The sequence below is a fragment of the Vombatus ursinus genome, unplaced genomic scaffold (genome assembly GCF_900497805.2).
Source record: "Vombatus ursinus unplaced genomic scaffold, bare-nosed wombat genome assembly UNPS02014812.1, whole genome shotgun sequence".
In the NCBI taxonomy this organism is placed as follows: Eukaryota; Metazoa; Chordata; class Mammalia; order Diprotodontia; family Vombatidae; genus Vombatus; species Vombatus ursinus.
This window is the reverse complement of record NW_020954590.1, coordinates 76646925-76791103: the sequence shown is the minus strand read 5'-3', so window position 1 is coordinate 76791103 and position 144179 is coordinate 76646925. Positions and strand designations below refer to the sequence as shown.

The window sequence follows — 144179 nt, the reverse complement described above, 5'->3', positions numbered from 1 at the left end:
TAAAGGACTGAGGATAGAATAGCCTGAAAAGAGGAGCTGAGTCCTCTAAGAAGGTGTCTGCTTTTCCACAATGCAGTGGGTCAATGTATATGAAAAAAAAAAAGAGAGTAGCAAAGGCTTCTAAAGGTAAGCTAGTATTGCTGGGAAGATGAACTAAAATTCTATTAGCTCAAACATGAAATAATGAAGACACAAGCAAAACAATTTCAATGAGAGAGAAATTGAGGAGTTATCTAAAAAGACTAATCTACAGTGTACTAATTGATTGAGGTTAAAAAAAATCTATGGAAGCAGTCAGTCAACAAGAATTTATTAAAGCACTTACTATGTGTCAGGTCCTGTGCTAAGCAATGAAGAAACAAAGAAAGGGAGAAACCTTAAGGAGTTCATATTCCAATTAGGGGAGAGAACATGTAAATAACATATCAGATATAGAAGGAGTCTAAGGAAAGTAATCTCGGAGAAGAGGCACTAACAGCTGGGGGACTAAGGAAAGGTCTCCTGCAGAAGTTGGGCTTTGAGTTGAGTCTTGAAGGAAGTCTGGAAAACCAGGCAGGCAGCAGAGGTAAAAGGGGGAGCATTCTACATACAGGGGAGGGGGAGGGCCAGGGACAGTCAGTGGAAACATTTGGAGGTGGAAGTGTCCTATGTGAGGAATAGTAAATAGGTCAGTTTAGTGGGATTGTAGAACACATGCAGGGGAGTAAAGTGTAAGAAGATTGGAAAGGTTGAAAAAGACAAAGCAATGAAGGGCTTTAAATGCCAAACAGAAAACTTTATATTTGATCCTGAAAGTAACAGAAAGATATTGGAGTAGGGTAAGGAGATCAGACCTACATTCAAAAAAACACAACAACAACACCTTTAGCTGCTGAGTGGAGGATAGACTGGGGGCAGAGAAAACAATTTGAAGGCTATTGCAATAGTCCTGGCCAGAGGTGATGGGGAATTGAACTTGGATAATGTCTATGTGGGGAAGAGTTAGTGAGAGATAATAAAAATGCAAAAAAAAAAAGCATTAATATAACTACAAAATACACAAACAAAACAAAAAGTTCAGATGGAGACATAAGCAATTAACCTTGTTAATTTAATAAACACTTAAAATGCATGTGAATTTACTGCAGATAACTAACAGAGCATATGGATTGACTATTGTTTTCCTTTAATCTCACTACATGATAAGAACACCAACTTTTCCAGTCAAACATTTCTCTGATGGTGTCCTTTATGACTCTTTTCTTGTGCAATTCTTAACTATGTGTGCTTAAATAGCACTTTGAATGAGAGATGATAATTCTAAAGGATAGACTGGAATTATGTGCTCAGCTTAAGAAAAATGGATTTTTCTTTATCTGTAATATGTTGAAGCTTACTCATATCAACCATGACCTCTAGATTTCCTGTGGGTGATGGGAAGGCTCGGAACTTTAATTCTTCGGGAAGTATGGTATTCTATCACTCACAGCCAAAAACTATCACTAGAGGGATACTGATGTTAAAAAAAGACAGGCTTTGGTGTTAAGGAGAGGCTTGGGTATATTTAAAGTACCATTTCCCCAAGAAAATCCTGCCCACTCTTCTCTTCCTATTCAATTTTGAAAACCAGTGGACAGTCCAATATGCTCCATTAGTTTCTACAATGAACTCAGACTATCCAGCAAAAAAAAAATGCTCTGGTTATTAATCCCTTTTAAAGTTTCTAATCTTTTTTTGGGTGTGGGGCTAGGCAATGGGATGCAGTGACTTGCCCAATGTCACACAGCTGGTAAGTGTTGTGTGTCTGAGGTCGGATTTGAACTCAGGTCTTACCTGAATCCAGGGCCGGTGCTCTATCCACTGCACCACCTAGCTGCCCTCTAAAAGTTCTAGTCTTTCAGGGTACTGATTAGAGCTTCAGGGCTCAGGAGGAAGGCTGAAATGCAAGAGGTTAAATCTCTGCTTCTTAGGCAATGTTCTCAGAAATGAGGCACTTAACCTTATCTCAGCAGTGCCTGATCAACAAGTCAGGGTAGGAGAATGAATCTCATCGTATCCAAGCTGCCATAGCTAATCATGGGCACTTGTCTCCAACATAACCACCTCTTCTCATCTCCAGCACTCGGCCACTCCTCCCTGCTGTTCATGATAGCAGCCTCCACCCCCACTTTCTGAGCCAGACATCTTTCCCTCAGGGCTTCCATGGCACCCACAGTAGCAGCCTTGGTGTCACTGGGAAAATTCCACCTCCATCTCTAACTCCCAAAATACCTTGTGGCTGTGTTGTTGCCCCATTGGAAGTCAGTCTCTGTGATTAGAGGCAATGATTGGTAAGAGACTTTCTCACATCCACCTCCTGGCTTCCCTGACTTCCTTCAGGTCCAAGCTAAAACCCTGCCTATCCTGATTACATTTAATGCCCATGCCTTCACTCTGTTGATTATCCCTAGTTTGTCCTGTATATATTGTGTTTGTACATAGTTGTTTGCATACTGTCTCCCCTATTAAACTGCGAGCTCCTTGAGAGCAAGGACTATCTTTTTTTGTATCCCCAGTGCTTAGCATAGTGCCTGGAATACAGTTAGGTACTTAATAAATACATGTTAAGTGATTGACTTTTGCCTCTTGATTTTGGATAGGACAGAGTGAGTTAGTTAATCAGGATGAATAGATAAGGCTGGATTGTGATACGCACCTCAGGTGTCATTACGTTATCTTTCCTCCAAACCCTCCCCTCATCAAACTTCCCTGGTATTGTTGAAGGCACCACCATCCTTCCAGTCATCCAGGTTCTCACAACCTTATTGTCATCCTCAACTTTTCTCTTTCCCTTATCCCTCCCTTATATCCAATCAATTTACACATTTTGTCATTTTTACCCCCAGATCTCCAACATCTGTCCCCTCGTCTCCACTAAAACAACTATGACCCACCTAAGCGCAGTCTCTCATCCCCCAACCCTTCTTAACTGGATTGTTATAATAGTCCCATAATTGGTCTAACTGCTTCAAGTCTCCTCCCCCCGCCCGCTCCTGCTCCTTCTCCAATTTATCTTCCACACTACTATCAAAGTGATTTTTTTTGAAGTAGAGGAGATATGACCATGTCATATCTTCCTTATTCACTAAACTCTAGTGGCTTCCCATTGACTCTAGCATCAAACATCATTTCATCAATATCTCATCCTTTAATAATATCTGTTTTTGTGTAAGTTTTACAATACACATAATTATTAGTGCAGTAGTATGTGTGTATAATTTTATAAATGAGTAAATATACACACATTGGGGGCACATGCTTAAACATTTTTACTGATGGATGCCTTAGCAAAAATCTCTGGTGACTATGCCTTAGAGTGATTGACATAGTCTGAGGGAAAGAATCTTTCTGAATGAAAAGGGTGTGGTGAAAATTGTTATTAGAAAGGGATACCTCGCCATATCAAGTCAGATTTCAAAAAACAGACAAACCTCAAGGAGATAGCAATGAAGAAATATGAGGGATTCAGCCATCGTGGAATAGGTCTGAGAAAACACCAAAAGTTATGTTGGTAAAGTGACAATTTGTTACATTAAATTACTCTGCCCCAAATTTTTATGGTAACAGAATGTTACCATAAAGGTATGTTACTTCTTCATTCTTCCAAGGCATCATCGTGGGCCCCGATACCTAAAGAAATTAAAACAACTTCTAAAGGCATTTGGACAAATAATGGACAGATAACGTGAGAAGCTTATGTTAAACAACAACACTTTGGTGTAGCATCTAGCATATTTAGTCTTTATTCTATCCTACTTTTATACTCCATTGGATTATGTGTTACAAATTTATGAATCTGAATGATGGGCATATTCAAGCAATATATTTTTAAGCTCTTAGCATAATGTATGTGTTGCTGCCAGAGTCTTTAAAAAATTATGGCAAATGAAAGAAATACTGTAGAATTGGAGCAGAGCAAATATCCTAATTTTTGCAAAAAGGAAGAAGGTAAAACATTCAAATAGCAGGCTGGTGAGCTTGACTTTAATTCCTAGCAAAATTCTAGGACACATTATTAAAGAGATGATCTATGAACATTTAGAAAAGGAAACAATGATAACTTAGAGCAAAAATAGCATCATTAATTCAATAAACTCTTATAAATGACCTAGTATGTGTCAGACACTGTGCTAAATGGTGGGAAAACAAAGACAACAATCAAGCAGTTCTTTTCCACAAGAAACTTGCACTCTACTGAGGATCAGGAGGGGTACAACAATTATACAGATACATAAATGCAAAATATAAGCAGAATAAATGCAAATTAACTACAGAGTTGGGATAGCATTAATAACTGAGGGAGTCAATAAAGGTCCTTTGTAGGAGTTATTTTTTTTTTGGTTAGGCAATGGGATTAAGTGACTTGCCCAGGGTCACACAGCTAGTAAGTGTCAAGTGTCTGAGGCCAGATTTGAACTCAGATCCTCCTGACTCCTGGGCTGGTGCTTTATCCACTGTACCACTTAGCTGCTCCCATATGAGTTAATTCTTGAAGGGGCTACAAGTTCTAAGACATAAATAAGACCACACCCTAGATGAACAGCCTAAATAAGGGTTGTTGTTGTTTGTCCTTTATGCTTGAAGAGGACCAAAATGACATTGTGATGTCAGGGTCCACGCATAGTGTGTCTAACTGTACCAACATGAGCTTGGAAGATTCTACCACAGATCAGGCATAAATAGTCTACATGACCATTTGGGAGGGAGATGTCTCTAAATTTGTGCATCTCATGTTTCTTTGAGCAATTTTGCTTTGCTCATAGAGCACAGTGCCTTCTTGGATGTGGGCACACCATGGTGGATTATCTTGTGCCAGTGTCTCCCGTGTCTCACAATCGATTCCAAAGATCTTCAGAGACACCTTGAGGATGTCCTTGTAATACTTCTTCTGACCACCATGTGAGTCCCTGCCACATGTGTGTTCTCTGTAAAATACTTTTTTAGGCAAACATACGTTTGGCATTTGAACAACATGGCCAGCCCATCAGTATTGCATTCTTGGCAGTAGACTTTGAATTCTTGGCAATTCAGCTTGAGAAAGGACCTGAATGTCTGGTACCTTATCTTCCCAGGTGATCTTCAGAAGCTTCCTAAGACAATTCAAATGTAAGTAGTTCAACTTTTTTTTGGCATGGAACTGGTAGAGTGAGAAAGAATGTTACATATTGGAAACAAGCAGGATAAGTTTGGCTTGGCCATAGAGTGAAGGAGGGAAAATAACATGTAATCAACCTGGAAAGATAGTTGAGGAGGGGGAAGATAAGGGAAGTAAGTATTTATTAAACCCCTGCAATGTGTCAGACACTGTGCTAAGCACTTTACAAATATTTCATTTGATCCTCACAACCCTGTAAGGTAGGTGCTTTTATTATCTCCATTTTACAGTTGAGGAAACTGAGGCAGTTGAGTGATTTGCCCAGGGTCCCACAGTTAGTAAACCAATGAAAGTTTTGAGAAACCAGATTGCAAACCATTAAAAATTAAGAGAAAGAAAAAAAAAAGACCTTGTAATAAATAAACAAAGTCAAGCAAAATGAATCCACAGAGTGGCTATGTCCAAAAATATATGTCTCTTTCTTCACCTTGAGACCACCACCACTCTGTCAGGAAATAGAAAATATGTTTTATCATAGGTCATTATCATAGAAACATGGAAAGTTATTGCATTGGTCACAATTATTAAATATTTTAGGTTTGTTTGTTTACAATGCTACTGCCCTTGTAAACATCATTCTCCTGGTTCTGCTCACTTAACTCTTCATCAGTGTGATCCAGGATTCTCTGAAATCATCCCTTTCATCAGTCTTACAGTACAATAACATTCAATTATATTCCTGTGCCTCAATTAGTTCACTCATTTCTTCAATTCTCTCCTCCCTCCCCAATTTTTTGCTTCTTTTAATTTTAGTTGCATTGGTTTTGTTTGTGCAAAACTTTTGAAATTTTATATAATGAAGATTGCACATTTTACCTCTTATAAATCTCTATTTCTCTTGTTCCATCTTGAATTCTTCCCTTATCTATTGATCTGACAGAAAATTTCTTCCATTCTTATTTAATTTGTTTATCATTTCACCTTTTATGTCTAAACCATGTACTCATTTAAAGTTTGTCTTGGTATATATGGTATGAGATATTGATCTATATGTGGTTTCTGCCACTGCTTTCTAGTTTCCCAAAAGTTTTTGTCAAATAGTGAATAACTGTCCTAATATAGGACAGCTGGGTGGTGCAGTGGATAGAATACCAGACCTGGAATCAAGAGGATCTGAGTTAATATCTAACCTCAGACACCCTGGATAAGTCACTTCACCCTGTTTGCTTCAATTTCCTTATCTGTAAAATGAAGGAAATGGCAAACCACTCCAGTATCTTTGCCAAGAAAAACCTGATAGGGTCATGGAAAAGTAGATATAACAGAAACACCTGAACAACAAAGCTAAAATCTTTGGTTTTATCAAGCACTAGGTTACCATCCACTTTGGTTTCTGTATGTTAGGTACCTAATCTGTTCCACCAATGAAACTCTATTTCTTAACCAGTACCAACTTGTTTTGGTGATTACATCTTTGAAGTATAGTTTGAGATCTGGTATTGCTAGAATCTTTTCTTCCCACTTTTGTTCCCCCATTAATTCCTTTGATATTCTTAACCTTTTGTTCCTTTGGATGAATTTTGTTATTATTTTTTCTAGTTTCACAAGGTAATCCTTGGGTATTTTGAATGATATGGCACGGAATAAGTAAACTGCTTTAGGTGCTGTTGTCACTTTTATTATATTGGCTTGGTCTACTCATAAGTAATTAATATTTTTTTCCAACTATTTAGGTATCTTTGTTTACATAAAGTGCTTTCTATTTGTTTTTATCTAGTTCCTGTTTTGTAGTTACTTTAAATGGAATTTCTCTTTCTATCTCTTCCAACTGAGATTTTGTGGGAAACATACAGAAAGGCTGATGATTTGCATGGGTTTGTTTTATATCTTGAACTTTGCTGAAGCTGTCAATTGTTTTTTAAAAATTTTTAAAAATTATTTTTAAAAATTGCTTCTTTAGATTCTTTAGGTCATCATATCATCAGCAAAACAGTGATAGTTATGTACAAAAATATTTATAGCAGCTCTCTTTGTGGTGGCCAAGAATCAGAAATTGAGGGGATGCCCATCAGTTGGAGAATGGCTGAACAAGTTGTGGCATATGAAAGTAATGGAATACTATTGTGCTATAAGAAATGATAAGAAGGTAAAAAACCTACTCCAGAAAAACCTGGAAGGACTTATATGAACTGATGCTGAGTGAAGTGAGCAGAACCAGGAGAACACTGTACACAATAACAGCCACGTTGTTCGATGACTGACTTTGATAGACTTAGCTCTTCTGAGCAATGCAAGGATCTAAGACAATTCCAAAAGACTCATAATGGAAAATGCTGTCCACATCCAGAGAAAGAACTATGGAGCCTGAATGCAGATGGAACCAGACTATTTGCTCTCTTTCTCTCTCTTTATTTTTTTGTTTTGTTTTGTTTCTTCTTTCTCGTGGTTCCTCCCATTCATTCTAATTCTTCTTTACAACATGTCTAATGTGAAAATATGTTTAATAAGAATGTATTTGTAAAGCCTATATCAGATTGTACACCTTCTGAGGGAAGGGAGAGGGGAGGGAGGCAGAGAAAATTTAAAACTCAAAAACTTACGGAAGTGAATGTTGAAAACTCAAAATAAATAAATTAATAAAAAAGAAAAAAACTGACAGTTTTGTTTCCTTTTTGTCTATGCTTATTCCTTCCATTTATTTTTCTTGTCTTATTGTCTTAGCTAGAATTTCTAACACTATCTTTAATATTAATAGTAATAATGGATATGATCATTGTAAACTTGTTTGATATCAGTTATTATTTGATGTCATGTATATTGTTTGATATTATATTTATAATGAGAGGACTCCAACACGGAATCACTTAGGCTAAGTGGTACTAATGCCCATAAAAACATACAGGCAAAACAGATAACTGTAATTTCCACTGTTAACTCTGTGTCAGATGGATATGGCTTGAGGCTTTTTGATCTAATGTCATTTCAATCTGCTTTAGGAGCCTTGAGTCATTCTCCCTCTGCAGCTTTAGTTAACATTAGCTTTTCCCACCAGTTTGTGGTTCTGATAAAGAAACTCCTACCCTGAGCTTCACTGGAGCCTCTTATCAGTAAGGGACTCAGAACTTTTCCACCTTATCTGGGTCTGATTAGGAATGCTTCCTGGAAAGAGGATTCTGGGAAAATGATGGAATAAGACAGAAAATACCAGACTTTCCAAATTTCTCCCACGAACAAGGCAAAACATTGCCTTAAAGTGAACTTTGAATAGCAGAAATGATTAAAAGTCAGGGTAAAGCAGTTGTCCTCCTAAGACTACTTGGGAGGACCTCAGTAAAGACCCAACTTCTAGAGGCAGAGGATTGGCCCAAGTACAGTGCAAACACACACCGGGCAGTTTCTGTTGAATCAATAACCAATAAAACCTGGGGGCAGGAACTTGTATCTCACAGGCAGCGTGGGAGTGGGAGAGCTGAGTAGGGGAATATTGAAGGACCCTGTCCTGTCTTGGGTTGCCAGATGCAGTCTCGGGCTATGGCTGTGGGTAAGGAGGAGCAGATACATGTTAGCAGAAGGTCAGGGACCCTGCTGGCTGTGGGCACTTGCAGGAGAGCAAAGTCCCTGGTTTCAGTTCCAACAGAGAGAGGTGAGCTGAAGTTTGCAGCCACAGGATGGAGTGTATGGAGCAAGACTATATAAGATGACAGCGTGGCTGGGGGCCCTAGTTGTGGCTCGGTGGTGGAGAGGAGTGTCTAAGGTCAGGCCCTGAGACAGTGCTCAGAAAATAACAATATGAAAAACTTGAAGCCCCTCATCTCAGAACTAGAACCTGACTATAATAATAATAAGCTGCTAAAAAAAAAGATAATAATAATGAGTAAGTAAAGGAGAAAAAAACCTGACCATAGATAGCTACGATGGGGATAGAGAAGATCTGAGTTTATACTCAGAAGATGGTGAAAAAAAGGCCACTCCTACTTCAAAGAAAAATGTTAAATGGTCACAAGCCCAAAAAGAGTTCTTGGAAGAGCTTTAAAAGGACTTTAAAAATCAAATAAGGGAGGTTGAAGAAAAATTAGGGAAAAAATAAGAACAATCCAAAAAAATTAAGAAAATTATGAAAAGAAAGCCGACCAGTTGGAAAAAGAGATTCAAAAACTTAAGGAAGAAAATGACTCCTTAAAACTAGAATTGGGCTAGGGGAAGCTAATGATGTTATAAGACACCAAGAAATAATGAAACAAAATTAAAAGAATGAAAAATAGAAGAGAATGTGAGAATGTGAAGCATTTCATTAGAAAAACAACTGATCTAGAGAACAGTAAGGAGAGACAATATAAGAATTGTTGGACTACCTGAAAGTTACGGTTTTTTAAAAAAGAGTCTAGATATGAGATTATAAGATCTAGATATAAGATTATAAGAAATCATTAAGGAAAATTGCCCTGAAGCCCTAGAATGAGAGAGAGGAAACAAAACAAAACAAAACAAAAAACCCCCAAATAATATAAAAAAAAACTATATCAAACAGCCAACCATATTCAGAAGAGGGGAGGGGAAGGAGAAAAATTTTTGGAACTCAAGATCTTGTGAAAATGAATAGTAAAAATTTCCTTGACATGTAACAGGGGAAAAAATAAAAAAAAATACAATTAGAATGAGAGAACAAAATAGAAATAGAAAAAATCCATTAATCACCACCTGAAAGAGATCCCAAGATGAGAACTCATAGAAACATGATAGTCAAGTTGTGAAGTTCCCAGGTGAAGGAGAAAATACCACAAGCAACAAGAAAAAACAATTTAAATGCAGTGGAACTATTGTTAGGATAACACAAGATCTAGCAGCTTGTACATTAAAAGATTGAAGGACTTGGAACATTGTAACTGGAAGAGCAAAGAAGGTGAATTTGAAACCAAGAATAACTTACCCAGCAAAGCTGAGAATAATCCTAATTTTTTTTCAAAAGGGCATTTACTCTAAATCATTATTGATTAGAGAAATGCAAATCAAAACAACTCTGAGGTACCACATCACACCTATCACATTGGCCAAGATAACAAAGCAAGAAAATGATAATGTTGGAGAAGGTGTGGGAAAATTGGAACACTAATGCATTGTTGGTGGAGTTGTGAAATGATTCAACCATTTTAGAGAGCAATTTGGAACTATGCCCAAAGGGCTATAAAAATGTGCATACCCTTTGACCCAGCAATAGCAATTCTAGGACTATATTCCAAAGAGATCATACAAATGGGAAAAGGACCCATATGTACAAAAATATTTATAACTGTTCTTTTTGTGGTGGCAAAGAATTGAAAATTGAGAGGATGCCCATCAATTGGGGAATGGCTGAACAAGTTGTGGCATATGAATGTAATGGAATACTATTGCGCTATAAGAAATGATGAACAGGCTGACTTCATAAAAACCTGGAAAGACTTGTATGGACTGATACTGAGTGAAGTGAGCAGAACCAGGAGAACACTGTACACAATAATAGCCACTTTGTGTGATGACTAATATTGATAAACTTAACCCTTCCCAGCAATACAAGGATCTAAGACATCTCCAAAAGCCTCATGATGGAAAATGTTATCCACATCCAAAGAAAGAACTATGGAGTTTGTAGATCGAAGCATACTATTTGCTATTTTTTTTTCTTTTGTTGAGTTTTGTTTCCTCTTTCTGGTGGTTCCTCCAATTGGTTCTAATTCTTACTTACAACATCACTAATGTGAAACTATGTTTAATAGGAATGTATTTGTACAGCCTATATCAAATTGTGTGCCGTCTTGGGGAAGGTGGTGGGGAGGGAGGGGTAAAAAAATTTGGAAATATGGAAGTGATTGTTGATAAATCTAAATAAATTAATTTTTTTTAAAAAAAGGCATTTAATGATTTGAAAGACTTTCAGGTATTGGTGACAAAAAGACCAGAACTCAATGGATAATTTGACATATAAGATCCAGGTAAGACAGAAGGTAAACATTAAAGATCAATTATAAGGCACTCAATAAGGTCAAATTATTTGCTTCTTATATGGGGAATTGTTATCTGTACTCTTAAGAATTTATCATTACTTGGGTGGTTTGAAAGAGCATACATAAATTGAAGACTTGAGGTTGATTTGAGTATGATGGGATGGTTCTAAAAAATAAAATTTGGGTAGGAAGAGGTAAAATGGAACAATTATCTCATATAAACGATGTGTGAATGAAAGAACTGTAACAGTGGAAGCAGGGTCAACTGGTAGTGCTGGAACCTTATTCTCATTGGAACTGGGTTAAAGAGATAATACCATATACATCTAGAAGGGTATAAAAGTTTTCTAAAATAAAAAGTAATAGGAGGATGAAGGGACAAGATAAGGGAGGGACTTTTTGAAGGGTTTAGAAGGAAGGACTTTTAGGAGAATTGGGGGACAGCATAAAGGAGAGGTTCTTACAGGGATAGTTAGATTAAGGAATAGAAGGGTAAGGGAAAAGGGTAAGGGAGGAATTCTTAAAAAGAGTGTGGATTAGGGAAGTAGTGGTTAGAAGTAAATCAGATGTGTAAGGAGAGATAGGGGAAAAAGAAGGGATGAGAAGGATAACAGAGAGGAAAAATAGGATGAAGGGAAATACACAACTACTATCTATAACTTTGAATGTCAGTGATATAAACTCACCCATAAAATACAATTAGATAGCAGAATGGATTAAAAATTAGAATCTGACATGTTATTTACAAGAAACACATTTAAAATGAGAGAGACACAGTTAAAATTAAGGACTGGAGTAGAATTTATTGTGCTTCAGCTGAGGTAAAAAAAAAAGCAGGGGTAGCAATCATGATCTCAGACAAAGTTTAAACTAAAATATATTTAATTAAAAGAGATAAATAGGGAAATGACATTATGATAAAAGGTACAATAGAAAATGAAGCAATATCAGTACTAAACCTATATGCACAAAATGCTATAGCATCTAAAATTTTAAAGAAAAACTTAAATGAATTACAGGTAGAAACAGATAGTAATAATATAATAGTAGGGGGGGCTTTAACCTTCTTTCAGAATTAGATAAATCTAAAAAAAAATAAGAAAGAAGTTAAGGAGGTGAATAGAATCTTAGTTAAGCTAGATATGAAAGCTATCTGGAGAAAATTGAATAGGAATAGAAAGAAACACATCTTCAGCAGTACATGGTACCTTTACAAAAAGTGGCCATGTAGTAGGACATAAAAACTTCTTAGTAAAATGTAGAACATTAGAAATATTGAATGCATCCTTTTCAGATCATAATGCAATAAAAATTATATTCAATGAGGGATCACAGAAACACAGAGTAAAAACTAATTGGAGACAAAACAATTTAATCTTAAAGAATGAATGGACTAAAGAATAAATCATAGAAACAATCAATAATTTCATTAAAGAGAATGACAATAATGAGATAACGTATCAAAATCTATGAGATACAGCAAGTACGGTATTCAGAGAAATATTTACATCTCTAAATGCTTATATCAATGAAATTGAGAATGATCAGATCAATGAATTGGCCATGAAACTAAAAAGAACTAGAAAAAAAAGTTAAAAGTCCCCAATTAAATATCAAATTGGAAATCTCAAAAATTAAAGTTGAGATTAATGAAACTGAGTATAAGAAAACCATTAAATTGATAAATAAAACTAAAGGTTGATTTTTAAAAAAAAACAATAAAACAGATAAACCTTTGGTTAATATGATTTAAAGAGAGAGAGAAGAAAAGCAACTCACTATTATTAAAAGTGAAAAGGGTGAATATACCACTAATGAAGATGAAATCAGAGTGACTATAAGGAGTTATTTTGCAATTATATGCCAATAAATTTAAAAACTTAAGTGAAATGGAAGAATATTTACAAAAAATGTAAGCCACATAGATTAACAGAAGAATTTTCTCTTATTTAGAATCTCTTCTTTTAGAAAAAGAAATTGAACAGGCCACAAATGAGCTTTCTAAGAAAAAAAACATCAGGACCAGATGGATTTACAAGTGAATTCTACCAAACATTTAAAGATCTAATTCTAATACTAAATAATTTGGAATAATAGACAAAGGAGTCCCACCAAACTCCTTTTATGAAACAAATATGGTACTAATAAAACAGGAAGAGCAAAAACAGAGAAAGGAAATTATAGACCAATTTTATTTTTGGATATGGATGCAAAAAATCCTAAATAAAATACTAGCTAGGAGATGACAACAATATATTACAAAGATTACACATTGTGACCAAGTGGGATTTATACTAGAAATGCAAAGATAAGGAAACATAAGGAAAACTATTAACATAAGTGATTATATTAATAACAAAAGTAACAAAAATAATATGATTATGTCAATATGTACAGAAAAAGTTTTTGATAAAATTCAACACTCATTGCTATTAAAAACACTTGGAAGCACAGGTAGAAATAGATTTTTCCTTAAAATGGTAAGAAGCATTTACCTAAAACCATCAGCACATATTATTTGGAATGGGGAGAAGCTAAAAGCCTTACCAATAAGATCAGGAGTAAAACAAGGATGCCCATTATCACCAATAGTATTCAATATTTTATTAGAAATGCTAGCAATGGCAATATGAGAAGAAAAAGAAATTGAAGGAATCAGAATGGGCAATGAGGTAATAAAACTATTTCTTTTTGCAGACAATATGATGATATACTTAGAAAATCCCAGAGACACAACCAGCTGAAACAATTATTAATTTTAGAAAAGTAGCAGTATATAAAGTAAATCCACATAAATTATCAGCATTCCCACACATCACAAATGAAAACCTGCAAGAAGAGATAGCAAGAGATATCCCATTTAAAGTAACTGTAGACAGCGTGAAATATCTCAGAGGATACCTACTAAAACACACTCAGAAACTACATGAACATAAATATAAAATTATTTTTATACAAATAAAGTCAGATTTAAATAATTGGAGAAATATTAATTATTTATGGATAGGCAGAGCCAAATAATAAAAATGACAATTTTACCTAAACTAATCTATTTATTCAATGACTTTTAAATTAAATTACCAAAAAATTATTTTACTGAGCTAGAAAAAATAATAAAAAAATTCATTTGGAAAAACAAAAGGTCAAGAATATCATAGGAATTAGTGGAAAAAATATAAATGAAGAAGCATTAGCAGTATCAGATCTTAAACTATACTATAAGGCAGTACTTAAAACGATCTGGTACTGAAATAGAAATAGAAAGGTAGATTAGTAGAAAAGAGTAGATATATAATACATGGTAGTAAGTGATTATAATAACCTAATGTTTGATAAATGCAAAGATTTATATTTTTTTGGATAAGAATTCATTATTGGGTAAAAATTGTTGGGAAAGCTGGAAAGCAGTCTGGCAGAAGTTGGGCATAGACCAGTATCTTACATTATTTATTAAGATAAGGTCAAAATGAATACATGACCTAGATTTAAAGGGAGATATCACAAGAAAAGGAATGGCTGAATAAGTTGTAGTATATGATTGTGATGGAATACTACTGTGCTTTAAGAAATGATGAGCTGGTTGATTTTAGAAAAAAACATGGAAAGACTTGCATGAAATAATGAAGAGCGAAATGAGTAAAACCGAGACGTTTTGCACAGTAACAGAAATAACCTTCTAAGAACAACTTAGAATGACTAAGCCATTTTGAGTATTATAAATACTCAAATCAACTACAAAGGACCCATGAAGGAAGAAACTATCCACATTCAGAGAAAGAGATAAATAGAAGTAGGTATAGTATGGTTTTACGTGTGTGTGTGTGTGTGTCTATTCGTAGTCTTCTCTAGGACAGACTGAAGAGAGAGGGAGAAAAAAATTAAAAGTGCACAGCAGAGAACAAAAGAAACTTAGAAGAAGCACAGAAAAGCAGGGTGGCTTTGAAAATGACGTGTAGTGTTTGTTACATAGTTTAAAAAACAACTAAACAGTGTGAAATGGAAATTTATGGTTTTATATTGAATCCTCTTTTTGTATTGTACTGTGTAGATGGAAATGTACTATTTTTGTCTTTTTGTATTCAACTTAAAAATGAATGGAAATTGAAAAAAGAAAAAGGAATGCTCCTTATTATCTCTGGTACTTGATTATTCGTTCTCAACTAAGCCCATTTTTAGGGTACATAATCTTGATATAATCTTGCCACCCAACCCCCAGCTTTGAGCATGTTCCCTCCCTAACATGCCTCCCTCACTCTCATGCTGGCTTGAGCTTCTTCCAAGTGGGGACAAACCTCTGTTTATATTGCCACATAGTGTGTATGTACGTACTTCGCTTGCCTGCTTGCTATGTTGCCTAACAATAAATTTTGTGAATCATTGTCTGAGTATCAATTTTCTAGAAATTTCAAACCCAGGGATTTGCTTTAACCCAGGCATATGAGAGCAAACAAATCAATGGACATTTTTGATTTATCTTTGTAGTGGAAAGGCACCTAGCTTATCCTATTATAGAAAACACTGACTCTTGCTTTTAGATATAGTTTACAATTTAAGAAAAGCTCCATTTATTCCTATGCTTTCTAATGTTTTTAATGGGAATGGATGTTGTAACTTCTCAAAAGTTTTTTCTGTATATATTGATATGATATATGATTTTTGGTTGTTTTTGTTATGAATATGGTAAATACGCTTATAGTTTTTTCAATATCAAACCAGCCCTACAATCCTAGCATAAATCCAGCTTGATCATAGTATATAATTTTTGTGACAGGTTGCTGCAGTTTCAGTGCTAATATTTTATTTAAAATTTCAGCATTAATATTCATTAGGAATATTAGTCTATTTGTTTTGACTCCCCCTGATTTAGGTATCAAGTCCATATTTGTGTCATAAAAGGAATTTGATATGACCTCTTCTTTTCCTATTTTTTTTCAAATAGCTCATGTAGTATTGGAATTCTTCTTTACAAGTTTGGTAGAATTTGCTTGTAAATCCATTTGGTTCTATTTATTTTTTTCTCTTTGGAAGTTTATTTATGATTTGTTTATTTATTTATTTTTCTAAGGATAAGATTAAGTCCTCTATTTTCTGTTAAGTTAATCTGCACAATTTATGTTTTAAAATATGTACCCATTTAACTTACCTTGTCAGTGTTATTGGTATATAATTGGGTGAATAGCATTTAATAACTGCTTTTATCTTTTTTTTATTGGTTGTGAATTCACCTTTTTCATTTTTGATAATTGAAAATTTGGTTTTCTTTTTTTTTAAATCAAGTTAGCTAATGGCTTATCTATTTTACTGTTTTCCCCCAAACCTAGTTTCCAATTTTATTTGTTAATTCAGGTTTTGTTTTGTTTTTGCTTTCAATCTTTTTCTCTCCTTTGACTTTCAGGATTTCTATTTTGGTATTCAATTGGGGGGTGTTAGTTAGTTGGTTTTCTAGGTTTTTTTTAAGTTGTACTTTCTCTCTTTTATTGATGAAAGTGTTCAGAGACACAAATTTTCCCTAAGTATGTCTTTGGATGCATCGCTTAAAATTTTGGTATGTTGTCTCATACTTGTCATTTTTTTCTATAATTTGTTTTTGATCCACCAATTTTTTAGGATCAAGTTATTTCATTTTGAATTAATTTTTAATCTTTGCTTCAAAAGTCCTTTATTGAACATAATTTTTATTGCATAATGATTAGTATATCATACAGTTGTTAACAGTCTTCAATCCTTTTGTGAGAAACATTTGTTCATATTTTTGACAATTCATCTATTTAGGGAGAGACCAATAATTCTTTTCTTGCATATTTTATTAAATAGTATTATATTTTTCCAATTACATGTAAAGACAAATTTTAACATTTATTTAAAAAAATTCTGAGTTCCAAATATTCTCCTTCCCTTCCCTCCCTAAAAAAGGTAAGATTTTTAAATACGTTATGTAATCATGTAACATACATTTCCATGTTAGTCATGTTGTAAAAGAAGAAACAGACTAAAAGGAAAAAAAACATGAAAAAGATAAAGAGAAAATAGTAAGCTTCAATCTGTATTCAGACTCCATCAGTTCTTTCTCTAGGTATGGATAGCATTTCCATCATGAACCCTTTGGAATTGTCTTGAATTACTGTATTGCTGAGAGGAGCTAAGTTATTCATAGCTGATCATTACACAGCATTGCTGATACTGTGTACAATGTTCTCCTGGCTCTGCTTACTTCACTTTGTGTCAGCTCATGTAAGTCTTTCCAGATTCTTCTGAAATCATCCTGCTCGTTGTTTCTTATAGCACAATAGTGCTCCATTTCATTAATATACCACAACTTGTTCAGCCGTTCACCAGTTGATGGGCATACCTTTAATTTCCAATTCTTTGCCACTACAAAAAGAGCTGCTGTAAATATTTTTGTACATGTAGGTCCTTTTCCCTTTTTTATGATCTTTTTGGGATACAGACCTAATAGTGGTATTGCCAGATCAAAGGGTATTCAAAGTTTGATTGCCCTTTGGGCATAGTCTCAAATTGCTTTCCAGAATGATTGGATCAGTTCACGACTCCACCAAAAGTGCATTAGTTTCCCAATTTTCCCATATCCTCTCCAACATTTATAATTTTCCTTTTCCATATTAGCCAATCTGATAGATGTGAGATAGTACCTCAGAGATGTTTTAATTTGTATTTCTCTAATCAATAGTGATTTAGAGCATTTTTTCATATAACGATACATAACTTTGATTTCTTCATCTGAAAACTGTCTGTTCGTATCCTTTGACTTTTTAGTAATTGGGAAATGACTTATATTCTTATAAATTTGACTCAGTTCTCTATATATTTGAGAAATGAGGCCCTTATCAGAGACAGTAGCTGTAAAATTGTTTCCCAGCTATCTGTTTTCCTTTTAATCTTGGTTGCATTGGTTTTGTTTGTGCAAAACCTTTTTAATTTAATATAACCAAAATGATCCATTTTACAACTTGTAATGCGTTCTGTCTCTTGTTTGGTCAAAAATTCTTCCCTTCTCCATAGATCTGACAGATAAGCTAATCCTCACTCTCTTAACTTGCCTGTGGCATCATCCTTCCTGTCTAAATCATCTTCCCATTTTGACCTTATATTGGTAGATGGAGTAAGATGTAGGTATATATCTGCCATATTGTTTCTCAGTTCTCCCAGCAGTTTCTGTCAAATAATGAGTTCCTATTCCAGAAGCTGGGGTCTTTGATTTTATCAAACACTAGGTTACTATGGTCACTGACTGCTGTGTCTTGTGTACCTAATCTATTCCACTGATCTCTTTCTTAGACAGTAACCAGTAGTTTTGATGATTGCTGCTTTATAATATAGTTTGAGATTTGGTATGGCTAGACCACCTTCCTTTGCATTTTTTCCCATTAATTCTCTTGATATTCTTGACCTTTTGTTCTTCCAGATGAAATTTTATTATTTTTTTAGTTCGAAAAAATATTTTTTTGATAGTTTGGTTGGTATTGCACTGAATAAGTAAATTAGTTTAGATAGAATTGTCATTTTTATTATATTGACTTGGTCTACCCACAAATAATTGATATTTTTCCAATTTTTTAGATCTGACTTTAATTGTATGAAAAGTGTTTTATGATAGTGTTCATATAGTTCCTGGGTTTGTCTTAGCAGGTAGACTCCCAAATATTTTATATTGTCTACAGTCATTTTAAATGGAATTTCTCTTTCTATCTCTTGCTGCTGGACTTTGTTGGTAATACATAGAAATGCTGACTATTTATGTGGGTTCATTTTATATCCTGTAATTTTGCTAAAGTTGTTAATTATTTCAACTAGGTTTTTAGTTTGTCCTCTAGGATTCTGTAAGTATACCATTGTATCATCTGCAAAGAATGATAGTTTTATTTCCTTATTGCCTATTAGAGTTCCTTCAATTTCTTTTTCTTCTCTTATTGCTATAGCTAACATTTCCAGTACAATTTTGAACAATAGTGGTGATAATGAGCATTCTTACTTCACCCCCGACCTTAATGGAAAGGCTTCTAGCTTATTCCCATTACAGATAATACTTGCTGATGGTTTAAGATAAATACTAGTCATTTTAAGGAAAACTCCATTTATTCCTATGCTCTCTAGGAATGGATGGCGTATTTTGTCAAAAGCCTTTCCTATATCTATTGAGATAATTATATGATTCTGTTGGTTTTGTTATTGATATAGTCAATTATATTAATAGTTTTCCTGATATTGAACCAGCCCTGCATTCCTGGCATAAATCCCACCTGATCATAATGTGTGATCTTTCTGATATATTGCTGTAATCTTCTTGCTAATATTTTAAGGGTTTTTTTGCATCAATATTTATTAGGGAAATTGTGTCTATAGGTTTCTTTCTATGTTTTCTCTTATTTTGGTTTAGGTATTGGCACCACATTTGTGTCATAAAAGGAATTTGATAGAACTCCTTGGCCTATTTTTCCAAATAGTTTATATACCATTGGAATTAATTGCTTTTAAATATTTGGAAGAATTCACATATGAATCCATCTTGACCTGGGAATTTTTTTTAGGGAGTTCATTGATGACTTCTTCAATTTCTTTTTCTAAGATGGTGTTATTTAAGTATTCTATTTCTTTTTCTGTTAATCCAGTCAATTTATACTTTTGTAAGTATTCATTCCTTTCACTTAGATTATCAGATTTATTGGCATATAATTGGACAAAACAGCTCCTAACAATTGCTTTAGTTTCCTTTTCATTAGTGATGAATTCACCCTTTTCATTTTTGATACTGGTAATTTGGTTTTCTTTTTCTTTTTAAATAAAATTAATCACCAATTTATCTATTTTATTGTTTTGCCCCCTCAAATTAGTAGCTCTTGGTTTTATTAGTTCAATTATTTTCTTACTTTCAATTTTATTAACCTCTCCTTTGATTTTCAGATTTTCCAATTTGGTATTTAAGTGGGTATTTACAATTTTTTCTTTTTCTAGTTTTTTTTTTTAGTTGCATCCTTAATTCATTGATTTGCTTTTTCTCTATTTTATTAATGTAATAGTTTAGAGATGTAAAATTTCCCCTGGGTACTACTTTTGCTGCATCCCATAAATTTTGGTATTATTGTCTCATTGTTAATTCTCTTTAATGAAATTATTGTTTTTAAGATTCTTTTTATTTGCTCATTCTTTGGGATTAGATTATTTAGTTTCCAATTAATTTTTAATCTATCTTTCCAAGGCCCTTTATTGAATGTAGTTTTTATTGCATTATGTTCTGAAAAGGATGCATTTAATATTTCTGCCTTTATGCATCTGGTTTTGGGGTTTTTATACCCTAATATGATGGTCAATTTTTGTGTAGGTGCCATGTACTGCTGGAAAAAAAAGATACATTCTTTTCTATCCCCATTCAATTTTCTCCAGAAGTCTGTCATATGTAACTTTTCTAAAATTCTATTCACCTTAACTTCTCTCTCATTTATTTTTCAGTTAGATTTATCTAGTTCTGAGAGGAGAAAGTTGAGGTTCCCCACTAATATAATTTTACTGTTTCCTCCTGTAACTCATTTAACTTCTTCTTTAAAAAAAATTGGATGCTATATCATTTGGGGCACATATCTAGTACTGATATTAATTCATTGTCTATGGTACCTTTTAGCAAGATATAATTTCCTGTCTTATCTTTTAATTAGATCTATTTTTGCTTTTGCTTTGTTTGAGATTGTAACTGCCACTCCTGCTCTATTTTACTTCAGCTGAAGCATAATAGATTTGTTCTAGTCCCTTATTTTTTACTCTGTGTGTGTCTCTCTGCTTCAAATGTTTCTTGTAAACTAAATATTGTAGGATTCTGGTTTTTAATCCACTCTGCTATCCACTTCTGTTTAATGGGTAAGTTCATCCCATTCACATTCATGATTATGATTACCCTGTATTTCCCCTATCCTATTTTTCCCATTTATTATTCTTTCTCTCTGTCTCTCTCTTTCTTTCTTTCCCTCCCCTTTCTCGCCAGTGTTTTCCTTCTGACCACCACCTCCCCAATCTGTACTCCCTTCTATCAGTTCTCTTCCTTCTCTTATGACTTTCCTCTCCTACTTCTTATGCTAGAGTAAGATAAATTTCTATACCCAACTGAGTGTGTATGATATTCCCTCTTGAGCCAATTCTAATGAGAGTAAGGTTCAAACAATGTGCCACCCCCTCCATTCCCTCCACTGTAATAGGTCTTTCATGTCTTATCATGTGAGATAACTTACCCCATTTTACCTCTCTCTTCTATCTTCTCCCAATGTAATCCTCTTTCTCACCCCTTAACTTCTCACTCCCCCCTTTTTTAAAAATATCATTCCATCAAAGTCAACTTATACTAGCACTTAACATATATTTCTGCTTACATATATTTCTTCTAACTGCCCTCACAGTGATGAAGTTCTTAAGATTTACAAAAGTATCATCTTCCCATGTAGGGTTGCAAAGTTTAACTTTATTGAATCCCTTATGTTTTCTCTTTCCTGTTTATCTTTTTATGCTTCTCATGTATTTGAAAATCAAATTTTCTGTTCAACTTTGATCTTTTCATCAGAAATGACTGAAAGTTCTCTATTTCACTGAATGTTTATTTTTTCCCCTCTCCAACTCCCAAAAAGTTTTGATGGGGAGGCAATTCTTGGTAATCCTAGCTCCTTTGCCTTCTGAAATATCATATTCCAAGCCTACATTCCTTTAATGTAGAAGCTGCCAAATCCTGTGTAATCCTGATTGTGGGTTTATGATATGTGAATTGTTTCTTTCTGGCTGTGTGCAGTATTTTCTCCTTGGGAAAAAGATCTGGGGATTCTGGAATTTCATTATAATATTTTTGAAAGTTTTCATTTTGGGATCTCTTTCCAGAGGTGATCAGTGGATTCTTTCAAGTTTTGGCTTACCCTCTGGTTATAGGATATCAGGGCAGTTTTCCTTGATAATTTTGTGAAATATTATGTCTAGGCTCTTTTTTTTTTTATTATGGCTTTTGAATAGTCCAATAATTCTTAAATTATCTCTCCTGGATCTATTTTCAAGGTCAGTTATTTTTCCAATAAGATAGTTCACTGCCCCCCCCCATTCTTTTCATTCTTTTGCTTTTGTTTTATTGTTTCTTGATGTCTCATGGAGTCACTAGTTTCTACTTGCTCAATTTTTATTTTTAAGGAATTATTTTCTTCAGTGAGCTTCTGTACACATTTTCCATTTGGCCTATTCTGCTCTTTAAGGAGTTTTCTTCAGTGGATTTTTGTCCTTCTTTTAAAAAAAATTTTTTTTTGTGCTTCCTTTACCATGCTGTTGATTCTTTTTCATGATTCTCTTGCATCACTTTCACTTCTTTTCCCCATTTTTCTTCTACCTTTCTTAGTTGATTTTTAAAATCCTTTTAGATTCTTCCAGTGGTTCCTTTTTGGGCTTGAGACAAATTCACGTTTTTCTTTGAGATTTCTTATGTAGGCATTTGGACATTGTCCTCTTCTGAGCTTTCTGTCTTCCCTGTCACCATAGTAATTTTCTATGGTCAGGGTCTTTTTCTGTTGTGGTTGTTGTTCTCATTTTCCAGCCTATTTCATGACTTTCAAAGTTGGGTCTGCTCCTGGGGTGAAGGGGCATTATCTGTTGCACTGGGAGCATGAGGCCTGGCTGCTGGCCTGTTGCACTGGGGGTAGGGGGCTTTGCAGCTGGTTTCCTGGGGCATGGCCTTCTGCTGGTTTAACCAAACACTGCCTGTACTGGACTGTGCTCCCCTTTTACCTGAGTGAGACAGACCTCTCCTGCCAACTTTCTAGGTTATATTAGACTAGAAAATTGTTTCACCTGTCCTTTTGTGGGTTTCGCTGTTCCAGAATTCAAGGTGTTAATTTACAGTTGTTCAGAGGTGAATTTGGGAAAGTTTAGGTGAATTCCTGCCTTATTCCACCATTTTTACTATGCCTTCAAGAAGGAAGATCATGTCAGAGTTTATTAATGATACTGGCCTATAGTTTTCTTTTTGTGTCATATCTTTCCCAGGTTTAGGTATTAGGGTCTTATTTGTCACATAAAAGGATTCTGGTGTAGTTCTCAATTTTTGAGAATAACTTGTGAAGTACGGATACTAACTTCTTTAAAAGTTTGATAGCATTCTCCTGTGAGTCTATCAACATTAAAAGGTTCCTCTCTCCCCACTCCAACTCCCCTTTGCTAGTTCCTTTATATCTAGATCTATTTTCTTTTCTGAGATTGGGTTATTTAAGACCTCTATCTGGTTTTCTAATCATGTTTAAGGGTTTTATTTTTTTTGAAGGTATTACCCTATTTTTTTTTTTGTGTTGCTACCATGTAACTATGCACAACATGTTCTGATTACCTTTTTATTTCTATTTTTTTCTCCCTGAGATTTCACTTTGCTCATTTGCTATTTCATTGATGTGATTTTCTGTTTTCTTCTTTTTAGTCAGGTTAGGCAAGGGTTTGTAAATTTTATTAGTCTTTTTAAAGAACTACGTTTTGGGTTTTATCATTTCTGGTTTTTTGTTGTTGTTGTTGTTTCCAACTTACCTATTCATCTTTCTGATTTAATTTCCTCTTTCGAATTTATTTTAGACTTATTTTGATTTTCTAATTTTTAAAAATGCATATTTAATGCATTAATCCTCTTTTTCTATTTTGCTAATGTATGTTAGCTGCATCCTAGACATTTTAGAAGTGTTTCATCATTCTCATTTTCTTTTTATTGTTGTTGTTCAGTAATTTTTCAGTTGTGTCTGACTCTCTGTGACCCAATTTGGGGTTTTCTTGGCAAAGATACTAGAATGGTTGGCCATTTCCTTCCCCAGCTCATTTTGAGGAAACTGAGGCAGAGCTAACTGGTTTGCCCACAGTCACATAGTGTCTGAGTACAAATCTGAACTCAAGAAGATTAATCTTCCTGACTCCTGGCCTGATACTCTCTATCCACTGCACCATCTAGCTGCCCTTCATTTGCTTTTACTAGATATCATTTCTATTATTTGTTTTTTTGATTCATTTGACTCATTATTTAAGATTTCATTGTTAAGTCTCCAATTGGGTCTCTACCTTTTATTTGGTCCTCAACCAATTTCTACTCTTATTGTACTATGGTGTGTAAAGTAGTATGTTTTGACTCATTTCTGCCTTTTTACATTTGTTTATATTTACATATGCCCTAGAACATGGTTAATTTTTGTAAAAGTTCCATTTCTACAAAGAAATATGTATATATTTTTACTGCCCCATTTAGAAAATGCCATGTCTTTTAATTCTAGTTTCTCTAGACTTTTGTTCAGTTCAATATTTTTCTCTTTTGCTTCCTGTTAGACTTATCCAAAATTGAGAGAGATAGTCTCCTATCACTATTGTGTTACTGTCTACGTCTTCTTGAAGATCAGATGTTTTCCTCGTGAATTTGGATGTTATGTCAGATATTTGGAGCATATATGTTTACAACTGATAATTGTTTTGTTGTCTATGGTTCATTTCAGCATAATGTAGTTTATTTGTTCATGTTTTTCATTTTTGAGCTTCATTTCTACTTCGTCTGATAACATGATGGTAATTCCTGCTTTTTTGGATTCACTTGACAATAAAGTGATAATTAATAAACTCAACTAATCTAGAGTGAGGTATATCATGGAAAGCTCTGAAGACTTATTTTTGGTCCTATACTGGTTGACATTTTTAAAATCAATGAATTGTAGCAAAGTAGTATTAGTGAACTACAAACTCAATGAGTCAAGTGTTAGGTCACAGTGGAAAAAAAAAAGATTAATTCAATCTTAGGCTACCCTAGAAGCATAGTGTTCAGAGAGAGGAAGATGATTCTGACACACTATCAGCCTACTCCTGAAGTAGTGCCTCCAGTTCTGGGTATCACATTTTAGGAAGGACATAAACAAACTAGCCCAGGGAAGCCAGGAAGCACCTACCTCACAGGGTTGTTGTGAGGATCACAAATACAAAATCTTATCTGGCTTGTAAACCCTTTGTAACCTTGCCTTCTACCTTTCCAGTCTTCTTACATCTTAATTCCAACTACCCTGCAAACTAGAGACACTGCACTCATTATTCCTTGAACAAGAGATGCTATCTCCTACTATGCATCTTGGCTGGCTAGTTCCCATTCATGTAATTCTCTCCCTCATCTTCAGCAGAAACCCATTCCAGATTGCCCTTAATCTAGTCCTTTCTCTGTGACTATCAACAATTTATTGTCTATATCTTATAGTTGTTTGCATATTGTTTTCTCCATTGGAATGTGAGTTCTTTGGGAGCAGGCACTGTTTTTTGCCTTCCTTCATTTCCCCAATGATTAGCATAGTGCCTGGCACATAGTAGGCACTTAATACATGCTTATTGGCTTGACTATCCTCTTCCAAATTCCCATATTTTTGTCATGGAGACCTTATCATCCACATTCATGGCCTTGATTTCATCCTTGACTCCTTACCTCCCATAGCCAACCTGTCACCAAATTTGGTTGCTCTTACCTTTTACAACTTCTTAATCGTTAAAACTAATTCTCAGAATTAGTCCCCATTCTCAGAACTACCATCTTAGTCTGTGCCCTCATCTCTCACCTGGACTATTGCAACAGCCCTCTAATTAATCATCTTGCTTCTTTCTTCCCACTCCAGTGGCTGTTACCTCCAAAATGAGACAATAAAGACCTCTATTTGGAATTTAAAACTCTTTACAACCTGCCCACTTCCTTTTTAGTCTTATTTCCCTCCATGCACTTTATGACCCAGCTACACTTTCCTACTCATTGTTCCGTGTATATGACATTTTTTCTCCTGACTCTTTGCTTTTTTACTAGCTCCCTCTGCTCAGGTCTGGAATTCTTTTCCTCACCTTCCTGTTAGTTTTCTCAGTTTTGTTCAGAACTCAGTTAAAATCCCACCTTCCATAGGTGGCCTTTCTCTCTGTTCTTGTGTGTGTGTATATATATTTATCTTGTACATACAATCATTTATGTCTTCTCCATTAGAATCAGCTACCTAATTGCAGGGACTAATCACCTTGGGCTTTCTTGGTAGCCCCAGAAATTGTCACACAGCCTGGCACTTAGTAAGTTATTTATAAATGCTTGTTGACTGACCACAACTTATTTACTCTATAATAAATGTTTTTATTTATTCTTTGCTATGGCATTGTACAAACAATTCTTTGCTGGTTATTAACTCTTCTTTGGTTAATAATTTTTTATGAAGACCAAAATTTCTTCCTGTATTTGTTTTACCATGAGAAATTAACAGGGAAGAACAATGCTTTGTTGTTGGTATATTTTACTTTATAATGGGAAGATGCTTGAAAAGTTGACATTGAAATATTAGGATACAGCAATATTATTTCCATCATTTAAAATGTTCTCCCTCACCCCACCAAAAATTTACACTTTATCCAACTGATTTAAAATAATTTTACTTGCTTATGAATGGTCAGTTTGACACAATTTAAATTAATAATAAAACCCATTTTTCTGTTCAATGTAATTAACAGCCTCCCCCAAAAAAACTTAAAAAAAAAACCTGCGGTAACAAAAACAATCAGCTTTTAACACTGAATTTAAAATATTGATTAAAAAAAGGTTGTTGAACAAAAGTAGACAAAAAAGCTTAAACATAAACTGTAGGTATACATCTGTGAAGCACGCAGGCAAGTCGACCTTCTTTTACATTAAGAAGTTCAAATGAATTCTCAGTATTTACTAAGTTATCTTATAACAAAATTAATGACAACAGCCCTAAAAGAGTCAAGCCCTATTTTATGATGCTAGAAAAAGACTCCTGGTTGCCAAATAGAGTTCATGATGGATAACAGAATAAAATGGAAGTCTTCTGACTTGAATGATAATCTAGTTACTACTATATGTTTCCTTCTTTTAAGTCATTTTTAACTGGTATTTCAGATGCTGTTCTTCGGATTAAGTCACCAAAATAAGCAGTAATTGTCTTCAATTTATTGTTAAGAAAATTTTGTTCTATTTCAACTTGTCCTCCAGGTCCAGCTAAAGATGCTACCTAAAAAGGCAAGAAAAGAAACACATACATAATTGGAGTTTCAGAACAAATCTTTTGTTCATAGTATTTGCAAAATAGAAAGGAATTGGCTTTTTATTTATACCCCTACAAACAGCAGTCCAATACTCACTGCTGCTTCTTAATAATCAATGTTTACTAATGGAAAGATTGTGACACAAAATAAACTACTGTTTTGCATGCTGCAATGTAATGGGTAAAGTTTTGGTGAGTCATTTTATTGAAGAACACGATATCTAGAAGTGGTTAGTGTAATTCATGCAAGTAAAGCACTAAAACATGGTGTAGTGCACTGGACTTGGAGTCCGGAAGACCTGTGTTCAAATTCCTTCATGGGATACTAATGTGATCTAGGATATGTCACGTAACTTCCTTATGTCTCAGTTTTTTTAAAATGAGGGGGTTATTCTTGATGGCCCCTAAACCATTTTACCAGTTGTTAATGTTCTCTTCTCAAGTTAGAGAGAGGGATAAGGATTGAACCTATTATTTCATTGGTATAGGGAATTACAAAGTGAGGAACCTACTCCTACCAATGCAAGTCAATCTATTAAGTGCCTACTATGTACCAGGCATGGCAAGATACAAATATAAAGAACAGAACTATGTGTAAGTAATTTACACAGCACCTCCTCTGCAAATGTCAAATAATTGCTTAGAATACTGGGAATTAAACTGACTTTCTCAATGCCACACAGCCAGTATCACAGGAAGGCCTAAATCAAACTCTTCCTTGCTTCCATGGCAGCTCTTGATCCACTACACCACGATTCTCAAATTATCTGATATAACAACAGATATCAATGAAATTATCACAATTAAATTGGTCTCCAACTCTTTCCATTGTGACTGACTTCCTAGCAGCTGCTCTATTAGGTAGACTTCTGGGAGGCTGAGAAATGCTGACCAATTCCTACCAGTGTGGTCCCCACTTTTGATCCCTCTCCAAGCCATAAGTTACTATTTATTAGCCCTTTACTTCCTAGCTTCATTGCGTCCAAGTCACAACCTTTCTGAACCTCTTTCCTCATCTATAAAATATGAATAATACTACCGATCTCTCATATGGTTCCTATATAAGGAATGACTGAGGCAATATATGTAAAGTGCTTTGCAAACTTTAATGTATATGTATATGTAAATATTAGCTTTTCTCACCATGTATTACATATCTTATCATCTACATAATATAATGTAAGATCCTTGAGGGATAGATCCACAGTACCTCCAATATTTATTTCGTTTGGACTGATGATTTTATGATATCAGGAGCTACAGAGATTTCATCTCCTAATATGTAAGGACAACTACATGCCCAAGGCATAAAAGGTGAAATGACCAGCCCTGAGTCATAAAGTCCAGTGTAAGGGATGGGCTTTGAATCCAGGTTGTCCTGACATGCTCTATTCCACAATGCTTTTCACCTTGAACAAAGTACTTAATAAGTATTTATCTACTTGAATTATACTTAGCTCTTGAGTAAGGTACAAAGGCAGAAAACTGAGTAAATGCAACCTTAAAACGTCAGATTGGTGTTTTATGTAAAGCACTTCATAAATCCTTGAGTGCTATATAAATATTAGCTATTATTACTGTTATTCAAAAAATAAAATAATTGAATGAGAGTATATTGAATTGAGTAACCATTAGAGGTGCCAGACCCATAGAAGACTGATAATTTACGGATTTAGCTCTTCTGTGCATGGATACAATGATTTCATTTTTATTTTAATATGCCAAAATAACAATGCTGGGGAGTTAGCCCTATGAGTAGACAGTGCTGTTGTTGCAAAGTTTGTTTGCCTCCAAATATTTCTCTTACTGGCCTGTCCCAGTGTCTTTTGAATACATGTCTGCAGAAGATCCCAGATAAAAACGTTAAATGAGCAGGTCAGCATATCAGGATAGCAGAAAGAATGTTAAAAGCATAGGATAGCATAGTAAGGAGCCCCGAGCAACCAAGAGATGACATGGGGCCAATGAGCAACTTCAGGTGTGGGCAAAAGAAGACACACTGTTGCCAAACATTTCAAAATTTTAGTCTCTGTCTGAGCAAAACTGATTATAAACAACAGTACATACACATTTACTTCAATTGTGATGGCACAGCATCACTAAATAGAAACAAATGAACCAACCAGAAAAATTACGGTTGGTTGCATTTATAAAGAAATTATGGCCTAGTTTGGTTTAGCTGGTAGGTATGACTTTGTAATTTTTTTTTTTGCTTCTACTCCTTGCATTAATTATAACTAAGCACTAACCAACACAAAGATGTTGTTAACATGGACTAAAAATAGATCAAGTTAAACAATTTCAATGGGCCACAAATGCCAAGTACCCACAGTAGCAACTGCTGGGAGATAAAAAAAAGTTCATCATACATTACTAACGAGTATGTACTTAAACCTGTTCAACTTCCTTTACTTTAGGAGGAAAAAGGAAGTTACAGAAATAGGAAAGACATAACACATAACCTATGCTATATTCTCAAATTTTCAAAGGTTGCAATTAGTAAGAGCTGCTAAACAAGAAGGGTAATAACGGAAAACAAGTTTAACAATGGAGATAAACATGAAGTGAACAGCAACAACAGTTATAATGCTGTGAAGAAAAAACAAACCCGAAGACAAAAACATACTACTTTAACCAATAAAGAACTTGACAGCCTTTAACATGAAACCAGAAGTTAAAAACAGTTCAGAAGGCTCAATTTGCAAGTGATAAGGAATGTTACATTTTTTTTTTCTAATTTAGAACTTTTATGTCAGGTTTTTTTCACATGCATACAAGAAGTTGTTTTGTATCATTTGCTACAAATATTTTTTCAAAGGACTACCAAATGACACTGCTTATAACAACTGCTTAGATTTGTTTCAATAATCCAAATTCCAAACTCTCCTCTGGATCAAAGTAAATGCTTAAATATTTCAGTGATCCCTGATCTTATGAGTGTGTATTCTACCTCTACCAATCAATCTATTAACCAATTATTTAGCCCCTGTTATGTCCCAAGCACTGTCCTAGGCACTGAGGATACAAATGTAAAAAAAGGGGGACTTTCTCTACCCTCAAGGAGCTTCTATCTGGGTTGACAGCAATTATTCTGTATAAACATGTGAAGAAGAAACACAGCGGAAATAGGAGCAAAAACACTACCAGAAGGAGGTACATGGGCACTTTGTCTTGAAGTGAGGGATTCCATGAGGCAGAAGTGGGGAGGGAGAGTGCATTCAAGGTACAGGGGGCAGACAGTAAGTCATCAGGCACTTATGAAGTGCCTATGACATTCCAGGCCCTGTGCTAAACATTGAGGACACCAAGAAGGGCAAAAGACAGTCTTTGCTCTTGAAGAGTTCACAATGAAGAAGACAACTTGCAAAAACTACGTACAAGCTATATGTAGGAAATAGAAGTGGGAAGGCACCAGAATTAAGGGGGTGCTGGAAAAGTCTTATAGAAAGTGGGATTTTAGCTGAGATTTAAAGGGAGCCAGGAAGAAGACATAAGGAGGGAGAACATTCCAAAAACAGGAGACAAAGAAAACCCACAAAGTTGGAAGATGGAGTGTCTGGAATGAAAACCAACAAGGAGGCCAGTGTCACTGAAAAGAAGAGTAGGTAGCTAAGTATGTAAGGTACAAGACTGGAAAGATGGAGTAGGGGGTACGTAGGTTCTGAAGGCTTTGAATGGCAAACAAAGGACTTTGTATTTGATCCCAGAGGTGACAGGGAGACACCAGAGATTACTGAGTGTGTGTGTGAGAAAAAGACAGAGAGAAAGAGACAGACAGACAGAGAGACAGCTAGTCAGACCAGTGTGCTTTAGGAAAATCATTTTGTCGGCTCAGTAGAGGATGGACTAGAGTACGGAGAGATTTAAGGCAGGAAGACTTACCAGCAGGGTATTGAAATAATGCCAAGTGTGAGGTGATAAGGGCTGCACTAGAGTGGTGGTGGTGTCAGAGAAGAGAAGCGAGTGTATATGAGAGATGTTGCAAAGGTGAAATCGTAGGTCTTGGCAACAGCTTAGATATGGGGAGTGAGAGATAGTGAGGAACTAAAAAAGACACTTAGGTTGTGAGCTTGGGAGACTGGGAAACGGCAGGGCCCTTGATGTTAACAGGGGAGTTTGGCAGGAGGGGGAATTTCTGGGAAAAAATAATGACTTCATATTGGGACAGATTAAGTTAAAAATGTCTATTGGACAACCAGGGTGAGATGTCTGAAAGACAGTTAGAAATATGAGCCAGGAGGTCAGCAGAGAGGTTAGGGAGAGTAAATAGATCTGAGAATAATCAGCATAGTGTTTATAAAATCACTTATGTAACTAAGTATTACAGAGGAAGAAGAAAAGAGGTACCACAATAAAGCCCTGTGGGATACTAATATTAAGTGGGTGCGATGATGGTGACAAATGCTGGGTTTCACCTAGTGATCAGTTCTTTGGTAACAAGCCTCTCCAAACTTAGCTAGGATGGTCCTTGGATGAAACTTACCAAACCTGTTGCTAAGCCCATACTTTAAGACTTTCCAGTCTGGTTAGGACCTATTAGAACTTATACTCTATTGGCATAGTTTCTGAGAACCCCAAAATCACGTCCATACTACAATAAGGCACCAGACGAGAACCTCTATGGAGATAGGTACTTAAAAATACATACATCTCTCTCTGTCTGGAAGATTATTAATCCAAATAAATTTTATCTAGTTTCTAAGACAAACAGGAAATCACACCATTTTCAAATATCCAAACAACACACTTAGACTTAGGCAGAGAATAATCAAATGTAAGTTGTATCGTTTTTAGCTAAGAACAGAATTGAAAATGTGATACTGAAAGCTGGTGCTCAGGGTTACTTAAATGTATCTGAGGAATTTTGTCTCCAGTCAGAAAATCATTATTATTCTCAAAATCCAACAGAAAGTACCAGAAAAGCTGACATTTAATTACATAAGGTATAAACGATATATTCCAGATTAAGATAGTATTTTAAGAAATGCATAGTTCAAGAACATGAAGGTTGAATTGACCAAACACAATGAAATTAAGTATTAAGTATTACTGGTAAACATCAGTAACTTTTTTCCTGGTGGAAGTGGTTCCTTTTGAATGGGGAAACATGCTTTTATGCTAGACAGTATCGGATACTTCCCACCCCTTAAAAAGGGCGGGATGGAATAATGACCAGCAGTCATGAACACAGTTCCTTGAGGGAACATTATTACTCTTCCCTTCATCTAAATAAATCTGGGAAAAGCAGAATAGCTGAGGAGGAAAGCAGAGGAATATCATCTCACTTAACCCCTCTAGGCATCGAGTTCATTATCTGAAAGTACTATGAAGACTTACAAAGCAACGTACAAATTCAAGGTATCATTCTTTCTTGGCAGTAAAAAACAATTACTAGAAACAAATAGGCAGAGTAAGACTTTTCCCCTCCCCTGTATCCCCTTAATGCTTTGGATTAAGATATGGGATACAGGTAACTAAAGGAAAACAGAAGTGGGGGTTGAGCTTGTTTATATGAAATTGTATACAAAAGTGAAAAACACATAGCTATAAATGAAGAAAGGAAAAGAAATGAGTGCATAAAAATATATCAAGAGAAACCCTTGTTAGAAGGCCATGGTAAAAGGCACTAAATATTATCAGGTTATGAATGAGCAAGAAATATCAAATGATAGGAATTTTAGATTTTAATGCTTAAACATGAAGTTTTGGAAGCCTGATGAAAATGTTTTTAACGTCCATGAATCAATGTCTTCACAGGAAAAAGACTAACTGGAAGCTATGTGTCATAAACATAAAAAAAAAAAAATTAAAATACAAGGCTCCCAAATTCCCTTGCTAAAAAAACACATTTCTACTCAACACCATTAATATGATCAACCCTGGGTCTGAAGAGATATGGGAATGCACTCCCTCCTTTTTTTCAAAGATGAGGAGGCTACGTGTGAAGCACTTCATATGTATACTATTGGACCTATTTGGATGTGTTGGATGGTTTTACTGAATTGTCTTTTTATCACCTTAGTTTTTGCCATAAAGGTATGCTTCATGGGTGAAGGAGTTGGGAGATACATACTGAAAAATGAGACTGATATAAAAGATAACAAAAGAGTAGGAAGAAATTTTTACACAATTGTATGGTCATAGCAGCTCAATTTCAAGCATTATACAAGAAGTTTAGGGCTGAAAGTTTCTACCACTTGCTACCTATATGCAACTCCCTTCCCTATTTCCTCATCTTTAAAATAACAGTGGAGAAAGTGTTAGTCTTGTTGACTTCCAAGGATTCTTAGCTCTAAATCTATGGGATCTTTGAGATGATCTAGTCCAACTCAATAAAGAATTCTGTTTTAAAGCAAACTTTTACTCTTTACCATATTTCAAGCTATCCTTATCTTTCCTCTGCAGGCTTATAACTGACTATGTATTGTTTAGTTCCTTCCCCCTTTTTCCTTTCCTATTTATATTTTAATGATTTTAAAAATGCTTTTTAGTAAGTTGGCGTAAAATCACATTGAACACAAACCAACAAGTATGAGTGCTGTGCAGTAAATTCGTTTTAGCCAACAAATTATTTCCACATCACTTTGGACTGAATTCTAGAACAAAGAACTGGGGAGCTCACTTAACTGAGTTCTGAGGAAAAACTATTATGTAAGAACAGAAAAATGGTTTTTAGATTTTTTTTAAATGTAGGAATAGCAATTTTTTAACAAACTGGAACAAAATAAAACACTGAACTTCAGTTTTCTGATGTGATCTAAGTACAGGACATAAGAGAATGAATGCAAGAATTACATAAAGGAACTTTAAAAGTACTTATAAAAAAAGCAATCTGCAAGTGAAAAGGTGACAAGAGAAATAATTTTTTGTCATATGAACAAAAGTGACAGTTTTTATTTTTTGGTTGGGCAACGGGGGCTAAGCGACTTGCCCAGGGTCACATGGCTAGTAAGTGTTACATGTGTAAGGCCGGATTTGAACTCAGGTCCTCCTGAATCTGGGGCTGGTCCTCTATCCACTGCATCACCTAGCTGCCCCTAAAAGTGACAAGAGAAGCAACAAACCTATCCTAAATGGATGAAAAAAGTACTATGGTGTAAAGGCATTTTACTTACTAGAGACAGAAAAATGGAGTAGAGAAAGAAAACTATTTCACTGCAGGATGATTAAAATCAAAATATGCAGAAACCTGGTTAGAAGCAAATTAGGCTAGAATGAATGTATGAGTATTTTACATTGTCCACAGATTTCATCATTGTTAAAGTAATAAAAAAAAATCTGAAATAATGGTTGTGCTTGGGAATTGTACTGTAAAAAAAACCAAAAAAAACCCCAAAAAACCCAAATACAGAAGCAGAACACGCCTTCCTTTCCAATGTTTCCTTTCAAACATGCAACTTATAATCACACAGAAAAAAAAACAAGCTGGAGACAAGCATTTCTGATACATCGTTCTTTGGGATCTGTGACAGGAAATGCTTCTTTCAAAGTTTTCTGGATAACTTTTTGATATTACCTCAGATGTCACAGACGTTTTCATTTCTTTGTTCAAACATTCCTTCACAGATTAATAAAATGAGGGTATCTCTGAAATTTCGGCTGTGTAAATTGAGCTCATTTTCCTTCCTAGTAAAAAGACAATATCACCAGTATATATGGCCATCTTCACAGTTTCAAAAAAAGGCCAAATATACTTTTCTCTTTATTTTCTATGGGGAAGGATACTGAATGATTTCATTGGTCAAAGAAAGAGCTTTTCTTTCCCACCAATTCCCTGAACTGGATACCAGGAAAAAAATGTCTAAAAGATAACAAAGTAAATTAGACCATGAGGAAGCCCCCGGCTATTCAAAGAGGGATTATATGCAGAAAAGATTTTGGAGCCTCTCTGATCTCTCTAATGTTTTCCTGACGTTCTATTTCAAAGAAAATCCATTTAAGAGCACTTGACTAAGTGTCAGGAAACTGGGTTTCAATTTTGGCACCAAGACTTACTAGTTGCTTACCTTCTGAGCCTCATTTCCTCAGGTAAAACAAGGAGGCTGGTACAGATAAGCTCTAAGGTCCCCATGAGCAATATAACATTCTATTACTTTTAAGCAGGGATTCTTAATTCTTAAACAGGAATTGTTCAACTTTTTTTTTTTATTATGGACCCCTTGGCAATATGGCAAAGTCTATGGGCCCTTCTGGTATATAGGGTAAAATATGTAGGATTGCAGTTATTTAAATTTATTTTTTAAAATGCCACAAGTTCATGGTCCTCAGGTTAAGAACTCTTGCTTTATTCATATCACTGAACTTTCGAATCAAAATATCTGAATTTGAGTACTGGCTTTGTTGCTTATTAGCTCTGTCACCTTGAACAAGAAAATTAACTTCTCAGATTCCAATTTCATGACCTATGAAATAAGAATAATAATACAGTATCTGCTGCATAGGGTTGTTGTGAGGATCAACTTATATAAAATACGTATATAAAATGCTTCATAAATTACACCAACTATTATCTAGGACAATAAAAGTCACCTCCCTCCCTTCCTTTCAGAAACACAAGCTGTTTTTTGACTTAAAAATCCTGAAGTCTTTCTCACTGGGTAGAAATGGGATAGAGGACTCTACATACTGCCCTCCAATCTTCTTGGCATTCCCAAACTGCACCCACCAACTTACACTTTTTAGGTGGACAAATAGCTGTGGCAACAAATGGATGGTTTCTTTTGCATTTTTAAGGCTGTGAAAAATCCTAATGCTACCTGTAATAAAATCTGTCCAGCTCCATTGTTAAGTTCCATAATCATTTGGATGGACAGAGTCTAGTTCTACAAGTTTTTTTTTTAAAATATGCTTAGGAGGCAAAGAGGAAGAAAGGTACAAAGAAATAAGAGATCAGGACAGCATTTTAATGCAGTGACTGAATCCTGAAAAGGGTGGGGCCCACTCTTTTGGGAAGGTGAAGGAAAAACATGAAGAGGATTATTACATAGATCAATTTCTGATGAGGTTCACAACATGAAGATGATTTCTTAATCATTTTCTTAATTTCAGTGAGTGTTCCTTCTCATTGGGGAATGGTTGAACAAACTATGGCACATGAATATAACGGAGTATCATCATTGTACCATAAGAAATGAAAAACAGGAGGAGTTCAGAGAAACTTGGGAAGATTTGCATTAATTGATAACCTCAATTACATTCAAGTAGAACTAGAAGAATAGTTTGCTTGATGACCACAATAATGGAAAGGAAAACAATTCAAAGAATTCAAAACTTGTTACATAGCATCCAATCCTGTTATCACAGGACTATTTCCTGCTTTTTGGCAGAGATGGTAGAATGCAGGAGCATAGTGGAGCAACTTATATTTGTAAACAGTCAGATTTTTGACTTGTTTTGCTAGATTGTATTTATTTAGTATAAGGTAGGCTTCTATTGGGGTAAGGGGAAACTATTGGGAAAAAATGTAAAATAAGAGAGTACTAATAAAATTAAGAAAAAAAAAAGTTTACATCTAGGTTATACCAAATACTCTATAAGAAGTCAATGAGCTGATGAAGCAATTTTTTCAGAGAGAAAATTAAAACATATGACATTACAACAAACATATCAAGAAACATTTCATGTTTAATATTATTTTTAAAAGTTTCTATCACCTAATCAGTTTCCAGAATTAATCCTTCTTATGGATAAGATTCTATAAACCCATATGTTGATCAGAGAAATAATCTGCCCATTCTTTCTTCACTTCTTATAGTTCCAAAAGCTGGTCCTAGGACTGTCTATAGAAATCATCAGTGATTTATAGGACTTAGCATCCAAATGAATGACATTTTGGTCACATCATGAGAGGTAATGCAAAGGCCAACTATATCTCAGTATTGTGCAAACCTTTTTTATTAATGCAACCATTTATAGGGGATTAACACCCACATTTAAAAAACTTTTTGCACCTTTACCATAGTCTGAACTAAGATTAAAAAAAATCAATGGCTAGAACTTTTCATATTTTATGCAGCAGAAAAAAAAATTGCCTCAAATGTAAATGTTTAAAGTATGTTATATACTATGAGTATTACCTAAATAAGAATACTAGCTTGAGTAAACAAATTCTTTTCAATTAAAGAATTTTCACTTAAGATTTTATGTAGTTACTACCTTTTTTCGACCACTTCTCCATGGTGGGCAGAAGACAAGTGACCTTAGGATATTAGAAGGTCAATGCCAGGGAGGCTACCACTAGGAAGAAGTGTACTTATCTGGTAGCTTTCTATTTGAAATAATTCCTAAAATAGCCTCCTATTTGAACTAAACATTTTTGCTAATTAGATGCTAAGATTAGTATTTCTTCACATTAAGCATCTAAGAAGCTTAATTTCTGAGGGGTAGAACAGTCAATACTGGAGCAAACCAATAGATGATTTGGGAGAAGGAACTGAAAGAAGGCTTAAAGCCAATTCCTCTTAGACCCTCAAAGAATTCTGAAAGAGTGGTAGACTTGCAAGGGGCATTAGAATTATAGTAAATTCTCATCATTCATGGTAGTTATGTTTTATTGAGTCACTGTGAACTATGAATCAATGCTTCTTCTAGGGGAAATACAGCATTAGGTTTCTGTGAGCCTTTGGTCACAACATTTACATTAGTAGTTTCCGGAGTGGCCTCATGTACAGATCGGTAAACTTCCTCTTCCTTTTTCTGGATATACCGTATTACTGACTCACTAACATTGAACTCATGGTCCAAAGTATTATAATTCATGTCTGGGTGAAGCTTATTTAATACATGTATTTTCCCTGTAAGACACATTACAGCCTTCTTGTGCTTCGGAATACTAGACAGCAGTACAGTATTATGCTTGGGGGCCATTTTAAAAAGTGAAATCACCAACAAAAACATAAAAAAAAACCCCTCAAACATGGCACTAAACAGACCATGAAAAGAACACATTTACAGTATATGAGAGCTGAAACAAGAAGACAGAGTATCACTATGTTTGACTTCAGCTGGATGTTGGGTACTTTCTGCCCTTCTGAGCATGTCTGCAAATGACCATGAAAGCGGTACAAGAATTCATTTTTAGGATTACAAATAAATCGTAGTGAGGAGATGAATTTGCAAATACAAAATCTGAGAATAATGAGGACTGACTTTATTTAGTCCAGCATCTTCATTTTACAGGTGAAGAAACTGAGCCCCAGAGAAGCCGAGTGAGTTACCCAAGATCAGAGAGAAGAGTTCATTCTACTCTTACTGAAAATGAAGCTGAGCCCAGTTTCATGAAACAAAACCCAAATCTCATGTATCCAGAGACCATCAGGGTTAGAAGGGTTTTAGAAACCACTTTGTTATACTCCCTTATTTTTCAAAGGAGGAAATGGTTCAGTTAGTTTCAGAGCAGGGACTAGAAGCACAAGTTTCCTGTCCAGTGTTCTTTGGCCAGGCTGTTGAAATATGACCAAGGATCACTTAGGAGCACTGACTCCTCAGTTCTACCTGGAAGCACTCTGATGCCAAACTGACTTACCCCAAGAGTCTCTTTCACTGTGTCTAGATTATTTTCCTGAATGTAATATGTACAAAGCACATAACACTCTCAAAATCTGATTAATGTTGATTTGTTTTTCAGCCTTTTTTCTGCAAGGTTACCTCCACATCACAAAACCATTTTGTGGGGATTAATTAGCCTCTCACTCCTCTACTAAGTAAATAACATTTATCTAGTAACTTTATGGGTAATGTGAGAACTTTCACAAATATGAATTTAGTTTTCCAATATAAGTTCATTTGGGAGGGGTGCACGTGTGTGTCTGGGAAAGGACAGACATGGCCAATGCAAAAGTATTTTGCTTGACTCTATGTTTAGAACAGAGGCTGTTTTTTCTTCTTTCTCAAAGGGGAATGGGGAAGGTAGGAGACAGGGTAATTTGAAAAAATTTTAAATTAAAAATAAAAACATATGTAAGAGATTAATGAGGCAAGAGATACTATAACAAAATATCAAATTGCATTGTTAAAATTTAAAATGTCCCAATTTTGTATCAATTTAGCTATTATAATGTTTACCGGGCATAGTTCATTGCAAAGAATAAATTACTTAAGTCCTATTAAGATATGTTCTTATTGAAACTTAAACCTTTGAATTACAACATTTAGAAATGAAACCAAATAATACTGTTGCTTTGCTTTTTTTTTTTAAAAGATGCTTCAGAAAAATTAGTTTAGCCTAAAATTATATCTGAAACATGGGAGATAAGAGAACTTGATGCTTTACATTGCAATCCATGACTTTAAATATGATGACAAATAAACTGTTTTGAATAATTTTTGGCAAAGAAAAGTCTCTACTTACCTTACATCCTAAAATAACTCCTATAGATCCGTTAGGAATTACCATACCAACATCATACAATGAAAAGCTAATGCAAAATTTATCTTTTAGGGGATGGACAAACAGAAATTAGTATGGTCTATGACACCTGAAAATCATGAAGACAGAATTCATTCCTAAATGTAATCTTTTGTTAAGAAAAAAGTTTTACATGGGAGATTGCTATTTATGAAACCAGGGAAATGGACTCAGTAAGTCATCTGAAAGCAGTCTCATACCTCCTTCTTTCCTCCCCCGAAATTATCCAGTGCACTTAGATATTTCCCTATAACAGAGCCCATGTTCCAACATTCATTCTATCTGTACAGCTGACTGAGAAGGAACAGACCATTTTTTCTACCAATACTCCTGGCTGCAGGCTGGTACTAGGCTCATTCAGAGAGAAAGTTCTTTTCCTAGAGCAAAGAGTCTTTTCTAGAATATTTCAGTATGTTTGGTCTTTGGCAAAAAATCCATTAACAGCTCAACTCCATTCTGAAATAGATTTAGGTCGCAGGATATAAAAAGAAATGTTGTAATTATAATACAAATAACATTTGGGCATCATAAGTAAATTATCAGATTCTGGTGGCTTCAAGAAATTTCATTCTATATTTATTCTAATTTTGCATCATAGTACGGCAAAATGTACATCTGCTAATACAAAAAGTAATTATCAACTTCAGTTTCTTAGGCAATACAATATATTGGGAATGCCTAGCCAGTAATGTTTCTGGACTTTAAAAAAAATCATCTTCAGTTTTCGATAGCAGATACCTAGAATTTGGATCTTAAAGATTAAAGACTACATACATAGAAGTACATACGTGCAAAGGACTTCAGATCAAAGGTTTCCTTCAACATTTATTTTTGTTATTTAAAATATAAAACAAAATAGCAGTGAAAGGAACAAAGCTTTGTAGTTTTTTCTAAATCCATCACAGATTTTTTTTATGGTTTTTAACAGAGTCTAATATAAAGGCTGGAATGCAAGCAAGGGTTTAAGTAAAGCCACATGGTCTTAAACATTTTGATAGGAATAGGATATGCATTCCAACAAAGATTTTCTCAGCACTCCAATGTAGAAATCCCACTCAACTAGTACCATAAAATGGGAATTTGTCCCATAGTTTGGGTATCCCCATTTAAATATATACTTAAATTGAAGGCAGTGAGTTTGACCTAAATCTAGTGAAAACTTCTCATTACGAATGTTAAAGAAAAACTAATTTTGTTGCTATTTAGCAATTGTGATCTATAAAATGTTTTTGGTTAAATATTAGTCCCACCATTCACATTAGAGGTGTGTAACGCTGTTTCATATCTGATGTATTTTTCTGATTTCTAAGAGTCAGTGACTTCTTTACTTCCAGCTTCCACCTCCAAGTCTAAGCAATGTCCAAATATATAACAGTGGAAAGCTTAAAGCAGGGGAGAAGGAAAACAGGGAAAGGAAAGTAGGAAAACAAAATATGAATGGGGGAAGGAGTAAATATGGTAAATAGCATAATGCCATTAACAACAGTCTTTGGTGCCACTGTGTTATCAGGGCTAAAGGTGGCCTCCCTTCATCTGGTACACAGGGCATAATACTAGGAGTCAAATAATGTCTACTTGAGCTCGGATACTTCCTGAATACTGCTGGGGAAATCTTATCACTTTTCTATTCCTCAGTTTCTTATTTAGTATATTCAGTATATTTCTTAGGGAAGCTATAGTCTTGAGATAAAATAACAAAAACAAAATAAAATCAACCAAACAAAAACTCATTATTTCCCTGACACATTTCTCTGCTGGAAATATGACTGTTGGTTAGAAATTATGAGTAAGGACAGAGTAATCTTAAATGACAATGTATTCAACTAAAATCATGCACTTATTATGGGCATAGCATATGTTAAGTATTAGGGGAGAGGTAACTGCTCCTGGTTTCAAGATGACAGTTTAATATATCTATATCTTTTTTTTTTTTGCACTTTAAAAATAAAGGCTATAAAGTAGCCCATAGAAGGTTTCAAACATGTGGCCTGCAACAGCCTTGAGTGCAGACTTAACCAGATTAAAATGTAATTAAGACATATTTAACAAACTAAAAACACAACATAGATAATATTACATTTTAAAACTAAGTCAATACGCAACTTGCAGGGATCCTTCTATATGGACTATTGGTGCTGATTTTATTTGAATTTGACACAATTGCCCTTGAGTATTTGGCTTGTTTACTGGCACCACCATTACTCCACTAGGAGAGAATGCCTGAGAACATTGACATAAGAAATCCAGGGACCTTTTCTTCATAGATTTCTTGGTCAGAAAGAAATATCAGAAACTATGCATTCTAGCCCTCAGATATGAGGCAGGGCTACATCGAAACTAAACTAGATATAAGAACAGTTGCTTATATATAGTAGATACTTAGTTTATTTTTAAATCAGGTCAGAATTCTCCTCATAGAAAAAATGGCTAGACATCAACTCATAGTGTAGTTGAAATAGAATTAAAGAGTTCAGAGCTAGAAGGAAACCAAAGCCCAGAAAAATCAATAGTACAAGGTCATACAAATAGTTAACAGACAAAGCATGTCTCCAGACTCTCATCCTAGTAATCTGGCCACTACTCGGGGTTTGAGGAACAAGGGGCACATGAAGTACAAGAATGAGGAGTAGTTCTTCTCCCTGTTCTGCATCTAACACACACTCAAATAGACAAAGTTTATTTTTAGCACCCTATCTCCTCCTGTTCTATATGCCAATGCTAATTTGACACTCGATTCTATCTAAAGTTTTTCATGGTTCCAAATTAACCACCTTTTATTCCTCCCCTTTAATCAGAACTCCTCTTCTTTCAAGTATGCGTTAGGATAAAAACAATCTAACTGAATTCATATACCAGTAATAGATGACTGGTTGATAGTCACTTAATTTTCCCAAAGTTATTTATATTTTAAAGAGGATGCTCATAAAATCAAATGAACTCCTGATTATGAGAATTTCAGACAGTATAATTTCATGTGGAAACTGTCTTTGGGTCAGTTCTTTTAAGGTGTTCATACTTTTCAGGTTCCTTTCTTTCCTCTAGTCCTGACCTATAGAACCTCTAAAATTCTTGCCTCCTTTGTTTATGGGAGCAATGGACAGGGCAGGGTAGCTGTTTTCAAACAGGGAAAGACCGGAGTCTATGCACTCTTAATCTATACATTTTTATAGACTACATCTTTCTAATGTGCTAGTTCTGGTGAAAATGTTAAATATTACAGATCTGAGAAAAGTGTTAAGATTTAGGAATGGCTATTTTTTCAAAAAATCATACACACACACAAACACACACACACGTTTGCCTTTTTGGTGAGGCAATCAGAGTTAAGTAAAAATGATAGGGTCACACAACTAGAAGTATCATGTGTCTGAGGCCAGATTTGAACTCAGGTTCTCCTGACCCCAAGGCTGGAGGTTATCCACTGTGCCACCTAGCTGCCCCAAATATCTATTTTTTGAAAAAGATGGTGCACACATAAACACACCTCCTTTTCTCAACTACAGCCGCCTAACTAGGGGCACTAGACTTATGAATGACCTGTGCAGATGAATGCCTATTGTTACTGTTTCTGACCAAGGATCACACTTTACAACAAGCTGATGCCTTCTGAATATTGAGGGAAAGAAGAAATATGATTTTGTATTTTCCAGTTGATTACTGGCTTGTGTGAGCAGGTGTAGGAATCTAATCACCTTTTATAAAGAGATTTTTATGAATAAATGCACTCCAAATTTTAAATAGATGCACAAACCACTTTAGTACATAAGACATTTCAAAACTGGAAGCTGCCTATGATCTTTTCTTCAATAGCAAGGGCAATGATAATATTGTGGTTTATAGTCTTCACTTCTATTGTCTACTTTACACAGCTTCTTTTTGTTCTCTACTCACAAGTAAAGCGATAATAGATAGTACTTTCCCCTTCTAAGTTAAAGCTTGTTCATCTAAAATTTATATACGACAAAGCAAAAACAAAAATAAAGACAAATATCCTTCTTTTTGGTTGGCACCTAAAAAGAACCATAATTTGTCTAATGAAGTTAGTGTGTTCTAGTGTACTAAACATACAAACTGAGGAAAAATTAATGGGAATGCTCTCCATCAAAGCTAGTTTATAATCTGTATATCATTTTATTTTATTCATGGAATTAGAATGCAAATATATAAGATAGATTTTTCTTTATTAGTTTGTGACTTTTGAGCATATTTTTATTTTAGGGTCGATTTTAACTAATGGGTTTTGGGAGTGGACAAATTAAAAAACAATTCCAAAACATCAAAGGGCATGAAAATCAACATAATTTGTAAAGAAGCAGTTAGTATGTCACCTATGCAACCAGTGACATTTTAGGGGGGAAAAAAGCAGAGTCAAAGTGAAGATTTCCTACCAAAATTTCTACTTGAATTAAACCTTAACCAAAATACTTGAAAAAGTATTTATTTTAACCCACTCTCCTCAATGTTTTACTAGCATTGCTACTCCCTCTAGAGGCAGAAAATGTAAATAAAGTATAAGTTCTAAGACTTTTTACAAGCAAAAACAAATAGTTTTACTTCCAACAAAGTTGCAAAATCTGGCAACTGATTTTATATGTGAAAAAAGGGAGAGAGAGGTCTTGAGGATAATGCCAAATTACAAACTGGGGAGACTATAAGAATGGTGGTGCTTTAGACGTAAAAAAAGAAAGTCTGTAAGAGAGGAGGGATTAGGGGAAAGAAAAGTTGTTTTTAGTCATGTTGAGTTTGAAGTATTTCCGGGAAGCCCCATTTGAAATGTTCAATAGGGAACCGAAGTGAGATTGCTCAGGGAAGAGAATAATATTAGTTATAAAGATCTTCAAATATTTAGCATACACACAATCCAACCAATGGGAGCTACTGAAGACACTGAGAGTGAACAGACAAGAGCAGGGTAGTTAGGACAAAGACTTAGAAAAAACTTGTAGTTAAGGTGCATGATTTGGATTAGGAACCACAAAGAGAAACTAAGAAATAATTAAACAGGCAGGAGAACCAGGACAGAACAGTGTCAAAAAAAGCTCAGACAGTAGCATCCAGCAAAGATGGTCAAAACTGTAAAATACAGCAGAAGTATTCTATCCAGATGCTATTTCCAACTAAATTTTATAATGTGATCAGGTAACTCTTTTCTGAGACTACAATTCAGGATCATCTTAGTTGAGGAAAGAAGGCAGGGTGTCGAAACCTAACAATGAGTTTCCTTTCTGGGTTTTCTGAAAAAGTCCAAGTGTATGACACAGATGTAGGGGATGTGAGAATTAATTTGAATCTGTTAGTAAATCTCCCCTTTATGCTTCTGGACTGGTCAACATTATATTATGCTGGTATACAAATAAACTCAAGGGTTAAACCAAACCAAGTCTTTTTGCCCAAAAGCCCATCTAATAATGACTTAAGCAAACTGCAGGCACATGAACCCTAAAATTCACCATAACAAAGTCTCTCACTACCATACCTTTTTCTTCTACCCACACTTTCATAGATAGGTGTTTGCCATTTGGTTCTTGAGTTAAATGCATCAAACTTTTATTACATGGAAGCTACATGCATGGTACAGTACTGTCCTAAAGACGATTTTTTTTTCTCCTTTCAACGATAGTTATTGAATACCTATTATTCAGGGGCAACTGAAGCAGATGTAAGTTTCTCTCATCAGTAAAAATGAGGGGGCTGGGCTTGATGATCTGCAAGGTTCCTTCCAGCCCTAAATCTTATCAACTTGTGTTACATATTTATCTTTTAACACAGTAAATATGTAATACTCATTATATGTGCTGCAATAAGAGTAACTATAACAATGGATCTACAAAGTTTTGCAGAGAAATACCATTTTAATGATAATGTACCTGTGAAACTAAATCAATAGTTAAACCAGAGGTAGACTCATCAACAATCCTTCAATAGTAACTTACCTGGTCAACATCAGCATTTCTTGGGAGGAAATACACAATATTGTTAGTGATCATCTGGGATAGCCGGAAAATTTCAAATGTTGAAATAAGTTAAGGAAAAATAACTGACACCAGTTAATTTCTACTAAATGATAATTTAGTCATTTAAAAGATGGTCCCCAATCTAGGACATAAGATGCTTTTATTCTGAAATTTAATAATAATCATCATGAATAGAGCAAAATTCTTACTATAGAAGCAGTATCATCTCATTTTAAAAACAAAAATCTCTTCCAAGCCATCAGCATATTTGCTCATACCCATGGATGAATTCAAATAAATTTTTAGATTTAGAACAAGTCAAAGATTGACATGAGGGGAAACTGTGGCCCAGTGGGCAGCAGCTGGCACTGGAGTTGGAGACTTGCCCATAACACACTCATTATGTGACTCTGGGAATGTCCCTTATCCTTGTAGATCCCAGAAAGTTACAGTAAGAAAGAAGGTTCTAGTTGTCTATATCAATGAAATCATAAGTCTGCTTAAAAAAAAAAACCAAACAAACAAACAAGAAAAAGAAGGGGAAAAGTTAATGCTTCTTTATAGAACTTTACAGTTTACAAAACACCTCTTTTATTTGGTAATGCTTACAAATAATTAACCTCTCTGGCTTCAATGTTTTCATTTATAAATTGAAGGGACTGGATTAGAGAAACACTGAGGTTCTCTTCAGCTCAAAAATCTATGTTCCTAGGAGCTGGCAATATCAATAGCTTCAAAAAGTCAATTACTGCTTCATTTGTTCCATTTATTTTGGACAAAAACAAAACAAAAAAACTCCAAACAGTTATACAACAGATATCACACAGAAAATTTGACACCCTTCTCCCAACACAACTTGGCAATAAAAAGTAACATTTACCACCATTTATAAATTAAATCACAACAAGGACTTAGAAAGGATATCCATCTGGAGACATCATGGTTCTGATATCAAAGGTTTCTGCAGTAGCATAGTCAGGTCCTCCCCAAGGAGGGCTGAGGAATACAACATCTGCCTTTAAATCTGAGGCCAACAGCATGAAGTCTCCACAGATGAACTCTATCTTATCTGCTACTCCGTACACTTCTGCATTGTTGTGAGCAAGATCAATTTTACTTGGATCAATATCAATGGCAATCACTGAAAAAAGATAAAAGGAAAATGAGTCGATTTTATGAGCCTTGTGAAATGACATTTTATCTCTGCAATGATCTGAATAAATTCTTTAAAGGATCCTTACAGAATGAAAGAAAACTTTGCCTAAGATTAGCTTATTCAGTTACATATACCAAAGATGCAGATTTAACTGAAACATTTACAGTTTTAATTGTGACTGAGAAGGCTAGATTGAAGAACTTTTTATAATATTTTGATGACAGGCAGTTTGGGGATAGAGATTAGATGCAGAAGAATAATGAATAATGATGTTAATCTGTGACATTCAATATTTCAGCTGTCCAAAATGGTGATTAAATACACTTTCTCTTGCTAAATTTTTCCGAATCATGTTACTTTTACGGTATGCAGAGTAAATCACAAGTAAGCTACGAAAAGGGGCATCGAAAGAAGTTGGACTAAAAAGGAAATTAAAAATAGGCTTGGTGTTTTAAAAACTTTTATCTAGGTTTTTGCAAAAGCACATGGCAATAGTATTTACAAAATCCTACCTACTTAAGATTTACCCATGCCTCCATTTGAATTTGTAAACAAAAGGATACTTATACAAACTTATTCTTCTATCACATGTACCAATTTACATGTATTTACTGTGTCTACCATGAACATGCAATGTGTTTAATAACAAGCATTTATCACTACCATGAATCAAAGATAACTGATATTCAAAGTCCATAATGTTGAGATTCTAAAAACAAAAAGAAAAAAAAAAACAAACAAAAGCACAAATAGTCTAAAAAACTGTAGATAGGTTTAAGTTTTTTCCCAGAAAAAACATTTTAAAGGAATTAAAGACCTTTAATGATAGAAATCTTCTTTTCTTTATATTTTTTAATGAAACACTTTATAGTTTTGTGTTTTCAATGAAGCTGCTTTCACTTAATTTACTGCTATTTCAAAATTAGCAATGCTTATATAAGCTCACCTTGGCTTATCTACAGAAGTGCACACAAGGCACTTGCCACAAAGTATGGATTCCAAAAAGCTAGTGCAATATTTAGAAGGGCTAAATGAAACATGATTTCCATGGTGATCACGTAAATAAATTACTAAAAAAAAATTCAATAGGTCATGTTTATATATTACTTTAAAATTTACAAAGCATTAAGTAAATGAGCTCATTTGATCTTTACTCCCTAATGAGATGGAGACTTATTAATGATAGCTTCAAAACATTAAAAACAGCTTTGAAACATTAACATTTTTGCAAAATAAAATCACTGTACAAAATACACAAAATCAACCAATTAGTTATTGCATAAAACCATACATTTACAAGGACTGACCCTATTTCTGTTATAGATACACAAACAAGTAAGAGAGAAATGATCATATCTTTATCAGCTTTTTAATTTGCTACATTTGTGGTCCAGGAGCAGAATGACAAATATGCTGACACTAATGAAAATGCAAAGAAGCAAAATGTCTTCTAACATTAAATCTAGTCTTTAAAACTAAGTGTTTTGATCAGTTGAGTTTGAAAATAAGATCTGTCTGAAAGCAGCAGAGATTGTTAAGCACTGACTTTGGTCTATGAAAGTGCTGCTGACAAATAGTAAACATTGAATCTCTATTGGAATAAAGAAACTCATAGCCAAGTGCAAAATCTTTCTACCTACACAAATACATGCATGTAAATAAATAAATAGTGTGTGGGTCTGGGGGTGGTTAGATAGTTCTCTGAATGAGAAAAATCCTGATATGAACGCAGGATATTTTCAACACCACACACACATACACACACACACACTCTCTCTCTCTCTCACTCACTTATTCTCTCTCTCTCTTTCTGAATGCCTCTAATACCCCAGAAATTCAGCATATTCTTTTACTGGGGACAACAAAAATTACTTAGTTTCCTAGCTATATTACTATCTATTCTGTATAAGAATCACCTAAACTTAACAAACATTTAAGACATTTTAAGTTTATCTTTTGTTTAAACAAGAAACTATTGTTTAAAACAGGAACTATTTTTCTACGTCAAGGATGAATGATGATGCCTCTTCTGGGTCCAACTTTTAAGACATTAAGACATGAGATCCACTGAGAATTTAAGTTCTGGATTTTTATTCTCTACACCAAAACTTTTTACTAGTACTACTATAAAATATTAAAAGACAGAAATTACATTCACTGAGTATCCTTTTTTGCATTCACTCTGACACCAAGAGACAAAGTTAAGAATACAATCTGGATAGTTCTTCTTTCAGAAGTCTTGGCAGTTTGTTTTTTTTTAAATGGTGGAGGCCATCATTATACCTCGTCAGCTTACCCTAAAGAGAATGGTTTTTAAATACGTGGCAAGAAAGCTGTCATCCATTCATCTGGGTGATCTGTAGCTAACACTGAACATGTACAAGGTGACAAAAATACTCAACCTACATCTAAGTACCATATGGAATGTTTCTAGGATGCCTATGAAACATTTCTCAACCTGATATCTGCTAGATTAAGTTTTAGTAGGACTCAAGAGAAACTTTGTTTTCCTATGGAGCGAACAATGAATAGAAAATACAATTTTAGATCCAGAGGCTACCATCTTGACAAGTGTAGGAGTGACTTTAGTTGAGCTACTGAGGAAGCCATTTAAAGTCATTGAAAGGTGATGCTTAAGAGCATAAGAGTAACTGAGAAGTACAAGTCTTCAGGCATTAGAATTAAATCCAGTTACAAATGTCCCTTTCATAGTTCAAAATGATATGCTGAAGCTCACAAAGCTTGCCTGTGGGGCTGTTCAAAAGACTGGAAACATATTCCTTCTTTCTGCTTTTCTTGAGATTTCCATACCCTAGGTTTGTACTATCTATTTATTTCTAGGCTCTCTGTATTAACCAGTACCTAATCTTCATGCCTATGACATCATATGTAGGAAACTAACTTGATATACCTGTGTGGAAAACTCGTCCCTCAAATTAACACGTTAGGGCCACTTCAGTGAATTGTCCTGGTGTGAAGTGAAAAAGTGGAGAGTGTCGGCCTTCCTGCCTCACTTACTGTGTGACCCTGGGCAAGTCATTTAGCCTCTCACAGGCTGAGATTCCTCATCTATAAAATGGGTATAAGAGCACTTGTCTCACAGGGTTGGCTGTTGGCAAGGATCAAATGAAATTATCTAAATAAGTGCTTTGCAACCTTCACAGTGTTATGTAAATGCTAATTACTATTATTATTAACCTTAGGCATCCTTGCACTGAGAAGAAATGACAGAGAACTTGGATGTACCAAGACCAGGGGTGGCTTTTCTCACTCCCCTCTTTTTCCAGACACCCTGCTCAGACCATGGTATTTGTGGTAACTAAGATCTCAACGTATATACCTCCATGCACGACTGAAAACCAGGGGTGTCCTTTGCATGAAATCTTCCTTCCCTCATTGCTTCTGCTTTCCAAAGCCTTTTCCACAACCTGTTTAAGGCTTTAAGCCATCCCTTGGGTGAATTAAAGGCATAATAACAAAGGCCTATTACTTTACACACTATTGGTTGGACTCTCTTATGAAATCCCAGCTAAATCTCATGATTGCTATACAGGCCTGAGACAATTACTTAAATATTTTCCTAGCTATGTTACTATCTGTTCTTTATAGAACCACCTAAACTGAACAAACATTTAAGACATTTTAAGTTTATCTTTTGTTTAAACAAGAAACTATTGTTTAAAATAGAAACTATTTTTCTATGTCAAGGATGACATAGTTAAAAGTGGTTGCAAATATTTTTAGTAGTTGCTTCACTATAAGCACTGCAGACTAACATATGAACACAGAGTAATACAAGATGCTGACATTTCAATTGTTTGAAGCAAATACATATAGAGACAAACTGAAGGAAAACAGTTTTCTGTCTTATAGTTGATTACCTCTTTTTCCTGTTAGGGCAAACTGAATGGCATTGCCTCCAACTCCACAAAATGCATCCACTATAATGTCACAGTTGAAGGACAGATGGACACGCCCAGCAATGTGTTCAGCAATCTTCTCAGGTGTAACTGAAAACCAGCCCTCTAAAGGGGAAAATACTTCTCATTAAGTTGTGCAAAACAACAAGAAATTCGGTCAAGCATAAGCATAAAGTTAAAAATAACTGTTCAGAAAGTATGAATTTAGTTGTGAATTACTGTGAAGACACTTAAACAGAAAAAAATTCAAGGCCAAATAAAATGAGTTATAATTAACAAGGGTCTGGGACTAGAATTCAAGCCTTTTGAATTTTAGACTTGCATTTTAAGATTAACAGAGAAACTATCAACTTTGTAAACAAAGAGGAGTCAATTCCTTCAAACCACCTACCTGTACCTCTCAAATAGAAGCTTTCCTTCTTTACCCCCTCCCCACCTTCCCTCCCCCATCTCACAGCCTCTGCTAAGAGGACTTTGGACTTTTTATGGGACTTCTACAAGCAAACATTCGTTTTGACATCCATGACTTCTGAGGGTGTACAACTCTGGTCTTATAGGATATTCTATTTAGGCAGAAAACAAGCCACAACTTTTAGGTAACCCAAACATTCAAGTGCACAATAATTTGCTGGGCTACTCAGGATTACAGTGGAAGCCAATAGGTTTTGAACTCAAAATTTTCAGCGCTTAGTTAACTAGGTACCAGCAAAGTAGGGATGGTGGCAGGGGAGCTGAAGAGCTGGACTCAGAGTCATGAACAACGAGGTTCAAGTCCTGCCTCTGACACTTATGGCTCTGTGACCTAATACTTCCCCAATCCTCCCCGCAAAAAAATGACTGTTGCCAAGCAACTCGCACTGGCTGAGGGAGTTCCTCATGGAGAGTTCCCTATTCCAATGAAATCATAGGTACAGACCAAAAAGTTACAAAAAAGGAGGTAAGGATGATCAGACGTTCTACTAAATGTCACTGTATTTTGTTTTTTAAAAATATAATAAATAAATGATACAACAAAATATTTGCCAATCTGAATCTTTACATTTCATCAACACATATTACTTTACCTTTGTCCAATTTAATCCCATCATCAAAACGAGAGAACAGTCTATATCGCTGTGCCCAATACTTGGCCAGCTCAGGAACAGCAGCAATCTCTGGAGGGAAGGGATTTAGAGTTTTGTTCTTCTTCTTGCTTTTCTTTTTCTTCTTCTTTGCTTCAATTGTAATAAAAGTATCCATACACGAAAAAAGTCAAAAAGATCACTTATGACAAATATAGTACATGAGAACTATCCAAAATAACAGAACAAAATATCTTCATTGTATACTGTCAGCAAAAAATAAAATCTGTTTTCCTTAACTGATATTACTGAGTTCCTAAGTCAAAGCAAGTTAATTCTTTCCTTAGCTATCTGGAATAAACTATGCATGTATGTATGATTCTGTATCTTTTGTAAAGTCTTTGTGGGAGGACATAGATAAGAAGGTGTGGTGGGGATGGGATGAACACCACCACTAGACAGATTACCTTTTCCTTTGCATTCCCAGTGCTAGAATGTCTAGCCCAAGGAAGGAACTTAAAAAATACTTCATTGGTTGAGCTGTGAATTGGTCTAACCATTCTGAAACTATACTAAAACAAAATGATTAAAATAACTACACTTTCTGACCAGAGATTCCATTTCTAGGCATATACTCAGGTCCTTAGCATAATGCCTACTACATATAGCAGGTGCTTCATACATGCTTGGTGACATGACCTGACCATTGAGGTCAAAGATAGAAAGGCTCTCTATACAAAATATAGCCATAGCAACACTTTTCATGACAGCAAAGAACTGAAAACAAACAAACAAAACAGGCACCCATTGTTTAGGGAAAGTCTAGACAAATTATGGCCATGATTATAATGGGATATGCTACAGCATAAAACACAATGAATATTAAGAATTCAGAGCACCAAATGTAGACTTTTATGAACTGATGCAAAACAACATAAAATAGAACCAGGAAAACTGTATACACAATTACTATAACAATGTAAATGTAACAAAAAATTGAAGCAGACTGCTATGTAATTATAATACCAAACCTGGCTGTGGAGACGAATTGAAAAATTCCTTAAATGCAGAGGTAGGGAACTACTGGTAAATCACTGTGTTGTTATTGTTGTCATTTTTTGCTAAACTGTTTTTCTTCTTTTAAAAAAAAAAGGTGAACTTTCACCACAAGTAAGCACTGTCTTCAAAGTCATGATAGATCCTACCCACATTCTGTGCCAAAGTGTTACTATTTTTGTTTGTCCCAAAGAGGGCTGAGTGAGTGAAGACTGCAATGACAATGCATACCAACATAAGCCAATAACCATCTACTTACACTTCTTCCTTTTTTTTTTTTAAATGAAGAAAGACAAAAAGGCAGTAGTCCTGCTGGAGCCTTATCCAGATTACGCTGAACTAAGTATACCTTTCCCACACACTTCTGTCCTGGGCTCTCTTTTCTTATTTTTCTATACTCCCTCACTTGGTGATCTCATCAGCTCCCATGGATTTAACTACCATCTCTATGTTAATGATCCTCAAATTTACCTATCCTACCCTGACCTCTCCACTGACCTTGGAGTCTTCCATCTCCAATTACTTTTCAGACAGCTGAATTGAACTTTCCCCCTAAAACCCCTCTCACTTCCAAACTTCCCTCTTATTGTCACTGATACTACCATCCTTCCAGTCACCCAGGCTCACAATTTAGGAGTCATCCTGGACTCCTCACTATCTCCTACTCTCCCAAATCCAATCTATTGCCAAGGCCCATCAATTTCACCTTTGCAAAAATCTCTTGGATATACTCCTTTTTCTCCTCTGACACTGCTACCACTGTCACCACCCTGGTGCTGGCTCTCATACCTGGACTATTGCAATAATTTGCAGGTGGCCTGCCTGCCTCAAGTCTCTTTTCATTCAGCTACCAATGTGATTTCCTAAAGTTCAAGTCTGACTATGTCACCCCCCCCACCCCCACCTCCAGCCAATAAACTCCATCAGCTCCCTATTGCCTCCAGCATCAAATACAAAATCCTGTTTGGCATTCAAAGACCTTTATAATATAGTTCCCTCCTACCTTTGCAGCCTTCTTACTGACCATTATGTACTCTTTGATCCAGTGACAATGGCCTCCTTGCTGTTCCACATATGCCTTTTCTCAGCTCTGGGCATTTTCTCTGCCTGTCTCCCATGCCTGGAATGTTCTCCTTCCTTATTATCTCTGCCTACTGGCTTACCTGGCTTCCTTTAGGTCCAAATAAAATACCATCTTCTAAACAAAGTTTTTCCTGACTCTTCTTAATTCTAGAGTCTTTCCTCTTTTAATTATTTCCTACTTATCCTATGTATAACTTGTCCATATATAACTCTTTGCCTGTTATCTCCCCCATTAGACTGTAAGCTCCTTGAAGGCAGGGACTGGCCTAACTCTCTTTGTATCCTCAAAGCTTAGCACACTGCCTAGAATATAATAGGCACTTAATAAATGTTTATTGACTGATTAGTTGTTATCAATGGAAAAGCTAATACCAGGGAAATATATTTGTCCTGTATCTTATCCACCTCCAATAAAGTCTGATACTCAAACATGGAGCAGAAATAACCCATGGCTTATGGTATGAACTGTGCTGGTGCAAAGAGTATCCATACTGATGAAAACATCAGTTCTTGGAATACCACAGTAAATATTTTTCTAAATCTATTACAAATGAGTACACTTGTTCTTACCATCTGTTTCCACTTGCAGATAATCTGGAATACCAACAGTAACCAGTTGCCTTTCAGGAACACATTTTTGCTCTTCTGTTACAGTTGTTTTGTTGTCCTCTTTATTTTCCAGTTCAAATTCATTGGTTGAAGAAAAGGCATCACACTTGACAGGTTCCAAATGACTAATCTCAAAAGGGTTATCACATTTTGTAACAGATCTTTCTTGTTCTTCTGAATCACTGCTTGAGCAAGTGTCTTGTGCATCATCCTGAGGGTCCTGTGATGGTATCTCCTCCACTGGTTCATTAATCCATTTGAGGAATTTTTCCACCTGGAATTATGTCACATACATGCTATATAGATGCAGTCATAATAATCCACCCACATACGGAATGTTTTCTCTCACATTACTGATATTTGAACTGTTTTACAGAATGTTTTTTTTCAATTTCAATTCAATTCAATGTTTTACAGAAAAATAAAGAATTCTAACAAGAATATTTTAATGACAAGTGAACACTGTTTGATTCAACATAATCCACTGAAGCAATTCTTACCAATTCACTACTCTAACCCACCATGATCCATTACATATCTCTAGTATAAGAAAGAAGGCATCAAGAGTTGCTAAAAATGGCCTACTGTAAAGAAAACTTACTATAGAGTAGTTATAATGCCATCTTACTTTTATTGTTATGTATGGATGTTTTAGGAAGTTCTGGTCAGATAATCTTTTCCCTTCAAGAGGAATGTTATATAGATTTATACCCATCAACAGCTTGGCTTCCAGTGTAATTTACCTCTACCCCATCCTTCTCCCTAGCTGTCATTCAGGGATATAACTCCTGTGGATAAAAGGCCAACAATCACCACCAACTACTGACCAGTTCATTACATACAGGACAAGCAAACCAGCCTATATAAAAGAGCAAGGGGCCATGAAAGAGAGAACAGAAGTGGCCTAGTGAGTCAAAACACTGTCACTATTTTAACTACTACCGTCCCTGAGGCCTCAATGGAAATAGTTCAGGACTCTGAGCCCAGCACCACCCCTGCAGTAGTCATCCAGGTTTGAAAAAGCCCCTGTGGAGATGCGACCTGAAAACTGCTTTAGCAGGGCATAAGCCTCTGTTTCCTCAGAAGCCACAGATACTGAAGACCAAGAAAAGAAAGTTGTTATCAACAGAGTCCTTTGCACTGTCAAATGGTTCAATATCATAAAGAGATAAGGTTTTATTGTAAAAATGACATTAACGGTGCATTACCATTGAACCTCCTATACGTGCTGTCTCTTCCATTAGGTTAATAACTCCTTAAAAGCAAGGTATGTCTCAACTTTTCTACAGGTACTTCAAATGCTTATTAAATACTTTTACATTCATTCATTCATCCTGGAAAGAAACTATGCTAAATGTCTTAACTAGCATCAAAGATAAATGGGACAAAATTTGGGTATTTTGTATATATCTTACAATTACTTATATGTGTATTTCCTAATATAATGGAAGCTTCTTAAGGGCAGAGATGATTTCATTTTTGTCTCTGTATCCAGTGCCTAGCAGAGTGCCAGGGACATAGTATGTTAACTAATAATAAATGCTTTTTGATTGATTTAAAGAACGAAATCAGTGATATGGTAGGTTGAATGAATACTGGTTTCTAAAAACTAATAAAGACAACGTAAGGTAAACACTTAATTAAGCCTCGAGCTCAGAATTTATCCCTTCTTACATGACTGGTATCATCACTGACAGTAAAATTAATCTTCCTAATAGCTAACAGGTCAGACTGAGCATAGTGGAAACAAAATAAAACAAAAAACTGGAAACAAAGCCTTTGAAGATGTTCTTTGAGGAGGAATGCAATGTGGTAAAGTGCAAAGAGCATGGATTATAGTGTCAGAGGATCTGGGTTCAAATCTCATTAATTAAAATAATGATATTAATTTTTTCCCTGAAAGTTAATGTACTAAGACACACCAAAGATGCAAAACATCCTTTACAGAAATAAAGAAGGTCCAAATAACTGGAGAGGGTATTCTAGCTACACAAATCACAATTTAGTTATACCTTACTCAAAGTCTTACTCTTCCGAGAAGATGGTCTTTCTGACTCTTCAGGAAAAAAGATATGTTTGTTTTTTGTATTTACTTGTCTTCGCATGTCTAGAAATTGTGTTTTATGTTTCACATCTTTCTCTAGGTACTTAACTTTTCGACGACTAAAATGTGAAATTCCACCATATCTGCAAACAAAAATCAAGACATTAGCTGGCTAAGAGTTCATATTAGGAAATGATACACAGGAATTATAACTTAAAACTTTTTTCACTGATATTTTTCCTAACATTTATATTATATTTTAATGTCTGCAAAGCCCTTTAAACATTGTACCTAATTTGACCAGAAGCAGCAAGGGTTTTAATTTTGTTTTTAAGATAAAACCATACATAAACATGTAAACAATACAGACGAGACTCATTCATTTCTAATTATTTTCAAGATTTAGCTTATTGGTTTAAAAAAAAGAAAACTAAACCAGCAAGCTGGAATATGAACATATTGCTTAACAATAAGCTGGAGGACTAGTCATACCCTTAAAAAAAAAATGCAATCAAAATACCAAAACTCACTAACAGCAAAATTTTACAGACCCTTAGTGTGAATACACATTTAAACATTTTGCCCTATAGCACTAATTTCCAAATCTGGTTTCACAACAAGTCAGATAGGGTTATCTTTAATTACTTCAAGTTGTCACAAAATTCTTGAAGTAAAACTAACCTTAAGTCACAAAATAAAGTGTAGTAAATTTCTATTTATCCAAAGTATTTAAGAGTCTGTCTGTCTTTCTCTGGTCTTCCCTACCCTAAATGATTAATCCTTTGAAATCCTAGAGTACCAACACACTCAATTTTAAACACTTTTAACAAAAGACCATATTTTACTCATCACTCTTTCATGTGTCATGCTCCCTGAACATACATCTTAAATTACTTTAAGACCATAGTGGAGTGTGAAACATAAACTATACACTCAATAAATACTTGCTGACTGATTTTAGCTAACCAGGACTTCTTATATGCCACAGTGATTTGAATGTAGGCTACCGTTTCCTCCTCAACTGTGATTAATAGTCACTGTTATTATTTGGTGTATATTTTTATACTTTTTTTTTCCTTTCAAAGTTATTTTAGGGTTGAGTCACATTCAGACCAAACCAGTTTACTATTTAAAAAAATTAGAATACAATTCAATATATTTAACATGAACTATTTTATATAATTTAATATTCTGAAGTTGATTAAAGAGCAATTTTAGACATTGCAGTGACAAAGTATTCAATGTTTCAAGAGGGTTAGTATGACAGAAACAGTATTCGCTTTAAAATCAGAGGATGACCTAAGTTCAAATCTAATTCCTGACAGTCAAAACCTGTGTGACCTTGGGTAAATCACTTAACCTCTGGGGACCCATCTCTTCAACTACAAAATGAGGGGCTGGACTAGACCGGCTCTGAGATCCCATCCAGCACCAGAGCCACCATCTTATAGAGGTGCTGAAATGAGCAGTGATGGTCATTATGATAATTACAGCTAGAATTGACATAGTGCTGTATAGTGCTTTACAATATGTTTTGGACATGTTATCTCATTTGATCCCAACAACAAACCTCGGAGGATTATCCCCATTTTACAGATAAGGAAGCCAAGACTGAATGAAGATAAATGACTCGCCCAGGGTTACACAGCTAATAAATGCCTTAGGCCGGATTTTAACCCAGTCTCCTTGACTCTGAGTTAAGCGCTATTTACAGTGCACCCTAGCTGAGGAAGCTATATTCATTCCACAGTTATGTGAACTTTCTGATCATTTTAATTTGGGTTGAACTTTAATACGAGACCAAGCAAATAATTAATTTGGCACATACAACTAATAGTAATGTTGTATAAGTTATCAAGTAAAAAAATTCTATCATTAATTTATTTTTATCTTACTATAATTGTTACAACAAAACCAGAAATGTCCATACATAATCTCTACAAATAAGTAAAAGTGATTGCAAAAGCTTATTATTTGGTGTTTTGTTAAGACAGGAAGCCTATTTGCTTTAGCTTATGGCAGTATCATCACCAACTGTATTTAATATGAATTTTGTTAATATTGTAATAATTTTTCTTTACTTTTATTCTCTGCTTCATTGTGTAATATGAATTATTTCTCTGAATTCTTCTAAATTATGACACAATTCTGTTTCTAGATTCATACATGAAGGGTCTGATATTTCATCAGTTTAAAATCCCTAGATATGTTTTAAACAGTTGCCTACACTGGAGATTTTTGTGAACTTATCTTGTATTCTGCTACCTTGCTGAAGCTATTTAATATTTCAACTATATTTTGTGGCTGTCACCTCTCCAGCATTCTCATGTTTGTAGAGCTCTACATACATTAACTGATTTGAGCTTCACAATCATCCTCTAAGGTAGGTATTGCTGGTATGATCACCCTCATTTTACAGATAAGGAAACTGAGGTTCAGAAGTGATTTACTTATAATAGAACTATGAAGCAGCCAAAGTGGCTGCTGATTCCCAGTCAAACACTCAGTTCACTACCTTATTATCCACAGAGATAATCTTTCTGCCTGTTCTTTACTAATGCTTATTCCTTTTTTTGTCTTGTTGCTACAGCTATTTTTTCTAAAAATAATGGAGACAATCTGCATTTTTTACTTTAGCCCTATTAGTGGGAAAGCTTTTAGTGTTGTTCCGATATTGCTAGTTCTTAATTTTAGAAAGATGCCTTGTCATGTTAGGTATTGCAAAGGTTCTTCTATCCCTACACTTTTCAGTGTTAATATGAGGGTTGTAAGTTAATGAAAGCTTTAAATATATTTACTGACACAATCAAATAATTTTATTGCTTTGAACAAATCTCAAATCCTTGCATTCTTGGTAAAAAGCCAACTTTTTTTTTTTTTGTAAAACCTGTTTACCAGAATTTTATTTAATAATTTTGCTATGAAAATTCTATATTATTGGTTTATAAATAGTTCTTATCTCCTAATCAGATTTTGCCAATCTGTGTAGTTTTCATTTTTATAGATCTTCATCTATCTCAACTCAATTTTACTTTATGGTTATATAACAATAGTTTTAGGTAACTTTATTTCTTCTCCCTTTACTGTGATTATTTCCTTTTGGTAATTTGGGTCTTTTCTTTCTTTTGATTAATTCACCTAATAGTTTCAATTTTCTTGGTCTTGAAAATTATTTTGTTAGTTCAGTTTTTTTTGTTCTGTCTTTAAGATAAAACAACTTTCTCTTATTTTTCTCTTTTTTTAGTTAAGTGTTTAGGGTTATGAATTTACATAGGATCATTGTGTTAGTCACATTCCATCAATTTTGGTATGCCATATTACGACTATCATTGTTAACTGTTTTTTATTCTTCCCACATTTGGTCTTTGCTCATTATTTGCACACATTATCATTTTAAGGCTTTATTAAGGTATACATGTTTTGTTTATATTAATTTATTTATTACTATTTTCATTGTGTTATAGCATATAAAGTTCAAATCTAATTTCTGTTTCATGTGTCACGCTCCCTGAACATACATCTTAAATTACTCTAAGACCTTAGTGGAGTGTGAAACATGAACTATACACTCAATAAATACTTGCTGACTGATTTTAGCTAACCAGGACTTCTTATATGCCACAATGATTTGAATGTAAGCTACCATTTCCTCCTCAACTGTGATTAATAATCACTGTTATTATTTGGTGTATATTTTTATACTTTTTTTTTTCCTTTCAAAGTTATTTTAGGGTTGAGTTACATTCAGACCAAACCATTTACTATTTAAATTAAGATTTTCTTAAGATTTCTGCCTTTCTTCATTATGAATGACAAATTCTTTATATCCTAGAGGTATCATTTACTTTCAGTGCTAAGAGTAAAAATTAAAATCTCTAAGGGTTAAATTGACTGTCTTTATATAGAGTTACCAAATTAAGTTTTTTCAACATTCTCTTCAAATCTATAATTTCTTCTTTGTCTTTTGCTTCAGTTGTCAATTTGAGTAACAATAAAGTATTACACCTATAATCCCCTACTCCTCAAATCTTTTTTTCATTTTGAAAAATTTTAACAGAATTTTTAAAAAATTAAGCTTTTCCTTTAAATACTTAGTTATTATGTCATTTGGTGCATATATATTTAATATTCATAGTTGTGCTGTCTATAGCACTAATGAATATGATATAGTTTACCAGTTTCAATACTATTTTCATTTCAACTTTAGCATATAATAGTATTACAATGCAACTTCCTTGTAGGAAGCAAATGCAAAGAAATTTTACTCCATTCTCTCATTTTAAATCTATAGTTTGATCTATACTTTAGATGTGTTTCCTAGAAGTAACAATATTAAATTTTATTTTCTAATCTATTTTGGAACCACCTTCTTTTTTAAAGGTAAATTAAATCCATTTACATTCAGAGATATAATTTTTGTTTGGGTTTTTACCTTCTGTAATACTGTTACATTGTTTTTTAATAGCCTAAGATTAACAATATAGTACATCTTGTTTCCTGAAGAGAAATTCTTGACTCTACATAGTTCACTGTCATATTCCCTTCCCCCACCAAATGAATAAAAGCAAAATACTGATCCTGGGATTCTTTTCAAAGCTTTCTGTCTTTTGCTGATTCTTGGCAGGACTGACTGTATTTTAGGAATTGCTCATTCCAGTCCATCATTTTTATACCTTTGGTACCCACATGAATTACATAATGATTTTCTGGTTTTCTGCTGTTCTCCTTAAATGGAATTTTCTCACTCAATTCCCAGCAACTAATTCCCAGTGTCCTCCTTAAAAGGTGGAACATCAAATTAACAATAGCCTATCTATACCTTTCAATATGTAAAAAGAACCATATCTTCCAGGATAAGGAAAGTCTCTCTGTACCCAGTCCTAATCAGACCACATTGGGTGGATTGGTTTCAGTTTAAGGACACTGATAAGATGGAGATCCTCCAGAAGAGGGCAGTTAGGATGGAGAAAGGTTGCAAGTTCTTGCCACAGAAGGAGCTTTGGATGTTTAGCCAGAAAAGGACACTTTATGAAAGACAATGATAGTGGTCTACAAGTATCTGAAGAACTATCATGTAGAAAAGGGATAGTCTTGTTTTTTCATGGAGGGCAGAATGAGGAACAACTGGTAGAAGTTAAAAAATGCTGACATCAGGAAAAACTGCCTCACAATTGGAACTGTCAAAAATGGAATGGGCTGCCAGGATAGAGGGTGAATTCTCTCTCTGAAGAGGTTAACCTAGAAATTAGTAAAGTCTCAAATTCTATCTAAGTACTTTGAGTCACAATTTACTAATTCCTTATTGTAAAGATTTGTTTACCTTGTTAAGTTTCTGCTTCATGGTTGGTTTGCGTGTCAAAGGCCCTGATAAGTTCTGCTCTTTTTGATACACTAAAAAAAAAAATCTCATCAACAATATGCTCATTTTGCTAAATAAGCAATCTTAGAGTGAGCTTTGTTTCTACTAAATCGCACCTCAGCTTCTCCTTTCATATCTCATTCTGGATGAGAAACCCTTTGATATTATGAAAATTAGTTTTTTGTTGATGTGACTTATTCCTTTCCTTTCCTTCCTTTCTGTTGCAGTCTGATGTCTATATTCTTGTGTGAATTCAATTGGGGGAGAAAGTACATTCCTGATTCTATGAAATTATATTTTGCCTTCTGTTATCATTTCTAAGAAAATTTATTGTACTACTTCTTGAAATATATTCAGATTTTGTTTCTTCATATTCTCTTGGAGAACCAAGAATTTTTAGGTTATCTTACTGAGCTTTATCCTCTAGTTTTGTTGCCTCTATTTGTAAAGGTCTAAAATCTAATTGAAGTTGTGCTACTTCTAAATTTTTTTTAGTTATTAATTTCTTTTTCCATTTTCTGTGAAGTGACTTTTTCCTGAGGACTTTAATTCCCTTCCCCTTTTGCTTTTTGGTTGTTTTCTCAGTTACTTGCCATTGTGTAGCTGTTCTGAATTCCTAAATAACAACTTGGCACAGAGGCGATCATTCCTTCCAATAATTCGCCATAACTCTTATTAGAAGCCATTGTTTTAACAGAATTCTGAAAACTTACGTACAATTGTCAGTATCAAGTCCCTCTTGAAATAATGATTTTCCCCCCTAAGATCTTTACATCTTTACCTTATTTTTTTTTAAACATATACACTCTAAAAATTATGTGGAGTCAAGTTTTCTTTATTTTGGGGGGGGTGGGGGGATGGGAAGGGAGAGACAAGAGAGGGCATTCAGAATTTTTCCCTTAGATTCTGTTATATCTAAAATATTTCTAAATTATATGGCAAATGGAATGAACACAATTTTGAGTTAGAAGACCTGAGTTTGGGTATAATTCTGGCTACTTTACTAGCCAAGTAATAAATATGCAAGTCAGAGTATCAATTTCCTTATCACTCAGGGATTAATATACACACACATTATGTACATATGCAACATACATGTGTATATAAACACTAAAGTGCTTAAGCTACTATTATTTTAACTTCTAAAATTTCTCATGGTTCCCAATTCTTCAGCTATAGGTTTCTCTACTTTCTTATTTCTCCATAAATGAGTTAATGATCTACAAATGAATAATAAATGAAAGAAAGATTTAAAATAAATCCTGCTGTGAATCTTCTCCTAAAATGAAATAATCCTTCCTATTTTATTTAGTTTGGGATAATTGTTGTTCAGTTGTTTGGTTGTGTCAGATTCTTCAAGACCCCTGTGGAACCTACTGTCCATGAGGTTTTCTTGGTAAAGATACTGGAATGGTTTGCCAGTTTCTTCTCCAGTGGATTAAGGCAAACAGAGGTTAAGTGATTTGCCAAGGTTCACAAACCTAGCAAGTGTATGAGGCCACTAGGTGCTCCTAACTTTAGGCCCAACACTCTACCTACCGAACCATCTAGCTGTCTCCTAGGCAAATAGAGGTTAAGTAACTTTCCAAGATCACACAGCTAATAAGTGTCTGAGGCTGGATTTGATCTCAGGTCTTCCTGACTCCAGGGCCAGTGCTCTATCCAATGAATCATCAGTCTTTACTTTTTACAAATTGGTTAGCACTTTCCTCAACCGAGGACATGGCAGAATGAGCAAATTACACTAAAAGGACTGCCTGAGATACATTGCAAAAATTACTAGTTTTGGAGTTGGAAGACTCAGGTTTACCTCCTGGTTTAGTCATATATTACCTATGTGATCTTGAGCAAGTCATTTAACTTTCCTAGGCTTCAGTTTCCTCAGTTGGACTAGAAGGTCTCTTCTAATTCTGCTATGTTTCTAGAGGCATGAGATAAGTGTATAAAAAAGCAACAGAATGGTCTTAAGATCTAAGTAGTTAAATTTTACCTCATACGTATATGCATTTTAACTGACTGCTAAAGACGGTATAAAGCATGCCAATAATCCAAAAGAAATGGTGACACTGTGGATACAAAGACACAAAAGGAAAAACAGTCCCTACCTTCGAATGGCTTATATTGTACTGTGTAATACAACACATAAATATGTGTGTGTGTGTGTGTATGACAATTTGAAGCTGTACTCGTAACTAGTACTTCATTATTGTAATACTCATAACTAGGGTAATGAAGAAAAATTTCCCAACAACTAAACCTGGAGGTGAGGAAATACTGTGCTACTAACATGGGGAACATCCTGTACAAAGGTGCAGAAGTAGGAAATGGAATGCCAAGTAGGCCAGTTCAACTGAAATAGTATATAAAGAGAAGTTATGTGACATGAGCCTGAAAAAAAATCCTGATGGCAGACTGTGGGTTTTAAATGCCAACTTTAGTTTGTACTTCACTCTTGAGGTACTCCAAACCTTTGTTTAAAAGTATTTATTAAGCACCTACTGTGTGCAAGGCACTGCGCTAAGCACTGTTGATACAAAGAAAGTTAAAACAATGCTGCCTTAGAGAGCTCTGATGGAGGAGAACACATGTAAATAAGTACATAGAGGGATGGGGAGAGAGACAGAGTAGAATCTAGGGAGATAATCCCAGAGAGGAAGGCACTAGCAGCTGGGGAGCTGGATAAAGACCTCAGAAGGTAGTATCTGAGTTGAAACTCGAAGGAATAGTGTTCACCTTCCATTTAATGCCAGTCTCTCTCTTCCTTCTGTCTATCCAAATCTTATCCATCCTTTAAGGTCCAGGTATTTCTTCACAGGGTCCTTTTTTTTTGAAGTCTAACAGTACTTCTTGTTCTTGCTCATTTTGGCACTAATAATATACTACTCAAAACTTATTGGTGTATATACCATCTTCCAAATTTTATTGTTGTTTCCTAGGAGACAGAGATAATGCCTTAGATTTCTTTTGTAGTTCCCTTAGCACTCAGTAGTTACGTACATATTGAGTGACCAATAAACGCTTAGTGAACAAATGAATCTGTAGTTCTACAATGAAATTAAATAGGGAAATGGGATATTTATAGTTACAGAAATCTGGCAATGGTATCTGAGATCTATTCCCACATTTTACAGATGAGGAAAAAAACTGAGATCTCAAAGAAATGAAGTGACTCACAGTAGGAGCAGAACTATACCCTCTCCCCTCTCACCCACCCTCCACATATGGTTGCCAAACTGATACTCCTAAGGCAAAGGTACATTACATGTTACTCACTTAATGAAGAAGGTACAGTGGATCTAGAATAAAATACAATCTCTTTTGACTTTTAAATCCTTCTTCTGGTTCTAGCTTACTTTTCCAGGCTGAAAGTATCCCTTTCTCTTTCATATATTTTACATTCTAGCTCTCATCAATATGTCTTTGCATAGACCTTATTCTGTGCCTAGAATTCATTACTTACTCATCCCATATCACCAAGTCTTTAGAGTTCTTCAAGGCTTTGCTCAAGTACCACCTTACATGAAGCCCATGACTAAATCCCTATGCAAAATTACTCTGAATTTATTTTGTATTTATATTTTTGTACAGGGTGTTTTCCCCCTATAGAACATAAGCTCCTTAAAGGTGGGTACTGTTGGGTTTTTCTCTTTGTATTTGCAATGCCTAGCTGAGTTTGACACACAGAACATGCTTTAAAAATGTTTAATGTACAGCTGAGTATATTAAATTTTAAGTAGTTTATCATGAACTTAACTAAACTTAGATTTACAACCATGTACACTGAAACACTTTAATTTTATATCTGTCACAACTTATCAGTTACTACTGCTTTGTATTCCTTTTCCACTTTTTTCTCACTTATCCCTATAATTGCATATATATTTTTGTATAGTTGTAATCTCTTATAATTTCTGTATCTGTTTCTTTAAAATATCTTACAATATAATATGTATTTCCATATTTCTCATGTCATCCTTAAGGGCATCATAATTTTCACAGGCAACTCTCAAAGACGAAGTTATAGATGAGTTGTCAATATGAAGCTCTTCAGGTCAATTATATCAAATATCTGACTGAACAAATATTCAAAGAGCCACACAATGTTATGAGCTAAAAACGATCTAATTCAACTCCCTCAATCTTACTAAAGGTAAGTGATATGCCCAACGTCACATAGCTGCGAAACTGAGGAGCTGAGACTTGAAACCCAATCCTTTGAATCTCAAATCAAATGTTCTTCCCATCCTATAATATGTATTACACCAATATCTCAGTCTTTGTCATAAGGTTGATTCCAATTTTTCACAATTAAAAATAACTTATGTATCTTTGAAAAGATATTTTTAAAAAAGGTTCTTCTTAAAGTATATATTCCCTATAATGGAATTCTTGTGTCAAAGAGAATGTTTTCACTATAGAAACTTGTAGCCTCAAAGCATCATATAAAGGGTAGTTATTATTACTTTATTCAAGCACAAGCCTAGAGTTTTGTTTTCTTTTTCCTACAGTGGCCATTCCAAGAGGGTCTAAGCTCTGCTCATGATAGTGTTTAAAGTGGTTCCTTTTCAGCACAGCTGCTACAGAGCCACAAAAAGGGACAAGAGTTACTGGTAAAATACTTTAACAATCTGGGAGTTCTTATCTGGATACAAGAATATGTTAATATAGAAAGGGATCCACATTCTTATACCGTATTAGCCGAATGGATCTGAGGTCAAGAGAATTCTTCAATTCGCTAATACCTTTCTTATGATAATCCCCAAGATTATCTTACAAAGTTAAGGTTACACAAGGAAAAGAATTATAACTTGTTAGAAGAGGGTCTCAGATCTATTGTAGTTTTCATTAAATGGACTACTTGTTTAAATTGTAAGGTCTAAAGTGTAAGAAAATATATTCATATTGACCAATCAAATATAGATAGAAAACTCTAAAATTTAGAATACAAAAATCATGAATAAAAAATTACTTTTGCCCTGAGCCATGCTGGAATCCCAAGAGAGAGCCATTGTCATCAAAGTCCACAATCGGATTTTCATCAATATCTAGTTCATGGCTACAAATACAAAAAGAGAAGCAGTCTGCATTAACACTGACCAACAAGCTCCATTATCTCCACAGATGATCATTATTTTCAATAGTTTGAAATAATAAAATGTAAACTAGCACAACAGTAGAATGTACATAAGTCAAGATACTTACAGCTTTTCTATAATAATCAACTATAGTTCAAATAACCAGGAAAAGGAGATGGTTCTCTTATTAGGACTTTACAAATCACTTAAAATACTTAGATTTGGACATACACAAAGGCTACAGTGAGAATACAGTGTTCCTTCTTTCACTAGGTTTTCTAATGGAAAAGTTACCACTAAGAAACATTTATAATACTTCAAAGCAACTTTTTTGTCCATTTTTTTTTAAAAAATAAAAGGCATTTTAGTAACAAAAAATACTACAGAACTATACTTATGCACCTAGGTGAAGAAAAGCCAAGGTGGAAAAATTGACTCTAAGCAAGAAAAACTAGTAGTAAAAATAATAATCCAACTTATCTAAAATTTAGGATCTTGATAACAACCACCACCAGAAGCACTCCAGAAATTTATAATGTAGTAGCTACTTTGGAGACAGTGTGGTTCAATGGACAGAGTGCTGGACTTTGAGTCAGAACTCCTGGGTCTGAATCTCACCTCAGAAATTTACTAGCTGTGTGACTCTAAACAAGTGGATTTGCCTCTCAGAGCCTCAGTTTCCTCACCTATAACTTGGGGATTATACTTTCATTTTTTATCTAACAGAGTTGTTGAGAAGGAAGAGCTTAAAATGCTATATAGGTGTGAATTTTTGATATTAGGACACTAAAACAGGTAGCTATGAATACATTTAGAACTTCTTCTACCAATGCGGATCATTACATTTTCTGCAGCATGTGTCAGAGGTGGGACTTGAATACTAACCTTCTTAAATGACACTAGCTCTATATTCACTGCATTGAACTGTTATTAAAGTAATGCAAAATGAAGTGCTATGTGAAGTATAGAGAGGAAATTGATTTTATTACTCTGTATTTCCTTTGGAATTCACAGTCTGTGATACCATCATTAATTTGTTTCTCTTTTCATATCTAGTCAGTTAGTAAGTTTGTGGATACAATTTCTTTTATCCCTTCACTTCCATCTCTTTCCCTTAGCACCACTCTCCACTCCACACTATTAAGATAGCTTCTTAACTGATACTTCCACCTCCACTCCAATTCTTTTTGAATACTGCCAGAATAATCTTTGTAATCTACATACATTCCAACAAATCTGGACTACTTTTTGGTGTCCTTCTCAACACTCAAAAATACACAGAACACCCACTTTTTACTTATGGTATTCTCCATGCCCCAAACATCTTCCCATCCTCTCCACTTTTTAGTTGTTTATCCATATTTTAGAGCTCTAATTGCTACTTCCATCATCAAGGCCTTTCCTGATCCTCTAATACCTATTTTTCCCCATTAAAATTATATAACGCTTCTATTTTGTAATTCTTTCTCTATTGTGTTCGTACAATATTTTGTATTACAATTCTATGTGTGTTTTAACATTCTACTAGATTATAGGATTTGTGAAAGAGACTGTGTGTTACCTAGGTTTTGTATCCCTCCCTGAACTTAAAACAGTACTCTAGATAATATAATTTATCCATTTAATGTTAAGATTCTGTTATCTTTGAACTCTTCACTATATAGACCAGCATGAAATAGTATGTACGTTCTTGTCCAAATTACAATCTTCCTGGACTTTAGTTCCTTACAGGTAAAATATGTAGATTCAACCAGGTGATATTTAAGGTTCCTTGAAGCTAAGTTTTATGAATTTTATCCAACAATAACTAAAAATATAATGTTTCATCTCTAAAATGAGACAGTACAAAGAGAAGTGAACTTTCTCTAATGTTCTTTTGAGAAGATAAATCTTATCTTCCTACTGACAATATAAGCTCTTTCAAATAGGGATTACGACTTTAAAAACCTCCTCCACAATCATGGTTGTATTTATTAAATGTTTTTGTGATTGACAATTATTATGGAAATATTGTCTGGTGAAAAGATTTACCTCCTCTTCAGTTTAGCTGGTTTATATTCAGGTGGCTCTTCCTCACTCTCATCTCCATCCTTACTGTTGCTGTATGACACTTCTTTGTTAGTCCTTGTTCCAGAAGTCTCCTGGGAATCTAAGACAGAGACAGATTTTTCAGCTCTTGTTCTGACAATTCTTCTGTCATTTTTTTTTTCCTTTTGTGAGGCAATTGGGGTTAAGTGACTTGCCCAGAGTCAGTGAGTGTTATGTGTCTGAGGTCAGATCTGAACTCAGGTCCTCCTGACTCCAGGGCCAGCACTCTATCTACAGTGCCACCCAGCTGCCCCTTCTGTCATTTTCAAACTCAATCTAAATGTTTCAGTGTCTTTCTTACAAGTCACTTCATTTCAGCGCCCCAGACAATTTCCTAAGATTGTAAGTTGCAGAGACGGCACTGACCTACAGTGGTAGAGGAATTTCCTCACAACAGTTCTCTATACCAGGGCTTCTTAAACTTTTTCTACTCGTGACCCCTTTTTGTGTTCTGTTGGCCATGCACAGTGCAAAGCACACATGCTTTGTGTTTAGAACCAAAGCTTCAGTGAAGTTGCACAATGCAACAGGGGCAAGGGCTGCTAGATACACCTCAGATTCATTATGCATTTGATTTTGAATTAATTTTTGGTCCTTGTGTGTTCAGACACCTTTTACTGTTGACAAATTTTTAAAAAGTACTGCTCAGGGCAGCTAGATGGTGCAGTGGTAAGGCTCAGACCTTGGAGTCAGGAGGACCTGAGTTCAAATCCGGTCTCAGACACTTGACACTTACTAGCTATATGACCCTGGGCAAGTCACTGAGTCACTTAACCCCAAATGCCTCACCAAAAAAACCAAAACAAAACAAACAAAAAAAAAAGGACTGCTCTATACTAGTACAACCACAGGTCAGATCCCTACTAACCAAAACAAGAGAGGAGATTAGTATACCAGATGACTAAAGAAGGCCAATGTTAATGTGAAATACTAGGAAGGAGGGAATTATTTATTAGATACTTACTGTATACCAGGGACTGTGCTAAGTGTTCTACAAATATTATCTCATAACAACCCTAAGAAGTAGATACTATTACTGTCCTTATTTTGCAAATGAAGAAACTGAGGCACACAGAAGTTAAATGACTTGCCTAAGGTCACCCAACTAATAAATGTCTAAGATTGGATTTGATCATCCTGACAGTAGGCGCAGTGCCTTACCCACTGCAATACCTGGCTAGGATAAATCTTATATTGATAGTTAAAGACTGTAAATTTAGATTGAGAGAAATTTTATATTACAAAGGAAAAGAGAAATGAAGAAGATGTATTGACTGTCTAGAGTTTCCAGATCTGATGTAAATGATTCCTTCAGGAACTGACTGATCAGTCAACAAGTCTTTAATAAGTACCAGGAAGAACTCTCAGAAATATTCAAGTTTATAGTTTAAGCTGGCAGTGGCCTTCAAGTCAAACAAACACTGTCATTTTATAGATGGAAAATAAGGTTCACAGAAGCAATGTGACTTGCCCATGGTCACACAAAAAGGAAGGGGCAGAAATGGGATGAGAGCCCAGGTTCTCCCACTACTCAGTGCTGCCCAAGTGACAGGCAGCCTGGGAACCACAAAAAGGAGAGGTCAGATGAGTTAACATCTCTGGGTTCATTCTGGTAGCAGGGTCAGGGAACAAAACAACTTGTACATCAGAAGAGTATTCAAAAAGGTGCCAAAGAGACTTGCTCAAGGTCATATAAGAGACAAGCTGATGAGCTAGGATTACTCATCATTATTCGTTTTTAAATATGAGATTTCTATACTGAGATGTTATTATCTTTTTGCCCAACTTGAATGGCTCCTCCTAGTAAGGAGGGGTTTTAAAGCCCTTGCAAGTCCCACCAAACTGAGCTAAATTTTTAGGGTGGTCACTTAATGCTCTAAGAGTTGGGCTAACTAATTCTGGACAAGCTCATCACTAGAAATGTGGTCACTAGGTGATGAATGTTTTTTTTTTTTTTAACACAGAGATTGTCAACTAAAGTATGTAATCACTACACTGGTCAAAGGAACACCAGTTACTAATGAAATCAATGATCTTCTGAAATGCTAAAGTATTATGATATTATGGTGACCAGAAAAAAAATTATTCTTTGGAAAAGTATTATATAAAACATCGTATTTTCTAAGTCATGTACCTGAGTATATAATATGTCCAGGTTATGATAATTTGCTGAAAGCTGAATAATATTGGAATGCTTACTTCATTTTATAATAACAGGATAAAAAAAAATCACAACTACATCTATCAGCATTTCAACTAAAAAATAACTACTTGTTACACATTTATGATGGGACTTTTAAAACATTTTCCTGCTGTTTTGCCTTTAGTGGTTGGCTGTATCAATGAAGTAAACATTTTCCTGCTGTTTTGCCTTTAGGGGTTGACAACAATAACCCAAAGCACATACCCTAAAGTGGCTCCAGTAAGTAATTCCCCTTTCTGATGACTATGTTAATGCACTTATTTATTAATATAGCCCAAGCATTTGAGACATCAGGAATTGGCCACGGTTACTAAGGCTATCTGTGGCCCTGGGTAGATGGACTAGATACTGAGATTTTTTTTTGGACCTATGACTTCATTGGTGTAGAGAACTCATAATGAGACAATTCCTTCTATCAAAGTAGATCAGAACAGCAACTACTGTGAAACCTACAATCTTAGAAAGTTATCTGAATGATTAAATGACTTTCTCAGAGTCACAAAGTCAAGGGCAGTCAAAAAGCACTTGTAATAAGCACTTACTAGGTATTATGGGTACCTAATAATACCTTGCCAGGTATTATGCTAAATTCTGTGGATACAAAAAAAGTTAAAAAAAAAAAACCACCACCAGTCTCTGCCCTCAAGCATCTTCCATTCTAATAAGGGAGATAACATGAAAATAATTAGGTATATACAAGATAAACATAGGACAGATGGAAAGTATAAGAAGACCAAAAAGGTAGGAAGGGGCCAGGTGATAAAAAACTAAATGCCAAACAAAGGACTTCATATTTGATTCTGTTGTGTCTAATTAGTTGCTACTGGAACTCACTGACAAAGGTGACATGGTCAGACCTACGCTTTAGAAAAACCACCTTGATAACAGAGTGGAAGATATGCTACAAGAGACTTAAGGCAGGGAGATCAGTTAGGAAGCAACAGTCTAGGTGAGAGATTATGAGGGCCTGAACTACAGTGGTGGCTATGTGAATGGGAAGAAGGGGCATATAAGAGATGTCATGAAAGTAGAAATGAAAAGATTTGGCAACAGACTGAATAGGTGGAATAAGTGAGATCAGAAGTAAAAGATAATACCAAGATTTTGAGCCTGGAGGATGGTGGAGTCCTGACAGTAATAGGGAAGAGTAAAGGGTTTGGAGGAAAAGATTTTAAATTCTGTTTTGGCTGAATTAAGTTTGAGGTGGCTTATCGGATAATCAGTTTGAGAAGTCCAAAAGGCAGCTGCTGATACAGGACTGGAGTGTTCTGGAAATAAGAGTAGGACAAAATACAGATTTGGAAATCATGTGCATAGAGATAATAACTGATCCAACAGTGGCTGACGAGATCATAAAAGGAGATGGTATACAATGAAAAGAGGGCCCAGAATGGAGTGTGAGGGGACAGCCACAGTGAAGTGTCAGTGACATAGATGAAGAAGTACAGATTAACCAAAGGATTCTGAGAAGGAACAGTCAGCAGAAAGGAGAACCAAGAGAGAGCAGTATCATAAAAACCTAGAGAACAAACAGTATCCTGGAGAAGTTGTTCAGGGTCATACGCTACTGTGAAGTCAAGGATGACTGACAAAAGACTATTAAATTTGGCTGGTAAGAGATTATTGGTAATTCAACCTAGGTCTTTCGGACTTCAGGGCCAGGTCTCTATACTATGACTCCTGATCATGAGATATAATATTGATACATGTGAATTCCATAATTCCTAGGTAAACTGGACCTTCAAAGGGATACCAATATTTATTCCTTAAAAGGTCATGAAAGTAGCAATACGAAACCAATATAAACTTTGTTTTCATTTAAGAAAGAATGATACCATGACAATGAAATTTTTTTAAAAAGATTAAATTGTTACTCAGTAAGATTACTAGTTACCATTTTTGACCTACAAGATGATAGTTTCATGATCAATTCTTGTGTTACATGGGTTCATTTGACTAATCTCTATTTTAGCTAATTATAAACTGACCTGCTTGGTTGGTACTTCTATTTTCTGACAAATTCCTTTTCTTGGTTGCTCCATCACATGGCTCACATTCATTGGAAAGAGTGCACTGTTGTTCACTGTTAACTTCACTTGGATACTGACAATCACCGCAAATTACAGTTGAGTTCAAGCAGTCATTCTCTATTTCCACTGAATTCAAATTTATGTTGCTAATTCCATCAAGTATTTCCTCATGATGCTTATCATTTGTATTTTCTTCATAAATTTCCTCCTCACTTCTAGCCATGGAAACTAAGTCCAATAATGATCCCCTTGTAATGTTACTATCATTTTTCTCATCCATTTCTATTTTAGACACACAATTATCTGTACCATAACTTTGTGAACAATCAAAAGTCCACCCCTGACTTTCCCAATATTGAAACTGTTCCAAATAATACCAGTAAACATGACTATAATGTTGTTCCCATCTTTCCTTTGTCTCAGGAGAATTCCAAGGTTCAGTAGACAATATTTCACTTGGGTGTTTTTCTTGCCAGCTCTGCCATAACAATCCTTCTCCATACTCACTCCAATACTTTTGCCATTTCTCTGTAATTTCTAGTTTTGGAGGTAATACAGTTTCAGTAGATAATTTTCCAGTTTCTACTTCTTTCTCATTTTGAGGTTCACACGTTCTGGTCTCCTCATATTGCTCAAAGGCTGAAGATGGATCATCTGACATTAAGTAGTCATCATCTTCATGAATCTCTTTCCATGATTCTTGCAGAATTTCATCTGAGTATTTCTTCTGAGATTTTTTCTTTTTCTTTTTAAATTTAGTTTTTTTATTTTTGGAATTCATGGACACCTAAATATCAGTGAAAATGTCAATTTCATTATGACAATTTTAACATCTTTCTTTTTAGAAATCATAAATGAGACATTCTATATTTAAAAAAATAATATTAATTACTTATGGGCTTAAACTATGAACCTTCTAAGAAAAATAAATAAAATATTCTTTTCATCCCTGAAGATTATTTCAGCCCTGGAACTTACACTTCATCAGTACCCTGTGCTCTGCCTCTGATTAGAGAGTAGAGAGTTCCTCTCAGAACCTGCCTCTAAGAAGGGACAACTATTTCTTCATTTCCCATTCAGCTTTATTCCTCTGGACTTCTCCATCACGCCCTCATTTGCTGGTACCCCAGCTTCCTTTTCTGTGTTGTCTTCTCCATTAAGTTGTAAGTTCTTTGAGGGTAGGGATTGTCTTTTGTCTTTTTTTTTTTTTTTGGATCCCCAGGGCTTAGGTAGAGTGCCTGGCACACCATAGGCACTTAATAAATGTTTACTGACTGAGCTAAAAAAACTTGGGAAAAAAATTCACTAATCCTGTATATTTTGTGCCTCATGGCTTATGACTAGAAGTAAAGGAAATAAGTAATCTAATATTTACCTCAAAATTCTTGTGAGCAGACAAGCCTCCAAATTGAAGGGGTAGTCCCATACTTCTCATAAGTTCAGCCTCTGAATCCAGTTCAATTTCATCTGATCTCAAAGCACTGCCATTCTCCAATTCTATGGTCCCATGGGAATTATGTTCCCTCTCTTCTGTGGCTTGTTCTACAGATAGGTTTTTTTGAAGTTTATGGTTAAATTAAATAAACATACAAACACTCACATGCACTTACATGATTACTTTCCAGGTCACATTCCCTGCCTCTGACTTGACTATACTGGCAACTTGAATTTTGCTCACAGAATTTTTTTTTAAAGCTATGAAGTTATCAACTCCATTCCCAGGAGAATATGTGTTTTTATGAATAAATCTAGAGCAAATAAGAACATGAACATATAATTGAATGGAAAGAACATAGTTCTATACCTTTGGATGCCAGGAGATATAGGCTTGAATTTTGTTTCTGCCACTACTGGTACGACTTTGGGGAAGTTACAATCTTTTTGGGCATAAACTTCCTTACATATAAAATGACTGTTGGACTAGATTATTTCTAAGGTCACTTAACTTACTCAAATCTTAGGAATAACTAATTTCTATTTATTACTAAACACCTTACTGCATTTTAATGCTATTTTTATAATTAATAATCCAAGGCACTACATGTAATTAATAAGAAAAAAAGAACATTAATTGACATGTGGATAACACAGCAGACATCAGCACTTGTAATGACAGTTTCAGGATACAACAATAGATTATCAAATGTATTTAATAACGGTTAACATTTACAAAGCTTTTTAAGGTTTTCAAAGAGGTTTACATTTATTTTCACAGTTAAAACAACCCTGTGAGGCAGGTACTATTATCATCTCCATTTTATAGATGAGAAAACGGAAGGTGAGAAAAGTTAAGCAACTTGCTTAGTGTCACAGAGCTGGTAAATGTTTGAAGCAGGATTAAAACTAAGGGGAGGTCTCTGACTTTGAGTCCAATAGTCTCTCTTAATAGGTTGTATTATACATTGTTGACAAAGTCAACAATTTTGTCTTCAAGTTCATTTAAGTTTAAGTCTAGACAAATATAGCATGACTTGTGAAGTTTGATGATATTATTGTTTCATTGCATTGAAAGATCTAGAAATGTTATAAAGAAACAAAAACATTATACCAATATGGAAAATTGAGAGATAATATAAAAGTAGTTTTCAGGAATTGGTGTACTTCTACACACAGATTAAATTTTGTTACAACAATTCCAGTTGACAGCCTAGTTATTTCAAACAATTCTTGGTGATTTATTCTAGTGGTTTATATAAAGAATTTCAACTTTTTCACATATATTCTCCACAGAAACAGACTGCAATCCCTATTCAAATTATATTACATATATATATATATATTTTTTAAAGTTCTGATCTATGATTTTATCTGTGTAGGGAACTCCCTGGTATCCCTAAGAGAGGGATCTGAGGCTGAAATACTGAAGTCTTTGGTTCTACTGAAAAGTTGAACTAATGTCTTCCTCAGTCCAAGGGCCTCCATCCACTATGCCATATTGCCTTACATATAACTTATACATACATATTTATATATGTGTACAGACACATGTACATATCTGTATCTATGCTAATCTATACACTATCTTAATTAATGAACTAGGAATGTACTACAGAATAGCATCAACCTGAAAGGTAGTACTGGCATATTCAACTTTTTACAACCTCACATGTGGCCAATCTGTTCATAATTCAGCAACAAAAAAAGCACCTACATACTTCATTTTCAATAGCGTTAATCTACTGATGTGTTAATTTGGGATGTTCATTCCAATTTCCAGTAAGTGGTAATTTTGCTTTACCAAAAGCCCCATCTAGTGGCAAAAGAGGATAACTGCAGTCTACAGGGTGGTTTTCGGGGGGGGGGGGGGGGCGGATGACGACAACCAAAAAACAAACCAAAAACCCCAAAATAATTTGTTTCTGGGACACTTTCCAGTAAAGTCATTGTGTAAAACATTTGCTAATTTGCAGAAAAATTTACATATTCACAGTAAAATACCACATGACAGGTGTTAATATAATGTGAATAAAAATATTGAATTATAGTTAATTTGCAAAAAGTAAAGGTATATACCTGTATTACTGGTATCACTGCCTTTAACATAGAACCCTTTTAATCCTAAATAGTACAATTTTCGATCCCTGTAAAACAAGATAAACAAAGCCATGTTAACTTTTGTACAAAAACAAATAAAATTATAAATCCAGAGAAATACTTGCTTTCAAGATGAATTTGAGGCTAAGATTCTATCCCCCCCACAGATTCCCTTTTAAAACCTGCAATATTGATTTTGTTCATGCAAAAGTTTTTCAACTAAATTTAATCAAAATTATCTGTTTTACTTTGTATGATTTCCTCTATCCCTTATCTAAGAATTGTCTCCCCTAGCCATAGTTAGGAAATTTAGCTCTATCCATTTTCCACTAATTAAAAAAAAATTATTTGACCTTTATAGAGTCAAGCATCAACTGGGAACTTAATGGAATATATGGTAGAAAATGCTGGTCTAAACCTAATATCCCCTCTCCCCCAACTGATTTCCAGTTTCCCAGCCTTTCCCGTAAAATATAAAGTCCTCAAGCAGTTTATATTCTCAGGTTTAATGAACACTGGGTTGCTGAGTTTGAGTGTAACTGAATCTTGCTTATCAATTTTCTTCCACTGACCTATTTTGCTACTTTTTGACCAGTTACAAATGGCAATGGATCATCCATCCTGTAACAGAAAGAGCAAGCAGGGCAGTCTGGCTAGAAAAATGAAGTACCCATGGGGAAGTAATGTACAACAGATCTGAAAAGATAAGATGGAGCTAGAATGTGAAGGGCTAATAAACATGACAAACATGTATCTTAGAGGCAATAGACAACTACTGAAGCTTCTTGATCGGGAGAATTAAAGGGTCAGATTTAGGATTATCACTCTGGCAGCTCTATATATACAACACAGAACAGAGATCTGATAGATAAAAACCTATCAGGGTACTACTGTAATAGTCTAGGTGAAAACTAATGAGGGCCTGAATTAGGGTGGTTGTGGTATGAGTGGAGAGAAGAAAAGGCACTGAACTGATAGAGGAGGAAGAATTTACCAGATCTGGCAACTAACTGTATATGGGATGTAAGAGTGTTGTATCAAGGAGGAGCATTAACCTGGATAACTAAAAGAATGGTGATGCTCTGCAGAAACAGGAGGTTCAGATGAGTTTAAGAAAAGTGAAAACAAGGTAAAAGAGATAGGCACAACAGAACAGATGAAAAATTTATTGGTAAGAAAATTTAGCAGGAATTTTAAACTGTGTGGTTGTGGTTTGTCCTTCATTCTTGAAGAGGACTATGACATCAGGAAGATGATGTCATGACTTGCATGTGAACTGGATTTAAGTGAGGGAGGGCTGTGCAAAGTCACCAGCCTCACTTCCTCCAGAGTCATCTGGGTTCAGTAGCAAGATATAGATCAGGACAACTGGAGATGGCCCCAACAGGAATTTTAAATATAAACAGAGGGAAAGGGGTGAAGGAAAAAGCCCTTCTAACTATCCTATAGACATGAATAAATAAGAGTTTTGGAAACTGCTTTAGGTGGTGAAACAAAGATTCAAGTGGCACAATCACACACAGACAAAAACCAAACACTTACAAAAGACCATCTATAAAATAGCAGATGGGGCTACCAAGTACAGAAAATAACTTATTTCAGTGCTCCAAATATGATGAAGTCAATCATTAAAATATTTGTAGAGAGTTGGAAAAAAGGTGTTAATAAATAAGTTTTTTTTAATAGTCTTTAGAAAAACTCATTTCAGACTAATAGGCAACTTGTCTAAGTCCTGTCTCTGAAGTAACCTGGCAGTGTAAATCACTTAACAAATGATTGTTAAGTCACTTAAACTCTTCTTGCCTTCAGGCAACTTTCAAAGATTACAAATTGTAGAAGTAGTGATTTTCATAGGCAGAGGGAGTTTCCTTACTAGGAGTTCCTTACACCAAAGAAAGAAATCACAGGTCTGGACAAAATAAAATAACTTGGAATGTCTTAAACAGCAGTTGAACATGTTCACCGCCTGACAATTCAGCAAAATAGTTTTTAAAAAATCAACATGTCTTTAAACACAATAAAAGAGTTTTTGTAATTACTCTTAAAGTCTCTTGGGACAGCTGGGTGACGCAGTGGATAGAGCACCAGCCCTGAAGTCAGGAGGACCCAAGTTCAAATCTGGCCTCAGACCAAACACTTGACACTTACTAGCTGTGTGACCCTGGGCAAGTCACTTAACCAAAGTCTCTCCTCTTCCTCTTCCCTCCAATATTGACAGTTTGCAGACTGGCAGTCCCATCTGCAAATTATTTTATTTTTGCAGAGGTGTCTTAACAGTATCAGAGGTGCAGCAGATAAAAGGATGGATTTGTATTCTGAAAGTTTTGGTTTGACTCAAGGGTCACTTGTGTAAGTCTGGACAGGCCACGAAACCTTTCTGGGTCTCAATTTCCTAATTTGTAAAATGAGGCAGTTCGACATTAAAGAACCTTCTAGCTCTAACTCAATGATCCTTTAGTACCAACACAGAGAAACCACTGTGTTCTCAATTCACCCACAGGGCAGAGTAGATTTTTATACTTATAAACTTACAATATAATATTCAACTACAACTTTCCTTTAGATCTTACTCCAAAATCTACCTTGGTAGTCAGGTAATCTGGTAAAAATAGCACAGCAACAATGTGTTAGAAACTAGAAGTTTTCACTATAGATATTCTGTTGTAATGAACACGATTTTAATGTCCAGTTTTATATCGAGTCATTTTTTTAAGTCTCAACTTAACAAAATTTAGGCTAATTCCACTTTAAAGTGCCTATTCCTTAGCAGTTACTCTACTTAATAAAGACTTGTTTTGGTATAGTAGTTATACACACATATTGTACTTAAATATAATCCAAGGTAGATAATGGAGTGCAGATTTAGAGCTGGTAGGAACACAGGTGCCATTTAATCCAACCCCTTAATTTTATAGATGATGAAACTTAAGGCCCATGGAGGTGAAGTGGTTTATCCAAGGTAACACACAGGTAGTAGTGGAGATGAATTTCTAAAATGATTATTTTATCCATTAATTATGTAATGCCTGAGACAACACATTCATGTAATGACTTCTAGAACTTTTATGAATCTTTTACATAAACCAGAATAGAATTAAGTTCTAGTTTATTTTCTTGCCCAACTTTTCAAAATTTACCATCAGGATCCATCTTTACCAAGTTCATAAGTCTTATATAGGACTTGTCTACAGCACAAACATCTAGTCATTAAATTTTGACAAAGTTCGGAAAATGATTAGAAAAATCTTTGTGAAATTTACATCAATGTCACTGAGGACATTTAAATAATGGATTCAGATCATGAAAGTAATGAGGCTTTTAACAATCCTCCTTATACAGAAACAATGGTTTCTTTTTCTGCAAGTAGCTTAAATTAAGAAACTGGACATTGGAAAAAAAAAGATTTTGCTTATACTTAATCAGCAGAAGGCTGTATCACCTGGTAAAGGTCTTCCACATATTCCAACTGATACATCACTCTGCAAATGGTCTAAGTGACCTCCCTTTTTCTAATTTCTACCTTCTCCAGGCCACTGTCTACACAGCTGCCAAATTGATATTTTGAAATTATAGATTTAACCATATTATTTTCATGTTCAAATAATCTCCAGTGGTTCCTATTGCCTTTAGCATAAAATACACATTCCTATGTTGGTCAATTAAAGCATTTCAGAATCTGGTTCCAACGTGATCTTTGCTTATATACTACTTCCCCATAGCCACTCTATTCTCCAGCCAAAATGAACTACTTTTTGTTTTCTCTTATAGGGCCTTCCATCTCCTGCCAAAGTTTGTTGAATCAAAAGGACAAAGAATTGCCACCCCCAGGATACTCAAAAAGATGTCACAGACTCTAAATCAATTCCTAAAGAGGAGTTCTAAAAAATGTTTGGAGCAAAGTCAATATTGTTTACAATAAAGACAAAACATCAATTGAAGCAGAAACTGTTGACAGTGATAGAGATAGCTCAGAAAATGAAACTGGTAAAATTCTATGTGGTGAAATCTGCATTCACCAAGTGGGGGGAAGAGATTATCACCTTTTCTAAAACCGTTAATTTTCTAGTTTGCTTGACTCTATGAAGAATGTTAAATTTAGAAAATAATTAACTTTCCCAGTAGGATAAGTACCCTGAGGACTGGGACTTAGACAATACCAGGTGCATACACAGTAGGCATTTAATAAACATTTGTTGCTTTGAATTTTTTGAAAGGGTTATTAGCCATTAATATGGATGTATGATTTGAGATACAGATGCAGTATTGCCCAGTGGATCGAGTGGAATCAGGGAGGCTTGTGTTCAAAGCCTTTCTCTGATACTTATTACTAGCTCTGTTACCCCAAGCAAGTCATTTAGCCACAATGAGCCTCAAGGAACTCATTAAGACCTAGTTACTAAATCACAGGTGGTGATCTGAGACAAAATTAGATCCTTTGTATATGACTTCTGAGAATTTGTCTCCTTTTCTTTTAAGCTGGATTAAAATTTAGATCTGAAGTCCAGTGCAAACCTCTGTATTGTACAAATAAGGAACTGAGGCCCAGAGACTTGCCTAAAGTCTGTTCTAGTGGCAAAGACAAAATTCAAATCCACACCATTTTACTCCTAATGCAATTAATCAACAAGCAAATTTATTAAGTACCTATAAGTGGCAATCATTGTCTTAGGGATAGAAAGACAAAAAATGAAAGTACTTGTTGTCAAGAAGAGATAACATGTACTTCTGTAGACATATAAGGAATTCAAAAGAAATACAAAGTAGTTAAATAGCTAACATTTATATAGCAGGTTTACAGTGAACTTCACGTTCTCTCATTTGATCTTTAAACTATCCTGTGAAATTAATGCTATCATCATCCCCATGTTACAGATGAGGAAACTGAGGCTGTGAGAGGTTAAGTGACATGCACAGGATCACAAAGCTAGTTAAATGTCTGAAGCAGGACTTGAACTCAGGACTCCCAAGCTCTATTAACTGCACCATTGTACTAGCTAGCTGCCTAGTAAAACAAAGGATAGGGAGGGAGGGGTGGAAAGCAAAAGGGTCTTTTGAGTCAAGTCTTGAAAGAAGTGGAATATTCTATGAAACAGAGGTAAGTAGGGAATAACAGCTAGAATTTATACGATACCTACTTACTGTGCTAAGCTTAGCACTGTGCTAAGAACTTCACAAATGTTATTTTATTTGACCTTCACAACAATCCTGGGAGGATGATGCTATTAACTCTCCACAAGAGGTTGAACTAATGCATTCCAGTTAAAAGAGTTTAGACATGGAGTGCCTCATATGCCTGGACTGTAGAATGTGGGAAGGGGAATAATGTAATAAAGCTGGAAAATTAGGATGAGGGCAAATTGTGAAGGGCTTTAGAAACTGAACTGGAATTTTTATTTTATCCTAAAGTCAGTAGGGAACAATGACTTTGATTGAATATATGAGTGACATGGTCAGATAGGTGCTTAAGGAAAATCATGAACAGATAAGAAATTTGAGGTAGGAAGACCAATTAAGAGGCCTTTAATAGTCCAGGAGAGAGACGATGACAGCCTGAACTTAAAGTGGTGGCTGTGTGAGTAGCGAGAAGGGAACAGACCTGAGATGTGTGGAGGTAGAAAAGGCAAGATTTGACAACTGATTATATCTATGGAGTGAAAGAAAATAAAGAGTCAAGGATAACAATGAGATTATGCTACCTGGGAGCCTGGAAGAATGGTGATACAAATGGAGAAGTACAGAAAAGGAAAGAGTTTTAGAGAGAAAGATGAGTTCTGTTTTGAAATATGTCCTGTACATCCCATTTTAAGAATGAACTGGTGATACATATCTGGAGCTCAGGACAGAGACTAAAGCTGGATATGTAGATCTGGGAGTCACTTACAGAGTGAATAATTAAACCTACAGGAGTTGATGAGATGACCAAGAAAGGGAATATGAAGAAAAGAGGAGCCAACAGAGTCTTGAGGTACAATGATTTTCTAGCAAAGAATGTGGAAAGGTCAGACTGGGAGAGACTAGTGTCACAAAAACCCAGAGAAGACAAAAGAACAGATCACTGAGGCTGAAAGGCAGATGCTACAGAGCAGTCAAGAAGGATGAGGACTGAGAAAATAATATCAGATTTGGCAATTAAGAGATCATTGGAGGATAGCTAGGTGGCACAGTGGATAGAGCTCTGGCCTTGGAATCAGGAGGACCTGAGTTTAAATCTGAACTCAGACACCTGACACTTACTAGCTGTGTGACTCTGGGCAAGTCACTTAACCCTGATTGCTTCACCAAAAAGAGAGAGGAAGAGAGAGGGAGAAAGAGAGAGATGGGGAGAGAGAGAGGGAGAGAAAGGGGGAGAGGGGGAGAAAGAGAGGGAGAGGGGGAGAAAGGGAGGGGGAGAGAGGGGGAGGGGGGGGGAGAGAGAGAGAGAGAGAGAGAGAGAGAGAGAGAGAAAGAGAGAGAATTGGCAGTATGGGGAAAGGTTGGTTGAGGTTGGAAGCCAAACTGTAAAAGGTGGAAGAAAGTCAGGGGAGGGATCAAGAAGAGGCAACAAGCATAGACAGCTTTTCCTAGGAGAATGGCTGAGAAAAGATTAACAGATATAGGACTGGGACTATTACTGGAGGGGCTGAAGAATCTAGGGAAGGTTTTTTTTTTTAAAAGGATGAGAAATTTGTTCATGTTTAAAGGCACTAGGGAAGAAATACCCTATTTCCCTATCTCCCTAAGGAGATAAGAGGATGGGGAAAGGGAGGAAAAGGATTAAAGTGGACAATCTGTTGGAGAAGATGGGGGGGGTAGGATGAGGGGCATACGTAGAGGTATGGGTGTTAGCTAAGAGACTTATTAAAGACTGGAGTAAAGGAGAAAGCAGAGATGATTGTAAAGAGGTTTTGAAATGATGAAAAGGGAATATGAGGGTTGTTGTTCAGTTGTGTCTGACTCTTCATGACCCTATTTGGGGTTTTCTTGGCAAAGGTACTGGAGTGAGCCTCCACCTCATTTTACAGTTGAGGAAACGGAGATAAACAAGATGAAGTGACTTGCCCAGGGTCACACAGTTAGTAAGGGTCTGAGACCAAATCTGAATTCAGGAAGATAAGTCCTCCTGGCCACAGGCCTGGTACTCCATCCACTAGACACCTAGGTGTACCAAAGGTGTACTCACACAGCCACCACTTTAAGTTCAGACTGTCATCACCTCTCTCCTGGACTTTTAAAGGCCTCTTAATTGGTCTTCCTGCCCCAGGTTTCTTCTCAGTTCACAATTTTCCTTAAGCACCTATCTGACCATGTCACTCCTATATTCAATCAAAAGTCCTTGGTTCTCTACTGACTTCAGGATAAAATAAAAATTCCAGTTCAATTTCTAAAGCCCTCCACGATTTGGCCTCATCCTAATTTTCCAGCATTTATTACATTATTTATCGAAGTAAAGAATCCAGGTTCTCAGTTGAGAGGGTAAGGAGAATGGAAGGTGTGGGAAGCTACAGGAGAGAAGGCAAGGTTTGGAACAATCTCTGTGGGGAATAGAGTAATTGATTAAGGAGGAACAAAAGAATTACCTTGCCCTCTAAGTGCTCAGGCAAGGTTAGAAATCCAGCAAGCAAATGTTCTGCTGTACCATGTTTTCTCCTCCATAAAAATTACGGACAGTACCATATAAACACTTCTTATAATCTTTACTAGATATCTTTTGAACCTTAAAATACCTCAATTTAAAACCCACACATTAAAAAGTCTAGCATTAAAACAATTTTTTAAATCTTCAAGTTGAAAAAATAATTCATGTTCTCCCTTATAGGCCATGACAATACTGCCTCCTTGTTCCTCATTGCTAAAAGCTAAACTACATCTATTTGTGATGTACCAAACACCAGAGCAATTTCATATTGCGTTCATATTGCGAAGTGGCTAGTGTCAGGACTGGAGTTAGGAAGAGCGGAGTTCAAATCCAGCCTCAGACGCTTACTAGCTGTGTAAGTAATTTCACGCTGTTTGCCTTAGTTTCCTCATCCGTAAAATGAGCTGGAGAAGGAAATGGCAAAGCACTTCAGTGTCTTTGCCAAGAAAACCTCAAATGGGGTCACAAAGTGCAGGCCACGACTGAACAACAATACTATCTGTTCAAAGGCATCACCTTTAAGCTACTACGGTTTAAAGCTCCGTAGGTTAATTTCGGTCACCCACAGAATATAAAGAACACTATCCCTGGAAGCAGCGTGGGGAGAGCGGCTGCCTCGGGGAGGGCTTGGGGCTGGCGGCGGCCCGGGGCATCACCTCCGGGCAGCTGTGGCCTGACCTCGGGCCGCGCGAGACTCCGTCGGCACCGGCCACATCTTTCTGGCACAGGAAAAACACGTTTCTACTTACTCCACAAACGCCCTCGAGCAGAGGCAGAGGATTTTTAAATCTTCCTCCAAGTCTTCGACGAACAGGACCATTTCCGCCACGAGGCTCCACTTCCCGCACAGCATCTCGCTCCGGTGCCCGCCGCGCTCGGCCTCGGAGACCCCTCCTGGCTCGTGCGGCGAGCCGCCCTCGCTGCTCGTGCCGAGGCCGCCCCGGCTGGGGTCGGGGGTGGGCTCGGAGGAGGGGGTTCAAGCCCTTCCTCGCGGGGTGTGGGTGTGGGGAGGGTCAGGCCTCCTGGGGGTCGCTGGGCAGGGAGCTCGCGCACACACCGCGCCGTAGGGAGGACGCAGCCTCGGTGACCGCGGCGACGGCGGCAGCGAACATGGGCGTGCGCGCGCCTACCCCGCCGACCGGAAGTGCCTCTCCGGCCTGAGGACGGGAGCGGGAAGAGGAGGGGAAGGTGTTCCACCGAACACAGTCCAGGTCGGAGACGCAACTCGTGTTCCTAATTAGAGGGCTTAGGAAAACTGCTCGCTTAGCTCTGCAGCTTGCACGGCCAGACTGCCTGAGGTGCGTATGGGATGAATGAGGTAAAGGAGGCGAAGATTTGCCGCGTCTTCCTCCATTTCTTTCCTTCTTGATTGGGAGACGTGGAGAGGGGGTGGGGCAGGTTCTTTTCTGGGTTTGGTGTCATCCTTTTCCCTTCCCCCTCCACCTCGGGACGCGTTGTTTATCCCGGCGGTGGGGGAGGGGCGCTTCCTGTCTCAAGGCTGTGGCGGAGGGGCGGGAGATCGCCGGCTTCCTGTCTCGCGGGGTCGGGGGCCTGTGGAACCGGAGCTGCTCTTATTGGGGCGGGTGCCCGGGTGGATCGGGTTTGGTGCCGGATGGCCTCCCCTTCCGGTCTCTCCTCGTCACGGGATTGACCAGTCTGGGCCACTTCTCATCCCGCCCTCACCACCATCACTCAGTATTTATTAAGGCGCCTACTATGTGCCAGGCCCTGTGCCAAACGCGGTAGGTACCAAAAAGACGGTGGTACTAATCATGCTGCCTTCAACGTAATTCATCAAACAGCATTTTTGTTTTGTCTTTCTTAAGTATTGTGCAACATAGTATGCATAGGAGTCTTTAATTACAACTCTGAGATCGAAGTACTTATTACTTAAAAAAAAAAATTGTTAAGCGCCAGCTATGGGCCAGGCTCCGTGCTAAGCATTAGGGATACAAAAAGAGGCCAAACACAGCCCCAGACGTCAAGGAGGTTACAATCTAATGGGGAGGAGAAGGTACAAGCAAATATATACAAAGCAGGCTATATGTAAGATAAATAGGAGATGATTAACAGAGGGCACGGCCTGGAGTTGGGGAAAGGCTTTCTGTAGGTGAGATTGTAGTTAGTACTTAAAGAAAACCAGGGAGGTCAGTGGGCAGAGCAGAGGAGTTAAAGGCTTGAGGGACAGCTAGAGAGAATGCCCTGAGCTGAGAGGTGGATTGTTTTGTTTTTCAATGGTATCTCCTATTCCGATTCTGAGAAATTCCTTGATTGTAATGTGATACGTACAACCTGTTCATTTCTTCTTCTCACCGTGAGCCTCACAAGCTTATTGGTGGTGACACATTGACAAATTGTCAAACCTTAGTTGCATGTAGTGTTCAACGACTTGCAGCCATATAGCAACATCCCAGAGATTGACATCTGATTCCTATGGAGTTCTATGTAAAAACTGAACAGTCTAAAAGACAACTAAGAACACTTGACACTTACTAGCTGTGTGATCCTGGGCAAGTCATTTAACCCCAATTGCCTTTAAAAAAAAAAAAAACTAAAAGACAACTAAGACAATAGAAGAAATAGTGTTATAGGGTAATTAGAACAGTAATTAGGAAGGATTCACAGGATCATAGTTGTAGACCTGGAAGAGGTCTTAGAATGAACGCATGAATGAAGCACTTATTAAGTGCTTACTGTTGTACAAAGTGGGACAGCTAGTAGTAGTTCAGTGGATAGAGTGCTGAGCCTGGAGTCAGGAAGACTCATCTTCTTGAGTTCAAATCTGGCTTTAGACACTAGTTGTATGACCCTGGGCAAGTCAGTTAACCCTGTTTGCCTTAGTTTCCTCATCTGTAAAATGGGCTGGAGAAGAAAATGATAAACCACTCCAGTATCTATGCCAGGAAAACCCCACATGGGCTTAAGAAGTTGGACATGACTGAAAAATAACAACAATGTACAAAGCACTGTGGGATACAAATTGAAAAGTAAACTCTCCCTGTTCTCAAGAAGCTCACATTCTAAAAGGGGAGACAACACATAGGGAAGGTTTCAGCTGTAAGTCAGATGGAAAAGTCTCATAGTCCTTAGGGTTGCAGCAGCAGAGCAGATGTTCATGCTGCTTCAATGCCATTTCCACAGATAAAATACCAATTTCTTATGTTGAACCATTTTACAGTGCCCTCACAGGTCACTAATCTTCTGTCTGTACAATTAGAATAAGGCAATTTTAGATACTGAAGAGAAAGCTGTATGGATTTGCTTACTTGATGCTGCTTGAGATTTCTGCCTTTTGGGATACATAGGTTTAGTTCTTTCTAGCTTGGGATATTAAGGGTAGAGAAATACTTCCCTTTGGTATACCTTGGCCGTAGAGAAAACTGCGTGATCCAAGTTACCCACCAAAAGTTTGAAAGGCACTACCAATGACTAGCAAGTAAAATATTAATTTTTAAAGGGGAAAATAGTTTTCTAACACTTCTAGCCTTAGAAAAACAATTTTCATATACTTGAAGATTTTTATTTCTACTCTGTGAAATCCAAGTACTTTTTATGGACTATGTGATGTTTTTTCCTTGAAAATTGAACTTTGGTACTAGATTCCCTCTCCAGACTCAATATTTCTTTCATTCAGGTCTCAGATTCTTCTTCTGTCCTCCGTTTTCCTGCTAGTTGAAAGGCTTTTATTCTCTCAGTTGTTCTCTCACATGTGTTCTGTCAATGGACAATTAAGTGTTGAGAGCAATTTTAACTGGAGTACCTAGGCAGTCCTTGATTCGTTGGCCTTCTCTGTTCTGGATCTTATTTGGTGCTTTTTCATTTATGGAATCTGTACATATACAGCACTGCATTCTGCATTGGGTATGTACAATATTAAGGAATTTGTACCCTGAAGTGAATTGACACAGTTTTATTAAGGATTCTTATAGCATCTTCTGGACAGTTGAGTTAAGGCAAGAAACATTATATAAGCTCCTTAATGGAATTCATAATCACTCAGAAGAGTGCCCTAACTACCTACACAAGAGAAAACAAGTAGATTAGAAATGCTTGTTGTACTAGAACATTTTTTTTTTTTGGTGAGGCAGTTGGGGGTAAGTGACTTGCCCAAGGTCACACAGCTAATAAGTGTTACATGTCTGAGGCTGGATTTGAACTCACATCCTACTGACTCCAAGGCCAGACCTCTATTCACTGCACCACCTACCTGCCCCTAGAACATTTTAATTATAATTATATATTAAAATATTTCTTCCATTGTCATGTTATCTTTTCTAGATTTTTCATTTCTGAGATTGAAGCTTGGATCAAGACCATCCTTGACTGATTTCTGGCAAGTCAACTAACTTTGGTTATGGATTTGTTTAATATAGAAATTGTACATTTATGTCTCCAGAAATTGAGATCAAATTGGAAATTTCTGAAAAATCTTACAGACTTGAGACTTCAATGTCTTTGCGTGTGTAACATCACTAACATTTATGATTCCATATTAGTGATGGAGAGAACTGAGGCATTTTCAGTTGTAAGAAAATAATGTGCAGAAATGTGGTAGCCTCATTGACTGAAGAATAGAATGAATAATAATAACTAACATTTATGTAGTGCTTTGAGATTCACAAAGTATTTTTACATGTACAATCCAATTTGATCCTCATAACATCCTTGTGAGGTAGGTACTATTATTAGCCCCATTTTGTAGATGAGGAAATTGAGGCTGAGTAGTTAAGTGACCCAGGGTCACAAAGCTGAGAGTCTGAGGCAGGATTTGAACACACGTCTTCCTGACTCTAGCACCCTAGCCAGCAGCCTCTATATGTTAAATACTCAGACACCACTTTTCATTGATGAAGAGGAATACCAGCTCCATATGATTCAATTTAAGATTTTAAAGTCAGATTAGTAAGATTAGATAATCTGTCATTTAACTTTCTAAATTCTCAGTTTTTATGTTTTATGACTGATTTTCCTAATATAATGGAGACACACTTTAGTGCAATGGAAAGAGCACTGGCTTTGTAGTTAGAGGCCTTGGGTACAAATCTTGTCTCCATCACTTTCTCCCTGTGTGACCTTGAGAAAGTAACCTCTCTGGTCCTCATTTTTCTCATCTATAACAGGAAAGGGTTGGACTAGAGGACCTTTAATGGCCCTTTTAGTTCTAACTCTGCAGTTTGTAATACTAAACAGTATTACGAATACTAATCAGTACATATTTATTAAGCATATGCTGTGTGGTAGGCACTGGAAATACAAAGGGAAAAAAAGAAATACAAAGGGAAAAATGAAACAGTCCTTGATTTTAAGGAGCTTGCATATCACTGGGAGAAGAGCTATGAGTAAGCACAATAGTGAATACAAAATATATACAATTTAGTTTCCAGGAGGAAGGGCATTATTAATTATAGGCTATAAGGATGACTCTTATGTAGGAAGTGGCACCTGACTGAGCTTTGAAGGAAGCTAGGAATTTTAAAAGGTATAAGTGAGGAATGCATTTCTAGCATGGAGGACAGCCTGTGCAAAGGAACAGACTCAGGAGATGTATGAGGAATAGTAAGAAAACCAGTTTGGCTGGAATGTAGAGTATGTATCTTCTCCAGCAGATTGTCCACCCACCCCCCTCTTTCCCTCTTTTGCCCTTCTTCTCTCTCTCCCCCCCCCCTTACTCCCCATACCCCAATCTTCATCCTCTTCATTTCTGTCAGATCCTTCTCTGTTGCCTACAAATATATCTTCCCCTATCCTAAAAAAAAAGCAAAAAACAAAAATTAAAAAAAAACAAAACCTCACTAGGTCCAACTATCTAGCCTCTCCTTCTCAACCAAACTCTGTGAATGCTTCCATCTCCTTTCTCATTGCCCTCTTCTAAACCCTGTGCAGTCTAGCTTCTGACTTCATCACTCAACTGAAACTGATCTCTCTAAAGTTGCCATAGATCTCTCATCAAATCTAATGACCTGTTCCAATCTCATCCTTTTTGATCTCTACAGCATTTGACTATGTCAGCCATCTTCTCTTGCATAATCTCTTTGGGATTTCATGACACTTATCTCGCCTGATTCTCCTATCTGTCTGACTGCTTCTTCTCAGGTTTCTTTGTTGGATCATCATCTGTGTCGTGTACCCCAATATATTGTCCTGGGTCCTTTTCTTTTGTTTCTTTACACTTTCACTTGGTAGCTTCATTACTCCCCATAGGTTTAACTATCATCTTTATGCAGGTGATACCCATATCTATCTATTCAGGCCTAGTCTCTCTCTCTCTCTTTCTTTCCTGAGCTGTAGCCCTGGATCACCAGCTACTTATTGGACATTTTGGACTGGTAGTCCTGTGAGTACCTCAAACTCAACATAGCCAAAACAGAACTCATCTTTACCCCACAAACACAACCCTCTTCCAAACTTCCCTGTTACTATCAAAGGTACCATCATTTTTTTTGTCACCCAAGTTCACAACCTTAGGTGTTATTCCTCCATCTTATTCATCCCACACATCCACTCAGTTGCCATGACCTGTCATTTCTGTCTCCACAATGTCTTAGCCACACATACCCCCTTTTCTTTACTTATATAACCAGTGCCTTAGTTTAGACTCCTGTTGCTTTTCTCCTAGACTATTAAGTTTCTTAATTGAACTCCTTGTCTTAGGTCTTCCATTGCTTCATTCCATTCTTTCCTTAACCACAAAGCATTTTCTTAAAGTGCTGGTCCAAGTCATCTCCCTATACTCAGTAAACTCCAGTGACTCCCTATTACCCGTACAATCAAATATAAGCTCATTTCTTGTAATTTATATCCCTTTATAGCAGAGCCCCTGCCTGTCTTTTCAGTTTTCTAACACATTACTACTTCCTCCTCCCCGCCTACCCACCAACCATGTAGGCCTGTTGACTGGTTTGCACTCACAAAGCAACATCATCCATTTTTGTGACTTTTCATTATTTGTCTCCGTGTCTGGAATGAACTCTCTCCTCACCTCTAGGTCTGGGAAGCCTGTATTTCCTTCAAGGCTCTGATAAAGCTCTACCTCTCAGAAGTCTTTCATGATTTCCCCAGCTGTTGGTACCATCCCTCCAAAAATTATTTTGCATTTATTTTGTATATAATCTGTATACACTTTACATACATATTATCTTCCTTATAAGGTCCTTGTGGTCCAGCCCTATTTTTCTTTTGTCTTTGTAGTCCCAGCATTTAGAATTAAAGTCAACAAACATTTATTAACTCTTAGTGGAGTGTCTGGGACAAAGTAGACACTTCATGAGTGCTTGTTGATCTGTTAATTGATTTTGTGAAGGTGAATGAAGTTCAAAAGGCTTGGAAAAATCTGGTTATAGGCAGATTATAAAGAGCTTTAAAAAATCAAACAGTGGAATTTGAGCTGGTATTAACTTCTTGAGTAGGAGAGTAGCATATGCTGTCTTTAACATGGTCTACCATCAGTTCCACCATCATTAGTCCTGGTCCTCACAAAGAAAGTAAAACTGTTTGGTTAGTACTTAAGGAGACTAAATCATTGAGTCTTTCAATTGTAAGAAAAATAAAACTTTCCCGTCTTTTTCTTTTTAGGTACAAGAATCATAAACTGCTGTGACTATGAAGAGAGTGACTTTATCATTTTTACTCAAAGAAAAATGATAGAGAAAAATCAAACTCGTTCTGAAGGGCAGGATTCTATGCCCTATATTATTTGTCTGGTTCACATATTGGAAGGATGGATTGATGTTCAACAATTAGAGGATTATTTGAATTTTATTAACTATCTTCTATGGGTATTTACTCCTCTAATAGTCTTGATACTTCCTTACTTTACTATTTTTCTTCTCTACCTTACTATTATTTTCTTACATATTTACAAGAGGAAGAATGTACTAAAGGAAGCATATTCCCATAATTTATGGGATGGTGCAAGGAAAACTGTAGCAACAGTATGGGATGGACATGCAGCAGTATGGCATGGTAAGAAGGATTACTTCCATTGTTACGAGTTTTTGTATGCTTATGTTGGACTGAAACTATATTATCATTGCATTTCAGTGATTAGGAGAATGCTTATAAACTTGAGGGATGAGATTTAAATTTTTCTTTCTTTTTTTGCATGTACTTTGCAATTTATATGTCTCATGTGGAATAATTTTCCTTAAGTTATCGTATCCTTTTAAAAAACTGAGCTTAGTTTTCGATACAAGCAAGATGAAAAGGCAGTACTTTAGATGGCAGAATTTCCTAAAGATGAGAAAATTAAGTTAAGTTATTACTGAATCAGTTTGGAGAATACTTTGACAATGTTATTATTCCTTTTTACTTCATATTTAAAAGAAATTTAACTTTTTCCCTGAATGCATCTTTTTAAAAGGTAGTATTGAATAAAATATTATACCTTAGTATCAACATTTCAATTACATTCAATTCAGGGTGCATCCCCATGTTCTTTACATGAAGCTTTATATACTCAGAGACAAACATTTTGATAGATTATGTATTCTTATTTTCAGTCAGTTACCAAAGTCACGTAATAGTGTAGACTTTCACCTTCAAGTTTTTTGTTTTGTTTTGTTTTTTGCTTAATTTTTGTGTAAGTCATCAGTGAATTGTTAATATTCTTAATCACCTACTTTAACTGCCTCTGCTTGGCCAAATGCTTGCTGTTTATTGATTTTCTTTGTTATTATTAACTTGTGTAAAAATTCAGAGAATTGAAAGATTATAAATGAATACTTCTCATTGTATAAATTAGGATATTCCAGGAAGAACTTTAGACAAAGCAGAGATTTTGAAATGACATTGCTAGCACATGTGATTGAAATATAAGGTTGCTTATATTTGCACCCAGTGAGGTGACTGTTATGACTAGGAATTGACACCATATATCCCGGAGAGTTATGATTTGGATCAGTGTGCTCTGTTGGAGGTCCAATCCAGGTTTAGTTTTCAAAGCCAAACCCAGTGGTACTCAATTGACATATACAAAAAAAAAAAAATTGGTTGCTGAGGAGACAGGGCTGCAGGGCCTTCAGAAGCAATTGTAAAGTTGCATTTCTGTAAAGTTTGAGTCCTTGGATGATGGCATTTGGAGATGAGATAGAGGCAGGGTTGATGATCTGAAGGAAGTAAGGGCAGTAGCCCTTGCCAGAGCTTTTGTGTTGTTGTTGTTGTTGTTTTTTTGCCAGGTACTTGGAGTTAAGTGACTTGCCCAGGGTCACACAGATAGAGGCTTTTGGAATTAGAGTCTTGGGCTATCTCCTTTGGAGTCTAAGGGGAGGTATTAGTCAAGATAGTGGCTGTGGTTTGATTTGCCTGAGACCTGCCACCTTCTGTCTCTCACTCAGGTTGCCTTGCTGCTTCAGCTGAATTTTAAAAATAATTGTGTTATCATAATTTATTCTATTTAGTTATATTTCAGAGATGATTTGATCTAAATTCAGTCAATAAAGAGCTATATTTTACTATGTGTATATAATTTCTGTATATTTGTAATATGCACTTTTTTATAATATTATACTCCCTATCAGGAGAAGAATAATGTGATGTATAGTTGCTCATTATTATTATATAGCCCATTCTTGATGGATTATTAAAATTTTATAGCAGATGTTTTATAAATACATTTTATTAGAATATGAAATAATGTTTCTTACCTCTTTTGTTTTTAATGTAATACTGTAACTTGGACAAGAATGATTCAGTTATTTATACATATTGTATCACAAAATTTAGGTTATAATTGATGCTTTTCTATAATCTTTTAGATTATTATTGATGCCCCATAGAGTTCTATGTTATGAAAGACACAAATTAGTTAAAATTCACTGTTGTTCTATGCTCACCATATGTGCCGTGTATAATTTTTTGCTTTGTCTTTCTTAAGTACTATGCAACATAATATGCATAGTACATCTTTAATTACAACTCTGAAACCAAAGTACTTATATTATGGCTTTAAAAAAAAACCCACTTATTTTCTGTGTAATTGAATAGCTTTTAAAAAAATTTTCCTTACAGGATCATATATTTAGATTTGGAAGGAACCTTAGAGGCTATCAGTTCTCATTTTGCAGATGAGGAAATTGAAGTACAAAGAAGAGAGGTTAAGTAATTTGGCCAGTGTCATATAGCTATTAGTTTCCGAGATAAGAGTCAAACCCAGGTCTTCCTGATGCCCAAGTCCAGCATTTTATCCACTTCTCTATCTAGCTGTTACTCAGTTTCTTAGTACAGAGTTATATGTTTAATTTGAAATTTGTCAACAGTAGGCAGCTAGTATTCTTAGATGTCTTTGATCATACTTTCATATGTATATATGTACACGTGTACACATGTACGTACATATATTATACATGTGTAAAACTAGAAAAAATTACTCTTATCCATTTCAAAATATCTGTGAATTAGTTAAATTACTACTCTTCTTTATAGGCATAGTTATATTGAATATATATTATATTGAATAAGATTTTTAGAGGTACTGATCCTAAATAATTAGATTCTATGTGACTTAAGCCCCTCATTTTGGGTAATTTAGGACCCTTTGATGATTTATACCATTTGTATTTTCTTTGGCCATACAGGCCTTAGTGTCTCTATAATGTTAAAGAAGTTGGATATTCTTATTAATTGAATTATACAGTACAGTTAAGAGTTTATTTATTCTGTCAATAGATTATTACTTGTTAGTAGTTTCAATACAATAAAATATGCAGCATTAAAACCGCTAAACATTTCATCTTTCATCAATAATATGTAAAACATTTCAGGATCTTGTGCCTCATGACCATCATTATGAGAATCAGTTATTTTATATTGTAGTTATATAAAAGGTAGAGGATCTGGGTTGAACCACAGATTTCATCCACTTTACATGGTAAATGGCAAGAAATGATATCATTTATGCTTCTAGTTAAGAAAATGAAACATGAATTTAAAAATTTTCAGCAGCAGCGGTCCTCTGAAAGTCCATTCTTCATTAAATTATTTATTGTTCATCTACTCTGAGCACGACACTGATACAAAATTAGAAAGCATTTATCTATGTCTTCAGAAGGTTTATGGTCAAGATAGGCATGTTAGTCCACTGAAGCAAATAACGTTTTTCTCTTCAAAATGAGAGAGTACATGAAAATGTAGAATGAAACTTAAGAGTCCTGCTTAAAAATTCTGGCATGAACCTTAATTCTGACAGTTAATTTTTTACCTTTAAAAAAAAAAACCCTTTCATTCCTAAAGGCTTTCATTGAGTTTGTTTGTTGGTTCCCACACCATACTCTGACCTAACCAAACCAAAATACTGCATCTGAGAGCAGAGGGGAGGCTCCTGGAATCATAGCTTCAGAGGGAAGGGATTCTAAGAGTGATGATCTAGAACAACGAAGTAACTGCTGGTTATCAATTTTAACTCTCAAGTACTTTGGGATGAGGCAGCCCTAATCTAGCAAAGAATAAGGATATATTGGACAACTTGGCATATTGCAGGAAGTTTCAGCTGTAACTGATAAATTATTTAATACTTCCAGCACTCCACAGCATATTTCTAAAACCCAACTTGTATGATGTGGTGGAAACCATACTGGATTTGGAGCCTGAAGACCTTAGTTTGAGTTCAAGGTCTGTACTTGACCACCTGTGAGACTCAGCATGTCACTTACCTTCTCTGGGCTTCAATTTCACCATCCAAAAAATTAAGGGGTTGGACCTTAAGGGGTGATCTCAAGGGTCTCTTCTGGCTTTACTTCTATGATCTTATGATCTTTTGTACACATATAAATAATTTAGAATTTCTTGGACAAATAACTTTTATTTAAAAATTTTGAAACTTGGAATAAAAGTAGAGAATTATTTCCAAATATGGGAAAAAGATCCCTTATTTTCCTGGAGGGATCATATTTCAAAGGTCAGTGAAACAAGGAACAACTTAACTCTAATGCTTATAGTCCAAGGGAGACATGAGCTCACATACCACAAAACCCATGATGTCCAGTTTACCAAAATCACTGATAAGTGATATGACTGCTCATTGTCAATGATCTTTGAAAGATTATGAAAGCTGGGAGAGGAGCCACATGATCAGAAAAAAAAGCAGATGTTTTCCTGATTTTTTTAAAAAAGGGAAGAGAGTAGAGTCTGTGGAGTAGGGTGGTGAGTTTGCCTTCAATTCCTAGCAAAATTCTACAATGTATTGATAGGATGGCAAGTATGCATCTACAAAAGGAAGTGGTTATCAGGAGCCTTCATGATTAATCAAGTTTTAATCAACGTGGTTTCATTAGTAGCTAATACAGCGCTATAAGGTTTGCAAAGAGCTTTACACATTTATCTTACTTTGTCCTCACAATAAACCTTTGAAGTAGGTTCTAATATTATCCTTATTTTACAGATGGGGAAGCAGATGAAGAGAGGTTAAGTGACTTGCTAAATAAGTGTCTGAGGCAGGATTGGAACTCAGGTCTTCCTGATTTAAAGTCTAACAATCATTCTTTGCTGCCTAGCTCCCTTCATTAGTTAACAACTTCATTAGCAGTCTACCCCTTCTCCCACTGGTAAGTTCTTCTCAGAATCTTTATTTTGAGGAAAGACCCAGACTAGCTATCTGTCATTCTCTGGATTTAGCCATCATATCTCAGCTGCCTGTACCCTCTGTCCCAGTGAGCCCCTTCTCCCATTGGTGAATTCTTCGTGCATCCTCCATTTTGTGGAAGGGCCCCAGACCAGCCATCCTTGATTCTTAGAACTTAGCCTAAGCTGCTTCCTGACCCAGCTTTAGGCCCTTTTTCCTATCTGTGAATTCCTCCTGCAACCTTCCTTCTGGGGAAAAGCCTAGACCAGACACTTCCTTGTTTTACTGATTTGGGCTCCCTGCTCCTGCTGTGGGATACCTCCTTCCTCCTCCCTAGCTCCCCACACTCTTCTGCTTCCCATTTATGTTTTATCTTTCCCATTTGAATGTAAGCTCCTTGAAGACTGTCTTTCTTTGTATAGGGATCCGGTGCTCAGCACAGTGCTTGGCACATAGTAAACACTTAACAAATGGTTGACTGACTGAAAAAGATCTTAGAGTTTTGTGATTTACAGGCTCAAAAGGAGTTAACATGTGGCCAGAAGAAGTCAATGTATTCTCCCACTGCACTGAGAGACAAAAGATTCAAGATTTGGAGGTGAATAGCCACATTATATTCTGCTCTGGTCAGACCACAACAGGAATAGCATTTAATTATGGGAACCACATTTTAGGAAGGACTTTGAGAAGAACAAACAATGCTGTGGGGCATAAACTCTCAGCCCTACTCCCTCCCCTTTACAACTCTATCCCCTTTATAGTATTGTCTTTCCCTATTAGAATGCAAGTTCCTGTAGGGAAGATAATAATTCTGTAGTGTTTGCTATATGCTAAGCATTGTGCAGTATGTTTTTTGTTTCTTGTTTGTTTTATTGTTATCCCCATTTTTACAGATGAGGAGACTGAGGCAAATGGAGGTTAAATGACTTGCACAGAGTCACACAGTTAATAAGTATCTGAAGCTGGATTGCTCAATCCACAATGCCACTAGCTGCCCCAGAGGCCTGGACTGTCTTGATTTTGTGTTTGTATCCCCAGGGCTTAGCACAGTGCTTGGCACATAGTTAGCACTTAATAAATTCTTTTTCATTCATTCATTCATAAACAGAAGGGGCTTAGGATAGTGGTGAAAGGCCTCATTCATACCATATGAAAATCAATTGAAGAAACTGGGGATGTTTTAGCCCTCAGTAGGGAAGACATAGTGAGGATGTGATGGCCATTGTTAAATATTGAGGAAGTTTCAGATGGAGGAATATTTAGACTTGTTAGTCTTGGTCTTAGATGGCAAAAGTAGTATTTTATAGATGTTGTGGAAAGGCAGATTGAGATTTGAAGTAGAATTGTTTACCTCAGGAGGTAATAGTTCCCCCTCATTAAGGATCTTCAGACAAAGTCCCACTTGTTATGAATGTTTTAGAATGGGTTGGAGGTGTGTGTTGGACTAGATGACCTCTGAGGTCTGAGGTCGCTTCAGACTCAGAGATGCTGCCCCTCAGCACACTGTAGTTTGAGGCTTCTTAGAGAATTTTTGTGTAGGTGCCGTGTACCACTGAGTAAAGGGTATATGTCTGTCTGTCCTCATTCCGTTTTCTACAGAGGTCAATCGTATTTAACTTTTCTAAGATTCTATTGATCTCCTTAACTTCTTTCTTGTTTATTTTGTGATTAGATTTATGTAGTTTTGAGAGGAGAAGGTTGAGGTCCCCCACTATTATAGTTTTGCTGTCTGTTTCTTCCTGTATCTCCCTGAATTTCCTTTAAGTATTTGGATGCTATTCCACTTGGTGCATATATATTTAGTAATGATATTACTTCATTATTTGTAGTACTTTTTACCAGGATGGAGTTTCCTTCCTTATCTCTTTTAATTAGATAAGTTTTTGCTTTTGCTTTGTCTGAGATCAAGATTACTACCCCTGCTTTTTTTTACTTCAGCTGAAGCATAATATGTTCTGCTCCAGCCTTTTACCTTTACTCTGTGTATATCCCTCTGCTTCAAATGTATTTCTTGTAAACAACATATTGTAGGATTATGATTCTTTTTAAAAATTAATTAATTTATTTTAGTTTTCAACATTCACTTTCATAAGCTTTTGAGTTTTAAATTTTCTCCCCTTCCCTTCCTGCCTCCCTCCCCAAGATGACTTGCAATCTGATATAGGCTTTCCATATATATTCCTATTAAACATATTTTCGCATTAGTCATATTGTAAAGAAGAATTAGAACCAATAGGAGGAACCACAAGAAAGAAAAACAAAACAAAACAGAAGAAAAAAAAGAGTGAATAGTGTGCTTCAATCTGCATTGAAACTCCATAGTTCTTTCTCTGGAGGTGGATAGCATTTTCCATCGTGAGACTTTTGGAGGTGTCTTAGATCCTTGCATTGTTGAGAAGAGCTAAGTCTAACAAAGTAAGTATCAAACATTGCAGAGGATTATGGTTCTTAATCCACTCTGCTATCTGTTTCCATTTTATGGAAGAGTTCATCCCATTCCCATTCACAGTTATGATTACTATCTGTGTCTTCCTCTCCATCATATTCTCTCCCCCCTCTCTTACCAGTTATTCTTTTTTGTCTCCTTTCTGCCTTTTCCTCCTCAATAGAGTTTTGCTCTCGACCAGCACCTCCTTCAGTCTGCCCTCCCTTCTATTACCCTCCTCTCTTTTCTTCCCCTTTACCCTTTCTACTTCTTCCCTCCCTTCTATTCATCCCCTCCTTTTTCTCTTCCCTTTCCCCTCCTACTTCTTGGTAGAGTAGATTAGATTTCTATACTTAACTGATTGTTATTCCCTCTTTGAACCAAATCTAATGAGAGTAAGGTTCAAACAGTGCTCATCTCCCTCCCTCCCTTCCCTCTACTGTATTTGGTTTTTGTGCTTTTTTATGTGATGTAATTTATCCTTGTCTGCCTCCTCCTTCCCTCTTCTCACAGTACATCCCTTTTCACCACTTAATTAGATTTTTTTACCATCACATCAAAGTCAACTTATACCCACATCCTTTGTCTAAGTTTACCGCCTTTTAAATGTCATAATAACATTACAGTTCTCAAGAGTTACAAGTGTTATCTTCCCTTGTAGGGATGTGAACAGTTTGCTTGTATTAATAATAATATGTTGTTGTTGTTATTGTTTTTTCTTTCTCTTTTACCTTTTTATGCCTCTCTTAAGTCTTGTATTTAAAGGTCAGATTTTCGGTTGAGCTCTGGTCTTTTCATCAGGAAGGTTTGGAAGTCCCCTAGTTTGTTGAATTTCCATCTCCTCCCCTGAAAGATTATGCTCAGTTTCACTGGGTAGTTGATCCTTGGTTGTAATCCAAACTCCTTTGCCTTACGTAATATCATATTCCACGCCCTCTGATCTTTTAATGTAGACACTGCAAGGTCCTGCAGTAATCCTGACAGTGGTTCCATGATATTTAAATTGTTTCTTTCTGGCTGCTTGTAGTATTTTCTCTTTGATCTGGTAATTTTGAAATTTGGCTCCAGTATTCTTTGGCGTTTTCAAATTGAGATCTCTTTTAGGAGGTGATTGGTGGATTCATTTGATGACTAATTTACTGCCTGGTTCTAGGACCTCAGGGCAGTTTTCTTTGATGATTACTTGAAGGATGTTGTCCAGACTCTTTTTTTCATCATGATTTTCAGGTAGACCAATAATTTTTAAATTGTCTCTACTGGATCTGTTTTCCAGGTCAGTTTTACCAATGAGGTATTTTACGTTTTCTTCTATTTTTTCATTTTTTTGTTTCTTTTTGACTGATTCTTGCTCTCTCATAGAGTCATTAGCTTCCACTTGCCCCATTCTAATTCTTAATGAGTTGTTTTCTTCTATTAAATTTTGTACCTCCTTTATCATTTGGCCCATTATACTTTTTAAAGAGTTCTCTTTTTTTTAAAATTTTTAAAAAAAATTTTTAACGTGTTTTTAGAACTTTGGGTTACAAATTTTCTCCTTTCCTCCCTTCCCACCCACCCTCATTGAAAAGGCAAGCATCTCGATACAGATTATAGATGTGTAGTCGTGCAAAACACTTCCATAGTAGTCATGTTGTAAAAAACTAAGTATATTTCCCTTCATCCTGTCCTACCCCCCATTTATTCTATTCTCTCTTTTGACCCTGTACCTCCTCAGAAGTGTTTGCTTCTGATTATCCCCTCCCCCAATATGCCCTCCCCTCTATCAACCCCCTGCTCTCTTGTCCCCTTCCCCCCTTATTTTCCTGTAGGGTAAGATAGATTTCCATACCCCATTGTGTATGTTATTCCCTCCTTAAGCCAAATCCTTTGAGAGTAAGATTCACTCATTCCCTTTCACCTTCCCCTATTTCCCTTCTACTGTAAAAGCCTTTTCTTATCTGTTTCATGTGAGATAATTTACCTCATTCTACTTCTCCCTTTTTCCTTCTCCCAGTATAATCCTCTGTCATCCTTAATTTTATTTTCCAGATATCGCCCCTTCATCTTCAACTCACCCTGTGCTCTCTATCTATCTATCTCTCTGTCTATCTATATATACATAAAAGTTTTTTTCCCTCCCACTACCCTAATACTGACAAAGGACTCATGAGTTACAAATATCATCTTTCCACACAGGAATGTAAACAGTTCAGCCTTAATAAGTCTCTTATGATTTCTCTTTCCTGTTTACCTCTTCCATGTTTCGCTTGAGCCTTGTATTTGAAAGTCAAATTTTATATTCAGCTCTGGTCTTTTCCTCAGGAATGCTTGAAAGTCCTCTGTTTCATTGAATGATCATTTTTTACCCTGAAGGATTATACTCAGTTTTGCTGGGTAGGTAATGCTTGGTTGTAATCCCATCTCCTTTGCCCTCCGAAATATCATACTTCATGCCCTCTGGTCCCTTAATGTAGAAGCTGCTAAATCTTGTGTTATCCTGACTGTGTTTCCACAATACTTGAATTGTTTCATTCTGGCTGCCTGCGATATTTTCTCCTTGACCTGGAAACTCTGGAATTTGGCTTCAATATTCCTAGGAGTTTTCCTTTGGGGATGTCTTTCAGGAGGTGATTGGTGGATTCTTTCAATTTCTGTTTTGCCCTCTGGTTCTGAAATATCAGGGCAGTTTTCCTTGATAATTTCTTGAAAGATGCTGTCTAGGCTCTTTTTTTGATGTTGGCTTTCAGATAGTCCAATAATTTTTAAGGTCTCTCTCCTGGATCTGTTTTCCAGGTCAGTTGTTTTTCCAATGAGATATTTCACATTCTCTTCTATTTTTTCATTCTTTTGGATTAGTTTTACAGTGCCTTGATTTCTCAAATTGTCCCTAGCTTCCAATTGCTCCATTCTAATTTTTAAGGAGGTATTTTCTTCAGTAAGCTTTTGGACTTCCTTTTCCATTTGGCCAATTTTGCTTTTTAGGGCATTCTTCTCCTCATTTGCTTTTTGGACCTCTTTTGCCATTTGGGTTAGGCTATTTTTTAGGGTGTTATTTTCTTCAGTATTTTTTTTTTTTTGGCAAGTCTCCTTAAGCATCACTCTCAGTTTTTCCCCTAGTTCTCTTACTTTCTTTTCAAAATCCTTTTTGGGCTCTTCCATGGCCTGGGACCAATTCATATTTTTCTTGGAGGCTTTGGATGTAGGAGCTTTGGCTTTGTTGTCTTCTTCTGGTTGTATGTTTTGATCTTCTTTGTCACCAAAGTAAGATAATATAGTCTGACTCTTTTTGCACTGCTTGCTCATGATCCCAGCCAATTACTTGAGTTTTAAACTCTTTGTTAAGGTAGGAGTGTGTTTCCAGTGTGAAGAATGTACTGTCCCAAGCTTAAGGGGTTTTGTGCAACTGTTTTCAGAGATACCTCTAGGGACCTGTAAATTTTCAGTTCTTCCAAGGTTCTGTGATCAAGGGCGAGGGGTTTATACCTTTGCTCGCCTGTTCTCTGGTCAGTGAGTGATCACAAGCACTCTTTTCTGTCTTGGAACTGTGAGGAGGACTTCCTCTCCACTGCCACTACAAGCTCCACCACATCAGAACTCCTCCTTGCCCCAGGACTGCCACCCAGAACTGTGACCCAGATCCAAGCAGGGGCAAAGCAAGAGAATCCTGCACCAGCAAAGAGATTCCTGCAATCTCCCTCTGATCACCCCTTGATTCCCCCTCAGTCTATGGGCTGGATGCTCAGGAGGTAGCCGCCGCTCCAAGTTGAGCTTGGGGAATGGGGCTGGGACCTCGCGCTTCTCTCTCTCACCTTAGAAACAGACTTTTCCTACTGACCTTCTAAGTTGTCTTTAGCATTATTGGGTTGAGAAGTCTGGAAACCATCATAGCTGCCTGTGATTCAGTCCTCTGAGGCCTGCTCCAGGTTTGCTGAGGCCTGTGTGCCCACGCCAAACTGCATTCTTCTCCCAGCTTGGCACGATATGCCTTTCTGATCAACCATCCAGGTTGTCTTGGGCTAGAAATTTGTTTCACTCTGTCTTTTTGTGGGTTCTGCTGCTTTAGAATTTGTTTAGAGCCATTTTTTATAGGTATTTGGAGGAGTTTGGGGGAGAGCTCTGCCATCTTGACTCCGCCAAGGTGGGGTTGGTCGTGGTGTTGGCACTTGCCTGCTTCACAATCTGGGTCTCAAGATCTCCCGCTGGAATGCTGAGGTGGGGCTTGCTGCTGGCTTGCTGGGATGCCTCCGGTCCTGTACTGTTCTACCTCCCTCAAAGGCGAGAAGGGCCTTTCCCATTAATCCCCTAAGCTTCCTGGACTACAAAGACTGCTATGCCCTGTCTTTTTTCTGGCCCAAGGTTTTTCCTGGATTGATGTTTTCTGGGCTTTCAGAGATCAGTGAGGGAGGGTGAAAGCGACTTACTTCTTACACTGCCATCTTGACTCCCGGAATCGGAAACACTGCCCATTTTTAAAATCTGCTTTTTCTGTAACAACTAAAGAGGAAAACAGATAAGCTAAGTTTATTAAATTAATAGTTTTAATTTATTGATAGCCTTCCTTAATATTGCTCCATTGTCGGTAATGGGGAATAAGGTACTTCAGCTTTGATATTTATTTTGCTTTGTTTTTTCTTACAGGTTGAAAGTTATGTCTATATAAGTAATAATTTTTTTTTTCTTTTATGGGAACTCAGAGAGCTTTACCTGTTTCATAATCATTAATTAATTAAGTCTCTAGATCTGCTATAATGGAAGAAACAAAAATGACCCACAGATAACTATGTATGAAGAAGGGAAAAACGTTGTGCAGTAGCAATAGAACTAGGTATTATAAAACAATCCACATTAATTAATACATTTCTTTTCAAAATGGTGACTTCAGATTGCATTACATTTTTTTTTAGCCATTATTTCCCATCTCTCTTCCTAATAAGGTCATTAGAGAGCACGGCTGCTATTAACTAATGCAGATTGCCTTTTTCTGAAGATAAAACCATTCATTTCACTACCTCTCTGAAGGGTATTAGTGTCCTCTGTTTTAAACATTAAAAAATGGAAGAGCAAAAAGATTAAATGAGTTGTTCAAAGTCATATAATCAGGGGAAGAGCAAAAATTAGAACCCAGCTCTTCCTTCTTTCTCCTATCTTGGACATCTAGATTAGGAATTCACAAAAATATCATATTATGCTACGATAGAGAAGAGAATTCAATGTATAGAAATGTCAGGGGCTTCCTGATGAATAATTTTTTCTTTGGTTCTTTGTATCCTTGGGACATAGCTGAGTTGTCTGATATACTAGACACTTAATACATGTTTGTGGAATCCAAAACAACTCATTGTCTTTCCCCAAACTATATCCCTAGTTTTAACCTCCACTAAAACCTTTGTAACCCTCACCCCTGGAGTTATCCTCAGCTCTTCACTGTCCGTCAGGCCCTTCATCCAATCACTTGCCAAGTCTTATTGAATCCACCTCTAATAACATCTCTTTTTTTTAATCTGTCCCGTTTGCACCACTCACAGGCAATTTTCCCATATTAGGCTCTCACCTCTTAACTTTACTGTTACTGTAATCTCTTATAACAAGTCTTCTTGATCATCTCTGTCCTTCAGTCCTTCCACATAGCTTCCAAATTGATGTTCCTAAAGCACAGGTCTGACTTAGTTAATTCCCTGTTAAGATAGCTTCAGTGGCTCCCTGTTTGCTCTAGCATAAAATTCAGATTCTCCTGTTTGACATTTAAGTCTCTTTTCAGTGTTTCCAGCCTACCTTTCCAGGCTTAGAGAATTAAACCCTTTCACGCACTCTTCAAGCTCCAGCCAAACTGGAGCAAAGCCAGAGTACTTGTTATACATTGTATACATTCACTGAGTGTTATGGGTTAGAAAGTACTTCAGTACCCTCTAGTCCAACCCACGTCTGGAAAGAACTCCTCACTTAATGTTTAATTTCCTCTTCTGTAAAATGGGGATAATAGGCACCTACCTTACAGCAGTATAGTGAGAATCAAAGGAGACAATATATAAAGACAATATATAAAGCAAACTTCAAAGTGCTACAGAAATGCAAACTATTTATCATTGTTGTTGTTGAGTCAGTCCATGAATAGCCTTGTTAGGAAGTTTTTCCTTTTATCAAACATGAATATGCCTCTCTGCAATTGCTACCCACATACCTTTGTATAGACTTTGTCTAGTGCTTCCTCCTTACCACGAGCTATAGAGTTCATAGTTTCTTTCAAGTCTGTTCATGTGCCATCTCTTACAAGAGACTTTTCTTGATCCTCTAACTTGTTAACCCCATCCCTAAATTGTTTGTATTCACTTTGCATATATTTTTTGTTTGTTTACCCTGAGGACATGTTTGCCACTATAGAACATAAACCTCTTGAGGACAGAGACCATTTTTGTCTTTTATCCCTACCACCTAGCACAATGTCTGGCATACAGTAGGCACTTTTTGAATGCTTACTGAATTGAATCATACCTCCTTGTATTTCTTTGTATGTAATGGCACATATACAGAGGTTCCAGCTCTAAATTTCAAACATTTTTAGGTCTGAAAAGCACATTGTTAGGGAAAACAGCTTAATGATCTACCTCACCTATTCTTTTGTCCACCTTCCCCCTTAAGTTGTCTTTGGAAGCTGAAGAAGAGATTTAGTGGCAAAGTTTATGTCTGATGATGGAAGAGATTCACAAATAGTAACTATTCTTATCTACCTGACACTCATAGTTTCACACTAACAAGGGAAAAAAATTCAAGGGTTTGAGAGTGGGTATAAGCCTCTTGCCAGGAAGTTGAGATGGGATTAGTTGAATGATGGAGTGAAACTATAGTTTAGATATAATTTCTTCTCTATTACGTCTTCTCATTTTCTCTGTCTCTGAACTCATAGGAAACCTCTACTACCGTGGGCAAGAATGCAAAATGGTAGGATATGTTACTTTGTATCAATTTTCCAATATCTTCAAGTGATAAGTCATTGAGATTCCAGCAAGCAAAATCATTAAGGAATAAAGGAAATTCTTCTTTTTTTTCTTCTGATGTTGGCTAGGAAAATCAACCAGACAATATTTTGAATCTACTAGAGATCCTTGAAGACTAACGGTGTTATTATGCATTGCAGCACTATTGAAATAAATAGCTTCTTATATAGTTGTACCTAATTTTTGACTTTTTGTTTAAATGAATAAAATTTGCTCATTTCTGAAGAGCACCTCTAAATATAATAAAACCATATTTGTTAAGCTCATAAAATAATTATGTTAATGTCTATATGATAGAGCTACTTAAAATATTTTAATTTTGTATTCTGGGACTCAAAAGAGAGATCTTTTTCTAACTTTAGCAATGACTTGGCAAGTAAGTCAGATATTTGCTGACTAAGGTACTTTCTGAGCTGTTTTAGTTTGGCAATTAATTTACATTGACTAATCTTCAGGGTGAAATTGTGTCAGTGTTAATGTCATTTATTCTGTACGTTTCCCTTTTTTAAAAAATACTTGCTTAATTAGGGTTCATTTGTTTTAATTGCGTTCTACATTTTCTGCATTTTCTCCATCAAGGATTATGAAATACCATACATGGACATTGATATCATATGGCACTGAAGAGAACAAAGACAGGAAAAACAGCCAGAATCGACCAACTTTATTTAGAGGAGATAGTTCTGGATGCAAGACAAATGTGAGGATACTAAGGGACTAAAATGCAAGGTGTCAGAAAGAGGGAAAATTAACAAAGGCATGGAAAAAAATCTTGGACATTGTTAATGCAAAAAAAAAGGTGACCAGTATATATGAAATCTTTATGAGAATCATCTGTGTATAAAGCAAGAGCCTTCTTGATGAAGGAGTTAATAAAGAACAAGGCTTTCACAGACTGTATTCAGTAGTGAACCATATCTTTGTTGTCTCATGTTTAACTGTAAGATACAAATGATATAAGATCCCATTGCTATTTATGTTTATGGATTACAATAGTAGCTTTTGATTCAGTAAACAAGACTCTTATCTTATAAGCTCTTTTACAGCTCTTATCTTATAAGCTCTTTTACAGCAAGGTAACTCCCATCCATGTATCAAGATCATTCAGGATTCCTTGGAGGTTATAACAAGAGAAATAACTCTGCTCAGTGTCCTTCTGATAATAAAGGAAGCATAAAATATGGAAATATATGGTTGTTAAAGGTATTTATTTGCCACTATGTTAGAGGAGGTCCAACACAGTCCAGGTCAAGGAGGAAATTCCCAGTGGATAGTGAGATCCTCCAGATGCTCCTGTTTTTAGATGAAATAGTGCTGATTGTCACAAGCTCCAAAACATTATTAGAGTCTCCTAGAAGAGGGCTATAATCACTCAAAAGAGTTTGGCCTTTCCATCTACACAGAAAAGACCAAGTGGATGAAGAATCTCTATTGTGCAGATTTTAACATGCATAAATGGATGGGTATACTCTATAGAGCTTGCACAAAAGTATGCGTATCTGGGACAGACAGTACAGGTGAACAATGAACTGGGTCCTTTGTTGAAAGAGAGTGGACCAGATTGATTTCAGGAAGTTTCAGTGCTTTTACTGACTCCAAGCTTTCCATGAAAGCGTAGGTCCATTACATTTTACCTGTTAGTAACTATATGTTAGAAAGACGTTGAACATCAATGCTTCAAAAGAACTAAAGATGAGTATCACATAGAAAGGTACATGATGGGTGTGAGCAGGCTGTAACACATAAGCAATGAAGTGCTCCAAAGAAGTACAGCAGTAAAAGGATGTCATTAAGGATGAAGTAAGATGTCATTCCTATATATTAGCAAAAGAAAATAGGTTGGTCATGTGGCAATAACTAGGGATGACAGATGGACATCCTGAGTACCTCTTTGGAATCCTCTTGATGTTGGGAAAGATCAAGGAAGGCCTTTAGCATATTGGGAATACCCCCTGCCTCCTTCTTATAGTAAACTTTGGTGAAGACATGGAGAAGAGTCACTTTGGATAGGCAGGCATTTGAATGTGTAGTGATCTACATCATTTCAGAGAATTTCCATATTGAGGAGGTCAGAGATCCAGCTGAATATATGAGTAGGGACTTGCTGTGTAGCCTTTAAATAAATTATCTTGTATGTAACAAGTTAGATTACAAGCTCTTTGAGTACAGGAATGTCTTTTGCCTCTTTTTGTATCCCCATTGCTTGACAAAGTGCCTGGCACATAGTAGGCACTTAATAAATGTTTATTAATTGATTCGCTTGTATAGTAGATAATCACAGGGGAGGTGTAAGGCTTAATTGATCTTGTAATATTTTCCCTTTACATCTCAAATAAGGAATTTGTTAATGAATTTTAAGTTGACAATTTAATTTATGATTTTCTTCTTTTAGGTAAGCAATTGGGGTTGTTTTAATCATCCTGATAAATGTTATTGTTAAATTCAATTAGCTTTTTTTTTTTCTTTCTGACAGGTTATGAGGTTCATGGGATAGAAAAAATACCAGAAAAAGGACCAGCACTTATTATTTTTTACCATGGGGCCATTCCTATAGATTATTACTACTTTATGGCTAGAATCTTTATCCATACAGGCAGAACCTGCCGAGTAGTAGCTGATCATTTTGTTTTTAAAATCCCAGGTAAATTTTAACTATAGCTTTAGAATATTGAGTTTCAGAACGATAATGGTTTAATTATAGGTGAATTTCACGGTGTAATAAAGTTAATAAGAGCACAGTTTAGGTTATTGTTTTGCATCTTATCATAGGCTGAACCGCTACATGAGATAAGTTTTGGTAGTAGGATGGAGACACAGTTTAAAAACTTACTTTTTCTCTGTAAAGGTCTATCTAATTTACTGATATAGAAAATTTTCTTCCCCTAAACAAACATTGCCAGATTAATATTACCACATTAAATGTGACTTTTGCTTTTGACTGTTTGAAGCTTAGCAGATTAGTTTACATTGAATTGACATGAATATATTATTATTGTCACTAATAATAGCACATTTATATAGTACTTTTCCAAAAAAAATTTTAACAACTGTAAGCTAGGTAGTAGTTCAAGTACAATTATTCTCATTTTACAGATAAGAAAACAGATTCAGGGAGTTAAGGGAATTTGAATTGCTCACAATCACAGATAGCTGATGTCCCTTATACAACAGGACCTATTATGTGGGGAAGAAGTGAAACAAATTATATAAAGCTGGTCAAAGAAAGTATTGCATTTTCAAATAGAATATTTCGATCCAGCCAGAGTAGGAGTAGTTTTGCTAGGGTTCATAGGATAGCTAAAAATCTGTAGGTTAAGATTGATACTTTTTTGGAGTAATTATGTATACCATTGTTAGATAAGTTAATTTACGTTGTGTTTTATTGAATAGCATTTGTATATCTATATTAGGTTATTTGCAGAATTTAAGGATGGAAGACTTAGATGTCCCATTTTTATTAGTCTTATTAGCAATGGATCCTTTTTACTTATCAAAATAATAATGTGGAAGTCTATAGATTTGACATTTCTACTAATTCTGTAAAACTGGCTTTTTAAAACTGACTCACCTTTTAAATATATTCTATAATTATTTCCTACCAAAACATTAAATGATAATAACTGACATTTTTATAGTGCTTTAAGCTTCAAAAAGGGCTTTAAATACTTCATCTCATTTTGTCCTTGCAACAACCTTCTGAGGCAGAATAGACAATAATATGCCCATTTTGCAGATGAGAATACTTAGGTTCAAGTTAAGAGACATGCCGGTGCTCACTCAGCTGTCAGCTGTCAAAAGCAACATCTCAGTCCAGGAAAGCACAGAACCTTTTCAGGGTATACCCAACACTCTCAAACTAATGCTTTCTTTTTCCTCTAATTATCTTATATATACTTACCTCTAAACATGATATGTAACCTCTAGAATGTAAGCCTCTCGTCCAAACTGTTTTTAGTTTATGACTTTGTATCCTCAGGCCTGGGGCAACTAAGTGGCGCCACAGTGCAGGCCTGGAGTCAGGAAGACTCATCTTACTGAGTTCAAATCTGCCCTCAGACACTTACTAGCTGTGTGAACCTGTGCAAGTCACTTAACCCTGTTTGCCTCAGTTCCCTCATCTATAAAATGAGCTGGAGAAGGAAATGGCAAACCACTCCAGTATCTTTGCCAAGAAAACCCCAAAATGAGGTCATGGAGAGTAGGACACGACTGAAATGATCGAGCCGCAACAAATATCCTCAGCCTAGCACAATGTTCTGATTATACTGTAATGTATATGTTATATATTTTATAGTATGTTATATAAATATGTATGTTACATATATATACACATATATGTGTGTATGTGTGTGTATATATATATATATATATATACACACACACATATACAAAAATGTTGATTGAATTGAGGTTTTTCCTGACGTCCAGCTCATTTTTTCACTAAATCACATTGCCCCTTATTTGAACATAAAAATTTGGTGGACATAAAATTTATTCTAGTAGCTTTTTAATTCCTTAATTTTTTTTTCATTTTAGTGACTGAACATTTTTTAAAAAAATGCTACATTTTTGAGAAGCTTATCTGTGTTTTTGACATAGCAGACAGTCATTTCTTTATGTGGTTAATTTTTTAGCCAGATATTCGTTTATAGAATTGTATCCCCCCATTATAATTAAAGTTTCCTTGCTGCTGGTTTGGAAATAACATTAAAACTTAGATTGGGCCATTTTATTTCCTTGATGGTATTCTGTGACAAAATTATTTCAAAAAATAATCATTTCCTGACTGATAGATTTCCTACTCTTGGATTGAGAAATTAATTTGGTATCTCTGTTCATTAAGACTTAACATCTCTTTAAATAGTTGTTTAAACAAATGACTTTGATCATAGTAGTATAAAAATCTTTACTGAAGAAGTTTGTTTTATTCTGACCCAATGTTTCTAGAGACAGATTTCGTCTTGTAAAATGAGATAATCTCCAATGCCCTTTCCAATTCTAAAGATTACTTTTAAGTAGCCAAAATGAAAATGTTCGATATTCTTTACAATCTTGAAATTAAAAATTCCCACAAACTAATAAATACAGTGTCAAATGATGTCATAAACATATGTAAATATGTAAGTTGTTAAATAGAGTCATATTTGTAAACATAAATTTTTTAAAGTTTATATTTTAACCTTTTTTGAGTAATTTATAAGTTTCTGAACAGGTAAATGTATGAATTTAAATTACTGACATTCTTAGGACAAACAAGAAAAATATAACTTACACACTAAAGAAACAACCCTTGTTTAGTTATCCCTTATGAGATTGTATATGATTAAAAAAGTATTGGTTTTCAGTTAATCAAGAACCATTAAACAGCTACTATGTATCAGGCACTATCCTAGGTGCTAGTTATGCAGTGACCCTCCTTCTCCCCTCCATACATAAAATGCAGTAATCCTTGCCCTTAAGGAGTATATATTCTATAGAGAGAGACACAAACTTGTGTGTGTGTGTGTGTGTGTGTAAAAGCATGTGGAGAATAAATATAAAACAAATATAAGATAAATAATAATAGCTAACATTTTTGTAGTTCTTTTAAAGTTTGCAGAACACAACATGTATAATCCTATTTGAGCCATTCAATAATCATGTGATAGAAGCTATTCTTATTTTATAAATGAGGAAACTGAGGCTGAGAGAGTTTAAGTGACTTGATACACAGGTAGTAGGTATTTGAGGCAGCATTTGAACTTGGGTCTTTCTGATTCCAAGTCTAGCATTCTATTTTTCTAGGCTACTTAGCTGGCTAAATACTGGATAGTTAAGGAAGTAAGTAGTGCTTATGCTGTATCTTTAAAGAAGTGAATGGTTTTGTGAGGAAAAGTGCATATAAGTCACAGGGTTTGGCCAGTGCAAAGTTAGGAAGTCAGGGTAGATAGGTGAGAGAGTACCATTTATTTGCATGGATATCAGAAATTTTGCTAGTCTGCACAATTTCCCCCAACTTTTCCCATTTCCTAGCATTAAGGAAAGTATACATTTAATAGAAATGAGCCCTTTAGGCTGACTATTCTCAATTTTTTATTAAGATGTTTATTTACAACTCTGTGCTTTCAAGCTTTAACCAGATATAGTTGATGTGACTAGTACAGTACTAGAACTTGAAAACTGGAGAGTTGATACTGGCCTAACTGCCTTGATTCCACCAGAATAAAGGTAGTGGTTCTAAATGCATTATTATTGGCTTTTCTTAGTCTGTTGTGGAATAAAATCAGCTTCAACAATTATCAGTAATGGTAGATTTGTTGTTGCTTCCTGCTAGCATGGAAGCCTTTTCCCCCCATTAGATTTGTTTGAGAAAAACCTTCAGTTTACTAGTTTGAAAGCTTCTACCAATATATAGTTTATGTAAGTCTCAAGAGCTTTGATTGGGTGAAGTTAAAAAAAAATAGTACAGAATTATAGTGAATCTAATTTTACTATGTGGGGCTTCTTTTTTTGAGAGCTGAAACAAGAAGTATTTCTAATCAAGTTTAATTCTATTTTGACAGGGTTTAGTCTGTTGCTTGATGTATTTTGTGCTCTACATGGACCAAGGGAAAAATGTGTTGAAGTACTGAAGAGTGGCCATTTGTTAGCTATTTCACCAGGTGGAGTTCGAGAAGCTCTTCTTAGTGATGAGACCTACAGCATAATTTGGGGTGATCGTAAAGGCTTTGCCCAGGTTGCTATAGATGCAAAAGTGGTGAGTTGTGTTTACAGAATTTATTACTAAAGTGAAATTGTGTTGACTTTAAATAGTTACAATTTTTTAGTACAACAATCTAAACATTTGTAAAAATGTAATTTTTATAAATGTTCTGTAAAAATATTCCTTGAAAAGTGGGAAGATCATTTTTTAAAAACAAGTCTGGAAATTTGACCACTACCAATGTTTTTTACAGTCCTAGATCCAACCTTTTTCCTCCAGACAGTAAAATTCTTGTTCTTCAGTCTAGTGTAGCATGTTCTTTCAGTTTGTGGTAGAAATTGTGTGTGTGTGTGTGTGTGTGTGTGTGTAGACTTTAAATTAATGGATTTATATTATTTGATGCAAAGAGTTGTTGGGGTTATCAATTTCTGACCAGTCATTAGAGCCTTTTCTTTACCATTGATAGTTGCTCCTGGTGGTGAATTAGAGCACCTTTGACTCTCATATACATCACTGTGTGTTGTAGACAGTTTGGGCTGTACATACTTAAGGCACAATTTTACTTTAGTATTTGACCCAGGGACAATAAGTATAACTGTGTGGCAAAATACACCAAAAAGACAAATTCACAGTGTACCCCTATTCTTTTAAATATGTTTGATTATCTAACATTCCTTTTAAAAACAGGAATACTTATAAATACACATAAGAAGTCATGTTTTATTGTTTGGTCTGATTGATTTTGGTATGTTTTCATAAGGCACACTGATTAGCTTAATAAAAATTCTGCTCTCCAGTGACCTCTTTAGCTACTTAAGCACAGAAATCAAATGGCAAACTTTTTGTGAACGATGAACAACTATCTAACATGGTTGATAAAAGGAAAGAAATATGGGTTAGTGTTATTTTAGGTATTTTTGAAGGTTTCTCAAATGAAATAATAAATAAAATGAATTGTTCTGGCATTCTATAGAATAGAGATTATGCCATTATTTTTAGCCTTTTACTTTGCCAATTAACAATATTTTCCATTGTCCATGTTCTGTATCTTATCCTAAGAATCATTTGTTTTTTATTACAGATTTTTCACCTTTGGCTTTCCATTCACTGATTTAGTTTCAGCTTGTCCGGTATAAACTCTTTGTATCTTTAAGATAGTATTGTTGTTTTTTACCCATAGGTTCACATAGTTAGAGTATGGTGCTTGTGAAGTCAAAGTTCAGTTCAGTTTAACAAAGAGCTTAAGAATCTAATGTGTGCAGGAACACTGTGGTAGGTGCTAGGTAAGAAATAAAATTTGATCTCTTTCAACATGGAGTTTATAACTTAGTAAGTTCAATCTTAGAATGGACCAGTTTTCTCTCTCTCATATAGAGAGAATTTTGGTTCTATGACCATAAACTGCACTCCCAGTTTGGCTGTCTATCTTGCCAATAGGAATCTTTGGTTATAAGAGAAAATTACATAAAAATAAGTAGTTGTGACATGTAACTCATCACTTCTCTTGGAAAAAAGAACTGAAAGTAGATGTCTTTCCTAATTTATATATGTGTGTATGTAAATAAAATACATATACATATATAATACACACACACACACACATATATGTAACTTACATATGTATATAATATATATGGTACTAACAACCATAACATTTGTAATAAAATTAAAGTCACTGGTCTCGTTTTCTCTGGTGTTTGTGGATATATAACACCTCAGGACATCATTGATGTGGTGTTTTCAATGGCACCCTAGTGGCCAGGAAGATTTAGTTGCTCTAAGTGCTTTAATTTGCAGTTAGGGAATATATAATTACAGGTTACCACCTTTCTTATTAAAAAAAAAAAAATCCTGTTCATATAATGCTGGAGGAATAAAAACCCTTTGAGTTTAATTTTGTTTATGATATTCATAAAACATTGAACTTACTTTTTGTATGTTTTTACATAAATTTATGAACCTTGAGATGAAAAGCAAAAGAGTAGCAATATTCTTGCACAGAAATTAATGGTAGTTCATTTTAGATGGCTACTAATTAAAAGCAATAAGAAAAGCTAAAAACCTAACAACATTTCAAGAGGAAAACCTGCCAATTATTTAAGGTAATTTAACATTGAGAAGATTATTTTTTTCAAATAGCTAAAAATGATGATGGCAGAGATGGATTTGAATTTTTTTTTAAGTCATAGGATTCTTTCTAGTTTCTCAACCATAAGTTTGAACTTTTAAAGAAATTAATGTCTTTAGATAGGAGTATGAATAAAACCTGAAGGAAAAAAATAATGGAGAGAAAACTGTTCAATATGTTAAAAAAAAAAACATTAATCAACAAGACTTTAATGAAGGTTTGGGGAAAAACTTCATTGAACTTCAGAGTGAAGTTTTTTTTTTTTTCAATGAGTGAAGAAAAAGTTTCTAAAACAATTAATTCACAAAATCATTTTACTGGTTTGGATTAGCATCTTGCCGTAAAGGGATACTAAAAAAGTATAAAGACATTATTTTACTAATTATCACAGTGCTGAAAGGTAGGTAGGTGATGAATGTAATTATGCTTACATTACAAATGAGGAACACAGGCACAGAGAGAGATGAAGGCATGGTTACACAGCAAGGCAGATAGGTGCAGAAGCAGAGAAGAAAATAGAATTCAGGACTCCATACACCTGGTATCTATGACAGTCTCTGACTGCATAACAATGAGTCTCCTGATCTTTGTAGTTTAAGGGGCTTTTTTAGATAACTGAGTGAAATCTCTCCTTGACACATGCATATTATTTCAAATTTCATAGATGTCTTTTCTTCAACATGCCTTCTTGATCATGAGTTATGGCAGAGATATTATTTGAGGATTAACTAGATTTATAGTACAAAGTAATGACTATACTTGGGTAAATGAAGTTTCCAGATTGATCAATTCTAAATTCAGAGCATATTCACTGAAAATAATTGTAGGCTTGGGTGATAGACTTTTTGATGTGATGTGGATCTTCTTTACCTGGAAAATTCTTTTTTTTTTTTTTTTAAAGTGAGGCAATTGGGGTTAAGTGACTTGCCCAGAGTCACACAGCTAGGAAGTACTATGTGTTTGAGGCCGGATTTGACCTCAAGTCCTCCTGTCTCCAGGACCGGTGCTCTATCCACTGTGCCTCGTAGCTGCTTTTTTAATGGGAAATTTTGTTATTTTGGAAAAAAATCTTCAGAAGACTTTCGTTCAAATGTAAAAGACTTGTTTTAACTAGAATAATTGAAATGAAAATTAAGACACCTTGATTTCAGGAGTTTTAGCATGTAAGTAGGGTTAAATCTTTGACCAGTCATTAGACTGCTTATTCAGAGAGGGCATCCCAATCAAGAAATGTGTATTTGAAAATTCATAATATTGTTAAAGCAAGTTGTGGAAACTAATTTTTGTGATTTTAATTCTCCAAACAAGAATACAAACCTCGAAATCCTAATTAAAAAGGCAAGGAATTTATTTTCAAGCTAGTTGACTCAAGAACCATCCAGTGCTCTTAGTTATCAAGTAGAGTGATGATTTGTGGCACATAGATTCCATCCATAACCAGCCCTTTGGGTTTATTCTAACCTTTGGATGTGGACCTAAGAGGTCCAGTTCAAAGATAATATGGCTGAAACATTCTATATCTTTTTTTTTTTTTTAAGGCAATTGGGGCTAAAATTGCCCCAGGGTCACACAGCTAGTAAGTGTCAAGTGTTTGGTCTGAGGCCGGATTTGAACTCAGGAATTCCTGATTTCAGGGCCGGTGCTCTATCCACTGCACCACCTAGCTGCCCCGAAGCATTCTATATCTTGTTAGACTTAATAAGTGAAGTGTCACTCCAGAAGATATTTTACCTCATCTGTTAAAAGACATAATTTTGGGTTTTGTTAGAAATTATTAGTGTTTTGGAACAATGTTAGTTGCTCTGCAAGACTCTAAAAGAAACAGTTCAGCTCTACAGTCATGTGGAGATAATGCACAAAGTCAATAATTCACCACAAATTTTTAGTTCTTAGTTTGCATTTACATAATAAATTAATGTATTTATTGGCTGCCCCAACCCAGTCATTTTATATTTAGGATATGCAAAGTAATTTTAATAGCAGTCTAGCTGGTATCCTTGTCTTGATATTTCTTTAATCCAAATGCCACACTTTCCCCTTTCCTGTAGTATTAACAGACAACTTTTAACTTGTCACTCTGCTCTTTATGGGTCTACATACAGCACATGTCTATTTGCCTAGAAAGGTAAATCTGCTACAAACAAAAGTATAGAATGTATTCTAAAGGTTATTATCTATATTCTAAATATTAATTATCTGTAATACCATTCATTTCCATTAGTTCAGAGTTTAACTGTGTTTATTATACAAGAGATAATGCAATAGGAATAGTGTGGAACCTGCTACAGAATCATAAATAAGTCCAATAACTGATATATACTCTAGAGAAAGATAACCTTTGCTAAGTTATTAACATTTTCCATCCAATTTTTCTTCACATTTTGTACTTAGAGTCACACTACCTATTTATGAAATAATCTATCCAATACTTTATATTTTTTATGTATTTTATTACTTAACATACTAAACCACGGATATGTGGAAAAATAAAAATCATAAATCAATGATCAAGAGTTGTCTAAAACTATAGTGATAGAATGAATATATTAATGGTAATTTTTTTTCCTTTTCTAAATGTATATTGCCATTTGACTTGTATGCATTATTTATTTATATTAGACAACTTAGGCTTAATATCCCTGAACAAAGAAAAAGTCTTATTATTTCCATAAATTTGATAGATCTTTTCAAGTCCTGTTATCTCTGAGATTTATTTAATTCACCTCATGGAGAGTAATTTTGCCAAAGTTTGACCTGTAATCATTCTGTGCATGCTTCCTCAATGAGCATATGGGGCTTTGTTTTTCTTTCATTCTCCCATTTAAGCCAATTTAATTTGCCAGTTTCACTGATTATAATGAGATTAATGAATTGATATTCTGAATCTCAGAAGCTGTTGCAGAATGTTAGCCAAGTTATTAGAATAAATTTTGTTTCTTACCACTAGAGGGTAGTATTTCCAATTTAGACTTTTGATAGTAAACTGAATTTGTCTTGTGGAGGTATGTTGTGTGATATTTATGTTGTGATAGCTCATTTTTTTGTCATCACAAAATAAATGCTCCAAAACCTTAATGATAATTACAATTCAGTGATGTTCATTAAACTATTTTAGCATATTTATTATTTATTGATATTTCTTATTTTCCTTTAGCCCATCATTCCTATGTTTACACAAAATATTCGAGAAGGATTTAGATCACTTGGAGGAACAAGTAAGATGTACATCATATTAATTTTCTCAGTTGAATATTTTAAAAGGTATCTTTTGTATTTGAAAATTGTTTCACAATCCCTGCAGAATTATTATGTTGTGTAATAATTGCTTTAAATTTAAATAGTAACTGGTGATAGATATCAATGTTTCTTGAGTTCCCAGATTTGGCTAATTGCATATTACACATATTGAGGCATATCTATTGTGGGCCTTGAAAATCTTGTCTCTAATTTCTCTTTGTTGTTGAGACTTGGAGGAAAAAATGTATATGTGTGTGGGCATACATATATGTAAACACATTCATGTATATATGTGTACATATACGTTTTATAAATGCAGATCTATCTATATATCTATCTATTATGTAGTTTGACTTTTCAGCTTAATCCTTAGAAATTCCAAGTTTCAAATAAGAGCAGTGGGTTACTATTGATTTCATATTTAGTTATTAAGAAAGTTGTTGTATGCTTCCATTTATCTGAAAAACTTAGGAGGGTGTTTTGTAAACACTATTTGCTTATTAACATGATATGTATTTGCTTTAAAACAGGGTTATTTAGGTGGCTTTATGAAAAATTCCGGTATCCATTTGCCCCAATTTATGGAGGTTTTCCAGTCAAATTACGCACATATTTAGGTGATCCCATTCCATATGATCCAATGGTGACAGCAGAAGAACTAGCTGAGAAGGTAATTTACTTTTTAATTTTAAAATCTCAGAATACATATTCTTCATGAGTCAGAACTAGTAAGAAATACCTAAAACATAACAGTCAAGGCAAATCATGATGTAAGATAATTTCAATTTAATTCAGTTCAGTAGGCATTTATTAACTGTCTACTCTGTGCAAAAGACATGAAGCTAGAGGTCAAGAGACCTGAGTTCTTTTTCTGTCTTTGCCACTTGACAAGTATATGATCTTGAACACATTGCCACTCTACATTTTGGTTTTATCATCTGTAAAAGGAAGGAGGTATGCTAGATGATGACTTCTAAAGGTCTCTTATCTCTAAAATTCTCTTTTACCCATTTAAAACATTTTTAACATTATAAACTTTTTTTGTGAGAAAGAATATAAAGTTGAATCTCTTATGTATTAAAATTTATACATAAAATGAAACCTAATAAATTCAGATATAGAAATGAAAAAAGCCTATCTGAATTAGTAAAATGCCTGAATTCTGAATTACAGTATATTATTAGTGATGAAATCTTCCACTTATTCCTATATTGACACCTCATCATAGCATAGAGGTTACCTTAAGTTTTTGAACGCATGAAAACAGAGAACAGACTCTAGCATAGTCTACCATGTTGGAAGTACTTAAATCCTTGTTGACTGACTGACTGAAAATATTAGTATGTGGTCCATATGGTATATATATATATATTTTTCATCTAAGAACCAGCCCAACTAAATTCAGAGAGTCCTACTCCCAGAAGGTTTGCCTCCAGATAATGAACTTTTTTGTCCATAACACCTCATAAATACTATCTGTAAAGGTATAGAAGAGTTGTGATCACATCACTAAAATATTGTCACACTAGTGATGAAATTTGAGTCTTTTGATATAGGAGAAAAGTTGAAGTATACTTTTACTTTTATAAAAACATGCAGTGAGGAGAAATAAGCTATCAACATGTTACCTAATGAGCATTCATATGTGACTTGTTCAAGAAAGAATCATTTGTAATGAATATCATCAATTTTTGTTTGTAAATAGATGTAACTAAAGTTGGAATGTATTTCAAAATATATTTTTTTGCTTAAATAGTTAAATTTTCCCTTGATTACTTGCTTATACTGTTTCTTTAGTAAGCCTTTATTTCTAAGTTATACAAAAAGGAAACAGTGATCTAGGCTTGTGCTTAACTATTAAAATTTCAAATAATTACAGTCCAGAGTAATGAAGCTTTCCTACAGAGATGAAACCTACAGAAGAAGATGGGCAGTTATCTGGGGAGGCTTATGGCTGAGGAATGAAAGGGTAGATATATAAGATGAATCTACCAAGGTTTTATTGGATTTTAATTGTAGAGAGCCTTTGAAACCAAGCCAGGGAGCTTGGACTTATTTTACTAGGCTACAGGAAAACATGGGAAAGACTGTAGCCCCAGTGCGTTCAGAAGATGGCAGCATGCTGGCAGCAGCAGTATGAAGGCTGGTAAGAGTTCATGTGAGAACCTGGAGTAGTAGTAGTAATAATGGAAAGGTGATAGTAGTAGTAATAATGGAAAGGGAAAGAAGAGAATGAGAGTGAAAGGTTTTGCAGAAGTAGAATTGAGAGGATTCTGTATTGGAACATCTCTCACTTTATTCCAACCTCATTTTAGCCTTCATTACTTTTAGAGTAGTATCTGTTTGGTCTCTCTGCTTCCAGTCTCTCATCCTTTAATTTCTTTAGCATCTTGTTATCAGATTATCATTATTATTATTATTCTTTCACATTTCTAATATTTGTCTGTTTTCAGGTTGCTTTTTTTTTTCCAAGGTTTACAGAGCACTTTCCTCACGGTAGCCCTATGGAGTGTAAATATTATAATTCCTATTTTACATATGAGGAAAGGGGGGTAACAGGAAATTAAGTAACTTGCCTAAGGTCTCATAGAGAGTGTGAGAGTTAGAACTGGAGCCTCGGTCATCAGCTTTTTCTCCTTTCCCCTCCCCCCCCCCCGGCTTCCAACATCATACCAAAGATCCCACTCTTTCAGCAGGTGGCCTCACCTTTTACTTTAGTGAGAAAGTCAAGGCCTCCTCCTCTTCATACCTCAAAATCCCTTTATATCTTTATCTATCTTTTTGGTGAGGCAGTTGGGGTTAAGTGACTTGCCCAGAGTCACACAGCTAGTGAGTGTTATGTGTCTGAGGCTAGATTTGAACTCAGGTCCTCCTAACTCCAGGGCCGGTGCTATATCCACTGTGCCACCTAGCTGCCCCTTATTTATCTTTTTTTGCTGCAGTCACTGAGGTCTGTGATATCATTGATTCTATCTATAGTTCTATCTGTAAGAAAGACTGGAGAGGAAAGCACGCTGAGGCAAAAAGATGTGAAAGAATATTATATATGATAGTAGTCCAGATATTTGGAAACAAAACACTGTCTTGAAGTGGTGTCAGAGTACATGTGCAGATTCATTACCTCAGAAGATATATTAGGACTACATATATATATACATATATATACATATATATATAGAGAGAGAGAGAGAGGGAGAGAGAGATTTGGGAGTCATATGCTTGGGAATAGAAGTTAGAGACATAGAAACAAAAAACGATTGTTGGGGAGAGAATAGGGCCCGGTGAATGGAACAAGAGGGGAGTTTTTAGGGGTATGAGGAGGCCCATGAGAGTGAGAAAGTAAGGAGGAAGTGGAAGCATGGAGTGTAGGCATTTTTTTTTTCATGTTTATCAGTGAAGGGGAGGAGAGAGATGTTATCTAGCTTCTATTCCATCTCTATTCTCTTCCCCGCCTAGTTTTTTCATCTAGTCAACTAAGTAGCACAGTGGATAGAAGACTGGGCCTGGAGTCTGGAAGACATGAGTTTAAATCTGATTTCAGACACTAGGCAAATCATTTAACCTCTTTCTGCCTCCGTTTCCTCATCTCAAATAGGGATAATAATGGCATCTACCTTCTAAAGTTGCTAAGAGGACGAGAATGAGATACTGTTTATAAAGAATTTTGCCAGCCTTCAAATGCTATCTAAATCCTAGTGAATTAGCTAATTAGCTGTAGTAGTAGTTTGCAGTGGTAGTAGTTGTTTTAGTGGTAGTAATTGTTAAACTTTCTAGTAGTAGTAGTAGACACCTCTCAAAGGCCATCCCTATTTCTCCATCTTTTCCTTTTACTCCTTAAGTTGGGGATCCCCTGGGGATCTCTACTAAGGCACATGTTACTTCATTACTCTAAAACCTGAAAATTCTCTCTGTTGGGAGCCAGTTGTACATAATACGTGCTTAATAAAGTCTTGTTAAATTGGATTGAAAAAAGTGTATGTTTCCAGTTTTGTGTTTTCGTTAGCTCCCAGGAAATGTTGATATATGCTGAATGAAGGTGAACATCAGATGCTCATTTTAATACTAATGAACTACTGGATTATATTTCAGATATATTGAATTGTGCCATTTATGTTTTCATGACTGTCATGAATTTAATGTGAATCTGTTTTATTGACATGTGGGTCACACTTCCTAAGTCACGCTTCCACCACTATAACTTAATTAAGGCATGTCACTCTTAAAATTGCCGTTAAACTGTCTAGATTTAGAGGTAATAAAGCAAAATATGTCAAGTTATTCTTATATTTTGTAGCAAGATAAAATTTCCATCTCAGTGTTGTATCTACGGAGATAATTGTTTAGAGACTGATACTAAAATAAAATGCTTTGGAATCTATTCATGGTTCAAAATGACATATTTTTCCTTTCCATTTACTAACTAGAAATTTCCCTACCACTTTTAAAAAAAATTGTTTCAGGTTAATTTTTTAAAACTATTCTTTGTAAAGACTTTTAAAAGAAAGTGATTGTTGTGCATTTTCTTATGGAGGCAAATATGTGATATATATAAAGACTTATAAGAATAACTGCTTTTATTTTCTTAATAGACAAAGAATGCAGTTCAAGAACTGATAGATAAACACCAAAGAATACCAGGAAACATCATGAGTGCTCTGTTGGAACGTTTTCACAAAAAACAAGACATCAACTAGAATTTAAAAAATATATTAATATATGTTTGAATCCATTATATGGTCTATTATTATATGCTGAATTTTTAAGTTGCTGTAGTTATTGTTTTTAAAATCATGTTAAAAAGCCATTTTTACAAAACCTATTTGTTAAAAATTGTGTTGTCTTAAAGACCTTAGTTTTGCATTGAATAGTGTCAAATTCATACTGTAAGCAACTTATCAAATGCCCAGTAATTCAGAACATAATAATACTGTTTTATTTATAAATCTCTAATAAGGCATTGAAAAATACATGGATTAAAATTAGGTTACTGAGTAATATTGAATTTGATGAAATGACCATTCCTAAGTTATGTGTATAATTTCTGCATTTTTATTGCACTAAGCTAATTTTGAGAAGCAGTAAGGCCTCTTGATCTAAATACAGGTACTAAAGTTATAGACATATTCTATTTCTTTATCTCCCTCTGATTCACTATGTGACTTTGGACAAGTCCTTAATTTTTCAGTGCCTCAGTTTTTCCATTTTTAACATGGATATAATACTTTTTCTATATAATGATTATAGTGAGGAATAATTAATTCTTCTGAAGTGCTGTATTTGTGTTCTGTAATTACTGTAGAAAATGATATCTTTACTTAATAGAAGCTAATCCTTAGTTTCATTATAAATATTAAAATATTTTCTCTAAGCACAAGGTCCAAGTTGCCATTCAAAAAGTTTTTTAAATGTAGTGATATTCTTTAAATAAATGAAAAAGAAACTGGGAAATCTAAGCTTTTTCTAAATATTACCTTTTAGTATTTATTATATTTCTTTTAAAAGTCACAAAAACACAAACATGTGTTGTACACTTGGTCAACCCTGTAACAGGGTATTTAATAGCATAACGGTAAAATCAGTCAGGTGCAACATTTTGTAAATTTAGAGGTCAGTTTCAAATAAGTAAAGATAGAACTAATAGTATCTGTCGTTTTGCACAGTTATAGGACTTGTTCATTTTTAACATTTAAGCAATAAAATGCTTGATAGTTTGAACAGAACATACTTGAATAATCAATGCACTCCAAAAAAAAATCATCTTCTAAATTTGTGGTCTCCTTGAAATCTTAATTTAAAGAGTATTCAAACAAAAGTATAAAAAATAAGTGCAGTATCACTTCTTTTTAGATGTTAATTGTACTTCTTATTTGTATAGATTTTATATACAAGTCTATATTTATGCCTATGTATTATATATAAAAATGATCCAACTTAAAAATAAAGCTGAAATTCCAACAAGTGTTTCTACTCTGTCATTCAATTCTTTTTGCACAGAGGTTTGAACAGAATTACTATAGTTTGGGTGCTAGATGGTGCAATGCATAGAATGCTGGGCCTGAAATCAGGAAGGCTTACCATCATGAGTTTAGATCTGGCCTCAGACACCTTCAACAAGTCACTTAACTCTGTTTGCCTGAGTTCCTTATCTGTAAAATGAGCTGGAGAAAACAATGGCAAACCATTTCAGTGTCTTCACCAAGAAAACTCCAAATGGGGTCACAAAGAATAGGACACGACTGAACAATTATAGATTTACTTTAATTTTTATATTCAACACTGATGATCATTATTACTTTTTTCACTTTGGCTCTATCTTTAAGTCAAAAAGGTAACAATTTCCATTCCTATATGATAAAATATACATTTAATTTTAGAAAAAAAAAACTCATTACTAATAGCTTTTGTGTCGCATTCAACCATGAGCCAAATCTGGCCCATGCTCAATAAATTTTTTTTGGTTAAGTGGTTAAATTGTTTCCAGTAAAGAAGTTGAAAAATGGCACTATTTTTTAGGCTTTAAGGTAGAGAGTAAAATACTCATTCATCATATAGCTGAAGTTATTTCTATTGTATGTAAATTTTACCTGTTTCCTGCCTTTTGTGCCATTTTTGTATTTCTGCTGTGATTAGGATCACAGATTATCTTTGGAAATACACCTGGTAGTGGTATTGATTGTGATGGAATACTGGTGTACTGTAAGAAATGATGAACTCAATGGTCTTTGAAAAACATGGAAAGATTTACACAAAATAATGAAAGGTGAAATGAGCACAACCAAGAATGTTCTCTTGTGTACATTGTATACACTAAAAGCAATATTATTTTAAGAAGAACTTTGAGCAACCAAGTTATTTTGGCTATTATAAATACCCAAATTAACCAAAAAGGACATACAAAGACACTATGTGCATCCAGAGAAAGAACTAATAAAAGTATGTACGGAAGAATTTTTAATATTATATATGTGTGTGTGTGTGTACATACACCTATTTGTGTCTAATGGTGGCCATCTTGGGTGGGGGAGGGGAGGCAAGAAAAAAATTACACGATAAACATATATTTAAAAAGATTAGCAGGTTGTACGTTTGCAGTTTCATGTGCAGTCATTTTTTATTATACTATATTATAGAAATGCTTGTTTTATTCTGTAAATTAAAAATAAAATAAATTTTAAAAAGAATCATAGATTATCCTAGTTTAAAGGGACCTTAGAGCTATCTGATCCAACCCTGTACTTGAACAGGATTTCTTTCTAAAATATACTCAACACTGAAGATTTTAATTTGTTCCCATATCTTACCAAGACTTGACTCAACAGTTTTTTTGATTCTAACTTAGTTTTTTGGGAACCAAAGTATGAGGCAGTATGGTTCCAAGTCGGGCTAGAGTAGCCTTACTTCCTTTTTGGACAGGGTAACTAGATTTAGAAAGTATGGTATAGTGAATTGAGTCAGGAAGACGTGGACTGGACTCCTATCTCTGGCAGTCCAATGACCTTATGTAAGTCGCTTCCCTTTACTAAAGGGAACTTGAGAGTTTTCTGTAAAAATGTGGAAAATATATGAAATGCCTAATATATAGGATTATTATGATTGTTGTGAAATAGTGTCTATAAGGTGCTCTGTAATCTTTTAAGTGCTATATAAATAACAATTATCAGGGGAATAAGATACAATTTACCTAGATTTTTAGCAAAGCATTTGTTAAATATCAAATGATGTATTTGTGGAGACAGTAGTGGATAGTGAAGGGCCTTGAGTCCACATCTTATGAAAATTAGTTGATGAAACTGGAATTGTTTGGATTCGCAGATGACTTAGCTACAACTGTCTTTAAGTGTTTAAAGGCTGTAATGTAAAAGTGGGATTAAACTTCTTTTATTTGTCTCTTGAAGAATGAGCCAGGAGCAATGGTTAGATGTTGCAGAAAGGAAGATTTTAAGGAAAAACTTCATCAGGATTAAATTTATCCCAAAAAGGAATGCACTGCTTTGGGAGGTAGTGGATTGCCCTTGAAGTCTTTTAATCAGAGGTAAAATGACCCCTTGTCAGCTGTGTTGTGGAGGGTATCCTTTTTTCAGGTCAAGACTGATTCCCTAGTTGGTTTCAGAGCTCCCTTATAACTGAAATTCTGTGATTCTGTTTTTCTGTGTACATAGTAGGAATGACATGTATTAGTAAATGGCCAGTATGTATATATATGTGGGTGTGTATACATACATAAATCAATTAAGCATACAAAATTGTATTTATGGTGATCTTTGAGAGCCTTTCTAAACTCCTAAATTTTATGATTCTCTGAAGGGTCTCAGAACCAAACGAGACGTGTGTGTGTGTGTGTGTGTGTGTGTTCACACCACATACGTACCACAGGTTTCACATGACCCTGGAAACTCCCAGAATCAACGAATTTTAGAATAGGAAGCTCCTTCAGAGGTCATTTTGTCCAGCTTGCCCCTGACCAAGAATCTACAACATATATGACAGTAGATCTCCAGTGAGGGGGAATCTACTACCACCTGGGCAGCCCATTCTACTTTTGGATAGCGCCAGTTGTAAGGAAGTTTGTCCTTGTACCAAGGTTTAATCTTTCCCTTTGCAACTTAGACTAATGAATGTTACCCTCTGAGGACAAAGGAAATCCAGTCTATCTTCCTTGTGATAGCTCTTCAAATACTTAAATATTTAAGAAGGTCATTTGTGAAATGGCACCTAGATCTGAACCCCATCTTGACATTGGCAAAGTGCAATGAGACTATCATCTTATCTTTGGATGCTATGCCTCTCAATATGACCTAAGATCCCATTAGCTATTTTTGGTTGTCCATAACACTTGACTTATACTAAGCATGTAGTTTACTAAAAGGCCCAGATCTTTTTCAGACAAACTGCTATTTAGCCGCACCTCCTTCATCTTGTATTTCTGAAGTTGTTTTTTTGATACTTAGGAAATTTCATCTTATTTGGTAAAGTCCAATGCTAATCCTATGTTCTAGCCTGTGTAGATCCTGATTCTGTCTTATGATGTGGACATCAGTTCCTACTTTGTGTCATCTGTAAATCTGATAAACATTTCATTTATGCCTTTAATAAAGTTATTGATTGAATTGTTAATATAAGGCAAGGACAGATACCTGGAGTGTTCTGCCAGAGGCAGCCTTACAAATTTACATAGAATCATTAATGAACAATCTCTGAGTCCATCCATCCAGTCAGTTCTGAATCTATTTAAATTATACAGTTATCCCTTCCACATCACACATTTCCCCATCGAGGTTTTGATATATCGAGGGTTGGCATAAGAAATTAAATGGGAATTTTTGGGGAGGTTTATGGAAGCTGCAGATAACATGTGCAGGCCAGCAGAGGACACAAAACCTATGACCAAATACTTAACCTGAATTTTACAATAAGGTACTGTAAACACCCTATAAAAGAAAAAAAAGTTCAAACTTTTCACTGGTACAAAGGGAGGGCCAAAAAAATTTACACAGATTATCCAGGTTACAGGGGCAGTGCAACCTTAACCCTGTGATATGAAAGGGATAAATGTGCAATTATATAGTAAACAGCTATCCATTTTTCCCAACAAAAATATTGTAAGGCTTCATCAAATTTTTACTAGAATCCAGGTAAATTGTATCTATAGCATTCTCCTTACCTACTAGTTAAGTATCCTTGTCAAAAAAGGAAACAAGATTAGTCTGGTACAGGGATGGGGAGCCTGCAGCCTTGAGGCCACATGTGGCCTTCCAGGTCCTTGGGTGTGGCTTTTTGACTGAATCCAAGTTTTACAGAACAAATCCTTTTATTAGGTTGATTTGTTCTGTGAAGCTTGAATTCAGTCAAAGGGCTGTACTTGAGGACATAGAGAGCCACATGTGGCCTCGAGGCTGAAGGTTCCCCACCCCTGGTCTGGTGTGACCTGTTCTTTATAAAGCTGTAGTGACTCTATAATTACTGCTTCCCTTTCTAGATGTTCACTAACATCCCTTTGTTAGCTGTAAGATATTCTAAGAAAGATGTGAGAATTCAGGCCAAGATGGTGGAGTAAGAGGTAAGTCACTCTTACCCTCCCATATTAACCTCTGAAAACCCAGAAAATATCACCCAAATTAAAACCCTGGAACAGCTGAACCAGAAGAAAGATGGAGTACAGCAGTCCTGTAGCACAGGTAGCTTGAGGGATTAACAGGAAGGGCTCCTCTTGCCCTGGGGGAAGGGAAGAAGTACAGAACAAAGGCCTCCCACCAAGTTAGCGGAAGGCCCCACCTCAGCATACCAGGAGGAGATCTTGAAACCCAGGTGATGGAGCAGGCAAATACCAACACCTGGATCCCCAAGTGCCTCAGTGAGGGCTGGGGAACCAGTGAAAACCAGCTTGGAAAACCACTGGGTGCCTTAGCATTCTACAGCAACTGGCTCTCCCAGTGCCTCAGCAAAAATAAGGAAAGCAGCACTACAAATGGCCACAGGCAGATAAACACCCTGCAACATCCATCTGAGAGGAACTGAAGAAAGTGAAAGGAAAGGAAAAACAGACAACCTAGAGTTGCCCTAGAGTTCCAGCCTTGCTGATTCCAGCCCAACACTAGGTAAGCTGCCAGAACCCCACAGCCTCCAACTGCCAGCATTGGAGGCCCCAGCACACAAAGCCAGTGACCGGGCCCTAGGCTCCCAATACAAGAAGCTTGGGTCAGTGCCCTCTGCTCCCCAGCAGGAGAGCTCAGTTTCTTTAAAGGCCAGGAAATGAGCAAACACCATGAGCAAAAAGAAATGTACCATCGATTCATATTATGAGAACAGTGAAAATCAAGGCAGAAATTCTGAAGAGGACAACATTGTCAGCAAACCCACATCTGGAACCACAAAAGGGAATATGAACTGGTCTGAAGCCCAAAAAGCCTTCTTAGAAGAGCTTAAGAAGGATTTTGAAAGTCAAATGAGAGGGGTAGAAGAAAAAAATGAGAGGTATGCAAGAGAGAGTCAATAGCCTGCAAAAAGAAGGACAAAAATTAATTGTAGAAAATGAGTCCTTAAAAAATACAATTGGCCAACTAGAAAAAAAGTACACTGAAGAAAACAAGTCCCTTAAAAATACAGTTGGCCAACTGGGAAAAAAGTACACTGAAGGAAACAAGTCCCTTAAAAATACAATTGGACAAATGGGGAAGGAGGTGCAAAATCTATTAGAAGAAAACAATTTGTTAAAAATTAGAATTGGGCAAATGGAAACTAATGACTCTATGAGAGAGCAAGAATGAGTCAAACAGAAATAAAAGAATGAAAAAATAGATGAAAACGTAAAATACCTCATTATGTAAAACAACTGACCTGGAAAATCTATCCAGGAGAGACAATTTAAAAATTATTGGTCTACCTGAAAATCACAAAAACAGATCCTGGACAGTATCTTTCAGGAAATCATAAAGAAAACCTGCTCTGAGGTCCTAGAACCAGAGGGTAAAGTAGTATAGAAAGAATCCACCAATCACCTCCTGAAAGAGATCCCAAATTGAAAATGCCAAGGAATATAGTAGCCAAATTCCAAAATTACCAGGTCAAAAAGAAAATACTGCAAGCAGCCATAAAGAAACAAATTAAATATCATGGAACCACAATCAGGATTACACAGGACCCTGCAGCTTCTACATTAAAAGACCATAGGGCATGGAATATAATATTCTGTAAGGCAAAGGAGCTTGGATTACAACCAAGGATCAACTACCCAGGGAAAATGAGTATGATCTTTCAGGGGAGGAGATGCACATTCAACGAAATAGGGGACTTCCTAACCTTCCTGATGAAAAGACCAGAGCTCAACAGAAAATTTGATCTTCAAATACAAGACTCAAGAGAGACATAAAAAGGTAAACGGGACAGAAAAATACAACATGTTGTTAATAGGGGCAAACTGTTTACATCCCTACAAGGGAAGATGACACTTGTAACTCTTGTGAACTGTATTGTTATTATACCATGTTAAAGGGGTTTACATAAAGGGAGGGGGTATAAATCGACTTTGATGTAATGATAAAAAAAATCTAATCAAGTGGGTTAAATGGATCCAAGTAAGTGGATTAATTTGATTTACTTAGAAAATACTTAGAAAACTGAGAGAAAAGGAAAGGAGGAGACAGACAAGGGTAAATTACATTATAGGAAAAGGCACAAAAACCTATTAAAGGAGAGAGAAAGAAGGGAGGGAGATGAACATTGTTTGAACCTTACTCTCAGCAGATTTGGCTCAAGAAGGGAATAACATAATCTGTTAGGGAAAGAAATCTAACTAGCCCTATAGGTAGTAGGAGGGAAAAGGGGAAAGAAAAGGGAGGGAGGATAGAAGGGAGGGAAGAAGTAGTAAGGGTAAAGGGGAAGAAAAGGGAAGGGGCTAATAGAAGAGAGGAGGGATTGAGAGAGGCAGTGGTCAAAAGCAAAACACTAGTGAGGAGGGAAAAGGAGAAAGGAGAAAGAAAAGCATACACGGGGCGGGGGAAGGATGGAGAGAAAGACACAGATAGTAATCATAATTGTGAATGTGAATGGGATGAACTCTCCCATAAAACAGAAGTGGATGTATTAAAAAAGGAGAATGGATTAAAAACCATAATACTACAATATGTTGTTTACAGGAAACACATTTGAAAAAGAGTGACACACACAGGATAAAAGTAAAAGACTGGAACAGAATATATTATGCTTCAGCTGAAGTAAAAAAAGCAGGGGTAGCCCTGATCTCAGGCAAAGCAAAAGCAAAAAGAGATCTTATCAAAAGAGATAAGGAAGGAAATTACATCCTGCTAAAAGGCACCATAGACAATGAAGTAATATCATTACTAAACATATATGCACCAAATGGTATAGCATCCAGATTCTTAAAGGAGAAGTTCAGGGAGTTACAGGAAGAAATAGATAGCAAAACTAGACTTGTAGGGGATCTCAACCTCCCCCTCTCTGAACTAGAAAAAATCTAACCACAAAATAAACAAGAAAGAAGTTAAGGAGGTGAATAGAATATTAGAAAAGTTAGGTATGATAGACTTCTGGAGAAAATTGAATGGGGATGGAAAGGAATATACTTTTTTCTCAGTGGTACATGGCACATCATGTACTAGGGCATAAAAACCTCACAATCCAGTGCAGAAAGGCAGAAATATTAAATGCATCTTTTTCAGATTATGATGCAATAAAAATTATGTGTAATAAAGGGCCATGGAAAGATAGACTAAAAAATAATTGGAAACTAAATAATCTAATCCTAAAAAATGATTGGGTCAAACAAGAAATCATAGAAACAATCAGTAACTTCATTCAAGAGAATGACAGTAATGAAACAATATACCAAAATTATGAGATTCAGTGAAAGCAATTCTTAGGGGAAGTTTATATGTCTAAATGCTTACATGAATAAAATAGAAAAAGAGGACATCAATGAATTGGGCATACAAGTAAAAAAACTAGAAAAAGAACAAATTAAAAATCCTTATTTAAACACCAAATTAGAAATATTGAAAACCAAATGAGAAATTAATAAAATTGAAATTAAGAGAACTATTGAACTAATAAATAAAATTAAGAGCTGGTTTTATAAAAAACAACAACAACAACAAAATAGATAAACCTTTAGTTAATTTAATTTAAAAAAAAAAGAAAGAAGAAAACCAAACTACTGGTATCAAAAATGAAAAGGGTGAATCCACCACCAAGGAAAAGGAAATTAAAACAATAATTAGGAACTATTTTGCTCAACCGTAGGCCAATAAATTTGACAATCTTAGTGAAATGGATGAATATTTACCAAAATATAAATTGCCCAGATTAACAGAAGAAGAAGTACTTAAATAACCCTATCTCAAAAAAAGAAATTAAACATGCCATTGATGAATTCCCTAGGAAAAAATCTCCAGGGCTAGATGGATTTACAAGCGAACTCTATCAAACATTTAAAGAACAATTAATTCCAATACTATATAGACTATTTGGGAAAATAGATGAAGAAGGAGTCTTACCAAATTCTTTTTATGATATAAATATGGTGCTGATACCTAAACCGGGAAGAGTCAAAACAGAGAAAGAAAATTATAGACCAACTTACGTAATGAATACAGATGCAAAAATTTTAAATAAAATATAGCAAATAGATTACAGCAACTTATCACAAGAATAATACACTATGACCAGATCAGATTTATACCAGAATTTATACCAGGGCTGGTTCAATATTAGGAAAACTATCAGCATAATTGATCATATCAACAACAAAACTAACAGAAAACACATGATCATCTCAATAGATGCAGAAAAAAATTTTGACAAAATACAACACCCATTCCTGTTAAAAACATTAGAAAGCATAGGAGTAAATGGAGTCTTCCTTAAAATAAAAAATAGCATTTACCTAAAACCTTCAGCAAGCATCATATGTAATGAACATGAGCTAGAAGCATTTCCAATAAGATCAGGTGTGAAACAAGGGTGTCCATTATCACCACTGTTTTTCAATATCGTACTGGAACCATGAGCTTTAGTAATAAGAGAAGAAAAAGAAATTGAAGGTATTAGAATAGGCAAAGAAGAAAACAAAGCTATCACTCTTTGCAGATGATATGATGATATACTTAGAGAATCCTAGAGAACCAAGTGAAAACTACTTGAAATAATAAACAACTTTAGCAAAGTTTCAGGCTATAAAATAAACCCACATAAATCATCGGCATTTCTATTTATTACCAACAAAGCCCAACAGCAAGAGATAGAAAGAGAAATTCCATTTAAAGTTACTGTAGACGTTATAAAATATTTAGGAGTCTACCTCCTGAAACAAACCCAGGAACTACATGAACACAATTACAAAACACTTTTCACACAAATAAAGTCAGATCTAAATAATGGGAAAAACATCAGTTTCTCATGGGTAGGCTGAGCTAATATAATAAAAGTGACAATTCTACCTAAGCTAATTTACTTATTCAGTGCCATGCCAATCAAATTACCAAAAATTATTTTATGGAGTTAGAAAAAATAATAACAAGATTCATTTGGAAGAACAAAAGGTCCAGAATATTAAGGGAACTAATGAAAAGAAATGCAGGAGAAGGTAGTTTAGCCATTCCAGATCTTAAATTGTATTATAAAGCAGCAATCATCAAAGCTGCTTGGTACTGGCTAAGAAATAAGTGGTGGATCAGTAGAATAGGTTAAGTATGCAAGACACAATAGTCAATGACTATAGTAATCTATTATTTGATAAACCCAAAGACCCCAGCTTCTGGGATAAGAACTCACTCTTTGACAAAAACTGCTGGGAAAACTGCAAAAGAGTATGGCAGAAACTAGGCATAGATCAAAATCTCACATCATATACCAAAATAAAGTCAAAATGGGTTCATGATTTAGATATAAAAACTGATACTGTAAAGCAAACTGGGAGAGTAAGGAATAGTTTTCCTATTAGATTTATGGAGAACAGAAGAATTCATGACCAAACAGGAGATAGAGAACATTACAAAAAGCAAAATGAATAACTTTGATTACATTAAATTGAAAAGATTTTGCACAAACAAAGCCAATGCTACCAAGATTAGAAGTAAGGTAGAAAAATTGGGAAAGAATTTTTACAACCAGTCTCTCTGATAAGGACCTCATTTCTAAAATATATAGAAAATCAAGTCAAATTTATAAGAATACAAATCATTCCCCAATTGATAAATGGTCACAGGATATGAACAGGCAGTTCTCAGATGAAGAAATTAAAGTCATTTATAATCATATGAAAAAATGCTCTAAATCACTATGGATTAGAGAAATGCAAATCAAAACAACTGTGAGGTACCACATCACACCTATCAGATTGGCTAACATAACAAAACAGGAAAATGATAAATGTTGGAGAAGATGTGGGAAAATTGGAACACTAATGCATTGCTGGTGGAGTTGTGAAATGATTCAACCATTTTGGAGAGCAATTTGGAACTATGCCCAAAGGGCTATAAAAATGTGCATACCCTTTTACCCAGTAATAGCACTTCTAGGGCTGTATCCCAGAGGGATCATACAAATGAGAAAAAGAACCTACATGTACAAAAATATTTATAGCAGCTCTTTTTGTGGTGGCAAAGAATTGGAAATTGAGAGGATGCCCATCAGTTGGGGAATGGCTAAACAAGTTGTGGTATATGAATGTAATGGAATACTACTGTGCTATAAGAAATGATGAACAGGCTGACTTCAGAAAAACCTGGAAAGACTTGTATGGACAGATGTTGAGTGAAGTGAGCAGAACCAAGAGAATGTTGTACATAGTAACAGCCATATTGTGCGATGACTAATATTGCTCTACTTAACCCTTCTCAGCAACACAAGGATCTAAGACATCTCCAAAGGCCTCATGATGGAAAATGCTATCCACATCCAAAGAAAGAACTGTGGAGATTGAATGCAGATTGAAGCATACTAATTGCTATTTTTTTCTTCTGTTGTGTTTTGCTTCCTCTTTCTGGTGGTTCCTCCTATTGGTTCTAATTCTTACCTACAACATCACTAATGTGAAAATATGTTTAATAGGAATATATAAAAACAAACAAAAAAAAGACTTGAGAATTCAGCTCAATGCAATGACAAGCCATAATTCCAGAGGATTCATGATGAGACACGCTACCTGATCCCTGACAGTGAGACGATGAACTCAACTACAGAATGAAATATTGAAGGACAATATGGCTATTTGTTTTGTTTGATTAAGCATTTCTGATACATCTTTTTTTTTTTCTTTTAATTGGAGGAAGGAGTTGGGAGGGAAAAGGGGACTAGGGATTCTGTTACCAAAATGGGGGGGGGAAGGTAAGAAAAAAGGTCACTGAAATATTTAAAAAAGCCCAGAAGAGCACAGAAGAAAGGTCAGTGGAACACAGATGGGCAAAATAGCTTTGAATTTGGAGAGAGAAGACAATTGATGTCTAACGCAGATTTGCGACTGCATGTGTCATCCTTTTGCAAGGTAGAGTGGAGGGGGAGGGGGAGTTCTGCATATGGAAATGTTCATCTTGTTTGGTGTTTGTAAAGTTAAGTATTTTGTAAGAAAAGTTAAGTCCTTTCCCCACAGAAGATATTAGATGTTTATTATATATAGCATTCCAGAATTTTACCAGTAATCAAAGTTGAGTTTACTGACTTGTAGTTTCTTTTCTATTTTTGATAAGGACATTTTCTCTTCAGTCCTTCAGTAACTCATCTTTTCCACCATCTTCCTATTTCCTCCTTATCATGATATTATCAAAATTGTGTTCTCTAGCCAGGAGCCAGAAGTCATATGATAAAGTTTTTAATTAGGATGGAATAGGAAAGTAAATAAGAGGGATACCCCATACACCAATAGTTAATGTTAATCATAGATTACCAAGTCATTGGTAGAAAAGATAACTCCTGCCAAGGTTGCATCCTGGCTAGGATCTCTCATCCAGCTCCAGTTCCCAAAACTGGCATTTTCCTGGATGATGCTTTTCCCCTGGGATGCTGGACTTCTTCAATACTAAGCTGCTGCTGCCACCTGCTGGAATTGTCTCTCAGGTGTTGGGTTTTCTAAATCAGGGTTTCTGCTCAGTTTGTTGGGTAAAACAGAGCAAAGCCAACCAAAACCAAAAGCCGTACCTAGGTCCCAGTCCTTGTAAATTACCCTGAGACACTCTAGGAGGCACTGAGGGGAAAAGAGGGTGAATGGGTGGTGCTGGTGACATTTGCCCTTCATTCTGCCGATATTCTCAGGCCTCTCTCCCTTTATATATAAATTTGTAGATTTAAAAAATTGCATTCATGATTATGTGACATATATACACATACATACAGAAATATCTAAATGCACTTTCATAGCCTCATTTTTTATTTTTGACATTCATTTTTAAAAAAATTTGAGTTCCAAATCTTCTCTCTCCCTCTAGCCCCTCTTCCCACCCATTGAGAAGGCAAGCAATATAATACTCATTATACATGTGAAGTCATGCAAAAAATATTTCCCTATTAGCCATGTTGCAAAAAATAAAAGAAAAAAAGTGAAAAAGTATACTTATATCTGTATTCAGAGTTCATCAGTTCTAGAAGGGATATTATTTTTCATCATGAGCCCTTTAGAATTGTCTTGGATTATTGTATTGATCAGAGTAGCTAAGTCTTTCACAATTGATCATCAATACAATGTTGCTGTTACTGTGCATGATGATCTCCTGGTTCTTACTTCATTTAGCGTAAGTTCTTATAAGTTTTCCCAAGTTTTTCTGAAACTATCCTCCTCTCCATTTTTTATAGCCTAATAATATTCCGTCACAATCATATACCACAACTTCTTCTGCCAGTCCCCAATTGATGAGTTTCCCTTCAATCTTTGTTTCTTTTCTACCACAGCAGTAATGCTTACTAATGGTTGTAAGAGACCAACATGATCAGCAATATGATTCATACCACACGTGAACAACTTTTCTTTTTTCGATCTGGGCAGATAGGTAGCATAATGGATAGAGGACTGGGCATGCTATCAGGAAGATAGCTAAACTCAAATCCAGACTCTGACATTTATTTTGCTGCATGATCCTGGGCAAGTCATTCAACTTCTAACCTGCTTGTTTTCCTCAATTACAAATGGGATGCTGATTGCACCTCCCTCCCAGGGTTGCTGTGAGAATCAGGTGAGATAATAGTTACTCCATTGTTGGCCTATCTTATTACACTGTTGTTCCTCCTTTCCTTCCAGGATATTGTTCTATGTTCTCATATTTCAAGTTATATTCTGATATTTTTGACTATCTCACTTGTGGTCATTCTATTTCAGTTCACCATACAGAATCTTCCCAGTTCATTTATTTGGGAGCAAATGTGGTGTGCAACAGATAGAGCTATGGGCTTGGGAGTCAAGAAGACCCATGCTCAAATCTAGCCTTAGACACTTACTAGCGAAGTGACCCTGGACAAGTCACTTCTTCCTCAGTTTCCTCACCTGTAAAATGAGGATAATAACAACACTGACCTCACAGAATTGTCATGAGAATCAAGTGCTTAGTAAAAATTCTTGTAAATGCTTAGCATAGTGACTGACACATAGTAGATACTATATAAATGCTAATTCCCTCCCCTCTTCCCTCATCCAATCAGTGTTATAAATTCCAGGCACTCAATATAGTACTCACTCAATTTATAAGTACATGTGCTATAAAGAGCTAGATATCAAGAAAGAACCCTGAGTTCCCCAAATTAGCCATCTATATCTTATCAAAATCAAGGCTAATGCTCTATCTTAAAAGAACTGAATCAGGACGACAAGGATTACTCAATGAATTGCTTATTACTTTTCTCCCCTTAAAAATTTGACTTATCTGTGACACAGAACAGACTGTTGCCAGGATTAGGTAGTGAAATGTGTAAAGCAGAATAATTACATGCCATAGAAATTAGAGCTTATAAAGGTAAAAATGAAACTATTTCTTTGGCAAAGGCTTTGAAATTACTTTTTCCAGGGCCTATAAGATTCCCATATGTATAGCCAATGTAATGTTGCATCCTGGAAGAAGTTGTTCTCTTGTTTTGTCTTAGTTATTTCTTGAGGTTTGGATACTAGATAGAATTACAGAAATGGGTACTTAATGTGGTACTAGCCAGTGAGCAAGTGAGAATTTTTTTTAAACCTCAGAAGTAAAAAATACAACAAAAAGTTATGTTTCATTTTTAAAACAATTATTTCATGTTTCAATTTATCTTAATTTTATAGTAAGTAAACTCTGTGGGAATATTTTAAAATATATTTTATAAAACCAAATAGATACTGAGAATTCATATTCCAACTGCTTCTAAAAAACATCCTTTTCACTGACACATCTTAAAATGCAGTGCAAGCATTCCTTTGGGGAAAGTTTTTTTTTATTGTTATCTAAAACCTTAATTTATTTGAGAATCCAGTGAGATAGTATGTGAAAACTATTGCAGAAAGCATAAAGCAGTATGCAAATTATAATGAAGGTATCATTATGAGTCAGTCCAATTATTTGAATTTTTGGTAGAAATCTGGCTCTGCCTTGAACAATGAAACTTTTTATTCTCTGATCTTGGACACCTTCTCAGGATAGAAGTGAGGTAATTTTTGGTGGAAATGAATGAAGCCAAATTTACCAAAAGGGAAAAAATGGTAATTATTCAGGTGGAGGGATTTTTATTGTGTAGCATGTTGAGTGGGACCTCTGGGATGAACTTTTGGGAGAATATCAACAAGAGTATCTGAGGATGGCATATACGGATGGGTTGTGATCTATGTTGTTGGAAGGAATTCCTGAATCAGAGAGATCACAGGTACTTTGGAGTATAGTTAAGAGTACTATTTTTAAAGATGTTTTGGTGTAAGTACCTTAGATATGCTTTTGGTACTCAATTCTCTTTTTTTTGTCCCCAAATAAAACTTTATCAATGTTTCAGGAAAGAAGGGGAGATAAAAAGTTAATTGTTGAAAACTTTAATTCTGGAATAAAAGTGTTTTTTTCACACTATAGGAGTATTTCCCTTAATTGATATAATATCCATAGTTTCTATGTAATTCTGCGTAAACTTCTTTTCAAGGTTGCCAGGACCCATGACTTCACAATATAGTTTATTCCAATGCTATGTCCCCCAGTAGTCAAGAAGTCTAACTAGTATAATTTTTCCTTTAAAATGTTTAGTTTTTCACATTCAAGGGGAACAGCTGCTCAGTATCAGATTCACTTCCAAATGTAACTCATCATGCATCTTTTATGAAATCTATTTAGTTGGGCACATGTCAACATACAGAACATCTTTTTCCAGCCTTCCATAGTAGCGGTGCCAACCGATAATAATGAACAGTTCTTAGATTTGATTTATAGGAAACATTATTTTCCCTAAAGTGTTTTTTTTTTTTTTGTAATGATCTTTTCTCCTCTAGTTCATCTAAGGCTAGTTGTTGTTGTTAGTACACTCTGGAAAAATCTCATGATCGTTTGACTAAACTTCACCCCCAGGTGAATTGATCTGAAGTTCAACTGTGGGCCCTTTAGGCAAGAACTATATAAGGACCTCACTATGGTTCCAGTGGAGAGCTTCTGAGACCCACCCAATGGGACTACCTTGCGGGCTATTTTTAACTGAAAGCCATAAAGAATATGTTTGTATTAAAGTAATTGTTTCTCTGAATCTTCAATGGTCCAGTATGGGAAACAATGGCAATTAATCTTCAGAAATAATATTCTTAAAACTATTTCTTAATCTAGATAGTTCTTTTGGACTAATTCTAGCTTATTAACTAACTACTAGATCCAAATATTGCTGTTTTAAAATTCATTGACATATTTTTATTTATTTTTTTATTTTTATTTTTTTTAGTGAGGCAATCGGGGTTAAGTGACTTGCCCAAGGTCACACAGTTAGTACGTGTCAAGTGTTTGGTCTGAGGCCGGATTTGAACTCAGGTCCTCCTGACTTCGGGGCCTGTGCTCTATCCGCTGCGCCACCTAGCTGTCCTGTCATTGACATATTTTTAAACAAATAAATGCTTCAATTCTTTAATGAATCTGTGATTCCAATATTGATGTGAAAATTCTCACTGATGCTAAAGATCATAACCAGTCCATATTTCATTTTCTTTTACTCTTGTCCATAAACTGTTGTAATTTTTTAAACTAGGATCTTCTCAATGCTCTGGAGACCTTCTTCTAAGTCCTGTAACATTCTGTGAATATGTACTAGTACCATGGCCAATCCACTTATTATAACTTGTTCTCATTATATGTTTTGCTCACCTTCTTTTCTGATCATGTATTTCCTAAAGAAAGTTATCTTTTATGTCCGTTCTTATGTGTCAGTCGTTATTGGTTATGTGATGCTGACTACTTTTGCCCAAAATATGTTGTTCCTTTGAGGTGCCTGCAATTTTGGTACTTTAACAATTCTTATGTTCCATGATTTACAGCCACTAGTATTAGAAAGGTGGATTTTTCTGTCATGGATTTCTGGAATCATTGAAAGTGCTGCATAATTTTTCCAATATGATCCAACCTGCATTCATTCTTCTACTCAATTCTGGAACCATTCTCTTAGTCCATCTGCAATGTCTGTCCAAGACATAGATGCTGATGGTAATGTTAGCTCAATGAGGTACCCATCCAACTGCAGATCACATTCTGGACAAGAGGTATTCTTCTTCCATTATGATTTTCCTATAGAGATTGTAAGTCTAATCTTTTATGAGTAGACGTGGATCCCATCAAAGGAACTCTAGAGTATTCAGGAATTTTGATGGACATAGTGCAATCTCATTCAGAAATAGATGCATCCAAAGAGCTTCTCTATCTATAGGCACTTCCTTTTCCATTTGGAATTTGCCCAGGACATATTCCATTACAATAACGGAGAACTCTGGAATATGTCTCCCAGTTTGATAACTCATTTGCTACTGATAATTTATTGGCTCTTTGAATGAAATTATTTCTCTAGTTATCTCTACTAAGTTATATTCACTGGCTACAAATAAATATTTCATTTAAAATAAAAATCAAGTCCAAAGGGTTTAGGCTATACACAATGGAGGCATGCTAACCTCTCAGATGCACTGTAGCATGATTACTTGGTGTATTTTGTTTTGCCACCGTTGCCCCAGCTACTTGTTAGTTTGCAACAGATTTCTAAAGGCATTTCTAATTTTAGTTCGGCATTATGCAGAATTCAAGGAAAGCCACACTTTGGGGAATCACGGTCTTTATCTACCATCTGAGAATCCATTCGTGAAGTGACAAAGCAAATTTCTGGCTTAGAAATTTACTGAGTTTTTCATATTTTATATGAAATGTCATTTAAAGAGCATTCGATTCTTTTTCTCTGAATCTAGCTCACCAAGCCATTTTCTTTTCTTTAGTTTGACTTTCTGAATGTATTTGCAGTGGGAAAGAGAGCCTTAAAGATATACTATATCTTGTCATTAGGAAGGAATATCCTCAATATAAATAAATGAATTGGAACTCTGCTTTAGAAATCAGTCTTTTGGGAGATTGGTTAGAATGAAAAAATTAATCAGGGCCCAATATCACTGTGTGGGCAGACAGTCAAATTTGTGGACCTTCATGAATGAAAGCCCAGATTCTGAATGAGGGTAAGCAAACTTAAAAGGACTACTACCATGCCTTTACTTTCTTTTACATCTAACTGAAATCATGCTGCAGTGTAATTCTCCCTTCAGTGGAAATAGAAGAATTAATGAAGATTTCTACCTATCATTTTAGCCCTCCTAGGGGGCCAAATTTATTGAAATCCTGAAAAAATGAGGAGATGATGAGTAAAAATCACTTTTCTGGGACCTTTTTGCAGCTGCTATTTCCTACCAAACTCTTTGGTATCTGAATTTTCCTTGCCATTCTTCCTGATCCTGTTATTCGTTAGTATGTTCTCCCTTCTCATATGACCACACATTCCCCATCTTCCTCCCACAACCACCTCCACACTAGAAAAAATTCTTGAAGGTAGGGAACATTTTCGCTTTGTATCTCCAGCATCCAGCATATTTGGGTGGGGTTATGGGTGGGGGTCGGGACTTGTGGTTACATCTGTACTTTCGGTTTTGGAAAGGTATGAAAGCTTGTAGGTCAGCATCTCCCCTAAAACATAGTTATTTATTAACACCAGATGTAGTGGTCCAGAAGTGGCTTTTCACTTGTGCTTTCCTGAATCATTCCTCTTGCTCCTCCTGCCACTTACCCAAAAGGAGAAGTTTTCATGGCATCATGAGGATACCTAGTCACAATGCCAGGAGAACTTGAGAAAGGTCCCCTAGCATACTGGGTGGAATTTCTGTGGTGAGTTTATGAGATGTGGACAAGCAGCATTCTGGATGAAGAGGCATGAATATGTTGCTATTTACATCATTGGAAAGAAAGCGCATTTTGATTAGATCACAGCTCACCAGAGTAATCAGAACCAGGAAAACAACATATATAGTAACTACAGTAATATAAATGGAAGGAATGCACCCATCTTCCCTTCTTTTTTCTTTAAAAAAATATTGCAGAGGGCAGCTAGGTGGCGAAGTGGATAGAGCAGCAGCCCTGGATTCAGGAGGACCTGCATTCAAATCCTGCCTCTGACCAAACACCTGACACTTACTAGCTGTGTGACCCTGGCAAGTCACTTAACCCCATTGCCTAGCCAAAAAAATAAACCTAACCCAGCTCTCTGGGTTAGGAGAGAAGGAGGGATATATTTGGAAATGAAGGTGATGTAAAAATAAAAGATATCAATAACATTTTATTTTAAGGAAAAAAAAGCCTGCTGGGTGGAGAAAACATCCACTCTTACTCCTGCCACCTGCAACTTCTTCAGTATCTTCTTCTTGCTCTTCCCAAACTGGTAGGAGAAGAAAAGGGTGAAGTAGAGGTGGGGTGGAGATTGAATACTTTATTTTTTTAAAATTTTTAACATGTGTTTTTAAAACTTTGGGTTACAAATTTTCTCCCTTCCTCCCTCCCCACCCACCCTCATTGAAAAGGCAAGCATCTCATTACAGGTTATAGATGGGTAGTCATGTAAAACACTTCCATAGTAATCCTGTTGTGAAAAACTAAGTATATTTCCCTTTATCCTATCCTACCCCCCATTTATTCTATTCTCTCTTTTGACCCTGTACCTCTTCAGAAGTGTTTGCTTCTGATTATCCCCTGCCCCAATCTGCCCTCCCCTCCATCGCCCCCTTGCTGTCTTGTACCCTTCCCCCCTTATTTTCCTGTAGGGTAAAATAGATTTCCATAACCCATTGTGTATGTTATTCCCTCCTTAAGCCAAATCCTATAAGAATAAGACTCACTCATTCCCTCTCACCTTCCCCCATTTCCCCTCCACTGTAAAAGCCTTTTCTTGTCTGTTTCATGTGAGATAATTTACCCCTTTCTACTTCTCCCTTTCTCCTTCTCCCAGTATAATCCTCTGTCACCCCTTAATTTTATTTTCCAGATATCACCCCTTCATCTTCAACTCACCCTGTGCCCTCTATCTATCTATCTATCTATCTATCTATCTATCTATCTATCTATCTATCTATCTATACATATAATTTTTTTCCTCCCACTACCCTAATACTGACAAAGGATTCATGACTTACAAATATCATCTTTCCTTGAAGGAATGTAAACAGTTCAACCTTAAAAAGTCTCTTATGATTTCTCTTTCTTGTTTACCTCTTCCATGTTTCACTTGAGCCTTGTATTTGAAAGTCAAATTTTCTTTTCAGCTCTGGTCTTTTCCTCAGGAATGCTTGAAAGTCCCCTATTTCATTGAATGACCATTTTTTACCCTGAAGGATTATACTCAGTTTTGCTGGGTAGGTGATTCTTGGTTGTAATCCCATCTCCTTTGCCCTCTGGGATATTAAATTTAATGTACTCTGGTCCCTCAATGTAGAAGCTGCTGAATCTTGTGTTATTGTGATTGTGTTTCCACAATATTAGAATTGTTTCTTTCCGGCTGCTTGCAATATTTTCTTCTTGACCTGGAAACTCTGGAATTTGGCTATAATATTCCTAGGAGTTTTCCTTTGGGGATGTCTTTCAGGAGGTGATCGGTGGATTCTTTCAATTTCTGTTTTGCCCTCTGGTTCTAAAATATCAGGGCAGTTTTCCTTGATAATTTCTTGAAAGATGCTGTCTAGGCTTTTTTTTTTTTGATGTTGGCTTTCAGATAGTCCAATAATTTTTAAGGTCTCTCTCCTGGATCTGTTTTCCAGGTCAGTTGTTTTTCCAATGAGATATTTCACATTCTCTTCTATTTTTTCATTCTTTTGGATTAGTTTTATAGTGCCTTGATTTCTCAAA

At 35.6% G+C, this 144179-nt stretch overlaps 2 protein-coding genes across 6 annotated transcripts; one reads left to right on the top strand and one right to left on the bottom strand.

The window, feature by feature from the left end:
* Positions 1-26218: 26218 nt before the first annotated feature.
* Positions 26219-85237, bottom strand: LOC114054214 (trimethylguanosine synthase-like). Its single transcript, XM_027877385.1, has 13 exons — positions 85095-85237; positions 76710-76777; positions 74572-74738; positions 73155-73983; positions 68907-69024; positions 66770-66856; positions 56410-56584; positions 54359-54671; positions 51653-51802; positions 50550-50693; positions 46437-46653; positions 45492-45570; positions 26219-27119 (listed from the first exon to the last, which is right to left on the bottom strand). Exons 1-13 carry the CDS (start codon positions 85196-85198, stop codon positions 26964-26966), a joined length of 2607 nt encoding a protein of 868 aa, XP_027733186.1. The 5' UTR covers positions 85199-85237; the 3' UTR covers positions 26219-26963.
* A 225-nt stretch (positions 85238-85462) lies between these two features.
* LOC114054304 (transmembrane protein 68) lies at positions 85463-124303 on the top strand. 5 transcript variants are annotated; one of them, XM_027877512.1, is made up of 8 exons: positions 85463-85643; positions 88624-88678; positions 91918-92307; positions 108768-108935; positions 112837-113030; positions 118259-118319; positions 118872-119011; positions 122931-124297. In XM_027877512.1, exons 3-8 carry the CDS (start codon positions 91983-91985, stop codon positions 123033-123035), a joined length of 993 nt encoding a protein of 330 aa, XP_027733313.1. In that variant the 5' UTR covers positions 85463-85643; positions 88624-88678; positions 91918-91982; the 3' UTR covers positions 123036-124297. The 5 variants fall into 5 exon arrangements, with proteins under 5 accessions (XP_027733313.1, XP_027733316.1, XP_027733315.1 ...); XM_027877513.1 differs by lacking the exon at positions 85463-85643 and adding an exon at positions 85673-86087; XM_027877515.1 differs by lacking the exon at positions 108768-108935 and having other exon boundaries at positions 122931-124303.
* The last annotated feature ends 19876 nt before the right edge of the window (positions 124304-144179 follow it).

What these genes read in the sequence shown, in the direction of transcription:
- LOC114054214 (XM_027877385.1), bottom strand. Translation starts at nt 85,198, where the DNA reads ATGCTGTGCGGGAAGTGGAGCCTCGTGGCGGAAATGGTCCTGTTCGTC. An exon ending in CCAGCTAAACTGAAGAGGAG is followed by an intron (nt 66,857 to 68,906) that starts GTAAATCTTTTC and finishes TTGTATTTGTAG; the next exon opens with CCATGAACTAGATATTGATG. An exon ending in AGAGTAAGACTTTGAGTAAG is followed by an intron (nt 54,672 to 56,409) that starts GTATAACTAAAT and finishes ACATAATTCCAG; the next exon opens with GTGGAAAAATTCCTCAAATG.
- LOC114054304 (XM_027877514.1), top strand. Translation starts at nt 91,983, where the DNA reads ATGATAGAGAAAAATCAAACTCGTTCTGAAGGGCAGGATTCTATGCCC. An exon ending in ACATGCAGCAGTATGGCATG is followed by an intron (nt 92,308 to 108,767) that starts GTAAGAAGGATT and finishes TCTTTCTGACAG; the next exon opens with GTTATGAGGTTCATGGGATA. An exon ending in CAGAAGAACTAGCTGAGAAG is followed by an intron (nt 119,012 to 122,930) that starts GTAATTTACTTT and finishes TTTTCTTAATAG; the next exon opens with ACAAAGAATGCAGTTCAAGA.